At 34.6% G+C, this 144,179-nt stretch overlaps 3 protein-coding genes across 11 annotated transcripts; 1 reads left to right on the forward strand and 2 right to left on the reverse strand.

Moving 5' to 3' along the window:
* Positions 1-4,773: 4,773 nt before the first annotated feature.
* On the reverse strand, positions 4,774-9,490 carry LOC127850831 (uncharacterized). Of its 2 annotated transcripts, none has more exons than XM_052384173.1 (2): positions 9,361-9,490; positions 4,774-5,953 (listed from the first exon to the last, which is right to left on the reverse strand). In XM_052384173.1, exons 1-2 carry the CDS (start codon positions 9,371-9,373, stop codon positions 5,202-5,204), a joined length of 765 nt encoding a protein of 254 aa, XP_052240133.1. In that variant the 5' UTR covers positions 9,374-9,490; the 3' UTR covers positions 4,774-5,201. The 2 variants fall into 2 exon arrangements, with proteins under 2 accessions (XP_052240133.1, XP_052240132.1); XM_052384172.1 differs by lacking the exon at positions 9,361-9,490 and adding an exon at positions 6,408-6,785.
* LOC127850840 (histone deacetylase complex subunit SAP18-like) lies at positions 9,489-17,334 on the forward strand. The gene is made up of 3 exons (XM_052384187.1): positions 9,489-9,655; positions 13,560-13,666; positions 15,905-17,334. Exons 1-3 carry the CDS (start codon positions 9,569-9,571, stop codon positions 16,203-16,205), a joined length of 495 nt encoding a protein of 164 aa, XP_052240147.1. The 5' UTR covers positions 9,489-9,568; the 3' UTR covers positions 16,206-17,334.
* Positions 17,335-19,812: 2,478 nt separating this feature from the next.
* Positions 19,813-48,287, reverse strand: LOC127850823 (actin-related protein 6-like). Of its 8 annotated transcripts, none has more exons than XM_052384161.1 (12): positions 48,153-48,287; positions 40,536-40,653; positions 36,541-36,609; positions 33,871-33,994; positions 33,258-33,396; positions 32,561-32,617; positions 29,742-29,840; positions 27,783-27,903; positions 24,672-24,795; positions 23,682-23,757; positions 22,780-22,842; positions 19,813-20,875 (listed from the first exon to the last, which is right to left on the reverse strand). In XM_052384161.1, the coding sequence occupies exons 3-12, from the start codon at positions 36,601-36,603 to the stop codon at positions 20,746-20,748; spliced, it is 996 nt and encodes a 331-aa protein (XP_052240121.1). In that variant the 5' UTR covers positions 36,604-36,609; positions 40,536-40,653; positions 48,153-48,287; the 3' UTR covers positions 19,813-20,745. The 8 variants fall into 8 exon arrangements, with proteins under 8 accessions (XP_052240121.1, XP_052240120.1, XP_052240124.1 ...); XM_052384160.1 differs by lacking the exon at positions 48,153-48,287 and adding an exon at positions 43,719-43,848; XM_052384164.1 differs by lacking the exons at positions 36,541-36,609; positions 40,536-40,653; positions 48,153-48,287 and adding an exon at positions 36,495-36,527.
* Between the last annotated feature and the right edge of the window lie 95,892 nt (positions 48,288-144,179).

Here is a 144,179-nt window from a genome sequence, read left to right on the forward strand (position 1 = left end):
CTCCCACCCTTCCATCCAGCCAGCCAGCCAGCCAGTCATGCCAGCCATTTATTCATTTATTCATATTTTTATGTATTTAATAATTTATTTACTTATTTTGTGTTCAACCTTTTATCTTTTTTAGTTAATTAAATGTAATCATTTTCTTTTTAAATATAGTGTTGTAACAAACATACAAAATAAAATAAAATTATAAAAAAAACGTTCAACATTGAAATAGTGTAAATTACTAAAATTAAATAGAAATAACATCGGTGAAGTACCATGGGTGCTTTTCACAGTATAATACCAGTTTAAACTCTCACAGACGAGAAAACGTTCAAGGCACGTTATTAAATAACTTAATAATTTATGCGCAAAGTTGGTTTCTATCACAGCACATACTACATTTGAAATAAACATTCGCTTGCAAGATATCTAATTGGACAGAGATGCAATTATATTCCTTTATAAAATACGATTTTTAGCCTCAACTTATCTGTTGACTTTTAAGTAAGATATCATCTGCCTCCATAGGATACTTATTAGTTGTTTTATTATTTACTTAATTGTATGTGTCGTCCTCAGTTGTCTTCAGGTGTCTAGAAAATCACTTCTTTGATGTCATCTATACTCTTCAATTAACAAGTCAACAGCGCTATTTTCAGACGATTTTTTATTTCAAAATTTGATTCCATATTATTTTGGCCATGCTTTCTAAACAAACATGTTTTAACAATAAAACAGCGGAAGTCTACACTGTGTATTAGCAACCTGCTGTGCTGATCCCTTTCTTATCTATTTGAGCGTAAAGTTATCTGATATAGATCAGACATCGGCCGGCTATTAGTCTGACTTAAATTGGTTGTGATCCCTAAATCTTATCCATTTGAGCGTCAAGTTCATTCATATAGATCAGGCATCGACCGGCTCCGTTATATTTTTTTTCCCGCTATATATTAGTCTGACTTAAATTTTCTGTCGTAAAGTACAGGTTAGATTGTCCAATTAAGAAACGCAAGTAGTCATACATGTGTGATTAGAATGTGTGGAAAGACAACTGCGTCTAAATGAAATACTAAAATACCATATAGTTCAATTTTTGAGAACAGACGTATGCTACATACATAATACGCCATATGACTGATATTAGGATGCATATAACAGTGCTTACTGTAGTTCAAGTTATATGTACGCACACAAGTGTTTAGTTTGATTACACTTTTGCATTCATTTACTTGATACTTCCAATATGGTTTTCTTTCCCGGCAAATACTATAATTAAGTGTATAAAAGTGCACGGGAAATATGATTTATAAATTATATCAGCAGGACTTCAAACTGTCATACGTAAATATACAATACACTACATAAAACATTTGATGTGTTTGATATGCGACTTAAAACTTAAAAAATCAGTAATTTAAATATAACGTTTTATTTCAACCTTAATTTTCACGATCGGGATATGTACCGAGCATCGTTAAAAAAGGATACTTCTTGCTACCATTATCGTAGTTTCATAAAAAAAACATATGTTAAACAGTCAATTGCTTTAGTAAATTAAAAACTATAGTTTTTATGTAATTTCGTATTAAATCTTCAAACTAAAGACAGTCACACTTCAGATAATCAATATACTTTTAATATAAATTGAAACAAAGAAAGAGTCAAATAAATAACCTGTGGCATTTGTTTTCGCAGTCTCGTATTGTTAAGCAATAGAAATTACAGTTATCACCATTATTAAAAGTGGCTTTATCGCATTAAGGGTCCAATAAACAGGACAATGTAGCATGACACACCGACATCAATCACCCTGTCGGCATGATATAAAGTACCCGAGGCACCTTTCCTCCTGCTATGTGACGATATCACCAATCGATTTTTGTAACTTCATTCAACATGCATTTTGTTTAACGTCGAAGCATTAACATAATATGCATTTAATATAATACAATACAAATAATACAAAATATATAAAGAAATGAAATAAAAATAAATACAAATGATGATAATGATGACGATGATAATGATGATTATGTTGTTGCTGTTGTTGTTGTTGTTGTTGATGATGATGATGATGATGATGATGATGATGATGATGATGATGATGATGATGATGATGATGATGATGATGATGATGATGATGATGATGATGATGATGATGATGATGATGATGATGATGATGATTATGATGATGACGATGATGACGAACGCAGAAAAGCTCGAACGCACAAACGAACGAACGAACAAACAAATTGACGGACGCATGAACGAACGAACAAAATAACAAACGAGCGCACGTACGACAGACCGACAGGCCGGCCCGCTCGCTCGCTCGCTCGCTGACTGACTGAGTGACTGAATGACTGACTGACTAACTGACTGACTGACTAACTGACTGACTGACTGAAAGAAATTACGAACGAACGAACGAACCAATAAACCAATGAACTAGCCCACGTACGCACAAACGGAATGAATAGACAAATAGATAGATACATAAATAAATAGATGAATGAATAAAGAAAGAAAGAAAGAAAGAAATACATGAACAAATGAATAAACGCATGAATGAACGCATGAATGAATGAATAAATAAATAAATACAGAAATACATAAAAAAAATACATTAATACATAAATAAATACATTAATACATAAATAAATGATTGAATGAAACCCTGTTCTGTTTACAATAATTTGATTATTATTTTTGGTATTTCATACTTAAATATAATTAAACTATAAACAAATCCCTAGTGTTTTCAAAATAATTAATCTTTTCACTGTCAGTGTGCAATATATTTAATCTTAAAATGTTCTAAATTCATTGATTAAAATATAAATTTATAACCAATATTTCCATTCTTTATTGGTTTAAGACCTAAAAAGGCGTTTTTCTTCATTATTTTCAATAAATAATCGAGAGATCGAGATACCGTGACCTAATACCTTTTCCGTCGTAATCTATAAATAAACTATTTATTTATAGATCTTTTATCCAGGTTATCTACAGGCTAACCCCATACCAAATGGTATGATGGTAATACCATTGCCCGTCCGTACAGGCTAACTCCGTTAACCTAAGGCCTGTTGAACAGACTAACTCGAGTCGTATCGGGTGAATCCATAGGGTATTGCTTTCTTCACATTTGTTGGATGGTCTGAGTCATATTGGACATATTGATGTTTATCGGTTGGCTTTGAGTATAAATCAGTTGTTATTTTATTATCTTCTAGTTGAATTTTTGTGTCTAGGAAGTCTATATGTGTTGTGTTCCATCTTAATTCTACTTTGATGTTTTCATGTATTTTGTTAGCATAGTCAAAAAATTTCATGAGTTCGTCAATTCCATGTGTCCATAGTCCAAACCCATCATCTATGAAACGTTTATAGAATATTGGTTGTTTATAGTATTCAGATAATTGTTCATCCCATTTTCTCATGTAACAACAGGCATAATTTCTCCCAAGTTTCGATCCAATAGCTACTCCCTCTTTTTGTCTGTATTCTTGTCCACAAAATTCGATCACATTATTTTCTAAAACAGTTTCAATCATTTCAATGACCGCTTCAGTGTTGATGGTCTTAGTACAGCGTTTATTTAAAGCTTGTTTGCACGCCTCTAGGCCCTCTTTCTTTGGAATCGATGGGTATAACTTGACAACATCAAAACAGTATAAGATAATTCCTTCTGGTAATGGTGTAGTTACTTCCCTCTCTATAGCGTTTAAAACTAATACCACAATCGTGTAAAACTAATTGTATAGTCTGTAAAATGTTGAAAAGAGGTTTTCATAACAACCCAAAAAGCGAAATTCCAAACGAAGCAATAAAACAGAACTGTAACATTTATAACTTGGTGTACGGTATATTTTGTATTAAATGCCAAAAGATGGTATACGTCGGAGAGACAAGCAGATCATTAAAGGAACGTGCCAAAGAACACGAGGCTGACGTGCGGCTACGAAGAAATAAACCGATCTCAGAACATTTCAATGGTGCTGGCCACAGAGTGCAGGATATGGGTGTATCAGTGTTAACACAAATAAGAGACAGTTCCCATTATTACAGACTTATTAAAGAACTGGAATTCATAAAGAAGTTTCAAACACAATCGCCAAATGGACTTAATACAAAAAATCAACTTGATGTCCTGCTACGGGAAACTATCTTGTAAAAAATATATGTGAAAAACATTTTATAGTAAACATCAACCTAAATGTATGTAAAAATAAGAGTACTTTATGCAATTTATCTTAGCCATAATGTGTATATGTTATATAGAATAGCAAGTATATATGATTATTTAATCAAATATCATTATAATATTTTACATAGATATGGATTGAAATAATTAAAGTCATTAAATAAGTTTACCCTATTTAATTAATGATAATAAGTTTAGGTCGATTATAATTACATATGATGATGATTGTTTTATTGTAAAATATCAATTTATTAAATATATAAAGCACACATTTTACATAAGATTAAGACAAAATATGTAAGTGTTTAACGTCATTTCATTTTTGGCGCATTTTTACATTTTTTGGCGCCATTTTAAATAACGCCATTTATGATGTCATCATGTACAACGTCATTTGACGTTTAAAAACATTTTTCTTTGTTATTTAAATTGTGCAGTCAAAAGACGTAAAAATGTAGTAAACATATAATTTCCAATGTTTTGATAAAGACATTATGCCGAAACGTCAATTAAAGGAGTATAATCAGAGAGTTATAATTATTTAATATCCCTTCGGATAATTCAACTGAGCTTATTTGTTAGCTATCACATGTCCTGACGCATTGGGGCGTTTCACTGTAGAACATACCCTAAATAACCTCACTTAAGCTCTTAAATAACAATTGCTCTACAAGGCGACTCCTATTACATACACTAATAATGCAAATATACAAATAGTATGATGCCTTGCACGTTATTACAACCCATGGTCATCCCAAAAGACGCAAGCATAGCTAATTTATTACAAGTTAGTAACGGTGTACCCGATGTAATACATGTAATTACTTTCTAACAGTTTACAGAGCGATTGCGTATACTATTCATTTGGTTAATGCAACATTTTCAAGGCTATTCACCCTGCCAATTATGACAAGCCATAATCGCCCTGACAGACGCAAATATAGCTAACATAGTCTAACAGTTTAACTATATTTGACACGTGGTTAATGGCGGTTCACCTTGCCAATTATGACAAGCCCTGGTCGCCCTGAGAGAGTCCGATTTGTTGCATGTTGTCCTTCCAGAACTCGTGGTACTGACTCAGCTTTCCGGCGTCTATCAGCCGGTCAATGTCGGCCTCCTTGATAGCGTTGTCCATTTCAGCCGTGGGAGTGTACTCCCATAGGCGCAGAATCGGACGCTCCTCCGTTAGATGAAGCACCAGAAGGCACATCTTCAAGCTGGACGGCATGGCGAGTCCGTTTTGAATGATGAGTATTTTACACATGGCGAGTTCGGCGATGTCCAGCGGCCGCGGCGTGTCGAGGCCAGTTACTTTGATGTTTATTGCGTACGTAAAGCCGCCCTTGCAGGACATAGCGTCCACCTGACCGGCCAAGACACGCACGAAGTTAGACACTTTTACGTGACCAGTCAGTTTAACTGCAACCGCCTCAAAGGTTTCGAACCAGGACTCGATCTTCCTCTCGAATAGCCGACACAGGTTCCCGCAGAAGGAGCTCTCGCTGGTCTCCTGGACCTTCGCCGTCAGCTGCTTGAACGTGTCCTCGGCGCCTTTCGAGTTCATCAGCATCAGCATCGCGTTATAGAACTGCTGACCCTGGTGTTCTCGCGAGACGTTCTTCAGGAACTCCCGGTACTTCACGCGATTCTTCTCGTGCTTGTGCAAGTCGAGGCGACATGCCTCCTGCCGCTGCAGGAACGACTCCCATCGGCCCTTTTTGGCGGCGCTGTACGTGCATGTGACCAGCTCCTCACCTTGAAATAAAACAATATGTATGTAACTCAATAGAACTATGTGATTTAAATTGAGATTTTGACTTCTTCCATGTACTTTGTTCCCCATCAAATCTATGAACAACTCCCTTTAGAAACATAATGAAACACACAAGTGAGAAAGGTTTTGATTTTTTATTCACATTAACCTTTAAACAATCTACCTTGGTGGGCGCACGTTGGTCCAATTATAACTACACGAAATCGTCGCCTTCATAGCGAATGTGAATGGATATAATTCATTAATTATGTTATATATAACGCTTTCCGCTTTAATTATTTATTTTGGTTTAAATCCAGATTAGGCGTTAAGTGTCGTCCCTGATTAGCCTGTGCGGCATGCGCATGCTAATCTGGTACGACAGTTTATCCACAAGAATTTAGCCCCTTTCCCCAGAGCGAAGTTTACAAAGAAGAAAGGTGCACATGTAATTACCGAGACATTCGACGGCGATGAAGATCTTCATGGTAGTTAGATCGTACGTCCGAGACAGCTTCTCTAGTCGACGTTTGATCTCGTCGTCATAACGTATCAGTGACGTTGTTGATGACATTGTCCGTTGTAATGACGTCGCAAAATACGTACTCTCTCATAAGCATATGTCGATTTGTTTAGTAGATTGTGTTAGTATTTAAATGTGCGGCTTACTACATTTCCATCCAATGCTACAAACGGTAGTTTAATTCACAAAGAATTTGTTTCTAAACTTATTCTTAATTTTGGGATTTTTATTCCAGTTATTCACAATTTCATCAACGCTTCGATTTGAATAAAAAGCCGAATATAGATATGTATGATTTGTAAACTCCTCCGTTAGATTATTGAAGACTATTTATAACACCAGAAGTAATGTTCACATATAACACCAGCAGTAATGTTCCTACATAACACCAGAAGTAATGTTCACAAACTGTGGAAATAATTAAGTCCAGTCGTAACAGCGACTTATATCATATTTTTAAGCGTTAAATTGCATTTCTTTAATGCTATCTTTAATTATATAATGCAATGGTAACTTTACACACACATTTCCGTATACCATATCAAGTTGCATTTCGATCCGAGTATTTTGTTTTATCTAAACTAATTCGATTAAGTCCAAATCAATATCCTTCATCGACCAAATGCCATTTAACGCTTGAAATACCTCGTTTAATTTGGTTATAACAAAACTTCATCGACTTATTTCAAACTTTTTTGTTGTTTGTATCTATAAAACGCCACGGTGCAATGGTTTTATTATACAGCCCCAGTCAATCTGAATCAGAATTCGCAGTCGTATATAATACCCAACTGACTGCTTTTAGCGAAGAACTAAGTTTGTTTAAATAGTCTTCGTTAATCCATTCATTTGAACGTCTATCGGTTTAAACCATTACAGTGTACCCGATATAAACATAACTGTGGTCGGAATTTTACGACAGTGTATTTGCGTTTGTAGATCGATACATTTCACTGTATTGGAAATCGCCGAGTTAGTTGTATTTATTGCTGATTGCTGATTGCTGCGATGTTTGTAGTTCTGACACGATCACATTTATTCTATTGGCATCACTGGTCGCTCTAAATGTCCCACGAGACATGTTTGCTCGTATATAGAGTCATATTAAGGTAAAGTATTGCTAATGCCGCGTTATTGAACTTTCATTACACCAAGCTAGCGAATTGCTTTATATTACATTTATGTTAAAATGTATGTGCGCCTTTACAGAAAAATGGTTACCGTTATTATCGTCTGACATTTGCAGAAGAAACCATACCGTAAATTCCATTGTGTATACATGACCTATTGATTTAAGATTTATGCATAATTTCATGTACCATATGATGATAGTAGATTGTTGTGAGCAAAACTAATGCAAAAAATCCATATACCTGGTTCAATGAAGTCATGCTAAATTGTGCGTTAATTCGAATGCCCTCGCTACCCGATCGACTTAAAACCAAGTCTTGATATCATCATGCGAAGCTTTTTCTTTGTAAATATGACATATATAAAAAAACAGCGCATTTTCCTTAATTTAACGCATAAAGCATATTTGTTTGCGACCAATTTATGAGAATGAAACTGTAAAGATTAAAATGTATACAGTGCTAAAAATAGGTTGTCACTTCAATCAGAATTTTACTAAATCACGGTGACGTTTTCGATAGTTCGCAGTAATTAAATATCGTTACTTCGTGTGTATTGATTTCCCCGAGCCGCTAAAAGTTTGAAAGGGACAAATTGTTATAATTATAAAAATAAATGTCTTGTTGAGCATGTTAATCAAGCATTAAATAAATACTTATCAAAACATTATATACGTGAAAATATAATACCGTACATTGACTGCATTAATTTTAAATATGGTCCTTTAAAATCACGTTATTGAAAGTAAAATCGAGAAATTCAATGTGAAATGGCTGCTCGCCCGACCGGAACATTTTTGAAAGACAAACCCATACAGTCGCAGTCTGATCTTCAACTACAACTGGCAACCGCAAAATAATATCTCTCTAAGTAGTATCACAAATCCTTAAATGGATAGAACTGAATGGCTAGAACGGAAATTGGGTTCTATGACGATGGGGAAATATGTCTCGCACCGTATGTGTTAGTATTTCAAATCTTTTATGTTGTACACATAGGATATATTGTAAAGAAATACCGTAAAAGATATCGCCATAAGTGAAAACCTGACGTCACCGAACACATGGACGGAAACAGGTATTCAGTTTAGCTCGATTGGTCATTTTCGGCTCGGGTACTACTTACATGTACCCCGGGTACTCTTAAGTATACTTACATGTACCCCGGGTACGGTAAATATACTTAATCGTACCCGGTCGATTTTAGACTGTACCCGAGTTATATTCCCGCCCAAAATCCGATGTCGTAAAACGCGCTACCGATTATCTTAAAAAAACTTCTCTTTTAACAAAACTGCATCAACATGCTTTTTGAGTATGAGTTTCGGTAATATAGAGGCCATCTTACAGAAAATTGACATACATGTGAATATAATAAATTTCAAAAAGTAGCCGACAAAGACCGATTTAGCGTTACATTTCCCGGGTACGTTTTAGTATATTTACCGTACCCGGGGTACATGGAAGTATACTTAAGAGTACCCGGGGTACATGTAAGTAGTACCCGAGCCGACAATGACCAATCGAGCTTCAGTTTATAACATATCGGTAAAACGGTTAGTCACATATTTAAGCTCGATTGGTCAATGACGACTCGGATACTACTTAAATGTACCCCGGGTATTCTTAAGTTTACTTCAATGTACCCCATGTACGAAAAATTGGCACATAGACAAGTATATCAGCATAAAAAATGACAATACCTGACTTTCGAGGTCAGTATATGACAAAACTTGCTATCTCATCTTGCACGTACCTGTGGTTCCCATTGAGGACTCGGATGATGCCGGACCTTACCCAAGTAAGTAATGATTGGCTACCAATATTATATTGCGAAAGTAATTATCGGGTACTAGCATACTGCGATATAATTTTATTCAACTTACCTATTGTGTTAGTGCAATGTAACCCAAGCGTCCGAGCGCCTTCGTGAAGTTTGATACAACAACAACACAAACAACAAAATGGCATTGGAATCTACTGTACAATTGCAACAAAACAATGATGCGATACGCTCGAAAACACCGGAAAAACCTGTTGACAGGGAAAAGGTAATCGTTTAAAGTGTATATTTATGATTATTTGATTAGTGATGCAAATGATAAGAGCACATTGTTTTGTGAAATATGTTTTCGCGATAACAATTTTAGCAATATGTTTTAATGAAGCTTTATACAAAATTCAGATGATGCATTCTTTACGCCATGTAAATTTCGACTGGTGAATTTAAGTCTTTGTTACAAGTGGCAAACCCTATTTCAAAAGCAATACACACTATACTAGGCTTTCCTTACCATTTTTTACACAATGGCTCTGACTAGCAATTCCATTGATTTTTTTTATCAGACATTAATATAGTACCTCATTTGGATTCTAAAATTGCCAATTAGGTGTTTTTTTACAATAGCACTTCATTAATGGAAATGCAGCAGCATAAAGTGCATTTTACAAATGGTGGAAGTCCCGAGAACGTTTGACAGTCAGAAATGTACACTGTTTTCTAATACACAGAACATATAATCACAGGGCTCCCGCTGCCATTTGCCATACATGCCAGAATTTTTTAGGTCCAAAGCGGGACATTCCATAAAAATTGTCGGGACATTTGACCAAAAAGCAGGACTCCTAAAACGATCTATCATTCCACCTTTACTGTAGTCAGTATAGTACTAACAAAAACTCTTGATACTTTTATTCAAGACATAAAACATCTGATATGAAGCATGAAATCTAGAACATAACAATAACAGTTTTATTAAATAAGACAATAGCAAACAACGAAGATAATATTCATATTTTAAGAGTACAAAATCTGGAACATTACGACAACAATTCTCATTTTATTACTTTCAATGGCAAACATTAACGCAGGGGAGGCTATCCAGTACACTGAAAGTACGGGTTACAGACAACTATTACAATAACACAAGACCACTTTTACTGTTTGTTGCGATGTTTTTTTAAGCATGTATCCATGCGCAGTTTGTTACTTGTCAATTGTCGCGGCTTAATTGGAGTAGGGTCAAACTGTCATGCATAGCACCTCGTTGTTTTTGGCTAAATTGGAGTAGGGTCAAACTGTCATGCATAGCAACTCGTTGTTTTTATTACAATTACACCCAATTACACTAGACAGGATGGATATCACTTATTGGACTGTTTGTTGCGATTTTTTGGTATATTGCACATTCGGATTATCCCGCTATTTTGGAACTAAACATTGAATGTAAAAAACTCATTAATGACGTAGAGTTAATTTTACAAAACAATTGTTTTGTAAACCGTTTCAAACAAAGACCAAAAACAAACACATTTTCAACATTTATTTCATTATAATACAACTATCGATAGCAATAAGCGACCACTATCTTGAAGACCACCATGGTGTGAATGCCTGATTAAATCAATAATTAGCCGATAAATCGCTGATAAGGTGTCATAAACAACACTGGTACACACGAGAAGTAGAATCGGATTGTGAATTGGGGGCAATAAAGGGATTAGCGGTGGTAAGTGTTAGCGAAACAGAGCTTGAATAGCGAATTTTATTGGGAACCTATAGACCTTACATCGTTTTTTACGAATGTCGGGACAAATCGTCTCATAATGGGACGCCGGGACTAAAGGTCCAAAAGCGGGACTGTCCCGCCGAGATCGGGACGTCTGGCATGTATGCCATTCGCAATTGTCGCCAAATGCAAAAGTTTTAGATGAGTGGCATTAAAATCTGACAATTTGCGAAATTTAGTGGCAAAAACACATTTCCTATTAATTTATCGCAAAACAAATGGATAGAGCAACTCAACATGAAACAAGTGCCCGCGTATGCGCATCTCAAATATATAAATTTGGCAAAATATTCCGAAAATCAAGCCAGTTTACCCATACTCCTCCAGTGCTCCAGCTAGGATTTGAAAAGGGCAGGGGGGCTTTTTTGACAAAAGGGCACTTGGGACGCGCAGTATTTTGTCAAAAGGGCACTTTCAAGCGCGCGGGCGTTTGTGGAATGCTTCCTCTTGCATGTTAATTTATATGTTATTAATAATTATTAGAATATATTATTCCCATTATTATTAAACAATTCAAATATAATGTCTGCAATGAGGAATAAATAATTACCATGTATTGTAATAAGAGATTTATTAATCATCATAATATTATGTAAAAAAAAAATGTTTTTTTTTTTTAAGGGCAGGGGGGGCCCTGAGAATGGCAGGGCGGAGGTTCGGGAGGGCAGGGCCGGGCGCCCTTTAATTAATGCCTAGCTGGAGAACTGCTCCTCCCCTTGTTGGAGTTTACCTGGCAGAAATGAGTGTTCTCCAATCATAATGCAGTATTAGCCATGCATGAAAAGTGTGCATGTTTTGCCCACGTGCTACAATTAGAAGTGTCGTCATATTGGAATCATTTTACAAAGCTTATAAGTTTTTGTTGTTCTGATGTTTCGTATCCGTGTGTTCCGTATCAACACTTTGTCATACTCGATAATTAATTAGCGATTGACAAGTATGGTGTCAATCGATGACTTCGCAGTTTGACAGCAACATTACAAATGTCGGTGATGATTAAAGTTATGTAATGAAGCAATATGTTAAATATTGCGCTGATCAATTAAAATAAATGTTATTAGTTTAGTTTATTTGCAATTAAAAATGCTCAAAAATATTGCCAAATAAAACACGTAATAAATTGTTACAAATATAATTATATTTCAATAAATGTTAAAACGTTTTAAATTTAATTTATTTGCTTATTTAACCGTTAACAACGAATCAATGCTAGTTTGAACTTTACCGGTACGCAGTTGTTTACCACTATCAACAAAGCTGGGTTTTGGGGGCGGTAGCCTCCAATACTAAGGAAATATATAGGATAAAAAGGTACTGATCTTAAAATCTTTTCAACAGCCTAATTGGTTGTGGCTTGAAAAGAAATTTTTGCCCAATTAACATATTTGAGATGCGCATACGCTGGCAGTTGTTTCTGGTTGAGTCGCTTTATCCATTTGTTTTGCGAGAAAATAATAGGAAATGTGTTTTCGCCACTAAATTTCGCAAATTGACAGATTTTATCGCCACTCATCTAAAACTTTCGCATTTGGCAACAATTGCGAATGGCAGCGGGAGCCCTGAGATGAATAACTGTTTTGGTTTTATTAATGACTATTAAAACTAGTTCCTTACACAATTTATGATTACAAGTTTAATGCTTGATAACAAAAGTCATGTTGAGTATTTAATTGGTCCTTAATAAGAGTTTCCGAAAAACATATTCTTTTGAAACTTGAATGTCAGAAATTCATTTTTATAGTATTCTCATTAAAGTTTAAAAGGTGTTTCACTGCGTCAAAAAAAAGTTGTCGCCACAAATTTCCTTGCTTGAAACAAGGTGAAGGCAATAATTGTTTATGATTATTAGCTCTGCTGTTTTCGGAGAAACTCCGAGATATTGTCATATCCAGCTTGTCGTACGCCGTGTCCGCGTCGTGCTAAAACCTTGACATTTGTTTCAACAATCAAAGTGCTTCCACCTACAACTTTGAAACTTCATATATTGATGCACCTTGATGAGTTCTACACGCCACACCCATTTTTGGGTCACTAGGTCAAGGTCACTGTGACCTCTAAAAAAATAGATTTTGACAAGCTTTCATTTATTCAAAACTGCACCTGGAGTCGAGCATTGGCACCCATTATGCGGTGCTCTTGTATTAATCCTAGCAACAATTTATATCATGACAAATTTATTTCAATCAACATAAATGTCAACATCAAGTAGATAAAACTCATTTCATGTGATACAAATGTTAATAATAATTGTTAATGAATAAGATATATATTTTAAAGCACTTCATTTCAACTCATTAACTTATGTTTTTTTTCTCAGCAGATGAGCAGATGTCATGTACTGAAATATTTTTTCTTTTATTTAAATAATTAGTACATGTTGTTTCAGACATGCCCACTTCTACTTAGGGTCTTCTACAACACTGGCCGTCACAATCCACTGAATGATTACACGAGGGGAAATGTGCCAAATAATGAGCTCCAAATTTACACCTGGTGAGTCTTAAATTGTTTTCAAACGATTTCTCAAGTGTGGATAATTTGATTTGTTGATTTTAAATGACTCAAAATTAAGCTTTTATGTCCAACATTTCGGGTTTATATCAGCCCGATTTCAAAACCGAATTTAGATTTTGTTAAAAATCTCAACAAAAATGTCCCAAATCAAGACTCCTCCATCAGCAATTCTTGATTGTAAACATGTTTGTATAGAGTTTATTTATTTCCACATACTGGCATCTTGTTAATAATTAACTCAATTTTATAAGTGCAAGTGTAAACATGACTTCTGTGAGTTTTATTTGTAAAAGAATGGATGATGCATGAATAATTAAAAAAACTTAATTTAATGTCACTTCAATGAATGGAAATACATGTATAGCAAATTTTTGAAATATTAAAATTAAATTAAATTATGTCTTTGAGTGCTTACAGTGTTAAACATTTAAAAAAACGAAGAGAAAAGTCATCTACATGCTCAAAGTACTGTTCACAAGTTGTAAAAAGGATAGATATATATGTATTGTATTGTAAATGTTTACTCTTTAGCCAAATGAAAGCTGTATTATACCCCCACAAACAAAGTTTAGGGGGGTATATAGGAGTGAACTTGTCGGTCGGTCTGTATCAAGTGTCCGCTCTTTAATTAGTTTTCTTCTGATCTTCACCAAACTTGGTCAGAAGTTGTATCTAGATGATGTCTAGGTCAAGTTTGAATATGGGTAATGCTGGGTCGAAAACTAGGTCACAGGGTCACTTAGCGCGTTTTAAACATCACCATGTTGTCCGCTCTCTAATTCAAGTAGTCAAGTTTTCATCCAATCTTCACCAAACTTGGTTAGAAGTTGTATCTAGATGATGTCTAGGTCAAGTTTGAATATGGGTCATGCCGGGTCAAAAACTAGGTCACGGGGTGACTAAGTGCGTTTTAAACCTCACCATGTTGTCTGCTCTCTAATTCAAGTAGTTTTCATCCAATCTTCACCGAACTTGGTCACAAGTTTTATCTACATGATAGTCATGATTTCTAGGCCAAGTTTGAACATGGGCTGTCGGACCAAAAACTAGGTCACGGGGTCACTAAGTGCGTGTTTTAACATTCAGCATGGTGTCAGCTCTCTAATTCAAGTAGTTTACATACGATCTTCACCACGCTTGGTCAGAAGTTGTATCTAGATGATGTGTAGGTCAAGTTTGAACATGGGCCATGCCGGGTCAAAAACTAGGTCACGAGGTCACTTAGTGCGTTTTAAACATTGAGCATGGTGTCCGCTGTTTTCTGTGAAGACAACATGAAAAATATTCTGTGTCAATGTGGCATGTGGGGGTATTCGTCACGTCTGTGACAAAGCTCTAGTTTATTTTTTAATACCATTGCAAACTCGGTGTTGTTTTTTTTCGTTGAATTCAATGCCAATATACTGCCCCATTTCGAATGGAAACAAGTATATATTTTCCCAAATGGGACCTAACATTTCAAACAAAAAGTTTATTTTTTTTTATGATTCAACATTTAGTTTATCTCCCATCCAAGTCTTGGTAGCAAAACAAAAACAAAACTAATTTTCCAATTTTTAGTCAAGACGCCATGATCTTTCCCAATGCAAAGGGACCTGACCCCATTTCCAAAATGTTGAAAAAAACAACAACACTCATAGATTATTCCCACACTTAAGTTCTTTTCACAATTGATTTTTTTTTCCAAAATGGAGATTCAAGAAGCAAAATTCTAAAATATTTCCTATTAGATGTTTTTCCATAATGGAACCATAAATTTATTATTCCACTGTTACATTTCAATAGTTTTCATTATGCTTGATGTAGCAGCATTATCGTCTGTGATTAGTTTTGCTGAATTATTTTCACCATAGTGACTTGTTATTCATTCACCACATTCATTAATTAATTATTAGTTTATATGAAAATGATTGTTCTACTGCAGTTTCGTCCCTGCAACTCGTAATTGCAGAATCTCAACACCACTAGTGCCCAACAATCATTACCCAACAATGTATACGAGCCGCGTTCTGCAGCCCCTGCAGTCCCCACAGGCTAATCAGGGACGACACTTTCAGTCGATCCGGATTTTCGCAAAAAAAACTTCCTTAAAAGGAAAATACAATTAAAGTGAAAAGTGTTGTCCCTGATAATCAGTGATTTAGATTAGCCTGTGCACACTTCATGCTTATGCAATAAGCCCATTTTTTCCAGAACCCTGCTCATTATCTGTTGCAGGTTAGATGCCACATTGAAGGAGCTGACAAGCCTGGTAAAGGAGGTGAACCCAGATGCCCGCAGGAAGGGAACCTTCTTTGATTTCTCCATTGTGTACCCTGATGCACGGTCACCGACGTATCGGATGCGAGAAATTGGGACCACCTGTTCCGGGCACAGGGGCGCTGATGACACCGTCAGCCTGGCGTCAAAGAAATTTCAGATCGGGGACTATATTGACATTGCTATAACTCCCCCTGGGCCGGGCGCTAGGGGAGGACCTGTAAGACCCGGTGGCATGCGCAGAAATAGACCATATTAGTGGTAATATTTGCCATCAATGATGATCATCATGTATTAGTTGCGATGGTAGCCACATTTCTATTTCACCGAGTTTGGAATATTTGTTTTCCTGCACTAGTGCAAATCCGCATCCACGAAACAACACTTATTGAATTGCAGTTTTAAAATGTATTTAATGATTGACAAATGGTATTATGCCTTATTTTGATTATATTTGTATTTCATGTTTCCCAATTTTATGGTTTATCACATTGTTGTCCTTACCCAAAACTCATACAGCATGTGCAATGAAAAGCATAAACAAAAAACAACACTAGATTATATCAGGCTAATCTTAAAGTGGGTGTAATTTGATTTCATCAATTTTCGCAGTTTACTCCAATTAAGAATAGGAATTCATTACCAGGTATTCATGACTAAATGTTACGATGAAATATTTAACTGTTAATACACAAAAGGCATTCATTTTTGCCGTGCTCTGTGAAAAGGGGGTTAAATGTGAGTAAAGTTTCGTCCCAGATTAGTCTGTGCAGTCCACACAAGCAATCAGGGACGACATTTTCCGCCTACACTGGATTTTGCTAAGAAGAGCCTTTCTTTAAATGAAAAATATCATAAAAGAAGACGACACTACACACATGAATTAAACCCCCTTTTCACAGAGCATGACTCATTTACATGTTAGTTGTGCTGGTATTACACAGCTGTTAATTCTATGTCAGTCAGAAATGGAACAGCGCTGCACAGACAGCAGCTTGTGTTTCAAAATGTGTGAAGCCCGTCACTATTAATGAGACAGTCTCAGTTTAGCCTAGTTTAAGATTTGTGTCGCTTGTTTAAAAAAAAAGTATCCCCCTGAAAGACATACAAATTTGATCAGATAAATGCATTTACAAATATCAAACTTAGGTTTTGTAGCTTAACCAGTTTAGAAGAAAGATTTTATAAACACACATTCTTGTTTTTAAATGCCATTTTTAGAGAAAACATTGATTCTGTGTACTGTTTTCTGTAGAAAAAACCATAAACTTTGAGTGAACATATTTCCTGTCATTTTCTTAATTTCATAAATCATGTTTATTAGATTCAGGTCATTAGTTCACTTTGACTTCGTTTATATTAAATAATTGAAATAAAACTGAATTACATGTAATTTGTTGTTAAGAAATTGCCACCTTGACCTACTTTGGGAACTCTTGAGGCAGGCGTGGTCCTATATTATTTCTACTATATTTTAAAGAGCTTTCAATTGGCTCTTCATGAAACTTTGGTGAATATGTTTGTGGTATTAATACATGTATCTCAGTCAAGTTTGAAACCAGCATGATGGGCTGAAGCACTATATTAAGACCGTAAATAAACACGTCGCTTACCGGAGATACAAAGGAACTGACATGTTCTGTGCAGCCCGAGATATCATTAGAACAAATGTTCTGACCAAGTTTCATAAAGAGTGAACTATAAATGTAACTTAGAGTGCTAACAAGGTTTTACCATAGCCATCTAAGGATAAATTCCTCGCTCCCTGGTGGCCATGTTTTTCAACAGACTGGAGCCATTTTCAAACTCATCCAAGATATAATTAAAACAAATGTTCTGGCCAAGTTTCATGAAGACAATAAATGGACAATAATTGTGGCTTTTACAGTGTTAATACGTTTTTACTATAGCTAAATAAGGTGAAATTCCCCCTGGCATTTTTTAAGGAACAAGTGGGACTGAAAGTCCCAAAGTCGCTCACCTGAGATACAAAGGAACTGACCTGCTCTGTGTTCTAATTAAGTTTCATGAAAAGTAAACTATAAATGTAACTTTTAGAGTGCTAACAAGGTTTAGCCATATAAGGATAAATTCCCTGCCCCCTTGCAGCCATGTTTTTCAATAGACTAAAACCATTTTTAAACTCGTCCAAGATATCATTAAAGCAAATGTTCTGACCAAGTTTCATAAAGATTGGACTATAAATGTGACTTTTAGAGGGTCAACAAGTTTTCACTATAGCCATATAAGGAAAAATGCCCTGCCCCCTGGCAGCCACGTTTTTCATTCAATTGAAACCATTTTCAATATCAGAGGGGGTAATCACGTGACAAACAAGATGGCGATGTCCATGCCGAGGAATTTTTCGTTGTTTTATACCCTTTATTACTTTTATTGTTATTTTTTATTCTGCTCACTTTCCAGCCATATTAGGGGGAAAGTTACTGGCTTTTATTTCATATTAATATTCGCTCTATATCTCGACTTTACTCGTTGCAAAATTTCTTAGCGGGATGACCTAATTAAGGTTCCACTTAGAAAATTTGCGGGGAGTAAAGTCGAGATATAAAGCCAATTTAAATACCAAATAAACGCTTATCACCTTTTAACTGATATGGCTGGAAAGTGAGTGTCATTTAAAAAATAAACAGAAGTAATAAAGGGTATAAAACGGCGAAAAATAACAATCTCGGTATGGACGTCTCCATCTTGACTATCACGTGATTACCCCCTCTGAATATTATTGGGAAAATCTTCTGACCAAGTTTCATGAAGATCTGACAATAAATTTGGGCTTTAGATTGTTAACAAAGTTTTCATATAGCCATAAAAGGAAAAATGCCCTGCCCCCTGGTGGATGTGTTTTTCAACCTACCAGGACCATTTTCAAACTCTTCCAAGATATCATTGATACAAATCTTTTTACCAATTTTCAATATGATACAATAATGTGGCCTCTAGAAAGTTAACAAGGTTTTACTTTATAAACCTTTTGTTCAAGGAAAAATGAACCGCCCCCTGGTGGCCATGTTTTTCAACAAACCGGCACCATTTTCGAACTCTTCCAAGATATCATTGGCACAAATCCTCTGATAAAATTTCGTGAAGATGGGACAATAAATGCGGCCTATAGAGTGTTCACAAGGCAAATATTGACGCCGCACAACAAAAAGGCGATCACAAAAGTTCATCATGAGCACATTGTCCTCAGATGAGTTTAAACAAAACAAGTTATGTGTTTGCAGGAACACACTGTGTCCCCTTTTGCGCCGCTTTGAAGCTATATATTTGACCTTTAACCTTGAAGGATGACCTTGACCTTTCACCACTCAAAACGTGCAGCTCCATGAGATACACATGCATGCCAAATATCAAGTTGCTATCTTCAATATTGCAAAAGTTATTGCAAATGTAAAAGTTGGCGCAAACAAACACACAAACAAACCAACAGACAGGGCAAAAACAATATTTCCCCCACTATAGTGGTGGGGTACATAAAAATGTGACTTAAAAATACCTCAGCAATTCATTGTCAATGGCCTTGTCTATGGGGATGGCACAGTTCAAGGGCAAATAGTGTAGGAATAAGTGGCTCTCTGCACACGAAAGATTATCTTGTGTATCTACAATTCATGATGATTACAGGTCAAAATTAATATATTTCTTGTGTTTGAAAAACCCATAAAGGCCTGTCAATGACAAACCTATAGTAAGGATCTATATGATTCATTTTTCTTGTTACTCATTTTATAACAATTACAAAAACATGTATATATATCAATTCAATAATGTAAAGAACGTTACCAAATTAATTTAATATACAATACAAATAACTATAGCTATTTAAAGTGACACACAAATTGGGGTTAAAAAAATAAATACATTTTTTATTTCTGTTTATATATTTATTGCCACCATAAATTTGAAATGACAATTGCCACCATAAATTTGAAATGACAATTGCCACCATAAATTTGAAATGACACCATATATTTAGCCCCACTTTCAATTAAGCACAATAGCATTTAACCAAACAATTGTGTTCAAATATGGACACAGACCATATTTTTAAGTAATTTTTGACATGATAGTGAGTTTTCTAGCATGATTTTGTTGAACAAACTGTCAAATCCTAACACAAACATAAAATGTGTCTCATACACGAAGACTGGTGCGGCTGTTATTTAAGATTTCATCTTCTTATGAGAATCTGGTGTCAATTGACTGAAAAATCCATTACCAGAACAGACTGAAATCAAGTTGCATGCACCAAGAATGCATCAGAGTCCTAATAACACTTGAAACTGTCTGAGCTGCATTACACATGGATCCCTGGCATACCTCTCACTTCACATGTTTTGAAGTTATCACCTGTTGATGCATAGCTACACATTAAGTCTTCAAATGCATTTGAGTAGCACTCACACGGTGGTTTTACATGTAATACATGTGCATTGAGTAATTTCACATCATTTTAGCCTGTGCAGTCCACACAGGCTAATCAGGTACGACACTTTCCACTTTTCATGGATTTGATGTCAATTAAGGGCAGTTTCTTCTAATCAAAAATCCAATCCATGAGGAAAGTATTGTCCCAGATTAGCCTGTGCAAACTGCACAGGCTAATCTTGGCCAGCATTTTTTACACATGCATTAAGCCTTTATTTTCTAGAGCACAGCTCATTTAATTTGGAAATGCTACAAAAGTAGCATAAAAATGGACCATTCCCATGCAGTCCGTAGCAAACCAAGACACTAGTCTTTAAGAATCACAGTCCCATTACGAAGTGCATCGCTTGTCAAACTTCAAACCTCTCCATGCAGATATTGTGACCATGCTCCTCAAACTCTGCACGGGTAACTACAAGCTTGTGGAAGTTTGGATCATTGGCCAACTGTACGCCGCCCTCCCACGCGTACGTGACAGGACTGAAAAACATAATAAATTTACATGTACGAGTGTGGCTCTGGGAAAATGGGGCTTAATGCATGTTCCTAAAGAGTTGCCCCAGATTAGCTTGAGAAGCCTGGACTTAAGCTAAAAGGTAACTTCTTTTGAAATAAAAATACCACTACAGCGGAAAATGTTGTCCCTGATTAGCCTGTGTTGACCGCATTGACTAATCTGGAACAACAATTTATGCAAATGCATTAAGCCCCATTTTCCCAAAGTGTGGCTCATGTAGTTATTTCGCACATTATATGTGTACTAGTGTATCTTATGGCAGAGAAAGAAAACATTGATAGTAGTCAAACTATTCATAAACAACAAGCTTAGGACCTAAGTGCAGGGTGGTGAAATATTTTTTTATGCTCCCCAAAATTTTTCGGTGCAGCAATTATTTGCCAGTTTGTCCTGCCTTCTTTCCGTCACACTTTTGTTACAGTTTCTCATAGCGCTTTCAATATTTTATCGATCTCTTACATATTTGGCATGTAGGTACCTTGCATTGAATTCTACCTTTTGATGAGGTTTGAGGTCACTGGGGTCAAGGTCACCGAGGTAATAATAGAGTTTTTGAAGAAGGTTACACAATTAACACATAGATTGACAAAGCGCATCATTGGTGAGCATCCATAAGTTTCACTGATATTCTTGTTTTATTTCAATTTCACAAATTTCTTACACCTTTGAAAAATATCAAAATCCACATTATATGAAAGATGCATTCAGAAATATTTAATTTAATGACAAACAAACTTAAGTGAAACTTTAAACAGTTGATTTTTAATGGGATCAATGACCATAACTACTGTGAAATGATTGAAGCATGCATAGGCCAAAGGATTGTAACTTCAACATCTGTTTTACATTTGAAGAAAGTTGTTCACATTCTTGTTATCACCAAGTATTACGAAATATGATCTAAGTATGTCATACTCGCTTCACTCTTTTCAAATTTACCAATCCATGTTAAGTAATGAAAATAATTGTACGTATCTCTTGCAATATTACAATGCATTGATGCAATACGTTCTGCGTTTACAAAAGTCACTACAGAAATATTACAATATGCCATTGTTTTCATTTAGAACATATTTGTACAATTCCAAACATGCTACAAGTATGTTAACACACACACACACACACACACACACACATTTCCCATATATTTATTTTCAGTTTTTAACTCTATAAAATTGAATTCGTCACATTTTTTAAATTGTATGTTAGTAATAAAAGCCAGTTGACGTCAACAGATTGTTTTGAAGTTATAGCAATATAATTCTGATCGAAAGAAACTGTAATTCACATGAAACTTAAAGTAAATGTTGGGGTATGAAGATTTCTTGCCAAATTTCTGTAAAAGTTTGCTGGTATAACAGCACTTCAAATGAGCCGTTCTCTGTAAAAGGGGGGTGTATTGCATGTGTATACAGTGTCTTCCCAGATTAGCCTGTGCAGTTCCAACAGGCTAATCAGGGACAACACTTTCCGCCTGAACTTGATTTTTGCAAACTTTCTTTAAACAAAAAATATATAACAGCGTAAAGTGTCGTCCCAGATTAGCCTAAGCAGACTTCAAAGGTTTATCTGGGACGACACTTTACGCACATGCATTAAACACGCAAGTCTCAAATGTAGGGCAAAACAAAGTTCTTCAAGTTGCTAAACAGGTGTTGCTGTAGGTATAGAGAATATATGGTTGTTGACTTATGTGATATAAGGCAGGTCTGATATAGCATAAGAAAAGGCCAAGCATGCAGCAACAAAGGTAGAGGTAATACAATTCGTACCATTCAGAGATCATTTCTTTAATCAATCTGGATTCACTTGATTTTATAACCATGAGTTCTGGTAGTTCTAATGTTTTGATGTCCAATATACCTACTTTTTTGAGGAGGTTATGGAGATGTCAAACTCATCTGGTGCCATGCTCCTTACATCCATATGACTGAAAATATACATTTGGGTTGTGCTCTGTGAAAATTAAATCAATTGATGAGATTAAATTAAAGGGTTATTTTTAAAAAAAACATAACCATCCACAAAAAAACAGAATTAAACCATGTACAGACAATTTATCTACATACTGATAATTAATGAACTAACCCATAATTAAATAACAAGCATGGCAATAGCAGATAAATCTTTCTGTATACATTTTTTTTTTAAATAAAACAACGTAAGAAATATGTCACCAACACTGATGCCACCTTAATTAACAAATGTCTTGACAAAGTGAGCAAAAAGACTAGGAGCATCATTCTGCAAAAGTTGTCCGGCAAAACTTCCTTTATTTGTGAACACATACATATTGTGGTCATTAAATTGTGAAAGTTTGAAAAAGATTTCCTTGGTAGTTAAAGGGATATAAAATCACAAGATATATTATATCATGGAAAGGCAGTCAAAAAGCAATAATTCTGACAAAAGTGTAATTGCAATCAAATAAGTCGTTAGTTTAGTCTAGTTTAAACCTATTTATTTTAGCTAAATTGCATCAAAAGCCAAAGGCTTATTTGAAACGCTCTTAAGTCCGTTTCCTGGAAATAGAACCAGTTCTTGGTGTATTGGGGTAGATCTAAAGAATGCTCACACAGTGGGAATCGAACCCGTGACCTCCCGCTTGTTAGGCGGACACCATATCCACTATGCCATGGCGACCTTAGTTAAAGAGGAGCTGAAAACAACATGCTTCAGGATGTACATACAGACAAACAGACTGGCAAGTGCAATGCTAGTTCCTCTTACTCCCTGAAAGCATTAAACAATTTCTATATCAAATCTCACAATCTTTCTTGGAAGCCTGGTATAAGACAGTTCCCTCCAGTGGTAACTATGTTCCGATAGAAATGGGGCTGCATCTCTGTAACACAAAAGTCATCCTTGGATTAAAAAAAACTTGTACAATTTTAAGTGACCACAACAAAAGTAAAGTGATTTTTTAACTTCTATTGACAAGTTTTTCATATTTGCTAAAACATATTAAACAACACTAATCTATTACTGAAACAAACAGATGTTTTATAAATGTGTAAATAATAAGCATAGCAAGTGGTAAGAAACAGGAGTTATATTAAAATTTAAAAAAGCCTCTTTCAAGTTTTAAAAGACTGAATGCCAAGAAAAAAAGTTATATTTTCTGCCATACAGGTTTTGTTAGAGACACTTACAAGAAACTTGGCCAAGTCAGATAACTAGATTTTTACATTTTAAAAACTTTCTATTAATTTGATTTATGACGCAATCATAAGATATGTCTGCATGTGAGATACAAACACCCAAAAATTGAGTATAAAACATCCTTTATAACTCGGGAATTAAGTAACAATTTAAGTTGCATACAACCATGGCCTAAGCTAAGTCTACATGCAAGTTTGCCATATGCAAAGTTTCATAAAAGTTGTCAAATGCAAACAACAATAATTGACTGGCAATACCCCCACCAGTCCCCAAAACATCAATCTAATAATCTGCACTTTCAATTGAAAACCTAGTTGAAAATACTATTGGCAGAAGTTACAACATCAAGACTATGTGAATAATATTTCAGTCTTATATTAAGAGGCATTCAGGGACGACACTTTCCGCTTTTATGACATTTTTTATTTAAATGAAGTCTCTTCTTAGCAAAAATCTAATTTAAGCGGAAAGTGTCGTCCCTAATTAGCCTGTGCGGACTGCACAGGCTAATCTGGGATGACGCTTTACGCACATGCATTATGCCCAGTTTTCTCAGAACGGGACTACACTTATTTTCGAATGATGATGTTCATTTACCCTCAGGTGTGGTGCTAACACAGTGTATCAATGCTTCTGTAATTCCCATTTCTTGTACACCAACATCTGATGGTCGGAACAATAGCTCTGGAACACTGAACCTCTCATTGTTCATCCGTATGATCTACAAGATTGATTTCAACAACAGTGATTACAATAATAACCATGTGGCATCTGATGCTTTTACTTCAACATAAAAAGTAATACAAAATATATGACAAAAACTGCATATACAAACTCTGTTTTTAAGCATATCAAAATGATTTGTATTAACTGGATAATAATTAAAGCACAGCTACCATGTGTTGTTACTTATATCATGTATACCTAGGCTAATAGAGAATTGTTCTGCTTTAACAGTTTATATTCATATCAATGTAGATTACACATTCACAAACTGCATACATGCCATACGTCCCGATCTCGGCGGGACAGCCCCGCTTTTGGGCCCTTTGTCCCGCCGTCCCGATATGAGACGATTTGTCCCGACATTCGTAAAAAACGATGTAAGGTCTAAAATATGATTATTAACATTAGAGAAAAATAATTCGAGTAAAGCATCCATAGACTTCTTTTGTCCTTTTGTTTTTGTTGGTGTAAAAACGGTTGAGGCGTTGTTGAGAGTTAAAATGAACACAAAGACGGTTTGCACCAAAAACCTACCTCGGAAATGTGTACGGCCGCGCATTCCGTGTGTAACTGATGTAACTGTTCGGTAGATAGTTTACTGTAACCCGTAATTTCAGTGTACTGGATAGCCTCCCTCGCGTTAATGTTTGCCATTGAAATTAATATAATGAGTATTGTTGTCGTAATGTTCCAGATTTTGTACTATAAAAGATGAATATTATCCTCGTTGTTTGCTATTGTATTACTTTATAAAACTGTTATTGTTATGTTTTAGATTCCATTCTTCATATCAGATGTTTTGTGTCTTGAATAAAAGTATCAAGAGTATTTGTTAGTACTATACTATACTGACTACAGTAAAGGTGGAATGATAGATCGTTTTAGGTGTCCCGCTTTTTGGTCAAATGTCCCGACAATTTTTATGGAATGTCCCGCTTTGGACCTAAAAAATTATGGCATGTATGTCACAAAGTAACAAATAATGTATTCTTGATTTCAATAAGGATCATCCCAAAAGGATATACGCATTTTTTTAAGGTGAACTTTTGTGGTCAATCTCTGTCAGGCATCATGTCTTGTTTACCTCAAGCGTGTTACAAATCTAGAAGCCACATTTTTATTAAGTCTTGATGACACTTGATGATTGATAATCTTTACAATATCTAGACCTAGTTTGAAATCTCGGTCATGTGCGTCCAAAAATTATGTCAACTGGTAAATCTTTTAACAAGAGGGCCAGATTCCCATAGGGCTCACCCACTTCACCATGCAAGGCACTGAACAGGTAGGGAACATATGGTTTCACAATAGACTTATCAGGGGTGTGACAATTCCGCGGATCGAGATGTCTGGGGTCATTTCCGCGATTCGCGTAAATTGGAAAAAAAATGGGTGAAAGTACGACTGAATCCGCGGGTGTATTTCATAAGCGGCCCGAAAAATCCGCAGCCTGCGAATCCTCTCCGCAAATTACACTGGTATTCTGTCTTAGCATTTTTTTAAACGAGCTATGTCATTGGCAGTCGTTTCCCAATCTTCCAATTAAATTCGGTCTTTTAAAATGTGTTTCATATTTCCTTGCTGATTCGATTGCAAATGGCGCCTTTGTGAAGCATTAATGAAGACGAACAAACGAATCTCACAAAATCTTGGAGATTTAACTTTTATTGAAAAACAAAATTAAATGAAAAAGGGAAGAAACAACAGTGAATATAAACCAGAAAGTGATACCACTTTCTGAATGGGTACGGAAGATCAACTGTCTTGGTAAGGCTGAAGTCATATTCTATTCATATGAAAAAATCTTGAACTACGTAAACTGCTGTAAATTGTTGTAAGTTGAACACTGTAACATTGTTAAACTTGTGTAGAATTTAAAGGCATTGAGCTCAAACGAAAGATTGCCGTCAGCGTTCACAGGTATCGGAACACTCATTGATTTTGATCACAAACAATACTGGTGACTTTGCATAAAATGTTAAGAGATTTTAAAAAGATTTTCATAACAAAATCTTGTTGATAAGTTTAAGATGGTGTTTATTTAAATGTCTGTTTCAAGGTTTGTCATTGTGTTATGCACGCAATTCTGGTAGTCAAAATCAGTCTACAGAATTTTCCTCCTCTCAGACTTCACCTCAATCACACCCCTGCTTATACATTTGGAAAGGATCTTTCTTTTGACAATATCTTGGCTATGTTTGAATCAGGGTCAAGTGGGGTCAAAAACCTGATCACCAGGTAAAGTCTTTACAATTGGTGTACCATGAACTAAAGTGAGCACTTTAGGGTCACCATTGCCCTCTCCAATTATAAACGCATTGATTTATGGTATACAGTTCTTCAGACCAGTTAGCCTATCCATATTAACCCAGTTATGCCTAGTGGACTCTCCCATCCTTCTAAATTGGATAAATTTATTTCCAAAATTAGGGATGTCTAGTATATTTTTTTCTATATTTAGAATATTACTTACAGAAATCCCTTTAAGCAAACAGCGCAGACCCTGATGAGACGCCACATCTCATCTGGTTCTACGCTGTTTGCAAAGGCCTTTTTTCTAGACCCTAGGCATAAATGGGTTAAACACATCTTTTTGAGCTTTGCATTGTTACATAATGTTAATAATATGTTCCACATTAATATATACTATTTGTACGCTTGTTATCCAGTAATGTTGTTTTAGATCATAGGAAAGTATATAACAAATTGAAAATTACATGGCTGCTTTGGTGTGTTGTATTGCCCTCATTGATAAGAAGAAAATGTATTTCACTCACACTGCTGCATAGTGAAATATAGGGAAACACAATCAACTTGTTCGATACAACCAACTTGTACATCACAGTCCTGTAATAATCTATATATTTTACCACTTTCAGCAAACATTTAACATTTTCACTAGGCAAATATCTTGAAAGTTAAATGTAAGATTTGGCACCATCTTTAAGGAAATGTTGCTTTGTTTTGGCTCCCAGTTCACACCTGTTCATTTCCCTGAGCCTTGCCGGTGGTCTCTTCCTGACTGCGCACATACCCCCGCTTAATGTGCGTGTAGTCAGGTAACACATAGTCTCGCATCACTGTATTAGCCAAGCCCTTCTTTCTGAAACAATACATGTCAATTTGGACTTTTTATCACTGTTTTAGCAGACTCCTTTCTGATATAATACATGTCTATTTGACTTTATATTACTGTATTACCCAAGCCCTTCTTTCTGAAACAATGCATGTCAATTTGGATTTTATATAACTATATTACCCAAGCCATTCTTTCTGTGACAATACATGTCACTTTGGACTTTATGTCACTGTTTTACCCAAGCCATTCTTTCTGAAACAATACATGTCAATTTGGACTTTTTATCACTGTTTTAACAAACTCCTTTCTGATATAATACATGTCTATTTGACTTTATATTACTGTATTACCCAAGCCCTTCTTGCTGAAACAATACATGTCAATTTGGACTTTATATAACTATTTTAGCTGACACCTTCTTTCTGAAACAATACATGTCAGTTTGGACTTTAATATTAAGGCACTTCAGTGAAAAAAATTGGCCTGTATTCAACAACCCATTTTAGACTTAAGAATAGGGATGGCAAACCTAAGCAAATCCGTAACCTGTTTCGATATTCGAACTGTTAACGGTTAACCGACTGTCATATTGACACATAAATAAACAAGAGCTGTCACCATAGGATGACTTATGCCCCCTATAAACACTTGATAGAAGTTATGAGCATTTTTTGAAACCTAAACGCAGATTTTGAAACCTAAAGTTCAAGGTCAAGGTCAAAGGGGTAAAATTTTGTGTGCGTATAGAAAGGCCTTGTCCATATACAAATGCATACCAAATATGAAGGTTATATCTCAAGGGACATAGAAGTTATGAGTATTTTTCGAAACCTAAACGCAGATTTCGAAACCTAAATGCGGATCCTAAGTTCAAGGTCACAGGGGTAAAATTTTTTGTGCGTATGGAAAGGCCTTGTCCATATACACATGCATACCAAATATGAAGGTTAGATCTCAAGGGACATAGAAGTTATGAGCATTTTTCGAAACCTAAACGCAAAGTGTGACGGAAAGACAGACAGACGGACAGACAGACAGTCCGATCACTATATGCCACCTTTTTTTCGAAAAGGAGGCATAAAAAAACTTCCGAAAAACGTATATGTTTATAAACAATTACATGTATATGCAAATATACTCTGTCTTGTTGATTGTCTTGTAACCTAATAACTTAAACCATTTTATCAATTAAATACTGTTTCTTTACAAATTGTGTTGGTCCTTTATATTTGGGAATTCAAATTCTAAATTTCCAAAAGTAATTTCCCACATTATTTACATGCTTGTCGGTGAACTGTGATATTTCTTTGTTGTAATATTACCTCCATGTCATTTACACATAATTATTGTTCTACACCTTGAACAAGGTAAGCTTGTGCAGAATTTGAATTATGTTGTTTTTTATTAACACTCACTATCCTTTAAGAATTATGCGCCTTAACAGTTTGCTGATTAATAACAATTGTCAATAAGGGTTAATATATTTTGCAATGGGCATAGTGGTTTCCAAACCTCTGTTGTTAAGGCCTGTTAATACTCTTTATGAGGGTGTTTTAGTTTGCAATAGTTTTTAAAACAACAGTGATTGGGTGTAATCACAATGTCCAGCTTCATTGATTTTATCAAGCAATGGTAGTCAACACAACGGCACAATAATACCTGTTCATTAATCCACTGCAGCCCGAAGTTCTTCAACTTAAGTCTAAGCATTGTTTATTGAATATGGGCCCTGCTGTAGCACATATGAATATTTTAGAAAGTATGCACATACTGGTAAAGGGCAAAAGGACATATTTAACTTTGAAAAACACTCAGTTTTACCAAAACTTGTCAAATAACAAGAACTTTAAGTGCAGCAGTACCTTGATGTGAGCATGTCAGCATTGAACTGGGTGGACACATAGCACACGTCTTCCTTCAACTGGTTGATGACATACGTCTCATCCATCACCATCAGCTGTCTGAAATTATCAAATCAAGCTCAGTCTGGAAAAACTGCATATGCGGTAAGTGTTTTTCAAGATTAGTCTATCGTAGTTTGCACTGGCTAATTGGGGACGAAACTTTCTGCTTTTTATTTTAATTTTAAGGAAGTCCCTTCTTAACAAAAATCCAGTTAAGGCAGAAAGTTTCATCTCTGATTAACCTTTGCACACTGCTTAATCTGGGATGACAATTTAAAAAATTTACGTTTATGTATTAAGCACTGTTTTCCCAGAACTAGGCTTAAATATATCAAAATCACTAGCTATACAAAGTATGCTCATTCATTACGTTCAACAGACTACAATGTTCAGAATTTGAATGGTGAATAAACTTGTTCCAAAACAGTTTCCCCAAACCTGCCTGATATTAATACATAAAAAATTTGAACAAGCATATAATTAAGGTCTACCTTGTAAAGTTTAAACAAAACATGGGTAATTTCATTACAAGAGTGCCATGGGCCATACAAGGATCACCTGAGATTTGAAAGAACACATTTTTTCTGAGAAGGTTTAGTTTTGAGGAATAAAATTTGGTTATGAAACATCAATATTTAATTTCTAAGCAAATTATTATTATAAACTTACGACAATTTAATATATTTGAAACACAGAACACATTTGTACAAATTTTAACCTTAGATTTAATTATGGGAGACAACTCTATAGGAACAACCCAGTTGGCCAGTAGCTAGGTGTCTCTAATGCAAAAGAGACTGTCTATATAAAGTTCAGAAGGCAGGGGTTTCGCTATGTAAAAGAGGCCATAAAACGGACCCGATCCCTAAGCAAATGGACATCATCCCAAACTGAAATTAAAAAAAATATACCAATTTGACAAAATAATTTTTTGTTTGTTTTTAAATAATTGTCTTATGACTTACAATTATTAGACTCTATATCTCAATTTTTTTTTGTAAACAACCAACAAAATATATGGTTATTTATATGATTTTTTATCCAAAATGGCCAGAAAAAGACTTGTGTCAATATTTGTTGATACAAAATTCCAAATTTGGTCCTTTTTGTCGATAACAAATATGAAATTCCCAAATTTGCCACTTTTAATTGATAAAAAAAATCCCAATTTAACCAGATTCCTTTTCCCAAAATGGCTGGAGGACCCCCTGAAAGGTCACTTGTGAATCTTTTATAGATGAAATAACGAGATTCCAATCACAGCTCCTTACATACCACGTAAATTGGATGAAAGGACAAATAAGATTCAAATGAAACTGAACTGATGATCATCATCATCATCAACATCGACATCATCATCATCATCATCATCATCATCATCATCATCATCATCATCATCATCATCATCATCATCATCATCATCATCATCATCATCATCATCATCATCATCATCATCACAGTAAACAAATTCAACACCACACTATCATATCATCTCTTTAATGGTTGAAATCAGTTTTCATAGAAGCAACTTCAACTTGCTTTGAAGCCATATATTTGACCTTTGACCGTGAAGGATGACCTTGACCTTTCACCGCTCAAAATGTGCAGCTCCATGAGATACACATGCATGCCAAATATCAAGTTGCTATCTTCAATAATGCAAAAGTTATGACCAAGGTTAAAGTTTTGGGACAGAATTACAGAGTGACAGAATCACAGACAGACAGGCCAAAAACAAAGAATATATTTTTCCCAAATGGGACTTATGAATTCCTATTTAAAGGATTCCTAAACATATTTTTGAAAAAAAGTCTCCAAATTCAATAAATCTCCGATTCAATTCTATAGGTTGAACCTTAGTGATACATGTTTTTTTCTAGCCATTTTTAGAAAAGGAATCTGGCCAAATCAGGATTTTTTAAATTGATAAAATTGCACATTTGTGAGTTTTTAATTGACAAAATGGACCAGATTGGGATTTTTTTTATCAACAAATATTGACATATTAGGCCTACTCCCTGCCATTTTGGGAAAAAATAAAATAATTTATAGTTATATACTTTTTAAGATCTTTATGAGATAAAATTGAGATATAATTATTAGTAAACACTTATTAAAAAAAATATTTGATACAGTTTCATGAAGAAAAAAAACACTAAATAAATAAGTTATAAAAGAGGCCAATAGCTTGAAGAAGGTTTCACTAAAGCCTTATAAGGAAAACTGACTCGCCCCATAGAGGCCATGCTTTTCAACAACCTGAACCATTTGGAACTCAAGCGAGATATCATTAAAACAAATACTCCGAGAAAGTTTAAGGGAGATTGGACTAAAAAAGTTACTTCTACAGTGTTAACAAGGTTTCACTATAGCCATATAAGATAAACTGCCTTGCCCCCTGGCGTCCATATTTTTCAATGAACCCAAATCATTTTTCGAACTCAGCTAAAAGATGATTAGAAAAAATTGTTCTGACAAGTTTCATTAAGATTGGACCATAAATGCATCTTCTGGATAAATAACAAGCTTTTCCTTTGATTTGATCTAGTGAATTGATTTAACTTCAATACATGACCCAGTTTTAAACTCAGCGAATATATCATTTGGACAAACTCCTGGCCAAGCTTCATGACAATTTGATAGTAAATTGGGCCTCTTAAGTGTTCACAAGGTAGCCATTGGAAGAGGCATGACAAACGACAGACAATAGGAGTCACGAAAGCTCACCATGAGTAGGTTGTGCTCAGAAGACAGAAAAAAAACACAACTAGTTTTACCTGTAGGATATGATTTCTTTCAAGTGATTTGTTAACAGCTTGCCTCCAACATTCACCCTGTAGCAAACAAATGAAATTCATTTACAGGTACCTGCATTGAAGCGGGATCTTTAAAATACCTACTGGATATCAACATGTTAAGAAGTTTAATTGTTAAAGTCTAACTTTTTTTATTTCATTTTCATATAATTCATATCGTCCAAATTACTTTTATTGGTAAGAATTTAAAGACACTTGTTGTATTTGATGCAGCACAACATAATGTGTCTAAGTGTTGTTTGAACAAATCTGCACATAATGCTAAGAAATCCCCAACAATTTTCATGTCCTCAATACATGACTGACTTACCAAAGGTACACAAACAAAATATTTTCATAGTCTCAAGGTTGAATTCCACATATCTTTTAGTACCTTTTTCTGTGAACTTTTATTCTAGTTTGGTTTTCATCAATGTTTTACCTATTTAGATTTTTCAAAGAAATATTGTATATACTCGCTTAAAAAATCTGACATTTTCTTACTGTTTTCTTATGCTTTTGCTATTAAGCCTTATGGTACTCACAAATTCCTAGACTAGTTAAAGAAAATATGGTATAAAATGGCAAACAAATTACACCTGTTTTTATCAAATGCCATTAAACAATAGATTTTGCCAACCCTAGTATCTATATTTTAAATGCTTTCACAAGCTCATACCTGACGATGGATTCTGTAAGCTTCTTCCCTTTGCAATATGGGATGATGTGTGAAAACGAGTAACCAGTATCCAAGACGAGGGAGCACAACTTGCTGCTATCTGTGTCCTGCTGTAATTTGTACTGGCTGAGGTATGATGCTGGAACCGGCAGAAAAACATGTGACAATAATTATGGAATATTGGAAGAGACAAGTTGTGTACATATGTAGAATAATGTATAGAAAAGGAAGATATCTCCTCATTGGTGCAAACAGGTACCATGTGATATTCAATTTCAATGTCACATGGTACCTTATTGCACCAAGGGGCCAATATGTACTAAAAATAAATTAAAGGTTTTCCTTTCACTCACACTGTAACATTAAAAAGTGTGCATCTTTGTGGATCTCACAAATGACATACAATTGTAAAGAAGGCATGATTATGTGAAATTGTCTAGTTAAATACATGCTAAGTGTTGAACAATTATGTAACTCTTGAGTAGCCATATTTTCATGCATTCACTTCCCAAATGATCGTTTTGTAATCCCCATAACAAATGTACATCCGTATATCCTGACATTAATGTAGATTTACCCATACATCATGCGTTTAAACAAGTTTATTCCATACGGTTTGTTCTAAAGGCTGCTTGGAATCCATACTCCTCAAACAAAATTTCGTTCATTGCTTCTTGAATGGATGTGAAGTTAAAATAGGGCTCTGTTAGGATGACACTAGACTCATTGAAATCAACCTGGAAAAAGACAAAATAAATAAATTGAATGTTTGCTTGTCATACAAACAAATGAAAGAAAACATATTTTTTCAAATTTTATTTCAAGCAAATTTGCTAAAATTGAAATCTAGCTGACAAAAAAAAACTAAACTTCATGGATTAACAGGATGTGTGAAGCCTTATTTTGAATGAACATTTCTCTTTGAAACCATGCATTTAACAATAATCTTCAATCACAAGGAAAAATCTGAAAATATATTGTACCTTATAGAATGTTTCAATTTTTGCCATAGACAAGTTTAAACACCCCCAAATTTATTTAAAGGGTTTAATATATTATCTTGTGAGATAATTCAATAATACCAAAGTTACTGCTTACTAAACACATGTCATGTTTTAGTCCCTTAGAAAGCAAATTAAATTTGAAACCTTTTATAACAAGATTTAAGTTGTTTAGCGTTCAGTTCCAAAACTAAGATACTAACAACAAGCAAACTGCATATAATGTAAACAGACTGTGTGTTACTTGCAGGTTGTTCTGGTTCTATGCTGTGTGCATATATACCAGAAGCCATTTCCACTTTTCTTCTGAGTGTGAAAAGGTTTATTGACATTTTTGTTTCTCAATATTTTTTTCGCCTCTTTTTGAAGCTGTTTATGGGCACTTTCATTCAGCCTAAAAGTTTCGTTTTGTCAAAAGAGAATAGCCTTAATTCACAAGTGAAATTTCAGATATCTATTTGATGTTGTTATGGGTGCATGAATAATGTCAAGTGGTTTTATTATAAATGTACTTAAATAAATGAAACTGCTTATTATTATTTAAATTCAGCTTATAATTCTCTTCTTAGTGATACATTTGTTCCAACATTTTTGGAATTTCTGACACAATCTCAATATCACATAAAATGGCACATTCACTTTTCACTGCAAAAAGAAACAAACAACAACACTGAAAGGCATCTGCATTTGACAAAATAACATTAACGTGCATTTCTCAATTAGATTATCTTGTCCTTAAAATATGAATTTATATATTTATTTAGAAAGATGACAATCAGTGTTTTCCGGAAGCACAGTCAGCCGGGGATTTTACCAGTTACATTCAATCTAGATGTGGCTACATTTCCCCAAAATATCAATTGAAATGGTTCAAATTCACCTGTTTTATTGCTTAGTTGTAGCTGCTTTGTAGATATAACTGGCTTCTAAAATATTTGTGGAGAACACCGTGACAATAAATAATCATGATTGTACATACCTTCAGTTTCTCTTTGCCAAACATGTAATCCCACACTTGTACATACCTTCAATTTCTCTTTGCCAAACATGTAATCCCACACTTGTACATACCTTCAGTTTCTCTTTCCCAAACATGTAGTCCCATACTTGTACATACCTTCAGTTTCTCTTTCCCAAACATGTAGTCATGCACTTGTACATACCTAAGTTTCTCTTTCCATCTAGTCCCACACTTTTACATACCTTCAATTTCTCTTTGCCAAACATGTAGTTCCACACTTGTACATACCTTCAATTTCTCTTTGCCAAACATGTAGTCCCACATTTGTACATTTGTCATACCTTCAGTTTCTCTTTCCCAAACATGTAGTCCCTCACTACTCACTAGTATATACCTTAAATTTTTCTTTGCCTAACATGTCACCCCACACTTGTACATACCTTCAATTTCTCTTTGCCAAACATGTAGTCCCACACTTGTACATACCCACACTTGTACATACCTTCAGTTCCTCTTTGCCAAACATGTAGTCCCACACTTGTACATACCTTAGTTTCTCTTTCCATCTTGTCCCACACTTGTACATACCTTCAATTTCTCTTTCCCAAACATGTTGTCCCACACTTGTACATACCTTAGTTTCTCTTTCCATCTAGTCCCACACTTGTACATACCTTCAGTTTCTTTTTCCCAAACATGTAGTCCCGCACTTGTACATACCTTAGTTTCTCTTTCCATCTAGTCCCACACTTGTTCATACCTTAAGTTTCTCTTTGCCAAACATGTAGTCCCACACTTGTACATACCTTCAGTTTCTCTTTCCCAAATATGTAGTCCCACACTTGTACATACCTTCAATTTCTCTTTGCCAAACATGTATTCCCACACTTGTACATACCTTTAATTTCTCTTTGCTAACCACGTATTCCCACACTTGTACATACCTTAGTTTCTCTTTCCATCTAGTCCCACACTTGTACATACCTTCAATTTCTCTTTGCCAAACAAATATTCCCACACTTGTACATACCTTCAGTTTCTCTTTGCCAAACATGTAGTCCCACACTTGTACATACCTTCAGTTTCTCTTTCCCAAACATGTATTCCCACACTTGTACATACCTTCAGTTTCTCTTTCCCAAACATGTAGTCCAGCACTTGTACATACCTTAGTTTCTCTTCCATCTAGTCCCACACCTCTTTCCATCTAGTCCCACACTTGTACATACCTTCAATTTCTCTTTGCCAAATATGTATTCCCACACTTGTACATACCTTCAGTTTCTCTTTCCCAAACATGTAGTCCCTCACGTGTACATACCTTCAGTTTCTCTTTCCCAAACATGTAGTCCCACACTTGTTTTTCTACCTCCCAGTTGACCATGTAACCCTGGAAAAAATGCAACCTCAAGCATAAAACTCTTTGGGGTGTTTATTTATGTAACAAAATATTACTTTCTGTTGCTTAATTGCAAAATCACAACAACTTGGAGCATATATATGCAATGTCACATATCAGAGCTACAAACTGTTTGATGACTGGCACTGTCTAATAAAAATAATAAAGCACATTTTTGTTATTCTGCCGAATCCTTGTAACAATCAATTAAATGGGTACATGTACATTAATGGCAGAATGAGTTATCCAAATTGTTTTCAAATAAATAAAAAATCTACATAATGGTAAATATTCATACATAAGACATGAATACTATACAACATTAATATTCTTGAGACCACAAACAAAAACAAAACAAGAAACCGTCGGAGACGGGTGATGCTCCCCAAAGTTGTTTTTTTGTCACACTATTGCACTATATATTCAGATAAAAGGAAACATCTTGAAGGCACAGTAGTTGGCGGGACAATAATTTTTGAATAGAAATTTTCAAAGGGCCATAACTCTATAAAAAATAATCCGACCAGAACCCGCTGATAATATGCACATCTCCTCTTGGTAGTGAAGCTTCCCATAAAGTTTCATTGAATTCCGGTCATTAGTTGCTGAGAAAAAGCCCAGACAAAAATTGTGCACGGACGGACACATGGACGGACAGACGAAGCGGCTACTATATGCTCCCCCCAAAATAAATTTTGGGGGAGCATAAAAACAAGTTTTAAGAATCCATTACATTTGTCACACGATCTATATGGCACATTTAAAGGGGCCTTTTCACAGATTTTGGCATATTTTGAAGTTTGTCATTAAATGCTTTATATTGATAAATGTAATCATTGGATCTTAAAAGCTCCAGTAAAAAATCAAGAATAAAATTAAAACAAGGAAAAAAAAGTAGCCTGTACCAGGGCTCGAACCAGTGACCCCCGGAGTCCTGGAGTTAGTCTGAAGTAAAAACGCATTAGCCCTCTCGGCTATTCCACCGAGTATACACAATAGAAGTATTTTATACCTTATATAAGCAATCTTCGTAGTTTCGCAAGTTTAAAGCGGGTTTATACGATTTTTTATATGTGTTTAATTGTAATATATTGATAAAATATGTTACAATAACACAAAATAGGCAAGAAAAATTATACATTAGAGCCGAATTTCATAAAATGCAGCAAAGACAAATTAGCGCCCCGAGCCGATAGTGACGTACATATTTTCCTACAATAACCGAAGCATTCGTCTTTGTATTAGGATCGGAGATAGTGTTCGTGTGTCGTATGAATAGATATCGTTGCAGAATTTCAAATAAACCGTTAAACTAAGTTTAGATGCGCATCGTACATGTATGGTATACATGCTGGCGAATTCGGCTGTACAGCCGTTTTCAATTTCAGAATTAAATATCTGGCTTATTTCGCATTTTTCGACACATGTTCTTCTTAACTTTTCTTTTAATTTATATTGAAATATATATATAATAAGTTTTTTACACAGTTTATATAAATTCATAAATATTTTACTAAATCGTATATACCCGCTTTAAAGGACAACAACAGAACTCTCCAAATTATTCAATCGTTTCGCGTTGCAACGCTTTATAATTTTTAGGTTTTCAAATCGTCAAAAGATACATAAAATGGCTATATTGGACTATGGTAAATGTTCAGTAATACTGTTTCCTCACAATTATCATAACTAAAACGAAAATTTGCGAATCTGAAACGACTTTTTTCAATTTTGTCAATTTACCAAACCGTGAACAGATCCCTTTAACAACTCACATTTAAATTATTGTTTTGATGTGGATTTGGACACCTGATAACTACTTAAAATGAGCCTTGCTCTGAAATAACTGGGCTAAATGTATGTGTGTATTGTGTCATCCCAGATAAGCCTATGCAGGGAAATATATCTGTCTAGAGACTAGATTTTTGTTTTAAGAGACTTCCTTTACCAGTGTTTTTTTTCACCATTTAGGGAATGGGGCCGGGTCCCTTTGGATTGGGAAAATTTGCGGCGTTTTGACAAAAATTGGGAAATTAGTGCTGTTGTTGTTTTGTTAAAAAATCACTTTAAAATTTAGAATATAAGTGTTTTCAGTATCATATTTAATATATTTACTATGGTTGAACTTAAATGGCTGGGAGATGAACAAAATATTGAAATCTAAAATTTTTTTTTTTTTTTTTTTTTAACCTTCCATTGGAAATTTTTAACACCCTTGTTACCGGACCCAATTTTGAACTAGAAATGGCGCAGCAGAGGCCAACACGTATCCCCACGCCGCATACCCAGGGGCGCCCCAGGGTTGGTAATGGGGCCATGCATAGTTGAGATTGACCGTATTTTCATCAAGAAGTTTAGTATCAATTAGAAGTGAATCGGTGGAGAAATGAAGAAGTTATAGTAAAAGGCAATTTTGGGTGGGTGTGGTTTATGTGGGCGGGGCACCCCAGGGTTGGTAATGGGGCCATTCATAGTTGAGATTGACCGTATTTTCAAAAGAGAAGTTCAGTATCAATTAGAAGTGAATCGGTGTAGAAATGAAGAAATTATAGTAAAAGGCAATTTTGGGTGGGTGTGGCCTATGTGGGCGGGGTGCCCCAGGGTTGGTAATGGGGCCATGCATAGTTGAGATTGACCGTATTGTCATAAGAGAGGTTCAGTATCAATTTGAAGTGAATCGGTGTAGAAATGAAGAAATTATAGTAAAAGCCAATTTTTGGTGGGTGTTGTCTATGTGGGCGGGGCGCCCCAGGGTTGTTAATGGGGCCATGCATAGTTGAGATTGACCGTATTGTCATAAGAGAGGTTCAGTATCAATTTGAAGTAAATCAGTGTAGAAATAAAGAAGTTAAATGTAAAATAACCTAAAGAAATGAGTGAAAATATCTGACCCGGCCCCACCCCAACCAGGCTTCCTGAAAAGTCCCAAAAAGTGCCTGTCAACCGGACAGGCTGATGGAAAAGTTTGCCTGTCCGGACAAAAATTCACCTGACCGAACAGCGTGAGTTTATAACTGAAGAATTAAGTAAAGTTTAACTCATATTTATTGCAATGTGCAGCCTGTGTATAAGTACACTCGATAAAGTAAAACAAAATGTTTGCGTGTTCTAGTGATTAGAGTGTATGATTGTTTTTACTTGTTTTGCTTCATATTCTTTTGATTTTGTTTTTTTCCTTCATCGCGTAGCTTTCTTTTCTGGCCTTGTCTAGCGCCATTGAAACTTAAGCAAGACATTTTTTCATGTGTAGTTTTTGTTACAACGTTTGTAATTGGATAGGTGGTAATATGTCTGACCAATAAAATTGACGTTTTTGAAAAAAACAAAAACAAAGGGAAAGCACTCTTATAAACTAGTGACGCGTTAGTGTTCTTAATGACAAAAAGGCTCGAAATCCACAAAAAGAGGGATTCAAATAGGTGTTTTCGTTCTTTTGGCAAGTATTAGACTTTTCGGTATTTAGTCATAATTTTTTTGGCCTGTCACAAGGACTGGCTATATTAGAAATTTCGCCGGACCGTAAAGAATTTTGCCTGACAAGACCGGTGGTCCGGCCTTTTCAGGAAGCCTGCCCAACCCCCATAACTTTTGACCCAGGGGTCAGATCAAAATTCCAAATAGTGCAGGGTCGCACATATGCTCATAGCTACCATTTGTGTAAGTTTCAAGGTTCTAGTGCTAATAGTGTAGGAGGAGATAGTGGCCAGGACGAACGGACAGACGGCGGAGATAACCACAATTTCCTCACCCTTTTCAAAAAGCGTGGGGATGATGAAAAAAAAACACTGTTTACACACAAAATTACAAGGAAGTTGAAAGTGTTGTCCCTCTAATTTTGGGACGACACTTTAAGCACAGGCATTAAGCCAGGTCTTAACAGAGAGCAGCTAAAATATACTTTTCCAATTCGTTCTTACCTTTTGGAAAGGCAGGAGATAGTACAGCCCTGACAGGTCCTTGCATTCATCAATCTGATCTCCTATGAAGATCCTTGTGCGAACATTCTTTGCCTTTGACACACAGTTGGGAATTATTCTGGAAGAAACAATAATGGAGGGCTGCCACTTCAAGTCTATTAATTTGAAAACATTCTATTAAACATTAATCGAGCTCGCTTTGAGGCTTTGCCTTATTTCATATTAAAGAACTCGCAAGTAAGACAATGCCTACCAAAATTGTGAATGTTTACTAACTGGTTAGTGGTAAGGTAGTCTTATTTATAAGACGCGCAAAGAATTTAGAGATACTTTTTATATAGGCTAAATTTTTTGGAACGTCTTATCGGGGAAAAGTCAAAAATGTGTTGGAAACCAGAATTGTCATTGATTTGCGTAAAATGGCAAAATAACATTACCAACTCGTTCAGTTTTAGTCCAGAAGTCCATTTTTACCTCAAATATCGTCGAATTGAGGTTGGAAAGGCATAAATTCTTCAGTTAAACTTCTGCTTAAATCGCAAACCAATCACTGACCTGTAGCCATGTCATGAAACTGATTTGAATATGAACCAATCAGAAGAAGGCATTACAGTGTAACGTGTACGCGTAATTTTATTTTACATAAGCTTTTAACACCGACTTTTACCTAACTAGATCTAGTATGCTAATCTTTGTCGATTTAATAAGCATATGTTCAAAACAGATATGGTGCAGTTTCTATTCACTGTTCTAAGTTTCAGCAAGTTTTTATGCATGTCTTTTTCGCACCTCTGTCTGTGTTGTTTTATTTACATACATCATACGTTACATAGGAGGACGGTATACTGTACGATCTGTATCAAAATTATTTGAGTACAGTATAAAAATAAAAGATGTAATTTATTTCAGAACTTTTTAATTGTCAATTTAGAAAAAAACAATGATAAATTAATCCAGAAAAGTATAACATCGGTTTACTAAGTAACGCTCTGCACCATAACAGAAGAACGCAAACTGTATTTTTTACGCTGTTTATTCTCCCACTTTAAACCAGATCAGGGCTTTCCTTTGACCCGAGCTCCCGGGTTTTGACGCTTGAAAATTACAGAAGACCCCTTTTTGACTCTTGAGAAAATTACGTCATGCGTCACATTTGACCCGGGGGAATATACCGACTTGCGTCAACGAGATCAAAAGTTGTTAAGACTAAGCGATAATTGGCTCGGGGCGGAGTATCTCATTTAGTACACGCTAATCGTTAACGCCCGTTTCCAATCATCGAAGCACAAGTCCACCCAGTAGGCGGAGTTTGGTTAATTAAGAAATCTAGTATTGACCAATTAAAACACTGCTGGTTCGATGACGCGTGTATTAACTTTCCATTATTTATCATAGCGTTTGTTATCAGCTGTTTGCGGAAAAGACGTGTGTTAAACCCACCTAGTTGCAATAATCCAACTCCCAGCTATTGACCCTCTGAGCTGTACGTATGTACTCATAAAAGCTCAGAGCATTAAAGAAGAACTATAAACCCACCAAAACAGAATGGACTCATCCGCGTCAGTTTTAATAATATTCAATATAAAATAATAACATCCATATCCACATAACACCGTAAAGCATATTTTGAGATATTTCCAGAGTATGGCAGAATGTATTTCCAAAGCTGAATGCACCCATCACTGTTTCGCTTCATGATTGCTCAGTTCAAAGACGCGCGAAAGTTATGCTGGCATATGTACTGTCTACAACGTCAAATTACACGCTTTGCATCAAAGTTGCTAAAAATAACTATAGAACCGATACAACTGGCCTTGTGGCAAAGTGACAATTTTTGCATGAGCTAATTGATTACAAAATACATGTAGGCGTAACAATTGACCGTTTGATAAGGCATAGAAAACGGCGTGTTTGTCGCACGTCTTCCGTGAAGATGGCACATGAAATAATTAAAGGGCGTCGGAATTTTCGATGGGATTAAATACGGAGGCACCTTTATCGGCGAGTAGAAATAATTTCCTTTTATAGTTTACCGATTTATATAGGCTATTGTGTTTAGGTACCACCAGTATGTTGTGTTTTTTTTTTGTGATAGCCAGCGGAAATGTTTTTTTTTCACATTTTGTATTTCATTCTTAATTTAATAGCCACGCGAAACGGTCAAACAAAGTTATTGGATAAAGTGTAATTGTGCAAAGTGTAATTGTGCTAGTGCATTCGGAAAATGTCGCAGAGAAACCTTTTCGAATTCGGAATCGGTAGTAACTCTGAAAGTGTGTGTAAGACGCCAACGACAAAGCGTACTTTAGATCTAAATGACAGTGCTCCTAACACCCCCAAACGTGCGAAAGAAGAACATATGACATATTACTCTGCTGTATACATGAAGTTAATGTTGTATTAGAATACATGTTTTGTATTTATTAATCATTGAAATATTGTGTTTAAATGCATAGTGTTGTAGTGACAGTAAAATGTAAGAAATAAATGTTAACATACATGTATCTTTTTATTTGTTGCTTTTTATATATTATATCTCAGTAATTTGCTTAAATTGGAAAAAATCATTGACTCCTGCGTTATTATTAGGACTCTCAGAAGTTTGATTTTGACTCTTGAAAATATGGTCCCAAGAGTCCTTGACTCTTGAGATTTGAGGTCTAAGGAAAGCCCTGCAGATGCTTTACATCGAGGTCGTGTTATCGATTTATATCTACACAGCGAGCGAATCGAGAGGTATTGAAATTGATCAGGCGTGCAAAATTCAAAGTGTCATTACATAATTTCTACGGAATATTATGGAGAAATGAATAATCTACAAAGGTATGTAAATATTATTGCAATCCGTTGATATTAAGTGTCTTATATCGGGGCTTGAATGTTGCGCACAAAATCCTTGCGCAAGAATATAGGAAAAGAACGAAAAATTCCCACTATTAATTTGGTCTTTCCCCCTTTGTATGCTCCAAATATTACCCATATAAAAAGTAGCTTAATATTTAAGAGCGTCAAAAATTTGGACTAGTGGTTAGGATGAATATATTGTGTAAAGAATGAATGTATTGTGGGACGAACCGTATCTAGAGTAAAAATAAAAGTTACGAGACAGAATAAGTAATACCAGGTGAAAAAATAATTGTACATTTTGTGAATCAATTAAAATAGTACGTTGACATTTGATACCTTGGGTCACTAGAGGTAGAATAGCCAATTTTTGCACAACCGGCACCATTGTCTAGTACGAGGACCGCCATTATTAATCTCGATCGTAGACAAGCTTGTTTGGTTACATCCCACCAAATTCAACCCGTTGCTGGATCTCGGAAACCACCGCGCTTATAATTTACCTGCCGTCTCACCAAAACACAAAGGTCCGTTAAATTATATTATCATCGGTGGAATTAGAGGGATTCCTATTTAAATCCGAAATTATCATGGAAATAGCTTTAAGCGAGTAAAATATTGGTATGTGCTAATCGAATTAAGGTCGCGGTGGTGTAGTGAATGAGGTTTCCGCCTAGCGATCGGGAGTTCGTGGGTTTACTCACTACGAGCCTCGGGCTCGATTGGTCATTGTCGGCTCGGGTACTACTTACATGTACCCCGGGTACTCTTAAGTATACTTACATGTACCCCGGGTACGGTAAATATACTTAATCGTACCCGGGAAATTTGACGTAAGTCGGTCGTTGTCGGCTATTTTTTCAAATTTTAATTATATTGACATTTATATCAATTTTCTGTAAAATGGCCTCTATATCATCGAAACTCATACTAAAAAGCATGTTGATGCAGTTTTATTAAAGAGAAGTTTGTTTAAGTTAATCGAAAGCGCGTTTTACAACATCGGATTTGGGGTGGAAATACTACTCGGGTACAGTCTAATATCGACCGGGTACGATTAAGTATATTTACCATACGCGGGGTACATGTAAGTATACTAAAGAGTACCCGGGGTACATGTATGTAGTACCCGAGCCGACAATGACCAATCGAGCCCCACTCGGGGAGCGTTCTCATTATCTCCTCCATAGACACCAAGTACTGGTTTTTCCAAAAAACGGACTCGACCGTGTCCATATCTGCCTGTAATAGGCCTTCCTGTAATAGTCAGCAATTGACTGTAGGAAGTACGAAGTAATTATATATACAGTAGAAGTACGAGTGTTAATTTGTGACACGTTCAGTAAGCCGATCATTTTATCAATAACAAAATCAAGAGTGTAACAAGCTTTCCAAATGTTTTTGCAAACCTGTCGTGTGATTATGTTATATTTGTTCAGGACATGACATGCTTTCGGTTTATTTGGAGAGAAATGACAGCTTCCGAAATAATGTCAAAAGTCAAGACAACTAATCAATAAAATTGCGTCAAAAGGTTACGCAAATGTTATTCAGAAATGGCTTATCGATTATATGCCAGAGGAATATCGACATGTTCCTTTTTATCAAAACCGTGAATTAAAATGTCACAAAAATGCATTTAATTCGAACATTCAAAAGTCTACAATAATTTTTTTTATTCAAACATACTTTTATAGCATTCATAAAAATAACTGTAAAAAACCCTGCGCTCTATGATAACGCCAAATATATATGTAGAAGATAAATACACGTACCGTCAATAAACCTGACTTAAACACAGAACAACAATATGAAATGTGCCATTTTCTGAACTTGTTATCTATGCCCCCCCCCCCCCAATAATCCGTCAATCCCTTCCTGACATGGGAACTAAATTTACCTAACTTTCCCAATTATTTTTTTTTTAATTTTTAATGAACGGTATCAAGCATTTTATTGCGATATGTTAATACTTGGCGTTCAACTTTCGTAAAATATTTTCAGATTAATTTTGTTTTGTGCAAACTGCTTCAACGTATATTGGTAAGTTCCGCTTTTGCGTTATTTGTTCAGTCGTTATTGCTCATTGTTTAAAAAAAACTTAAAAGAGCTTTGGTGTACAATCTCAAATTCTTAGTGATCCCTGTCATCAAGAATCCATTTGTGCCTGGGGAGAAATTTTCGTTGACAACGTCTTTTTTTTATTTGGACACTCCGGTCAATCGCACTTTAAACTCAACATTTTTTAATAATGTTTTCCAATAAAACGGCTCAATATATCAATTTGAATATGCTGCTGTGAGAGATTATTGGCTACAAAAGTGCATTAAAACCATTCATCCTTCACGTTCTGTCACACGTGGACCATGCGCGCGGTTGTGGATTCATATAGCTGTAATGGAAGAATGCGACTTTTCTAAATTGCTATCGTACATTGCTCTTCTCTCAGAACATTCTTATCGAACACTATTTGAACCCCGCTCTTAGAAAAGGTTCGTAATGCGTGTGCCTAAGGTGTCGTACCAGTTTAGCATGTGCTGTGCTAAGCAGCCACGATACTTTACGCCTAAAGTGGATTTTCGTTTTGACTATATTTCATTGAAGCGAAATACACTGTCTGTTCAGTTATGTGTTCATAATTTATTATCATACGTGGGCTTACAATAAGACGATTGCAGGCTGATCGATCATTAAGTCTGCTATATATGTTAATACCAGCTCGTACCGCGCGTTCGTCAAAAGCATTACACAAGTATCATGTCACACATAATGAACATTTACTCTTTCATCATAATTAGTCGACCCAAATACATGTAGTAATAAATACTTTCGTGACGCGCTACACATGCTCGCATAAACATGAACTGCAGCCATAAGTAGCCGAGGGGAAAAGGCCGCTTTTGAAATAGACGAAGATCCCAAAGGCATTCATAATACACTATGGACTTTTCTATGAGGTCAAAGCGTCAACAAGCCTCCAAAAATGAGTTGACGTACAAGACACTAAGAAACCTGGAACGGAGACTTATTATGTGAAGTTTTACATGTGGTTTTCACATTATATACATTTTGGATTGAAGATGTTACCCGTTAAATACTCTTTTATCGAATCTTGCATCAATTCAAATTAATTTTATATGAGATTTTGAAAATGATATGCACATCTTGACTTTTTATAATTATGTTTTAGAATCTTACATTAGTGGTCACAGTAACTTTCTTTTTTAATTAAAGCCTAATTCAAACAGGAGATACAGTTTTTTTTTTAAATTAGAAGCCGTTAACGTTATAAAATTACAAATATAATATGCGTGCCAAGGAAACATTAAATTGATCATTGGTTGTTCGAAATTCGGTCTACATCGACTGGAGTGAGAGGGCGAAATAAAAAATAAATTATGTTTATTCCATTATTTATATAGTCCGAGGAAAGCTAAAAGCGCATACTAAAAAATGTTTTGTCTACATTCATTGATTTATTTCTGCACTGAAAGCTTAATATATTGGCAATAGTTTCCTTTTAATTCAATCTGTTCTCGTATTTCACTGACCTCTGTTAGTGATTATAACAATGTACCGTTGCTTTTCGTCGATGTTCGTTTCTTTCCTCATGCATGGGTTAGGACATAAGGGCAAAGTTAAGTTCCGCAACTAGTTCTGTTGTATTGTCAGCTTTAATAACTGGAAGATCTTAAAAATGATTCCAAAATCAGTCATAGCCAGTTTCTTTAGCTTATGCCATGAGCTCACAGTCGTTGTTAGAATCAATATCATTATTAACTTTTTCATTTTTGTGCACTTTATCTTTTATATCTGCTGACGCAACTGCTCTTGCATTGTTTATACATTGAACCCATCGTGGCATCATTTCAAAGTAAAACAAAACATTGAATAAATGAGACGTTTAGATCACAGAGAAACATAAATGGTATGCTGTGTAATATGGTGCTCCATGTTTTATTTGAAAATTAAATTATGCCATAGTTTTAAAAGGGAGCCATCCAAACTTTTAAGTATGACATTGACCTTGAAGACAGCTTTCTGGTTTTTGCTCAAAACAGATTATCTGATTTAGGATATAATTGGTTCAAAGGTTCAAAGATATTTTGAAGTCCTATAACACATGAACAAAAAAACGTTTACATTAAAATGTTAGTTTTCAACTTTGACCATGAACTATGACTTTGATGTTTAAGATAGCTTGTGCGTGCGTGTGTGTTTGTGTCTGACACTGTCGGACATAGAGCAGCTTTTCTGCAAAGTTGTTCTGAAATCGTATAATGAATGAAAACAACTATAGCTAAAAAACGCCGAATTAGCATTACAATGCTATTTTTACATTGGAACTTAACGTTTTACCTTGACGTTATATATAAGGTTGTATGTTGTAAGTTTGTTTTATCATTTGTGCTAAGTTATTTTGAAATCGGGAAAACTGTTTTCTCATTCATTATGCGATTGTTATTATTGTAAATCAATGTAAATCAATTCACTTATTTTACTCTTATTTTATAACATAAACTCTTATTGTATTTCATTATTATTATTTTATTACAGCATTAAAACAATAACAATATTAAAACATATATTATTAATCGTCACGTTACAGCCGTTAATCACAAGCTCCAACTCGTTTTTGCGATGCATTGATAAATGAGCAAATGCTACTTCCGAGTTGGCGCTAATGACTCGGATGTTATGAAATGTCACTGATAATTCTACAGTGTCAGTTAGTTTTTCGGCGTAGCTGTATACGCCAGCTTTTCTCCTTACCTGACCTTTGTAACTGTCCAATACAATTCAAATAAAATTTCCCGCGGCTAGGTCAGAATGAATACACTTCATTTATCCCATAGGCTGATTTGAGCATACCGACAGAACATTGGCAACATGTCCGCGTCTTTGTAAGACTGTTTTACTGCGTGTTCAGCATGACACGATTTTATCTCTTATGAAAAGGCTATATAGATAGAACACTCAATCTCGACATCAATACAGTTTGTGCGTGCATCTTTTATTTTCAGAGGATTGCTAGCGCGATAGCGTTTTTACTTAAAGGCTATGTTCTCATATTTAGTACTGACTTCCATATTCCTGTCAACATGTTAACATGTAAATTATTAAGAGCTGTGGAAGCGTGGCCTCACTTTAATGTATGCATTTCAACCCGCGAGGTATCAGGGTCAGTTCTCGGCCAGTGTGTGTGAATATCAGAGTTTATTTACAGGTCATCGCTGCGTCTTCACGACTACCTTATGTGCTGACCTGAGTTCGTGGCCAGTAAAATAATCGTTATATAATAAAGACACTATCGCGTGAACTAGGTGAACTTGAATTTTCTTTAGACCAGAAAGATGTTTAATGAAGATATTCATCGATATAATTATGGTATGTCAATAATAAATTCTTAATGTGTTTTCAACAAAACCATGATAAATATTATTTTTAATAAATTTAACAATAATTATTCCACTATATTGACTAATGTATTAAGCATGAGCGCGATATGATTCTCGATACTGTTAATAATCGAATCAAATAGCAATGCCCGACAAACCACTAAAACAGGTTTGTTCGAAGAACGCGCGTACAAATATTACAAATATGTACGGATACTTCGCGTGTGGCCGGTTGACTCATATGTTTTAATTTCACTTCCATTCTTCTTTTGGTTTTCTGTTTTGTATCTATAGGTTTATGACCAGCAATATGTAATAATGTAAAATAAGCCGCGAAAACTCCGCGTAACATTCCGTACTGCGTGTGATGCAGCTAAGAACTGCACAGAAAAAAAAACATTCGCTATCCTTGATCTCATTCATTGACCTCTTTACCTTTCACAAACTCCAACCACAATCAACGCCATATATCTTTTTTAAAGATATTTCTTGTTTCAACATATTTCGCATTATTGTTTAAATCGGGAAATGTAGTGCGATTCAGCAAAGATTTATTCATCCACATATGTACAGAAACATATAATAACAACCCATTTGGAAATGTTATGATCTTTATGAGTTGCTCCATGCACACACGAATTGGCTTCTTGACGATCTCATTGATGATTTGGTGTTTTTCCAATGCCCATGGGTGGCGATTATGACAGAATTGGCGCAAGTGCACATTTTCAGTACATGTATTTTAATTTTCGGAGGCGAACATGCACGTTTTGTGTCGTATTCCAGGTTAGATGTTCGATCTTTTTTTTTAATAAAATTCGATCATAATGAAATAACATAAAACATAAAAGTCTACATAATTATGATGAAACAGGTGTTGCAAACAGATTTTGACGATTTCTGTTATTGAATGTACTGCGAAACTGCAAAGAAGCTTGATTTAAACAGACACAAATATTCAGTTTAAAGTTGACAAAACTCATCGTTTCAACCAGAGGTAACATCATTTAATTACTCAGTGAATGTTGTCAGTGTAAAAAACCCACTTGTGGTATAAAAAATATGTTAAGAATGTTGAGAATTTAGTTATTGGATTTATTGAATATTACATATTTTGGATTTATATCGTACAATACGTTTTTTAGGCTATTGACTTCTTAATTGGGTTGGTTACTTATTTGCATTTTTTATGTAGAATGTGTATATGTTCTTTTTGATTTGGGTGGAAGTATTTGCGTTGAAAAATAAATAGAAGTATGAAAAAGGAACAATATCAAATGTTAGTCATGTGATGATTCATATCCTTGGAAATCGCTCCATCCCTTTTAGAAAAATACGAAATTATTAATTAGATCTGTAAGAAGCCAATGTATTTGTGCATGCAGCAACACGTATAAATTAAACGCAATCGTTTGATGTCGTTCGTGAATTAATCGGGTGGAAATTCGCTCATCACACAGGCAAAATACATCAATTTGCTTAAAAAAAACTCCACCATGTCACAACTTATAAAGGTCCTCAAGTTTCCAAATGGGTTGTGATTGTATGTTTAGGTACATTTGTGGATGAATTTATCTTCGCTGAATCGCACTTGATTGCCCGATTTTTTTAATACATATTGGAAAAACATATTGGAAAAACATATGAAAACCTACTCATAATGAATAATTATCCATGAGATTTCAAAGCATACGGTCCTTAGCGCCACCTCGAAAGTAGCATTGGCTCATTTATTGATGCATCGCAAAAGAGGTGGCGCCCGTGATTCACGGCCGTGTAATAGCTAGTTGGTTCTTGTGTGTAAACATATAATCCAATATGTCGTTTTATGAGCTAAGTGTTTCGCAATTATTTGAAGTTTATATTTGTCCGCAGTCCACATGCTCAGTGTATCAGTTTCACGTTAATTTTGTGTTGAGATGGTATGTCCTGGCCTATTTTGTTCCACATTCATTCTTATGAATTATTTTATTTGCCTCTTCATACCATTACTCTATACATATGTTATGGACAGTTCAACAAGTAGTTTTATAGGCTCACTTAAACATCATGTCTACTAATGCAAACTATTGAAAGGTATGGAGTAGGATGACCTTGACAAGAATATACGGATGGACGTGGTGAAAAAACGCTTCCATATTTAAATGCTATATTTGTTCATATCATAATTTGTGACGACAATAGATGATAAGTAAGCGAGGAATTTAGTTGATACGTAACTAAGAAATTATGAGAAATTGTAAGTGTTGCGTAAGAAAAGCGATTGGGTGATTACACTGCTTGCTACAGTGTTACGATGATCCTTTTTACACTCGCCAGTCCATAAGTACATTATGTAAAGGGGGTAAATGTTTATGTCATGTTATTAGATACGCATTGTAGTAATCGCAACATTTGTGGTTTTTATCTTACCGCGTATTGTTCCATCGTTTGATTCAAGTATTGTACTCTGCAACTTAATCAGGTTAACACGAATTTATCAGTTAATTATTCAACATATAGCGCATGGTAAAGCTGTGCTTATATTTGCAACTCAATGGACGTCAAAAGAATCACAAAACATACAACTGAATTAAATGAGGAATTAAGGCCGATAACACACCGTTTATATTAACCCATTTATGCTTAGTGGACTCTCCCATCCTTCTAAATGGGATCAATTTATTTCCAAAATTAGGGATGTCTAGAATATTTATTTCTATATTTAGAATATTTCTAACAGAAATTCCTTTAAATAAACAGTGCAGACCCTGATGAGACGCCGCATTATGCGGCGTCTCATCTGGGTCTACGCTGTTTGCCAATGCCTTTTTTTCTAGACGCTAGGCATAAATGGGTTAATTAATAATTGAATCAATTCTACGAACTATTCATCACTTGATGTAAACTTATTACAAACACGTTCTTTACCGTCCTTCTGCTAATACAATATGGAGAAACAAGAAGTCTCGAAATAAGAAGGAATGGCGTTCATTAAACTTAAACTTCACTTTCGTAAAGCATTTAACTATATGTATAGAAATACTACAAAACGTATACAATGCGGTCCAACAATTCCCGTAACCAATTCGCTTGGTTCACTTGTATGATATTAAGGATATGAAATCTGAATATTAATTTTATCGACGACGGTCATTTTGGAGACGCTTGAAACCACCATGGGATTGTTTGATTGTAAATCATGCAAGCATGAACAATGTGTCGTTGATATACGAGTGTTACATAACGGTGACAGATGCGCATGCTTTGATTGAAGACACATGGGGTTTACAAGAGGGATCAGCAACACTAATCTGCATAAAGACGCAAAATATGTTACACATGATTTCTTAGTTTTTGTTTCTATGTACATAAGCATTTTTTTCAACATGTGTGCACGGATAATAATGTAATTAGCATACTTTACAGTATGGCGATACTTAAATACGCATATTTGATAACATAATTATCCGAGATATTTGACAAAAATAAGCGCACTTCTTTTGCACCTAGATCGGAAATGCAGGCAATGGAGTTTAAACGATTTTCGAAGGAAATTATTATTATATTGTTGATAGCTTTTGCGAGCTGTATTGCATACCTTTCATATGAACATATAAACATACTGACAATGACCATTCAAAATAATTATTCATGCGAGTTGAAATACGCTTATCAAGAAAATAGTCATAGGAAGTGTCGTTTTGTATTTTTGGATCTGGGAAGTAACAAAGGCGTTCAAGTTAGAAAAGTGTATGAACCTTGGCTGTACCCTAAGGCACCGTTTTTAAAATATTTCGACGAATATTTCGGACTTGTTTCACGGACATATCGACGGCAAGATGTCTGCTCGTTTGGATTCGAAGCAAATCCTCGGCACATGCCCAGATTGAAACAGATTGAAAAGGCGTACGTTAACAAAGGTCTGTCGGTACGTTTTGACAACTACGCCGTGTCCAATAGGTCTAACGACACAGTTACAGTTTATTCAGAGACAAACTTTGATTTGGACTGGGGTGCGGGGATCCTTGATACAGCTATTAACAATAAGAAGAATATGACAAAGTATGTCGTTCCGACGATGGATCTAGCAGACTTCATCCGTAAATCAGTTGTACCTCTTCGACCAGAAAGAATTCTTATGAAAATGGATATTGAAGGCTCCGAGTTTATTGTTTTGCCACACTTGTACAAAAACGGATTACTATGTGAGGAGACCATAACAGCTATGGCAATCGAATTACACAACTGGGCCAGGCACTCCTTCAACTCCTTATTAACCATTCCATCGTTGAAACGTCTACTTCAAGCTCAGGCGTGCAAACCGACGTTGATATTGAATCTTGATGACGAAACGTACAACACAGACGTCGATGTTCAACCAGATTGGTGAACAACTAAAACCGATATGTTAGTCGATGAGTTTATACATGCATTAGTGTTACATATTTTGAAATAGGATCGTCCTCCTTAATTGAACGATAGAATGTTTTCTTAACTAAATATAATAAATAATATGAAAAGATGTGTAGCAATGTCATATTAATGTCCTTGACATAGACACTATTGGGACGTTTTCCTTCGATTGCATGACGATGATCTGAAAATTCAACTTTGTGACACTATATCTCTGAATCTTGTTCGTTGTAGCGACCAGGTTTTGTATTATCTCTAAAGTAAATAGAGCGATGTCACGCCATATGACCTAAACGAATAAATCGCCCTTAAATTGCACTGGCTGATAATACTGACATTCTATAGAACACAGATTTCATATATTTTTCGGATTGAAGGCTATCATTTTCCAATTAGACCTACCTCGTAACTTGGTTAACTGTTTCGACTTATAGACGTTCGCATCTGAGCATCGGAAAGAAATTAGAGAATGAGATAATTTTTACTTATTAAGTCCGCGCTTAAGAAAAGACGAGTTCAGCGTTTCGATGGCCGTTTATCTCGTATTCGTGATGCATACGTTCTTAAAAAGGAAATGAGCAATATGGTTTATACAGCTACCTAGTGTGTATACTACATTGCGCATATTAGTATAATTGTTTATACTAAATACCATTCTATTATACTACACATGTTAAAACATACAAATGGTGATTTATTCCATATGTGTTCACGATTGGGTTAATAAAAAAACGTCTATCGCAATTCGCCTCCGAGATGGTTAAATGAATATGGAGGTATAAACAGACGCTCGTTGGTAAAGCTTTGATATAACAAATTCAGGACGCGAAATAGGTCTTTAAAGATTTTTTTCACGTTTTGGTAAATTGAAAAAATAAAAAAAAAGTCTGAAGTTTTCGTTGTAGTTATGATATTTGTGAGGAAACAGTAATACTGAACATTTACCATGATCCAAAACATCCATCATATGCATCTTTTTGACGATTTAAAAACCTGAAAATTATAAAGCGTTGCAACGTGAAAGGATTGACTATTGGAGAGTTCTGTTGTTGTCGTTATATTTTGTTATACTACGGGGATTGCTTATATAAAGTATAAAATACATCACCCATTGTATGAACCCGGATGGCCGAGTGGTCTAAGCGATAGACTTTTACTCTAAGGGTCAGTGGTTCTAGCCCGGTTGAGGATTCTTTTTTTGTCTTTCTTTAATGTTATTCTTTTTTAACTCGAGCTTTTTCCAATAATTACATATATCAATATAAAGCATTTAATTTAAACTACAATAAATGTCAAAATCTGTGAAAATATCCCTGAAATTTTCAATAGTTTTGTTTGGTATTTGGAAATAGAATTTTATTGGAAATTTTAGAGGTATAGAAATATAGCTTAACTCGAAGAGTAATGACTCAGCTTTGGTTGACAGTACATTTTTTGTAACTTTTTCCCTGAAATTGTCTATAATAGAAATATACCACATAAATCAAGATTTAAAGAATGGAACAACAATAATATGAACAAGAGCAACGGGATAATGAATATTATCCATAGAACAATTATAATGAGAAATACTATAACTAGAAGTTGTCATGTTTCTTTATGTGTTTACTTTCCATAATTATGCCTATAAATGTGTTATTTATTATTTGAAATAGATTGTTGAGGTTAGTAATTAACCAGAGTGATAGAGTTAATGATTATAATGTGATATATATTAACTTTAAATATATTCGCTTTTTATATATTATGGATATGTGATTTGTGACCATAATTAATGATAGGTTTAAGTGTTATTATGTAAACATAAACCTTAAACCATGTATTTATTGTATTATTACATAAAAAACTATTGTTAAGCAAAATGGTCCCCTACTGGCTCCACCATTGTCATAAATTCCACCATTTTTTGATTTTTTTTGCCATAGCAACCACAATTTTTGACGTATGAACATAATTAACTGACGTGCATAATGTCCATATTGCCATCTATCAATGTTGCAAGTTTCATGAAAAAATATTAAGAACTTTTAAAGTTATCGCAGGATCCAGAAAAGTGTGACAGACTGACAGACTGACAGACAGACTGAAAGACAGACTGACAGACAGATAGAGCGCAAACCATTGGTCCACTCCGGTGAAACCGGTATGAGGACAATAAACATGTATCGTTAAATGAATTGACATTATTCATATCCTGGAATTCTTATTATCCACGTACATTTAAGTTTATTTGTGAGAAAATTATTTTGCAATCTTTCAGGTGAAGCAAAAAATAAAGTAAAACGAATCCAAATCCATGAAGATCTTTTGGTTTTACTGCTGAACTTTGTAGAAGATGTTTGCTCGCTATTCGTATATACCTTTAATGTATTCGGTCTGCCTTATAGTGTAACAACACTTTACCTAGGACCCCAGGGTTGGTAATGGGGCCATGCGTAGTTGAGATTGAATGTATTGTAATAAGAAAGGTTAAGTATCAATTTGAAGTGAATCGGTGTAGAAATAAGGAAATTATAGTAAAAGGCAATTTTGGGTGGGCGTGGCCTATGTGAGCGGGACGCCCCAGGGTTGGTAATGGGGCCATGCATAGTTGAGTTTAACCGTATTGTCATACGAGAGGTTCAGTATCAATTTGAAGTGAATCGGTGTAGAAATGAAGAAGTTATAGTAAAAAGCAATTTTGGCTGGGCGTGGCCTATGTGGCCGGGCGCCCCAGGGTTGGTAATGGGGCCATGCATAGTTGAGATTGACTGTATTGTAATAAGAGAGGTTAAGTATCAATTTGAAGTGAATCGGTGTAGAAATAAGGAAATTATAGTAAAAGGCAATTTTGGGTGGGCGTAGCCTATGTGGGCGGGGCGCCCAAGGGTTGGTAATGGGGCCATGCATAGTTGAGATTAACTGTATTGTCATAAGAAAGGTTCAGTTTCAATTTGAAGTGAGTCGGTGTAGAAATGAAGAAGTTATAGTAAAAGGCAATTTTGGGTGGGCGTGGCCTATGTGGCCGGGGCGCCCTAGGGTTGGTAATGGGGCCATGCATAGCTGAGATTGACCATATTGTCATAAGAGAGGTTCAGTATCAATTTAAAGTGAATCGGTGTAATAATGAAGAAATTATAGTAAAAGGCAATTTTGGGTGGGCGTGGCCTATGTGGGCGTGGCGCCCAAGGGTTGGTAATGGGGCCATGCATAGTTGAGATTAACTTTATTGTCATAAAAGAGGTTCAGTATCAATTTGAAGTGAATCGGTGTAGAAATGAAGAAATTATAGTAAAAGGCAATTTTGGGTGGGCGTGGCCTATGTGGATGGGCGCCCCAGGGTTGGTAATGGGGCCATGCATAGTTTAGATTAACTGTATTGTCATAAGAGAGGTTCTGTATCAATTTGAAGTGAATCGGTGTAGAAATGAAGAAATTATAGTAAAAGGCAATTTTAAGTGGGCGTGGCCTATGTGGGCATGGCCTATGTGGGCGGGGCGCCCCATGGTTGGTAATGGGGCCATGCATAGATGAGATTGACCGTATTGTCATAAGAGAGGTTCAGTATCAATGTAAAGTGAATCGGTGTAGAAATGAAGAAATTATAGTAAAAGGCAATTTTAAGTGGGCGTGGCCTATGTGGGAATGGCCTATGTGGGCGGGGCTCCCCATGGTTGGTAATGGGGCCATGCATAGATGAGATTGACCGTATTGTCATAAGAGAGGTTCAGTATCAATTAAAAGAGAATCGGTGTAGAAATGAAGAAATTATAGTAAAAGGCATTTTTGAGTGGGCGTGGCCTATGTGGGCGGGATGCCCCAGGGTTGGTATTGGGGCCATGCATAGCTGAGATTGACCATATTGTCATAAGAAAGGTTCAGTATCAATTTGAAGTGAATCGGTGTAGAAATGAAGAAATTATAGTAAAAGGCAATTTTGGGTGGGCGTGGCTTATGTGGCCGGGGCGCCCCATGGTTGGTAATGGGGCCATGCATAGTTCAGATTGACCGTATTGTCATAAGATAGGCTCAGTATCAATTTGAAGTAAATCGGTGCAGAAATGAAGAAGTTTATGTTAAATAACATAAAAAATGAGTGAAAATCTCTGACCCGGCCCCGCCCCAACCCCCATATTTTTTGACCCAGGTGTCAGATCAAAATTCCGTCACTGCCACCGTCGCACATATGCTCATAGCTACCACGTGTGTAAGTTTTAAGGTTCTAGTGCTAATAGTGTAGGAGGAGCAGGTGGCCAGGACGGACGGACAGACGCACATCACCACAATATCCCCACTTTTTCTCCGAAAAACGTGGGGATAATAAAGCAATCTATGCATATGAATCTGATTATACACAGATCCACTAACATATAAATGAAACCATGTTTGTCTTATCCCATTTCTAACGATAATCTTGGCAGATGTTTAATATTGCGAGTAAACTGATCGCAAACAATATCCAAGCACTCGTTTCCGTGAAATATCGTGATACACCTACTGAGTAGATTACAAATAAGTGTGTTGTTGTTATCAAAAACATGTTTATGCATCGTTGATTATCACAGACATTTCATTAATTCCTTCTGAATGTATAATCTCCATCGTTAATTCGATCGTTTACGATGTTATTTGCCTTGTTTGCCGAGTCACAATTTAATTTTCTATATCCGCCATGTTGTCAAAATGTCAAATGATGTAAGCGACAGGTGCGCATAGCAACGTAAAATCGTCTAATGCGTCCGCCTAATACGCGATTCTCATTTGGTTTAATTAGTATACGTTTCAGTAATTAATTCATTAATTAATTATCATAAAGACGATATCGGTAAATAATTAATTTGTTTGTGTTTTTTTTAATGTAATTATGGATAAAAATATATGTTTTGATATAACTGAATTATGTATGAAATGCCACGAGGATAACATCGAGCTTTTCATCAAAAGTCTCCGAAGTAATAGTCCAATAGATTTTATCGTTGAGGATCACACATTATCGACCGATTAGTGGTATAACATATCGATTGATACTGACATGGGGTTATTCACGCATGACTAATTCACAAACGCGCTGCCTCGTCGGCTTAGAAATTTGGTAAAGGGGCAATTAAGATGTTATCAATATGGACAGAAAACAGCGGGTGCTCATGAAAGGGCAGAGCGGCGGCCTTTGGAAAGGGCAGCGTGGCGCTAAATGGCTTTGAAAGGGGCAGCGTGGCGCTATAAAAAAAGGGGCATGGCGATTCGCCACGCTAAAACGGCCTGGAAAAACACTACTTTACCGGTAAAGTTATACATTCATATTTAATTAAATATTGTTCGTTTAAATCTATTTATTTAAGCTCGATTTCATTGAAGGCATATGGCCAATTTCTAACGCTCTTTAGTCCGCTTCCTGGGAAGAACCATTACTTGGTGTCTATGGGGGATATCTATAGTTCGCTAGTTCTTGACGTCTCTGTCGGTCAATTCTTGTTGACACGACCAGCTATTTCACAATATGAATATAAACATTATTAATATTTTCTATAACATGTACAATGCTTTGACTTAAACATGTTTAACTCGCACTGTGTGCTCATTTTACAGCTGAAATAATTATAAAACGTATGCCTTTATAACTCGATTAGCACAATGCTTCGTCAATTTTTTTTGTCCGATTTTATTCCAAGGATTTGACAGATGCCTAGACTGGATTTTAATTTTCATTAAAAATCAATAAACATGTTTAACACACATGTACCACATTTTATTGGATTCAATTTGAACAAATCTGGCAATAAAGTGTATAGTACATTGAATTGGTATCTAAAGCAACAATTTGAATCAACAGTTTGAATTACTTTCATTGATGACTTATTGGCGCATGTGTGTGTAGTTTCCACAGATTGAGGTTCATATGATTGCGCGGATACATAATACAATTTATTTATTGCTTTTTAATTTTAATAACTAGATTGACCAGCATAATTAACCCATTTATGCCTAGCGTTTAGAAAAAGGCCTTGGCAAACAGCGTAGACCCAGATAAGACGCCGCATAATGCGCATAATTGATAGCTTGAAATGCTAGAAAGGTGCAACGTCGCTTATTATATCGAACATGGGAATTTTTATTCGTATTTCGCTTGCTCGCTCCAGTTTTTTGTGTGGCCGAAGTCTGTCGAACAACTAGCAATTTTGATTTTGCATTATCGTTGCTGATTCGATAAAGAACGACATTTATGAACTAACTTTGTAAATTGAACTGTTGACTGAGAATAATAGACAAGTGTATATTAGATATGTCAGAAGATATGTGAACACTGAGTTTATAAATATTCTGAAAATGGGATGGACATACTTTTGTTGCGACAATTATTCCAACGATAAATCCCACGTTTCGAGTTAAAACCCTACATAGTAATATGCCCCAAAATGTCAAATAAGTACGTTACACTTCATATGTGTTAAAATGTGATACAATTGGTAAGTATAACACCTAAAAATAGGATGATATATGATAATTCATAAGCAGTTCGATACAAGTTGAACACATACGTTTGTAAACTTCATTTGCAGTGCCATTGTTTGCGAGCCTATGCAGACATTCAGATGTTTTACATTGCAGAAAACCAGTTAGATTGAATATGAAAATGACAATAGTCATCAATCCCAATGAGCCATGGACAAGAATTGGTTTGATCATAATAAAGCTAAATAATAGACAAATGAATGTTTTCACTATTATTGAACTTCACTCTCATTTTAGTGCTTACGGCACAAAAAGAAACACACACTTAAGTGTTTATTTTTGTTATTGATGTATTTAACTGACTTTAAGTAATATATTTAACACTTAACATACTATTTATGTGATAACTGATAAGCTATTTCAATAATAGAGGCTGAAATGGGTGATGGAATTCCAAAGGCTGCATTTCATTTATAATAAGAGATGTCAAGTGTATAAAACCTACATTTTTCTTATTTGTAATTGATTGTAAATTATTCTGGTACTTTTTATTTTATTTTTCCTGTACACGTGTATCAAATAAAACTTCAATTTTAACAAAACCAGTAATATTCATAATCTTCTTACTTCCTTGTAAATTTTAAGAAAATCAAGATTAAATCGAATTTATATTGTGCTACAATTAAAAAAAATAAAAATTCATTTAAAATCTCATTTTACAGCACAGATTCCAAATCTTACCTGTGAATGAGCCCTATATTTATTGCCAGTGCTAGGTTAACTCTTCGCATTTGATCATTCCTTTGTATTGTTTTAATGGGCCATTTAACTTTGCTGAAGTATAGTTACTGGTAGCCAGCACAAGGCAATTAATCAAGGCTTCACCTATGAACAATTTTAAGAACTCTAATAGCTCCCGTCTGCGCATTTTAATGTTCAACTTTGCATGACCTGTAAATGGGGCAACTTCTGGCTGAGAATTCTCCTGTTTCCAATTCTCCACATCAAATTGATTTTAATGGTCAATGTGTGGCACAAACAAATAATTAAAAGGTGGAGAAGTTATGTCTCCTTCATGAAATTAATTAGCGACATAAATATTCCCTTGGCGAGCAAATCGCCAAATTCGCCCACTAGCGAGACCCCTGACTATTGTCACAATAAGAAAAGAATTTATGTAGTCCAAATATTATCAAGATAATGATTACCATTTACGATAAAGTGCTATGAACACAAACACTTAGTGACTATACATGTTATCCTTAAAGGTAAATTGTCAACAAGAGACTCTTTTAGTTTGTAAGGAACATAAAAAATTGCATTTTCGTATCCTGCAACATTGTTTGCAAAATTTAAAACAGTCTGACAGAATTTTGACTCCGGACTAAACAAACGCATCTAAATTGTCAAAATCTACAGTAACAGGAAACAGTGTTGATGCAATGTTATTTACAGTTGAATAGTGTTGTTGAAGATGGATTCTTGCCATACCCCGTTATTTATAAAGGCATAATTTGAATAAATGATATAAAAACTGGAAGTGGTATCAAATGTTCTTGTCGCCGTGACGTAGTGGATATGGTGTCCACCTAGAGATTGGGAGGTCAAGGGTTAGAACCCCTCTGTGGGAGCGTTCTTTAGATCTCCCCCATTGAAACCCAGGAAACAGACTAGAGAGCGTTTCAAATAATCCTTACTTTTAGGCTTCCTATGCAATCGAGCTTAAATAAATAGGTTTGAAAAATGTTCTTGTCAGGCTGACTGACAGTCTTTCATCTGCACATTTTTTTTTCAATTTAAACTGTTTAAACTGCAGATCTAGTACATAATCTGGAATATAATTTAATCACTATAAACAAGTTTATTTACAATAAAGACTTTTTATTTGTCGATATCGTGATAAATAATTAACAATATCATAGCGTAAGTTCGACACACTTTTTTATTAACTTTATGTAGGAATGTTAATCGATAAATGATTATGTAAGTATACCTTAATTGTCGTCATCCTTGTGTCCGAAGATTAAAATTACCAAACTCATGATCTGAACGCTAATGTTGTTCACAGTATCCATGGAGGCAGACATCTTGAAAACTTTGCAGTAAATATTCGCCGATTAGCCGTTTTGCAAGACGTTATTTCTTCTTCTTTTTTAATAATGGCTATGTTCAATACTGATACATTATGGCCATGCGTGGGGGGTTAAAAAGAAATAGATTGATAGGTTTCCCGAGTTACTCAATCCACCCAGGAAAATCCTATCAACAGTGATAGAAAAGGTGCAAAACCTAACACCTTAAGCCCTTAGGACTTAAATATATACATATACAACTGTGCGTGTGGTGAGACTATTAGTCGAGTTAAAAACAGGATAAAAAGTTAAAAACATTGGTCAGTTCGATTTAGCTCTTATCAAACTGTTAATTGGGTAGGAATTGTGGGTAGCACTTCTTTTACGAGTGAAAAGTGAAAGCGAAAGTAGGTCAGGTTATCGTGCTTCTGATAATCGCTATTAGTCTTAATAGTGATTCAAAATCACATTTTAACATTATTAAATAACATTTCTTTAAACAAGATTCAGTTTTAAACACAAAATAAAAAACGATCTTTCTTTCATTATTAACATTTTAATTCCTACGCAGAACTACTTTGGCGGAACCATAATTCCTCAAAACAGGGGAATGTGATGCGTCCTAGTGACAATTACGTAGTGACGTCACCATCTATGTATAGAATGAACAAAGTATCACAACAGTTACAAATATATCACCGCAGTGATAAATTTAATACCGCAGTGACAAAAATGTCACCACGGTGACAATTTTGTCACCGCTGTGATATCTATTTTTAGCTGTTGGCGTATCTGTATCATAGAAATGTGCCTCTGGGCGTTCAAGTTGTTACTTCATGTGGTCTATAATTGTACGTTTTTTGAGACACTTCTTAAGGGTTGGTTTTACATTAAATAAAATTCGCAATTCATCAAATGAAATTTTACGTGCATTAAAAATGACACATGGTATCAAATTTGTTTACATCAATTTGTTTTAAATCAGTATTTTGTAAATATATGTTTCATGTTCAATTGTACTTGTCTGGATTACAGAAGAGGCTTATTCCATAGAACAGAGATAAAAACGTATGATTTTAATTCCGTTGTTTGAAGAATTGGGAAAATTATGTAAAAAAAAAGATTATAAATGTGGATTTTAACCACGTGTGTAGGCTGTTTTATATTCCCTGTTAATTTGTATAAATGTATGGAATCTTATCTGATCTGTTTTATCAATAAAGAAGATTTAAGAATAATTATATGTACTCAAACGTTATAATCCATATCACAGTTTATAGAAAAATTAGTTTGTTAAATAATCGAAAACTGAGAAATGTATGTTATTATGAACGCCGACATAATACCAAATTGTTGAGATATAATAATCTGAAATGATGGTCTACTAAATATATATGGGCCGTGCTCTGTGAAAAGGGGGTTTAATGCATGTGGGTAAAGTGTCCTCCCAGATTAGCCTATGGAGCCCTAAAAATATGTTCTAAGTATACTTAACCGTGAAGCGCAAATTCCTTAATAACCCGAATCGTATGTATCCCTCCGCTCGATGTGAATAAGTGGATATCTAATTGCTACGGAATCCGGATAGTGCCATCTATGATCTCGCCCTTCTTTCAGCAAGGGCGACACACGGCACATGAAGCGATACACGATATTTTCCTCGACACACGATATTTTGCGCGACACACGATATTTTGCGCGATGAACGAAGCGAATTGCTAGAATGTACCACGAAATATCAACCTTGTGTAGGTAGCCTAATTGGCGATAAAATGTTGTATATATCGCGTGTCGCTTCGTGAATCGCGAAAAGTATCGTGTTTCGCTTCGTGTATCGCGCAAAATATCGTATGTCGCTTTGAGTATTGCGCAAAATATCGTCTTTCCCGTTCAAAGGGCGACAAACGAAACAAGAAGCGACCGCGATACACTAGATTCGGATAATATGGGCGATATTTGAATAATCCAGGGTACTCCATAAAAATTTGAGAAGCCAATTACATTTTAATAGTATTAAGTACATAAAAACTAAAGCGGGCGTTTTTTGCACAGTTTTGAACTGATATTTAAGGGAAAAGTAGACGGCGCCAAGATAGTAAGTAACCGGTGAAATCGCCGGCTGCTGGTGCTTAGGGAGAGTACTGGAATAATCAAATATCGTGTATCGCTTCGTGTGTCGCGCAAAATATCGTGTGTCGCTTCGTGTTTCGCCCTATGAACGCGAGACACGAAATTTTGCGCGATACCCAAAGCGACTATTATTTTATTATATAGGTACTTTGTCATAATAAGTAACTATTTTCTTATGATTTAGTGGCCACCTTATTATCTGATTTTTGCCTTTAGCGAACGCCGACTGCGTAAGGCAAAAGGCATATTGTGTTCAAGGGCTCTAAATCTTACGCCATTCGATTCTTTATCAAAAACGTCAGTTTGTTAAAATCTATGGGTCATTATTTCAGGTCATAAACTTTATTACAATTTATCTTGAACTTTATATGGCAATAATGTCAATTTATTGCCTCTTCATTATCGATTATTGACACCATAAACGACAGTGACTTTTTTAATGAGCTCTTGCTTTAATTCAAGGCATTATTGTTTTACCGTACGTCGTGGTCACTTAGTATTCGTATAAACAATGCCGACTGATTAACAAGTTCACCACACTTCATTCAGCGGATGGTAACACTTTAATGCAAATACAGGATTCTTTGCATGTTTGAGTACTTCTGATTGCTGTATAACGCCGAAATAAATTGAAAGACAATGTTCATACATATTCACAAACATATCCCCACACGATCAAAACAATATAAGAAAGTATAGGACTGGTAAATGTAAAAAAACGAGTTTTCACTTTTTTTACTTTCTAACAGATCACACACAAGGATTGATTACGACCATCTGACTTTAAAAAGGACTTTAGATATATGTGAAGACAAGCAACTTGAATCCAATGCAAACGTGGTGTATATTTGATTAAACGTTTTATTTTGAAATCTGAAAAATGAACAAGGCATGTACGTGTCCAATCTTATTATTTACTCTGAAACAAAAACGAACATGCTCCAGTGTTGCGTAAATCGAGCGTGACAGGCAACAAAATATGCCCTTTAAACGTCATTTTCACGAGGAAACATTACGTTAAGAAACGTACAATACAAACTCAATGAAACTGAATACACTTATAAAATGAATTCAATCAAATTGTAATTGTCCTTAAAACAGATGTTCTAGCGTTCATTAGAAATCGTCATCTTAACCATTGTAACGTAATTAATATTGAGGGATATGAAATTAAAAATAAGTTTTAATGATAAATACATCTTTTACCAGAATGTGATGAATATTATTAGTAATTATTGTATATGAAATATTAATAAATCTTTTGTTGAATTTATTATTAATAGCATACTTGAATTTTGGAAATTATTAATATATATTTAATTATAAAGAATATATTTGTAAAGTTTGATAATATAATTGTGTTCAAAATATTTAATAAGAATAGGTTTAAATAATAAGCAGTTAGGGTCACCTAAAGGCATATACATAACAGGTGTCAAGATGATTTGTTATGAAAATACCATCCGCATCGCCTCACACCAGTGATACAATAAGATACCTAAAGGCTTTTTGAATGTTTTGTCGATCTGTGTTACAATTTGGACAACGCAGTGATCTTTGCTAACGTTTAACTAGTATGAATCGAAGCGTTAACTTAGAAACATGTTAATCTAAGAGTGTAGTTTAATGGTTATGAACCTCTCGCGAGAATGCTAGCAAACGGGCGGTGTTTACAATTAAGGAGCAAAACATGCACTATAATTTTGATATTGTTTGCATGTTGTACATTATATTTTTTATTAAGCCGTTATAATAAACATACAGTGATGGATAAAAGCATTTTATCAGACAGTAGACAATATATTGATCTTGAAAATAGTACAAGGAAATGCCGTTTTGTATTTTTGGATCTTGGAAGTAACAAAGGCGTTCAAGTAAGAAAAGTTTATGAACCTTGGTTGTACCCTGAAGCACCGTTTTTAAAGTATTTCAACAAATATTTCGGGCCTGTTTCACGGACATATCGACAACAAGATGTCTGCTCGTTTGTTTTTGAAGCAAACCCTCGACGCATGACAAGAGTGAAACAAATTGAAAAGTCTTACATAAACAAAAATCTTTCGGTGAGTTTTGAGAACTACGCGGTATCAAATAAAACTAGAGACAAAATTACAGTTTATTCGGAGACAAACTTTGATTTGGACTGGGGCGCGGGGATCCTTGATACAGCTATTAACAATAAGAAGAATATGACAAAATATGACGTTCCGACGATGGATTTAGCTGACTTCATCAAAATCTCAATTCAATCGCTTCGCCCGGAGAAAGTTCTAATGAAAATGGATATTGAAGGTTCTGAGTTTATTGTTCTTCCGCACCTGTACAAACACAAGTTACTTTGTGAAAACATCATTACAGCCATGGCAATTGAGTTGCATGCCTGGGCCAAACCTTCATTCAACTCTTCTTTGACCATTGAGTCTTTGACATCATTACTTTAAGCTCAGCCATGCAAGCCGACATTGATATTGAATTTGGATGACGAAACATATAACACTGATGTCGACATTCAACCAGATTGGTGAAAAAAAGATTGTATTTTCATATTATTGTAATGAATGTCGTTACCTTGACCAATGGAATATGCATGTCACCATCAATTAAACTTTCCAAGGTGTTTGTATCAAATTTAAAGTATTTATCTTTGCTGTCATAACTAGTTTATTTTATATGCCAATATAATTGACATGTATAATTATGTTGAGTTTAGGCTTTAATTTTTAAGAACCACTATATATCAAAACGGACTTGTTCTCAGAGTTTCTTATGTTTATTGTTTTAAGTACGTCTTTTAATGCCGCAACATTTTAATGCAACGTATTTTTACAGTAAACACCTTTATAAACAAAGAAAAAACCTACAACCATCATAAAAATTCATCATCAGAATGAATATGCCATAAACAGTACATTGTACGTGTATACATTCATGTTTATTGGAATAAAATGTATTGTCTTGAGGTTAAGCGTGCATATTGTAGTAAGTAAGGGTACAACAATATGGCAAAATCCTTATTTCAATATATTACGTCACATAAACCTACGATACGTTCCAATACGTATTGAATACAATATGAGTTCAGTTTTATAAATAACAAAAACACATTAAACACTGATATATCAGTTGTGATCCATCTTGACTTCACAGCATTTTGAACGACGTGTTTATATAGGGATGTTTTGCTTTAAAAATTTAATATTTAATCGGCTTAATATAACTTGGATAATTAACAAGTATACTCCGGTAAGCAGTGCTCGCGGGTAAGCTATTATCGCGGTAATTGATAAACAGCGCCACATGCTCTGTTTACCTCGTCAACAAGGTTCCGGTTTCTGTCAACTCGCTGTCAAAGCTGATTTCAGAAGAAATGAATCATATTATGGTAAGATTTTTATTTAAATTTGTCATAAATTGATATTTGACACGTTTTCTATCCGAAAATAAAACAAAATTTGAGTTTTCCATTCATAAACCGCTTTGTTTTGAGACGATTGCTATCAACACAGGAGGTTACAATGTAGTGAATATTATTTGGTTACAATCAACTGAATCCCTGTCCAATTTTTAAATCGGTCAGAATGTAGTAAATTCATTTTTCGTTATTTTTCCTCACACATCAAAGTTTTGTTGTTTTGTTTATTTTCAGAAAAAAAACACATGCAAGAGAAAAGAAGCCCTATGACAGGGATAATTTACAGAGGGCCTTCCAGGCAACCTTGTCTGGGACATCCGTATATAAGGCAACACGAATGTATGGGGTTCCTGAGTCTACACTGAGGGATAGGACCAGGGGGAATGTAACGCTGTACTGCACCATGGGGCCTGCCAGACTCTTCAACCCTGAAGAAGAAAAGCGCCTGGCAGACCATATTATCCATATGGGTAATATTAGGTATGGATACTACCCAGTATCTGTTGTCCTCAGTGTAGCAGCGGGATATGCCAAGTCACTCGGCAAGACCATTGCTAAGGACCAACTTAGTAAACCATGGTTTTACTCTTTCTTGAAGAGACACGAGGAGCTGAAAGTTGTAACACCACAGAAGCTCACCTCTTCAAGGGCTAAATCATCATCTGAACACACAATGGCCAAGTACGTTTCAGAACTACATTCTGTTCTCCAACAAAACGACCTATTGGACGCCCCTGAGAGAATCTTCAACATAGATGAAACGGGCTTCTCTACGGAACACACTCCCTCAATGGTTGTATGCGGAAGTGAGTGCAAGCCACAGGCCATCACATCTCCAAGGACCAGGACTGTGACAATTGTTGGTGGGGCAAACGCGATTGGAAATCAAATACCCCCATTCTATGTGTTCCCAGGGAAGCTGTGGGTGGATCAGCTATTAGAGGGTGCTCTCCCAGGTTCATCTGGAGGGATGTCAGACAGTGGTTTTGTCAATAGGGGCCTGTTTGAGACCTATCTCATGGGTCATTTTGCATAGCATGCTAGTTTAGACAGATCCTCGCAGAAACCAGTTCTGGTACTATATGATGGACACAAGGCCCACTTGTCCTTGACCCTTGCTGACTGGGCAAAAGACCACAATGTGGTTTTATTTGTATTGCCACCCCACACTAGCCATCTAACTCAGCCCCTTGATGTTGGAGTATTTGGCCCACTGAAGAAACTCTACAACAGAGAATGTCATTCCTACATCCACAGCAACCCTGGAATATCTATCACTAGATATGAGATTGCAAAACTAACTGCCAAACCATACACCAGAGCCTTCACACCAGAAAACATATGCTCAGCATTCAAAAAGGCAGGTATCTATTCATTCAATGATTTAGTGATAACCAGCATACAAACTGCCCCTCAACAATCTACACGTTGAATGATGTCAGTACAAACCAATATGACAATGAACCAAGCATGACAATAGCCACAGAACAGTCAACTGTCAACACGAACAAAAATGTACATACAGAGATTGATTACCTGAAAAGTAGGCTGATAACAACTGTGAAACAGAGGCCTCGAAAAAAATATATTCCACCGCCAACAATCACAGGGAACTTGCTTTCTGATTCAAATGTGATCACACTGAGAGAGCAAGAAGAAAAAAGAAAATCCAAAAATGTAGAAAAACCAACCAAATCTAAGGATAAATCATCAGAAATGAGAGAACAATAAAGCAAAAACAGCAGACAACCAAAATCTAAACCAAAACCATGCACTTCTGGAGTCCAAACCAAACACATAATTGACCAGCAAAAAGAGGCCTCATTAGACGAAAGCCAAAACAGCACTGATACAGAAGAAGATATGTGTTGTGTGTGTCACACGAGATTCCCAGCAGCGTTGAGAGGATGTACATCCCTCGTTATTGTTAAATGGGGTCAGTGTGACCAGTGTGGACACTGGGTCCATCTGAGGTACTGTACATCTGTGTCAGTCTTAAGGAGAGACTCTGAGTTCAGGTGCATTCATTGTCCACAACAGCAGGCTGAAAAGTAAAAAATAAGAACAGATGAGTAGCAACCCTTTGCTTGATGAGCAACATAAACATTTGTGACAATAATACATTTTTATTGTTGATTTTTTAACATGAAAACATATTGCATTAAATTATGGGGTTGAATAAATGCACAGTGTAATGTAAAATGTAATTTTTAGTAAGTATAGTGTAACCCGCGAACTTAACTTACTTCCCTTAAAAAAAAAACGGCTGTTAACTGTATAGGAATACATTCAGTTTTTTAATTAGTTTTTCGTGGTTGGAATATATTTATAACACATATTGAAGTGAAAATGATCTATTAAGCGGATGGGTATGTGAAAACAATCACATATTTTGTGTTTTATGAAATAATAGCAAAAATCGGCTAACTACCGCGAGCACTGCTGTCTCAATGCTAAGTTTTATATTTATACTTTTGACATACATTTTTCAAAATAAAATCTTCACAAGTTTGTGCTTTGAAATATTACTTGTTTAATCAAATAAGTTCCAATATGGAAAAGAATATTGTATAAAAAATAAAAATCAACAGATTTTAATGGAATTTGAACACTAAAAATATTCTTAATTTAACAATCTTTGGCAATACTTAATAAACAGCTCGCTATCAAAATTTTAAGTACACCTTATCTTGTTGAAAGATATCTGCGTAAAATAATAAAGGAAAGGCTTTCTGAATAGCATAAACAAAAGGTCATTAAGGCATGCTGATCGTTAATTGATATGATCTGTGCTTCTGGGCGTTCAAGTTGTTACTTCGTGTGGCCTATAATTGTTCGTTTTTGCGACATTTATTCATCAAATGAAATGTTACGTACATTAAAAGAGTACACCATGTTTTGCAATTTGTTTACATCCATTTGCTTTAATTCACTTTTTTGTAAATAAATGTTTCAAGTTCAATTTCTCTTGTCGAGATTACAGAAGAGGCTTATTTCATAGAACATTGATAAAAACGTATGATTTAAATTCCGTTGTTTCAAAGATTGGGAAACTTATGCAAAAAAAGATTACAGATGTGTATTTTATACCACGTTTGTATGTTGTTTTAAATTCCCTGTTAATTTGTATAAAATTTAGAATCTCATCCGATCTGGTTTATCAATAAAGAAGATTTAAGAATAGTTAAATGTACTCAAACGTTATAATCCATATCACAGTTTAAAGAAAAAAAAGTTTGTTGAATTATCGAAAACTTAGCAATGTATGTTATTATGAACGCCGACATAATACCAAATTGCTGAGATGTAATAATCTGAAATGATGGTCTACTTAATATATAAGGACCGTGCTCTGTGAAAAGGGGGTTTAATGCATGTGGGTAAAGTGTCGTCCCAGATTAGCCTGTGGAGCCCTAAAAATATGTTCTAAGTATACTTTACAGATTGAGAGTATATTCATTAATAACCCGAATCGTATGTATCCCTCCGCTTGATGCGAATAAGTGGATATCTAATTACTACGGAATCCGGATAGTGCCATCTATGATCTCGCCCTTCTTTAAGCAAGGGCAACACACGACACACGAAGATATACACGATATTTTGCGAGACACACGATATTTTGCGCGACACACGATATTTTGCGCAATAAACGAAGCGAAGCGCTAGAATTTACCACGAAATATCACCATTGTCTAGGTAGCCCAAATGGCGATATAATGTTGTATATATCGTGTGTCGCTTCGTGAATTGAGAAAAATATCGTGTGTCGCTTCGTGTATCGCGCAAAATATCGTATGTCGCTTTGAGTATCGCGCAAAATATCGTGTTTCGCGTTCAAAGGGCGACAAACGAAACACGAAGCGACACACGATTTTTTGCGCGATACACAAAGTGTTACACGATAATTTCTTATTCAAATATCGCCCATATTATCCGAATCTCGTGTATCTCGGTCTAATTTCATACCGCGACACACGTGGCGAAACTCGATATTTTTCGCGTTACACGAAGCGACACGCAATATTTGTACTGTTCAAATATTGCTATATAGAGAATACTAGGTTAGCGTTGAATACAGAGAAGTTTATGTTGCGAGGCTTAGAACGCCGGAAGCGCGAGCCTTGGCGAGCGCTTTCGGTGTTCGAGCCGAGCAACATAAACTTCTCTGTATTCAACGCTTATCCTAGTATTCTATTAATCCCATTTGATTTTTTCAACGTGACATTTAACATAAATAGATCTAATAACCTTAACAATAATTTTAATTCAGTCATAAAAGCGCTTAAAATCTAACACATGTAACCATGCGTAGTGATATACATGTATTTGTACTGGTACGCAAACTAGTCTTTAAAAAATTCACACACAAACTGTAAAACAAATAAAAATACCACCATATGCCTACATTCAATTTTACGCAGTATGCGAATTTTAACACATTACGACCGCGAAAAGAAGATTTTACTTTACTATAATTCATTTTATTTTCGAAAAAAAATGATCAAAATCCAATATGGCGGCGATTGCTCCTGACAAAATGCTATCGATGTAAACATACATGTACACCATCGACGACCTTGTTCTGGCTACCATAACTTTAAATGTGGCTTTTTATGATTTTTGACTGACGCGACTTTGTACAGGTCTGTCAATACTAAATAAATTGTACGCTGAAGTTTCTTTAGCTATCGAAGACCTTGACAATTTTGACGAGTAAACAGACAATTGCAGCGACTGACACTTTATTTGACAAAATATACAGGGCAATACGTTTTCCGACTTTGGACGACGAATTTAAGGACGCGCAGAACGTGTTTTTTATAAAATGTTATGGGTATGCCGTGTGTGATCCGATGCATTAATGGCGCCCATGTTAAAATCCTTTCCCCGAGAACAGGGAACGACAAAAGTACAAACAAAAATCAAAACACGTAAGAACTAGTATCTTACCTTTAATTATCCTTTAAAATCCATCTAATAATCCATTTAACTCAATAATTGACGATTTTGCATCTAGTGTCTTTAATTATTATTTTAGCATAGTTAAATAAAGACCCTTATGCCATTTTATCACTTTATTCAAATGAGTTTATGAACGCGATAAACTTTCTTCTTCGTCACACGCTACGTCATGTACTCTACATTACTGCTGTTCAAATGAACCGGAGCAGTTTATCTAATAATAGCCGTTGGTAAACTCGGTTGCATTTGCAGATTTCTGCATACAAACATAATTATGTTTAATCTTGCACTATGGTAAATGCCCTGATTGTACGAGAAAATAATTTAATATATAAATACACACAGAATGGAAAACATTCCAGTACACAACAGATAAATGAGTAGAAAATACCCGTGTACAAAATGGGACGTTCCCAATTCCAGTGTGGTGCTATTTTTACCATCTTATACTTTACACAGCTCTATGCCTAACGTGAATTAAATAGGACAGCAAACATAGCAGATTATTCATGAACTGTGCGATATGTGTATGGCTTGTTGTACATTCTTAATATTTAAGTTAAATGTCAAAAGTATATGCTTTGGTTATAAACAATGCACATTACACGAAATAATGTTTTCTTCTAATGGGTGACCTTAAAATTCGATCAATGAACCAAACAATATCGACCTAATTTTAGCGCATATCGCATGACGTCATTTAAAAAGTAGTCCGTGCACGCGACAGGTATATTCCACAGTGTTGAATACAAGCAAGTATATTCCACAACGTGTTATACCGTCAATGTCGCGGTGAAAATGGGATAAATAGAGAATACTAGGTTAGCGTTGAATACAGAGAAGTTTATGTTTCGAGGCTTAGAACGCCGGGAGCGCGAGCCTTGGCGAGCGCTTTTGGTGTTCGAGCCGAGCAACATAACCTCCTCTGTATTCAACGCTAATCCTAGTATTTTATTTATCCCATTTGATTTTTTCAACGTGACATTTAACATAAATAGATCAAATAACCTTAACAATAATTTTAATTCAGTCTTAAAAGCGCTTAAAATCTAACAAATGTAACCATGCGTAGTGATATACATTTATTTGTTCTGGTACGTAAAATAGTCTTTTAAAAATTCACACACAAACTGTAAAACAAGTAAAAATATCACCATATGCCTCGATTCAATTTTACGAAGTATGCGAATTGTAACACATTACGACATCGAAAAGAAGATTTTACTTTACTGTTATTCATTTTATTTTCGAAAGAAAATGATCAAAATCCAATATGGCGGCGATTGCTCCTGACAAAATTATGTCGATGTCAACATACATGTACACCATCGACGACCTAGTTCTGGCTACCATTACTTTAAATGTCGCTTCTGATGATTTATGACTGGCGCGACTTTGTACAGGTCTGTCATTACTATATAAACTGTACGCTGAAGTTTCTTTAGCTATCGACGACCTTGACAATTTTGATGAGTAAACAGACAATTGCAGCGACTGACAGTTTATTTGACTTAATATACAGGGCAATACGTTTTCCGACTTCGGACGACGAATTTAAGGACGCGCAGAACGTGTTTTTCTATATAATGTTATGGGTATGCCGTGTGTGATCCGATGCATCAATGGCGCCCATGTTAAAATCATTTCCCCGAAAACAGGGAACGACAAAAGTACAAACAAAAACCAAAACACGACTAGTATCTTCGATTCGCTCTTGTATGGTATGGAATTACTGAGAATGTATATCCAATACACCATCAGTTACTAACAGTTACTAACTCGAGCTTCACTCTCGTATGGTATGAAATTACTGAGGGTGTATATCCCATACACCATCAGTTACTAACAGTGTAACTTATAATACAGTACATGTAGAAAACATGTGAAATAAGTCGCGTTTATAATAAATCGTCAAAAAAAATGGGGAAGATGACGCAATCAGTATGTCATTTTATGACGCCATCAATCAGCTGATATATTATACGGATGGCGAAAAATATGCACATTTTCTTCCAATGGGTGACCTTAAAATTCCATCAATGAACCAAACAATATCGACCTCATTTTAGCGCATATTGCATGACGTCATTTGAAAAGTAGTCCGTGCACGCGACAGGTATATTCCACAGTGTTGAAGACAGGCTAGTATATTTCACAACGTGTTATACCGTCAATGTCGCGGTGAAAATTGGATAAAATAATATCGCCTGTCGACTCTCGAGTTAAAAAAAAAATCAGCATTCAGGTGAGACAAAAGAGAATTTTTTAACGTCATCAAGCATGTGCACCAAGCATGGATGTAAAAATTACTGTAACATCTTTAAAAAACGTGAGTGTCGATATGCGATATTATTACAGCGATTTTTGAACAGTACAAATATCGCGTGTCGCGTCGTGTATCGCGCAAAATATAATAATAATAACTTTACTTCATGAATAATTTACATCAAGAAATAATTTCTTCTTTACAATGTGGTATTCAGTAACAAAACACAAGTATACATGTTGAAACATGCATACGAACATACAAGGGAAAAAAAGAACTATCCAGTTACATGTTATAATGATTTCCTTATCAATTCCGACGACGTCGACGACGACGAAGACGACGACGATGATGATAATGATAACGATGATGATTATGATAATACAAAATATGTAAAATCTGATACAAAAATCAATCTTTCAAAAATCAATCTTTTAAAATAAATCACATCAGACACATCACAACAAAGTATTTACATAGAAATAATACAAAATGAGCATACACATATATCAATGATTTGTTTGTAGGTATTCTTTAAATTTTATTTTGAATGTAGTATTCGAAGACACTTGAAGGATGCTTATTGGAATTGAATTCCACATGGTTCGTGACCGAAACGAAAACGCTTGTTTTCCATAATTTGTTTTAAACGGAATAGATGATATATCAGTATGTTTGATGGATCTAAGAGCGTACACATTGTTATTTGAGATATGAATAACATTATTGAAATAAGAGGGCATTGCGCCTATAACAAACTTATGAACAATAGATCCAATTAGGAATGCACATCTGTTATTGAATGTCAACCAACCAAGTTCTTTTAATAAGGCAGCTGAAGGAGTTGAATATGGTTTATTCAGTATTATTTTAGCAGCTCGTTTTTGTATCAAATGTATTTTATAAGTGAATATCGAATGTCGCTTCGTGTGTCGTGTGTCACGGTCTGAAATTAGACCGCGATAACTAGATTCGGATAATATGGGCGATATTTGAATAATCAATGGTTCTCAATAAAAATTTGAGAAGCCAGTTATATTTTCATAGTAGCCAGCAACTTTAAACTAAAACGTTTTTTTTTGCACAGTTTTGAAGTGATATTTAAGGGAAAAGTAGCCGGCGCTAAGATAGTAAGTAACCGGTGAAATCGCCGGCTGCTGGTGCTTTGGGATAATATTGGAATAATCAAATACCGTGTATCGCTTCGTGTGTCGCGCAAAATATCGTGTGTCGCTTCGTGTTTCACCCTTTGAACGCGAAACACGAAATTTTTGCGCGATACTCAAAGCGACAATCATTTTATTAATTTTTAAATAGGTACTGTGTCATAATAAGTAACTATTTTCTTATGATTTAGTGGGCACCTTATTATCGGACTTTTGCCTATAGCGAACGTCGACTGCGTAAGGCAAAGGGCATATTGTGTTCAAGGGCTCTAAATCTTACGCCATTCAATTCTTTCTAAAATACGTCAGTATGTTAATATCTATGGGACATTATTTCATGCCATGAACTTTGTTACAATTTATCTTGAACTTTAAATGGCAATAATATCAATTCATTACCTCTCCATGAACACATACTCACACCCTAAATGACATTGACTTTCTGAACAAGCTCTTGTTTAAATGTATGGCATTATTGTTTTACAGTTGTAGTGGACACTTAGTATTCGTATAAACAATGCCGACTGATTAACAAGTTCACCCCACTTCATTCAGCGGATGGTATCACTTTAATGCAAATGCAGGATTCTTTGCATGTTTGAGTACTTCTGCTTGCCGGATAACGCCGAAGAAAATAAAAGAAAATGTTCACACATTGATCGATTAACATACATATCCACACAAGATCAAAACAATTAAAGAAAACATAGGACTGATACGAGTTTTAACTCTTTTTTAACTTTCTTATAGATTGCACACAAGTATTGATTACGATCATCTGAATAAACAAAACATGTAAAATAGGATTATTTAATCATAAACAAAAATGAACATGCTCCAGTGTTGGGTAAAACGAGCGTGACAGGCAACGAAATATGCTCTTTAAACGTCATTTTCATGCGTGAAATTACATAACGAAAAGAAATCAATGCAACCGATGAGATAATCGCATAGTAAATAATTTCACACAATTATTCATAAGGTGCTTCTCTGCCGAGCTTGTTTTAAAGATTCCGCCCAATTGCTAAAAATGGCCGTTCAACAAAACACCAAAATTAACACATATTTTGCACATTTTTTAAATATTTTTGTCAAAAAAAAATTACACTTTTGTTTCTTAGAAGGTCATCTACAAAACGTGCATATATGGATCTGTTTCACCGCACAAGCCACCCGCTTAAAAAAGGCTAACATGTGTAGAAACAGTAGAAGAAGAATTCAAAACAACATTTATTTCACTCAAAAATGCATAGTTCAGCTAAAAGTCTCTGTTGCTGGTTTCTGTCAGCACAATGCCAACTTAATACACTTACAAAATTAATTCAACTAAAATGAAATTGTCCTGCAAAATATATTATAGCGTTCATAAGAAATTGTCATCTTTACAATTAAAACTCATTCAAATTGACAATAGTAAAAGTCAAGTTAAAAAGTTCTAAACCTACCTTAAGTTGACAATGAATTCTACTTTAATGTAAGTGACGAAAACAATTAATCAAAATAAACAATATGACTTTTGCGCAAAGCCGATATCAACAAAATAATACTATTATAATAATATAATACAAATCAAATACCTTGTACGTATACAAACCCGATGTAGAATGACTCGGACGGTTAAGGGTTCGATTCCGAGTGAGAGAACGTCCTTTAGATCGCCCCGAAAGACACAAAGTACTGATTCTACCCGCGAAACGAACTCAGGTGTGCTTTAATATGCATTATGCGTTCGATGGAGTCGAGCTATAATAATGCGTTCCTTGGAACCGAGCTATATTAGATTTATTTAAAATAAGTAACGGGATGAAAAGCCATTTAGGAATGCAGACACGTACTGGACATCAAATAAAGGTGTCACCCTTTCTGTAGTGCTTTTAGGTTCGTATTCCATTTTTCGAATTACCACCGTTGTTATAAACGGATATAGCAATCCTATCTAAAGGGGCCTTTTCACGCTTTGGTAAATATACAAAATTGAAAAAAGTTGCTTCAGATTCGCAAATTTTCGTTTTAGTTATGATATTTGTGAGGAACAGTAATACTGAACATTTTCCATGTTCTAATATAGCCATTATATGCATCTTTTGACAATTTAAAAACCTGAAAATTATAAAGCGTTGCAACGCGAAACGATTTAATAATTTGGAGAGATTTGTTGTTGTCGTTTGATTTGGTGAAACTACGAAGATTGCTTATATAAAGTATAAAATACGTCTGGTATACATGTTTGGCAGGGTAGCCGAGCGGTCTAATTGGTGTTTACTTCAGAACTGCAGGGGACACTGGTTCGAGCCCTGCTGAGGGTTACCGTACTTTTTTCTTTTTTTAAATTGTATTCTTGATTTTTTACTGTAGCTTTTCAGATCCCATGTTTACATTTATCAATATTAAGTATTTAATGACAAACTTCAAAACATGCCAAAATCTGTGAAAAGGCCCCTTTAAAATTATGTCAATTTTTACGCTTCTGTAATTACCGCCGTACAGTGACACATAATTGAGTGGTTTTAATTTAAATCAGATTGGGGGCATACGCGGGTTTTATGAGATCATTTCAAGCTTTTAATATAAACAAATTAATTTATTCCTAAATAAACAAATATATAAACCCTTTTATTTTTTATATAACGATAAGAATTGCATAAACATTTCGTATTGACATTCCCATATAGTATAGGCACCTACTCCTTGATGTTACTTGGAGAATGGTGGCAACATTTAAAATGTACAAAAATAGGTATGCACCGGTTTATTAAACAAAGCACACACACAAGCATGATAAGAATGATATATGATGTTAGACGTATTTTTCTTAAACATGCGAACCTGTACAGATTTGGGCATTATTATGTTCGTGTGGTAGAGGAATTTATAATTAAGCTCGGAAACAAAACACACTGTATGCTGATAATTTATACAAGTGCATAACCAACAAAATTTTCTGAAAAAAGATTCTTTAATCTATCGTTTATTCAAGTAAATACATCATAGAAACATATAAAATATTTTAATCCTGGAGATCAAAGAAAATCGTATTGACAAGGCGCGGATGTGTAGCTGAATAACACGCATATTTATACGGAGCGCGAACTCAAGATGAGAGTCAATATACGCTCCGTGTACGGAGTGATGAGCCAGATTTTGTTTATTTATTTCTCTATATTATACATTTATGATAATTTATATCTAGCTAAAACGCAAAAATACGAAGTGATAAATGCAATAACAACATTTGGTTGCCGGCCTAAAGAGAAGCATTTATATGAATATTGAATAGGTACACGAGCGCGTTCTTTAAACATATATGTTTAAGTGGTTAGCCGTGCACAGCTATTTGACTCCGTACACTGTTAAGTTGAGGGTGAAAGCACATCATGATTTGATATCAAGTGCAATATATATATAACTTACAGATTTTTACCTCGATAGAAGGTAGCAACTTCGCATCAAATACCACATTTAATAAATGTATCTATATATTTCTTTTGAATTCAATTTGTTTAAAATAAGCGTGTGTGTGCCCTTAATGGTATTTTGAAATTCAATATGAAAGTGCTTATCAAAACGAGATTTAAAGTCATTCTTTGTATTGTTTCGTTGTACATTTCTGTAAATTATGCCAATGTTTTCATAATTTTCCTATACACTACATTACTTAACGATAAAAGTAATAAATACTAAACAAAATGTGTTAACCAACATAAAAATTGATGGGCAATGTTATTATTGTGTCATTTACAGTGAACATGTTACAACATACAACAAGTATAATTTTTCATAAAATGTATACGCATAATATATTGCAAACTGTGCCGGCAAGACGAAACTCCAGAAATGTTCACAAACATACAAAAATTAACCCTTTCCCCCATCGAAAACATTTACCCAAATGTCGAATCAAGGTGAGACGGAGCATTTTATTGGCGAGTTTTTTTTCTATTCTGCGCCATGCGCACATAGCGAACCCAGTGAGAAAATGGAGAGAGGTGGATTATTCATTATCCTTTATTATTCTATATGTGATAAAAACTGAAATATAACAAATACACAACTATTAAGGAACTATATTTTGCAGTTTTGATGTTACGTTCTACATAAATTAAGCGATTTTTTAACTAATACTAATTACTTATTCGTATCAAAGGCAGAACAAGACAAACGCTGGTTATTTATCATTTATCTCTTCTAAAACAGCAGCTCTCCTGCTATTCTGTTTTATCAAAGCAGGAACGGTCAACGGGAAAACAAATGTTATTTTCCATTTTAAACAATGAGCTGTGTAATATTCAAATGAAAAAAATCTGAATAGGGAAAATAGTTCAGTGTTTCGTCTTGTAATGAGTATAACGATACATGTCACAAAGAAAACAATTAGTGCTTCACTATTTTGATTTTGTATTGGTTGTTTGAAAATCGGAATAGGAACTTATATATATATATATATGATTTCTTGTTTTGTCCTGCGCAAAACACAAGATGAAATGACTGCAAATACACGGACCAATTGGAAACGGCTTACGTTAAGAAAGTACATTTGAAACCCACGACTTGTCCAATAGGGTTAATGAATCAGTTTCCCATTATTAAGAGACAAACTTTGATTTGGACTGGGGTAGAGATATGCTTAATACGTTTATAAATAAAAGGAATGAGATAAAAAAATGACATAGCGATAAACAAACAATCATCCTTACATCAAATCAACCGCTTCATCCGGAAAACTTTCTAACGGATATAGAAGGTTCAGAGTTAATTGATCTCCCTGTGACATAACGGTATATGCTTATTGTTGTTTCTTATGATAATAATTTAAGTACAGATAGATTTAATAATAGGGAAATATTTTAATAACATGTTTGAGTATGTAACGTTGCTGTATGTTGCGGGTATTTAGGAATTAACATAACAGATGTCAGTTCGGATAGGACATGTAATGAAGTATGAAAAATTGATTATGGAAGTATGGTTTCATTTCTCCAATGTAGTTCAATTATCGGGAACATATGTTGATTTGTCTTAAGTCCTTGATTAACAATTCGGCTCGTACATAACAAGCCCCAATTTAGATATGGTATATAATGAAATTTAAATAATTGAAATATCCAATTTCCCAATGTACAGAACAAATGTAAGTTCGGATTGAGTGTGTATCTTATGGGTATCGGGGTTTACGTAATCGATTATAGGAGTGTTAGGTTTCACACTACTAATGTGGTTTGTCCATAGAGAGCGTCTGTTTGTATGATCAAGTATGCAAATGAAATGAGGTCTCCTGTTCCCTTAGTGATAATTGTATATTGCACTATTCTGCTGTGACATGTGGTAGGTGTATAAGCGATCCATCCAATCAACAAGGGTTATTCGAAGGGGTGGGTTTAGTAAATCGGGGTAAGAGAACAGTTAACCAACCAAGAATGAGATAGGAAATATCTAAATTTTATGTTCATGTACCTTGGAATAAAATGCTGTGCTTTGTTGTAAGAAGGAATTCTAGAGTCCTAGTTTGACAATCGAGTAGAGCAGTCACGCTTTCTTGACGTGGCGGCCAATTGGCCGCCGCACTGTAAAATTGTACTTCATGAACATTAGAAGCGTTGTGTTAGAAATTATTTAACAGAAATAAATCTCGATGAAAACAGAAATGAACTTTGTTTGTTACTGTGTGTTCTCCACGAACAATGTGTAATTACGCGACACAGTACATTTAATGGTGCGCAGTGCCTGGATCAACCTGAATTGCCACTTCTTTCACGGGCCTACGGAAAAAAACGCAGATGGAAAAAACGGTCAGTGTTGTCATAAATTATGGCAAACAGGGGTTTATTTCAAATTTCATCAAGTAAGAAATAAAAAGTAAAACAAAAGCGTAATGACAACGAACTTTTTAAGAATTGTTTTGAAGAATTTTACGAAGTTAAGTGTTTAAAGAAATAATTAATCATGTACGAAGAAATTATGCAAGTATCAAAATCATACAGTTTTTCATTGATCAGTAGTTTTTCTAAAATATCGGGAAATTAAGAAAAAATTAATGAATAAGAAAGTAACAGAATTTTCTGAGTTATAGAAATAATGAAATTAGAGGCGAACAAATCATTGAGAATATTTAAAGAATTTTATATAAATTGTGTATGATTATAATATAGATTGTATACGAACGTGCGTTTTGTGCGCACCAATCTATTTTAAATTGTTGGTATTTTTTGTAAAATTCTATTTAATTAAAACGTACAAGGAAATAATAATATCTTATATAGTTTTGTTATTATTTTAATAAAGAAACTTTGGCGGTGGTTTTATTTATTAATATAATAGAAAAACTCCGCGATGATACAAATATTCAAAGAATTTACCTAGAATGTTACATTTACAGAATTAAGAAATTACGCATATAGATTATTTAAGACAGTTTTGTTATTATTCTAATAAAGAAATTACGGGTGATTGTGTTTATTAGAATGATGAAGAAAATGAAAGAGGACGAATAAATAAAATTATTGAAAATTGTGAGAATAGTTTTCCGAATTGTACAAGAAAGAAAATAGGAAATAAGAACGGTAATGTTAATTGAGAATACCAATAGGGCAGACGCTTAAATTTTTTTATTATGTAAATATGTATATACGTCATTGTGTTGATTGAAAATATATGTAGGATATCGGTAGTATTGAAGGTCTTGGGTGATTTAAAGTAAGAATTTAATGCGATCTGTCGCGTAAAGCGCAGTTAAAATATAATGATCTGTACGCATTAAATTTCTAATATAATTGTTTAAGGGTTACAATTATATTTTATGAGCACGGCTGACTGATCAGCGTTCGGGCATACCGAACCCTAGGTTGTGATAACCTTAGCGTCCTCATGAGTTAGAGAATTTATCCCTGTGCCATCGAAGCAAATCACGCTATGGACAGAAGATGCGATGTTGCATAAGAATTATTTGAGTAGTTCGATTAGGAGCAAAGACCTGAATTTTGAGGTATACCGATTAATGTTCTGGTATTATGAATGCATATATATAAAAGTCTGCCCTATTCATAAAAGTTTACACACATGTTTAGGCCAACGCGCGTATTTAAGAGAGAGCAGTGTAATATGTCGATAGAAAAATTCCTAAACTATAATGGCATACAGATTTGTGATTTTAAGATACGAACGCGATACGTTTGTTTGAAGTGCAAAACCCTAGGTAAATAAAGTAGCGCAAACCTGTCACAAAATTACTGATAGCACGTACATAAACTATCGAGCTGTTATTTAATGTTTACGGGAGTGATTCGTTAGTAATCGGGTAATAAAGGTTGTATTTACTTAGACTTTATAGTAAGTTGTCATGACGGTATTTAAGAGGAACTTAAGGGGATATTTATAAATGTTTTCCATGATTTTGAACAACTGATACTTGTATCACCACAACGCAGATAAAAATATCGAGATTTGGAGACAACGCAAAAGAAGAAGACATCGCGAACCAACGCCTTTCACAACGAATTGAAGAAACAATCAACGTGGTAAGCATGGGACTTTACGGCGTTTACTCTCAAAGTGAATACCTGGTTCTATCGCTAAAAGAAGACAACCGCAAGAAGTTTTCGAAGGACAACAAGTAACGCAACACTGGACAAAATACTTGTGACGTTAAACACTATAGAGTTAGATGCAGCCGTTCAACTGTTTGACATGCGTAGATAACGTATTCGGAATGGTACTTCCGAGGCTTAAGACATCAAAGGGAACACTGCTATAGTTAATACCTTGTGAGCATTATGGCCAATAGAAAGATCTTAATGTCCCAAGAAAAGAAGAAGACGCTGGAACCAACAACGAAAATACAACAACAACGGAAACGAAAATAGATGACGCAATATGAACAGCAGAAATAAGATCAGGAACACCAAACGCACGCGTATCGCCAAGGACGACCTGACGATCGGCTTATGTTAATCATCACAGCAACAGGGATAGACCCGATTCGCCTACACGACTTGAAGACGGATCGATCTTAATCTCTGCGACGGCAGTAACCAGTCCGACTTCAAGCGACTTCATTCGCCGCGAGCCGCAACTTCAATACTACATGGACGACAACAGATGTACTGAAGGCCAACGATCAACAGATGATGTGCTCCAATACATCCCGATTGACATTGACATTGTATAACAATAACTAATATATCTATTTCAGCCGAGACGCTTGTAAAGAAAAATATTATTGTTATCGCATATTTCCCATCATAGATGTGTTTATATGAATTATGTTTTCAAGTACTTCGTAATTTGATAATTAAATTTAAAAGAAGATCATCATAAAATGCAAAAAAAATAAAAATAAGAGGGAGGGTTGTGTGACATAACGGTATATGCTTATTGTTGATTCTTATGATAATAATTTAAGTACAGATAGATTTAATAATAGGGAAATATTTTAATAACATGTTTGAGTATGTAACGTTGCTGTATGTTGCGGGTATTAGGAATTAACATAACAGATGTCAGTTCGGATAGGACATGTAATGAAGTTTGAAAAATTGATTATGGAAGTATAGTTTCATTTCTCCAATGTAGTTCAATTATTGGGAACATATGTTGATTTGTCTTAAGTCCTTGATTAACAATTCGGCTCGTACATAACAAGCCCCAATTCAGATATGGTATATAATGAAATTTAAATAATTGAAATATCCAATTTTCCAATGTACATAACAAATGTAAGTTCGGATTGAGTGTGTATCTTATGGGTATCGGGGTTTACGTAATCGATTATAGGAGTGTTAGGTTTCACACTACTAATGTGGTTTGTCCATAGAGAGCGTCTGTTTGTATGATCAAGTATGCAAATGAAATGAGGTCTCCTGTTCCCAAAGTGATAATTGTATATTGCACTCTTCTGCTGTGACATGTGGTAGGTGTATAAGCGATCCATCCAATCAACAAGGGTTATTCGAAGGGGTGGGTTTAGAAAATCGGGGTAAGAGAACAGTTAACCAACCAAGAATGAGATAGGAAATATCTAAATTTTATGTTCATGTACCTTGGAATAAAATGCTGTGCTTTGTTGTAAGAAGGAATTCTAGAGTCCTAGTTTGACAATCGAGTAGAGCAGTCACGCTTTCTTGACGTGGCGGCCAATTGGCCGCCGCACTGTAAAATTGTACTTCATGAACATTAGAAGCGTTGTGTTAGAAATTATTTAACAGAAATAAATCTCGATGAAAACAGAAATGAACATTGTTTGTTACTGTGTGTTCTCCACGAACAATGTGTAATTACGCGACATCCCACACTTGCACGTAGGTGAATTAATTAACGAGATTAATCACTGCTATGGAAACAAATTACACGCCTGGAACCAATATTCCTTCAACTTTTCGTTGAATATTGGGTCGTTGAAACGTCAAACTCAAGCTCAGACGTGCAAGTAGACGTTGGTATAGGATCTCGAGGACGCAACGTGCTACATAGATGTCGACTTTAACAAGCCACGTGACATGATCACCTGATATCTTTTTTATATTAGATCAGTAACTTTTCATATAAGATTAGTAACGTTAATTGATATCATGGAAGTAAAGTTAACAACGTCAAGAAATACTGTACAGCTTACTCTTCTCCTGTAGTAACAATTATGCTGGACACCTATTATACTCGGTGTAAAGGCAGATTTGTTTAACGGCTTTTTACGTTCGGCTAATATGTATTAACTAGAACTATCACACCGTTATGGGTGTGTCAGAAGCCATTTATATAGAATATTTCGACCAAATTGGGGAACCTTTCACATCGAAAAGTTTTTATGATCGAGTTAGATTAAAAGCCGCTACGAACAATTCGTTAGATAATCTTTACATATCCCGCACAGTTTGATTCATTGTAGTAAAATTAGTTTGCGCTCGAGATACGCTATCGCCGCATATTAATATCGTGCCCATGTATCAGAAAGTAAAAATGTTCACGAACATTTAAACCAGATTAGTGCAACTATTGCAAACGAATTGTAATCGGGAAGTGTTATTATTATTATTATCATCATCATTATTTCATTTACGAATAAAATATGCATATATGTAGTTATGAGTTGGCGCTGTCCTTACCATAATTACATAAAAGTAGTTTGCTTATGTGAAATAACTACATTTATATGATATTCATGTGATATTCCAATTAAGTGGACATTATATAAATATTAGATGTCTGATGGGTGACAGTAAATTTGTCATTTTGAGGAAATACATTCAACCGAGGCGAAGCCGAGTATTTTTCCGAAAGTTGACAAATTTACTGTCACCCTGTCAGAAATGATTCATTTATTTTATTTTACCGAAAAAACTATTAAAGCATGAACAATTTATATTATTATAATTTATTTATTATTATTATTATGAATTTATATTATTATATTATTTATTGTCTTCTGTTTACAACGGAAATGCAAACTGCGCATGCGCGAATGGGGCAGTACAATTTTTTTACCATTCCGCACTTGATTGCTAAGGTAGCGGGCGACAGTATTTTTTGGAGCGGGCGACATAATTTTGTGGACAGTAAATTTTTCCCGCTGGGTCTGACAGTATTTCTATGTCACGATGGCCGATGGGAGTGAGGTATATAAAAACTTATTATGCTGCGTTAAGGCTTTAAGTTGATAGTACGAGTATATCAGGGTGCAGGATCAACGGGTTTTCAAGGGTTTACATACGGGGTAGACAGGATGTAAACACACCGCTAAGAACGTTATTTGTGCAAATATCTCAAGTTATTAAAATACATTGGCAAAAATCTTTAGTGCATAACAAATAGTTTTTCTTGCATTTTGTGCCGTTTTTGTAAGGTATAAGAATAAATCCTAAATATGTGCGCCTTTAATGTCAATGGTCTTAATTGCAAAAATAAACGTGAACACGATATAACGTATATAAAATTGAAATCGGCAGTATTTAAGACTGAAATCTTCACGGAGTAAAGGGCATTTTCACGAACCTCGATACCATAATTCAATAAAACGCATGAAAAAATATTATTACCGTGCTTGCCGTTAAATTGTGCATCAAAACTAACTCGTCCAGCGCCGTTTGAAACCTTTGTTTACATACATTTCAACTAACTGACATTTAAAACATACGAGTGATTTCATTGGACCAATGCGGAGGTGTGTCTTTACAACTGGAGATTTCATTCATAAATACTTTCTGATCAGTGTCAACTGGGTCATGCGAGTTGTGTAAAAGTTGACCCAGCATGCGTAAAAATATTGCAAGACATAATACATTTCCAGAAAGGAAACTCATTTATGCGTTGAATAAGACCGAGATCGTGAAAATCGCTGCACAATTGATGAAGATATGGCTGTTCAAAGCGATGCACCCCGTTTTGTGGTGATTTTGAGTTGCATACCTTGTTATATATATAATAGAGATTTAGTTTTCAGAAAAATAATTTTTCGTTATAATATGATTATTTATCATTCAAAATGATGTTTTCACTAATTAATATCATAGCCACACGCTTACCACCTATGGATGAAAGTAAAATGAAAACTTAAATTTATTTTTTACATTTTTAAGTGAATGACAAACCCGACCTGATAAAACGTAATCAAATTATACAAGAATATAGAAATTGCGGTTTGGAAATGATTAATATAAAAAGCTTTGTGGATGGTCTCAACGCTACTTGGATAAACGATACATCAACCTGAATAAAAAAAAACACCAACTTATACAGTATTTGTCTATAAAGCGATGGTAATTATTTTATTTGAAACAACCACATTACCCCAGACGATAAAAATACACTAAACATTTGAAGTGTTCTAAAAGGACATATTAAAGGCCTTGAATAAGACATATTAAAGGCCTCGAATAAGGTTAACGCAAAGACAAAAAAAAAACATCACATAAATCGGGAAAAAAATAAATTTTGTATTAGTCATTAATAATTTAAATCTCAAGGTTTATTTTTCCACAAAGAATTACATATAAAAGGATCAATCGTGTAATACAATTATACGACTTAAGAAAAAGGCAATTTGATAGTTTTGGGCAATTAGAAGACTAGAATGGGCTAAATACCAGACATTTCCTGAATAACTTTAGTCTTATAAAAAGTGTGTCTCTAGATCGTAAAGAAAAGCTAACATCTCAAAACATACGTTGTTGACTGCCCAAATATTTACTCTCATCATTTGCAGAGTCAACACAAATCTGCAATTGAGAATACCAAAACTTGCATTGAAGCAAATCACTTAAATTAAAGCAATTACAAAATGGTAATTCTTTTTGACAACGAATTGGAAACGAATAAATTGTTTATTTAATCTCTTAGACTAACACATAGATAGATTTATTTCGGAGATAGCACACATACACATAATGCATTGAAACACCTTGTACATAAAACCATATGAAGTAAAAACAATCATAATTGAAAAGTACATGCATAGAATGCACTATGGCATGTACACTAACGCCAAGGATTACACAAAAAAGAGCAACATCCCTTATTTCCATTGTGGTCCTTGATTGTTGGTGGCACGACATAGAGAGGCACTAGTAATAAATAAATACTACCCGGTAAATACTATGTTAATCATAATAAATACATAAAATATAATACTGATATTCAGATCAATGGACACAAATGTATCAATTATGATCGTCAGATCACAGATAAATTTGGATGGATTAAAAAACTAACGGTTACTAAAACAAACAAAAATAAAAAATTCACATTAAATATGAATGTATTATTAATCCGAAATGATAAGACATTGGGAAAGGAAAATGTAAACATTTAACAGCATAGCATAGCAACTTAAAATAAATTAAAAGACTCTGTTTAAAATATTTTGTTTGATTGCAGATTTAAAACTGGACAATAATGTCATCTGGGTTATAAAAGATGGTAGTTTATTCCACAATGTGCAACCCAAGTAACTGAATGACTTCTTCCCATTTCCTTTAACCTTTGGTACAGAGAAAGCACCTTTATTACTTAATGGGGTATTATGGGAATGGACAGAATTCTGGGGAATAAACTGGTCTGACAAGTAGTCAGGAGATAGACCATTTGTGATCTTAAAAACATGGGAGAGCATTATTTGCTCGACACGTTTGTCAAATGGCAACCATTGCAAAGAAGTATAATGTTCCAGGCTAATATGAGTTCTAGAATCAAGATTGAGCACAAAACGGATCAATTTATTTTGGGTTACCTGAAGTTTATTCTTCAAAAACTGTGTAAGACCAATGTACCATATAGAACAAGCATAGTCAAAAATGACACTGGATTAAGGACATCACAAGACGTTTCTTGGTATGCTGGGTTAAATACTTGCTTTTACGATATAAAAACTGTAACCTAGAGTTAGATTTCTTTACAACAGACTGAGCCATATTGACAAATGATAAATTCTGGTAAATACTGGCCCCAAGGTACTTGACTGCAGTTGTATGTTCTATAACTGTGTCATTACATATTGTATTTAACCTGGGATTTGACCTTAGCTTATGTTTGGTACCAAAGAGAATTGATTCAGTTTTACCAAGGTGAAGAGATAACTTGTTGTCAATTAACCATTGGCTCACTTCATTAAGATCCTGAGAAAGGGCTTGCTCTATTTGACACTTGTTTTGACCTGAAACTAAGATGCAAGAATCATGCTTATACAGTAAAATTTTATTCTTTGTTGCTGACGACATATCATTGACATAGATCAAGAAAGGGAGAGGTCCGAGAATAGAACCTTGAGGCACCCCACATGTTATGTTGGCCATAGTAGATTTAGTACCTGATACATCAACAAGTTGTTGTCTATCAGATAAGTAGGATGAAAACCAAAAACATGATACGAAGCTAAAAACGTTCCAGTATAAATATGTTATGCATACTATTCCAAACAAGATTTATTTATTGCTATGTGGTTCAACACACTCCAATTTTTGTGATTTTTGAAGAATGTTAGTAGATTCGAATGTGCATATGTTTTGGGAATGTCATTTAATTTAACAGTTTTGTAACGGCGTTAAAATGTATATTGATCAAACAGCGAATCTGCCGTTTATTACTAATTTTGATAATTAACATTTAAGCTTCTGTAAAGTTTTAGTACGTCATTCAAACATGTCACAGATTGTTAATTTTATCATATTAATGGTAAATTTTACATTTTAGAAATAAGTAACAAAATTGCATACCTTATATAAATCACTTAACTACAAATCTTCAGAGTAGGTTCACAATTGAGGAGATAAGTGCTTTCAATAAAGATCAAATATAAACTTTTAGAACAATTTGAATCAGGTTTTTTTTCTCAACATTATTCATTACAATTGTAGTCTGAATATTCATTTTTATTCTTCGATCCATTGGTCGTATTGTATATAATTATTATTTTGCTATTGTCTCATGTTAAACTTTCGACATATATGCTTGTGTTATTTATTTAATTGTTTTTTTTTGCTATTACTCCATGCGTGTAATTATATTGTTTATTGATTAATAAATATATAAATAAAAAGAGAATTAATCCCTAAATGCGTCTGAAATCGGTAACGAAATTTCACGTTGCGTGATGCATAACCGTGCAGTACATATTGACTTTTTTAACAAGAACACGGGCTTATTAAACATAGTAATTCTTATGTATTTCAAATTGCCGAAGGCAGCAAACATCACTGTCTTGTATGCACTCGTTGAAATGCTTCATATTTTTGTTTTAATTATTTGAAAAAAAGCACCATTTACCGGTGTGTTTACAAAAATTAACGTGTAATGGTTAACCCACAGCGTAACGTGATCCTGCACTCCGATATATGTATGTATGTATGTATGTATGTATGTATGTATGTATGTATGTATGTATGTATGTATGTATGTATGTATGTATGTATGTATGTATGTATGTATGTATGTATGTATGTATGTATGTATGTATGTATGTATGTATGTATGTATGTATGTATGTATGTATGTATGTATGTATGTATGTATGTATGTATGTATGTATGTATGTATGTATGTATGTATGTATGTATGTATGTATGTATGTATGTATGTATGTATGTATGTATGTGTGTGTGTGTGTGTGTGTGAGGGTGTGTGTGTGTGTGCGTGCGAGTGTGAGTGTGTGTGTGTGTGTGTGTGTGAGGGTGTGTGTGTGTGCGTGCGTGCGTGCGTGCGCGTGCGTGCGTGCGCGTGGGTGTGTGTGTGTGTGTGCGTGCGTGCGTATAAATGCGTGTATGCGTGTATGCGTGTGTGCGTGTGTGTGTCTGTCTGTCTGTCTGTCTGTCTGTCTGTCTGTCTGTCTGTCTGTATGTATGTCTGTATGTCTGCAGGCAGGCAGGCAGGCAGGCAGGCAGGCGGGCGGGCGGGCGGGCAAGGGGGCTGGCAGGCAGGCAGGCAGGCAGGCGGGCTGGCGGGCAGGCGGGCAGGCGGGCAGGCGGGCAGGCAGGCAGGCAGGCAGGTAGGCAGGTAGGCAGGTAGGTAGGTAGGACGGATAGATGCATGGATGCATGGATGGATGCATTGATGGATGCATGGATGGATGCATGGATAGTTGCATGGATGGATGCATGGATGCATGGATGGATGCATTGATGGATGGATGGATGGATGGAAGGTCGGATGGATGGATGCATGGATGGATGCATGGATGCATTGATGGATGGATTGATGGATGGTCGGATGGATGGATGAATGGATGGATACGTACGTTTGTACGTATGTACGTATATACGCATGCACCTTACCACATTTTGTATCATTGTTAAATTGCTGAGTTCGACAATGTCACGGTATAATACATTAGCATTTTATTTCATGTATATTTCTGTATGTACTCTTACTGATGCACGGCCGTTAATCACGCGCGCCACCTCTTTTTTGAGATGCATTAATAAATGAGCCAATGCTACTTTCGAGGTGGCGCTCAGGCCCGGATGTTTTGAAATTTAACGGATAATTTTACAGGATGATTAGGTTTTATATGTTTTCAACATATTTCGCGTTATTTTTAAAAATCGGAAAATGTAGTTCGATTCAGCGATTATTAATTCATCCAAAGATGTACAGAAACATACAATCACACCCTATTTTGGAAACGTGAGGACCTTTATAAGTTGTGGTATGGTTGAATTCGTAAAAGCAAATCGATATATTTTTCCTGTGTGACGAGCAAATTCCCAGCCAATATAATCACTAATCACATGAAACGATTGCTTCGAACCTGTACTAAATAATACGTACACAAAACGTCAGCTTCTAGCCGATCTAATAGATAAATTTGCGTTTTTTAAAAGAGATGGAGCTAATGCCAAGGAGGTGGCGCTCAGATAAGGAGGTGGCGCCAATGCACATTTAAAGCTGTTTAAAGTAAAATATTTTATGTTAAGGCTTCTATTATGTTTACAGGACTTGCGTTTTTAATTAGAAAAAGTAATTTTCCAACAAGGTCTTGATGAATTTAAACGTTCGTCTTTGTAAGATAAGAACATTTAACATGCATTAAATGGAAAAAGACTATGCTATCATCATTTTTGGGGGGTTGATAGTGGGAAACATACTATATATGAGCCTAATTAAGATTCGTTGACCTTGGCCTTTTAGTAAATTAAGCATTTGGATTAAGAGACACAAATCATCGTTTCAAGAAGAAGTATTATCTTATATTTATTTCGTGAATATCATACTGTATACCAATATTGCGGTCGATTAATTGTTTTGATAATGTTGAACATTAAGTTATTGATTTTATTGTGTATTACAAATTTTTGGTATATATCGTATAATATGGTTTTATTCATGTTGGTGACTTCTTAATTAAGATTATCACTTATTTATTTAAAATAAATGCATCTTATTTATAATAGAATGTGTTTATGTTCTGTAAAGATTTTGGCCTTCGTATGTACGTTGAAAACTAAATTAAATATAACAAATAACAATATCCATCAAATGTACGTCATGTGATAATGTCATTGCGATACAATTGTTAATAGATACATCCTGCATTGGCGCCACCTCCTATCATTAGCGCCATCTCCTAAGCATTGGCTCCATCTCTTTTGGAAAAATGCTGATTATCTACTACGTCGGCAAGAAGCAAACATGTTTGTGCATGCAGTGTCTAATGTGTGTTGTACGCAATCGTTTGATGCCGTTAACGATTTAATTGGGTGGATATTTACTCGTCACAAAGTAAAAACTCATCGAAATGCTTAAAAAACTCCAACATGCCACAACTTATAAAGGTTCTCACGTTTATAAAAAAGGTTGAGAATGTATGTTTATGTACATTTTTGGATGAATTAATCTTCGCTGAATCGCACTACATTGTCCGATTTGAAAAATAATGCGAAATATAATGAAAAAATACATAAACCCTTGCCCCCCTGTAAAATTATCCATGAACTTTCAAAACATCCGGGCACGAGCGCCACCTCGGAAGTTGCATTGGCTCATTTATTAATGCATCTGATACAAGAGTTGGCGCGCGTGATTAACGGCCGTGTGATGACAACAAACAACTTAATTAATGCGAATAGGATGAGATAAAAATGAAGTATAAATCAGACTAATTTTAAGCGTTTATTTCAAAATAAATAACAGACAACATGTTATAGGAATCCAAATTGTGCTAAGATTTAAGCCATATAGACACCATATAAATTTAAAACAAAAAAATAGGGATAATCCACAAATACAGAAACATCGTCACGAAAAATTCATTCCGTAACCTTTTCTCGATCGTAAATTAACTTCAATAACGCAAAGTACGAATTGACTTTACAAAACAGCAACACACTTATAGTACTACAACAAAAAGAATCACAAAACACACTTTTGTCGATAGCGACGAACCCCATAAGATTTCAATTTTACTGAAAATATTAATACATGGGATATATCACATTTAATTACGAATTGTTTCAATATTTATGTAAAACAGTATTATAAACCTATGAGGCACGATGCATGTATACAAATAGATGTGATAGGTCTTAAGAAACATATGCACCATATTCAAATTAAAGTTTTCAATGTGGTGAGTTAGAAATGAGTTTTTTTATTAAATTGTAAAAATGAACTCAACAACAGCACTTATAAGTTCTGTCTTCATTATATTATTTACAGTAAAATTATACAAAATAAATATGAACATATAACGTGGTTGACAATATGTAAAACATACAAACATGACAATTAACAACAAGTTTTTATTGAAACCCTTCCCCACGACGGTTTGCCTTTACATACAGCACAACAGAAATACACTTAATATACACGAAATCGCAAAACACACTTGTATAGATAAACATGAACCTCATAAATTGAAGTTAAGTTTAACATATTAATATGTATCTTAAATGTCACACTTATGGGGGAGGATGAAAAGGATTAAGTACAGCTATCATATGAACCCCTTCATGTTTTGAACTAATCAACGCATAGAACACATTCCAGATCATCGGGGTGAACCTGATTCCACATCACATTATATACAAGGCACAATTACAAATCTTTTCTGAGTATGAACATTAATTAAAACGGATTAGCGCGATTTGTTTATGTTTTATTTAACTAGACATAGTATACAAAAATTGAACTGATATCAGAAAAAAAAATCGATATGATAATTAAAAAAATACGTGTATATGTTATTTCGCTTTATGTTTTATTCAACAACACATATATGTATGTTGTTTAAGTAAGCGAATACAACATCTAGAGATACATGATAAATACCATATACATGTAGTTCTATAAAACAGCATAGTTTACATCATTTACATAACATGATACTGGAAAGCTCATAAATATTTTGGTGTTTTTGTCCGTAACAATCTTGATCAATACAAGGGTAACAACACTTAAATTCAAAATATTTATTGATATGTTAATAACTTTTTCTTTAATGTTGATACTGTCTTTTGTCGAAATATAACAATATGAAATTCCAGTCGCATCTTCAGGAGATCATTCGTGTCATCACCTAAAGGTCCTCAATTTAGTTTAATGACAAATTGCCATATATTAAGATATATCAATGAAAATCGATCAAACATCGATCACCGCCTTAGAACGGTAAATACAAAGTAGAGTTTAGGGGTGGGTGGGGCTTAAATCCGATTTAACCGAAACCTAAACCTCACATTCGGCCCGATTTATTAAAACAACTTTTTATCGTAAACGTATATATCGTGAACATGAACACATAGTCCTTGATGGTCAAGTATTTATTTCTACGGATGGCTTTTACAAAGTTCTGATATCATTCCGAAAACCCGCTTGTTAACAATGAAAGCAAAAAATAAAAATACACCCTCTGATGCGTTTAGAAAAATGAATAAATAGGAGAAAACTAGATTGTCGGTGAAACTGTATATGATACCAAATATCCAAGTCATTCCTGTAAGTGTTGATAGTTTGACAAAAATGACAAGCTCATTTCTGTCATTTTTCACGTGCCTGTAAATTGTAGATTGTTTTATACGGTATATTACAATGATGAACATGGCGAAATTGGAAACGATTATGAGGCAAACAGGAATCAGGAATGTGTAAATGACATTTTCTTGTTGGTTTATGTTACATAATTTGTTCCCGTAACCAATTCCGTTGTTGACATGTGTTGAAAGAATTATATTAATTCCTACACATATAGCTGAAACCGTAAAACCATATATATGATAAAAGAAACATTCCACTAAATTAAGGTCGGATGATATGATTTGTGTTTTATTGAACACACGGTACATATGCAGTGTGCAGATATTCATCCACATCATAACCATTAACCAAGAAAAGTGAGACAATATACCGACTACTTTGCATGCCGTTGAATCACCTTCCAATTTTCCGAAACTACCAACGAAGTAAAATGCCTGTGCCGTAATAAGCGCTATTATTAATGTCATAACATTTTTTCCAGGCGTTTTCATTCTGAGTCTAGGTAGAAAAACGTACGTCATCAGCGATAAAATAAGGCCTACAAGCGAAACTGTAATGCATACTAGAGATACCAATTGATCAGTGGACCATGTTACTCTTGAAAAGATGTTCTTGTAATTAATGTAGGTCTTGTAACACAACGATATAACACCAGCGTTCATGTCCATATACTGATCCGTATCAACTTCAAAATTATAACTTAGGAGCATTACGCTGTCATATGTTCGTTTCCATTGAATGTTTTGAAGAGAGAAATTTATTCTAGGGCACGGTGAAAAATCCATTAAATCAAAAATATATCTCTGAGGATCACATTTCATTAAACATGCAATATATTGCCAAAGAAACCTTCCCACATCATCAGTCAATGATTCAAATAAAATCATACTGTTTGTATAATTACCAAACGCATCCACAACTTTCACTTTATACATATGTTTATCCTCATCAAGTATTACCAAATTGTGTAACGCCGATAAAGTGTCACCACTAAATTTGTCCAGGTCTAAATTCAATGTATATACTAAATCTACGTCAAGAAACAACCAACGCGATCCTGTTTCCTGGCGAGGCCTGTTTAATATATATACAGCCGTAAAATTACAAAGACAAATATTAGAAAAATAAGTGAAATAGATTTAATCAGAAATATTTCTCAACTGCTTGTTTAAGATGTCAATAAGGCGAAAAGCAATTATTTCATTCGGTTCGGCGACTGTGTGTAAAGGGATCAGCTTAACCTTGACCGAGACAGCGTAGTTGGAGTTCCATTTAATATTCGAGACACACTGACCGTTTTGGTAAATTCTTCCACCAGGACAATAAATTCCATCTTCCTCCTGCAAATAATTTTTAGAGTTAAGAAGAATGATATTGTGAACGTTGTGTACGCATATTAATAATACTCTTAAATGGATGAAAGGAATCATGGGTTATCCTTGACCACAAGGTCAAAAGAAATACATACATACAATACAATCTCTCTTGTTCAATATTTATTACAATCGATGGTGTTTTAAAGACATTTATTAATCATAATTGTTATTAGGATAGCATGTAAGCACATCTTTCACGTGAAATATGATGTTTTCAATATACTATAGTAATATTTGGTCATGTTACGTCTCAAATAGATTTGTTGAAACTATACAACGACTTGTTTACTCATGAAATTTCCGAAATGTACGTAATGCGGATAGCAATACAATAAACGTTCAGTCTAGAGTTTTCAAGAGTACGGCGGGGCAATGAGAAAACAAAATTAACTTTAACTTATATATTTTTTACGGGTAAATATTATTTAATGTGGTAAAAACTGCAATTACGTCTATTTACTCACAAACCTTAGGTTTTAACATCGTGTTCCCCATAACCACGGTTGATGTCTTCGTATCTATCTTCAAGAGACCAGAAAACGAGAAGCTATCTGATGGAGCGAGGATATCACATTTTGGTTGAAAATTTTTAACTTCTAATCCATTGCACAAAAAACAAAAAACATTTTGGGACTTCAAATTCTGGTACGGAAACCGAATGGAGAAATTATCCATATTGCACGCATTCTCCCATTTTGAATCATATTTGGTCCATAGACCTGTAATGTTACATCTGTTTATGGATGTTCTACAATATTTTTCGTTAAACACAGGCGGGAAAAGTCGATCAAATAAAATATCACAGTTTCGAGTTTCAAAGACAGATAGTTTTATATCGCTTTCCTCTGACAACGGCGGGTGCTTACATCCGATTTCAACAGTTAAATATTCCAGATGATTTTCCTTTTCTCCATGACACAGAGCACAGTGTTTGTTTCTGTAATAAGTATTCGTTTTATTACTGACACATGGAACCATATCTGACAGTGTTGCTTCTTTTGATTTGTATTCGAGTTCACACATTTGCTTAAGATGTAGAGGTCCATTAGGACAGGTCATATATCCAAAATATCCTGATTCAAAGTAATTTTGTGTTGGGCCCAACACTAAAGGAATGCAATTTTGTTCAATGACTTTCATATTTGCCACATAATCGAACGCGTCAATTTTGATAAAGTCTGGACAACACTGACCTGTACTGTAACAAGATGTCTCACAACTACACTTACAACAACCTTCAGATTTTAGACACATACCGGAGAGACGACATATCTCCCTGTATGTATCTTCATCGTTTGAGCGTAAATCGGCTAGTACATTGTCATCGCCGAAGAGAGAGAAATTTTCACAACATATTTTACCAAATAAATAAAGCATAACGCTTGCAAATACTATACAATTTCTTCCATACATGTTGTTTTAATCATTGTTAAAACGCTATGTTCGTTCTAAGGTTTAATATAACTTATTGTAGAGCGTAGAAGAATTTATACTAGTTTTATTAATTATATGTGGTGGATATTTTTTCTATCGAGAACTTGCCACGCGAAACTCCTCCCACCTCTTCACAGAAGTGATGTTCATTCGTCGAATTCACAGTTATTACAGCATGCAATTAGAAACAAATACGTGAATGTTATTAACATATTGTTTCTCAATAATAATGTACAAAGTCGAAACAAAATATAAAAGACTTATGGACTGTCTCTCATATACAATATATACAACAATTGTATACCAGAGATGTGTTCAATGTTCATTAAAAAAAATATATCAGAGAAATCAGATTTTTTTTCGAAACAATACCCAAGTTAAGTTTTACATTGACACCTAGTAAAAACTGTTCTATTGACTTGTTCTTAACACTAATCTGAATCAAAAGGTAATCAGAAATAATAAAAAAACAGTTGACATCTGTTTATTTAGGAAAAGAGAAAATACATCTTAATAAAATTAAGACAGAGCAGGTTTTACCATGGACAAATTAAGTATAAATTCTCTGATTGTTTCGCTCAGTTAATTTGATTTATAAATGATTTCATTTTTTTAGTGAGAGGTTAATGAAATGCAAGCTCATGTTCGTTTTGTATGCTCCCCCAGAATTTATTTTTGGGGGAGCATATATTGTCGCCGCTTTGTCTGTCCGTGTGTGTGTGTGTGTGTGCGTCTGTCCGTCCGTGCACAATTTTTGTCTAGGCTATTTATCGACAACTAATGGCCGGAATTTAATGAAACTTTATGGGAAGCTTCACTACCAAGAGGAGATGTGCTTATTATCAGCGGGTTCTGGTCAGATGATTTTTCACAGAGTTATGGCCCTTTGAATTTTTCCATTAACTGTACATATAGTGCACTTTTTGTCCGGGCTGTTTCTCAGCAACCAATGACCGGAATTCAATGAAACTTTATGGGAAGCTTAACTACCAAGAGGACATGTGCATTTGATCAGCCGGTTATGGTTGGATGATTTTTCACAGAGTTATGGCCCTTTGAAATTTTCCTTTAACTGTACATATAGTGCCATTCTTTTCCGGGCTATTTCTCAGCAACTAATGACCGGAATTCAATGAAACTTTATGGAAAAATTCACTACCAAAAGGGAAGCTTCACTACCAAAAGGTAATGTGCATATTATCAGCCGGTTCTGGTCGGATGATTTTTTTACAAAGTTATGGCCCTTTGAAATTTTCAATTTACTGTACACATAGTGCAATTCTTGTCCGGGCTATTTCTCAGCAACTAATGACTGGAATTCAATGAAACTTTATGGGAAGCTTTACTACCAAGAGGAGATGTGCATATTATCAGCCGGTTCTGGTCGGATGATTTTTCACAGAGAAATGGCCCTTTGAAAATTTCAATTAACTGTACATATAGTGCAATTCTTGTCCGGGCTTTTTCTCAGCAACTAATGACCGGAATCCAATGAAACTTTATGGGAAGCTTCACTACCAAGAGGAGATGTGCATATTATCAGCCGGTTCTGGTCCGATGATTTTTCACAGAGTAATGGACCTTTGAAATTTTCCATTGTACATATAGTGCAATTCTTGTCCGGGCTATTTCTCAGCAACTTATTAAGGGAATTCAATGAAACTTTATGGGAAGCTTTACTACCAACAGGAGATGTGCATAATATCAACCGGTTCTGGTCGGATGATTTTTCACAGAGTTATGACCCTTTGAAATTTTCTATAAACTGTACATATAGTGCAATTCTTGTCCGGGCTATTTCTCCCCTACTACTGACTGGAATTCAATGAAGCTTTATGGGAAGCTTAACTATCCCGAGGAGATGCACATGTTTTTTGTGGGTTCTGGTTAGATGATTTATTTAGAGAGTTGTGGCCTTTTGAAATTTTTAAGTTACTAAACCATCCATCGTATTATTTTGTCCAAAGTTATGCCCCTCAAGACGTACCTTTTATCTGAATATATAGTGCAATTTTGTGACAAAAAAACACTTTGGGGAGCATCACCCGTCTCCGACGGTTTCTTGTTCTGTTTGAAGTGTGAAACATATGTTAAAAAGCCAATAATTAAGTGAGATAAAAGTGAGATAAAATCAATTGACTGGATTGACTGTTCGCCTGTGTAGTTAAGTATGCAATACAATATATTTTTTTACAAAAAAAACGAAATCAAAGCATGCATTGTTCAACAAACTAGTCTTTAAAACAACAGACGTTTACGAAATTATAGAGAGAATATTATGACACGCATAACATTAGTTGTTTATGATTGCAAAAGTTTATAGAACTTTTGCCTGTAATTGTTGTTTGTACATTCCTTTGAATATTGTACAGTACAGTCCACGCGTGTTCCCCAATATCCCTCGCTACTCCGCGGGCACGCTTATAAAGGGAGATGGAGGGGGATTAAGAACGTCCCGCGATACGCGGAGTTTGCATTATTTGCGAATCCGAGGTTAACGATCGGCAAATTGATTAGCTGACGTGGCGGCCCTCGGCGTTGGGCATGGCGGAGGAAACTCCGTGTTTAACGAGATAACGATCAATTTAACTTTGTTTGACTTAGTGATTTTCAAATAAAATTACATTTATTACAAGTAAACATATGCATAAACAATTTTAAGACGTTCACAACATGTGTATTGTTCAGCGTCCAATCGGTAACGAAAATGCGTATAAAGGCGGGGTTAACTGGCGATAATTATTTTTCAATGTACGTCAGATTTGAAGTAAATGTGTATCGCAGATTAATTTAAAAGGAATCAGTAATAAAATACATGCAAGACGGTTTCGGGCATCCTCATCACACCTTTTTACCGTAAACAATTACTTAACCAATAATTGTTCCTTATGAGAAGTAATTCAAATGGGGAGCAATTAATTATTTATGCCGAGTAAATTGTGAAAATATTACCCTTTATAAATTTTATGCGGTAACAATTTTAATTTCAGTACAAGTACATTTCATCATGTCCATTTATAGAACTGAATTTGTCTACAGCGTGATTATATTATTTAGTTCCTTTGCATGCATATGCACCATTTACTATGCCATGTAAAATCCGTGTTTTAATAAGAGCGCGACTTTGTTGCTGGCACAGAAGTTCCACGCATGGAAAGCATGCGTGTTAAATCAGATCATTTGCCGTAACTAAATATAGACGTGCAACTCAGTACTTGTAGTATTTTAGAAAAAAAACAACAACAACATCGGAATTAATGTACACGATGAAAAAGTATTGCCCATTGAAACTATAGAATAAATACGTAAATTTACGAATTAAAAATTTAATTGACGTCACACTCATTGATCGGTCGTTATAACGAAATATGAACAGTGCTCGATGCTCGCACATCGTGTCACCTGATTAACGCATATAAAATGGGAATTATCCCATCCAAAAAATTACTTTGCATATATGCGCTTGTATAAAAAGGCGGACTTTGAGTTTTTTAAATTTTAAAACACATAAGCGTAAATATTGGTTATATTTTGGTTTTGAACATTGAAATCGCAATTATACTGGATTATATGGTAATGGATAGATTCGGAACATGTATGTATCCAGCTTATTTATTCATATTGTAGACGTACATGTGAATTAAAACATATATTAATTTTCTATACAATTATCTTTATTTTTATTAGCCACAGTATTAAAACATTTTTAATTACAATGTTTTTATTTTTTGGCATACACAGTATTCTGATTTTAATTAATTTCAATTCATTTAACGAATGGTTATATATTTTTGATATATTTTCAAAGATTAACGTTCTATTTAAATGAATTAAAATTAGAAATTAATTGACATACCTATACAATAACAGCATGTTTGAAGTAAATACGATACTTAAATCATTTCAAAGAAAGATCAATTTACAATACAAAAATAAACATATTTTCGTGAGAATGTGATTACATAATAGTTACCACATAATGGCAAACGTAGCTTTATAATTGCAACACGTATAACATTATTCTGAACCAAATTTCATAATTGAACAAATCTTATTATTTCAAACTTCATATATACGATAGTTTTCTTTTTTATTAATTTAAAGCTCTGCGTTTTTTTTAAAATAGGAAAATACATGAAAATAAAGTAAGGACAAATATGATCGTATAAATCCAGCTTTAAACTTGTATATTTTTCATTCGAAATATCGGATTTATAAACGTTTATAACGTTTAAGTTTCAGTGATATAATATAATAACTCCATCTATGTTACACTAAACTGTAGTTAAGTATAGTTTTAGTATTATCCCTTTGTTGACCACCTAATCGAAAACGAAACTATAGTTGATCTATAGGGATATGGTTCCTTAGTGAATATTAAACACTATCATTTTACTTAGAGATCAATCTATAAGGTATAAGAAATAATATCTCCACCTATATGCACTCAGCGACTGGTCAATTTAATTTAAACATACCCAAACGTCGACCATCTATGCCAAAAATATAGATGATCTAAAAGGATATATTTGCTAGATCGAAATTAAATAATATCGTAACAGATGCGGCCAAATTACTCCAGCAACAATTATACAAAACCATCAATTAAAGAAAACATTCAAATACATGAACATTTAACGAGACTACAACAACTCTCAAACCGCGATTAGTCAGTATCAACTAATAGTAAAACTAGTAGTAGTAGTAGTAGTAGTAGCGGTTGTAGCAGTAGTAGTTATAGTCGTAGTAGTTATAGTAGTAGTAGTAGTAGTAGTAGTAGTAGTAGTAGTAGTAGTAGTAGTAGTAGTAGTAGTAGTAGTAGTAGTAGTAGTAGTAGTAGTACCAGTAGTAGTAGTAGTAGTAGTAGTAGTAATAGTAGTTGTAGTAGTAGTAGTAGTAGCAGTAGTAGAAGTAGTAGTAGTAGTAGTAGTAGTAGTAGTAGTAGTAGTAGTAGTAGTGGTAGTAGTAGTAGTAGTAGTAGTAGTAGTAGTAGCAGTAGTAGTAGAAGTAGTAGTAGTAGTAGTAGTAGCAGCAGTAGCAGCAGCAGCAGCGGCGGCAGCAATGGAACAGTTGTGATTACATGATTATTATTCAGCATTAATTTGAAAAACGCACTGAAAAGCTTTGTTATACAGGCATCGTATATAAAGAGATATTGAATATTTCTTTGTTTTTCTTTGTTTCATTTTGAAGTCACATTTAGCTGTCAAATTTATTTCATTACACGGCAAATACCGTATATGCATGCAGTCTTTTTTCAATAAATCCACATATTTGGACATTTTAGAAAAAGGCACTCACTTTGTACAACACTGTGACTTAATACCTATATCTATTTTCTCGAGTGATACTATTTTATCCCACTTTTACAGCGAAATCGGTTGATTAAAGCCCCGTTTATTAAATTTCATCTATAATCAACGGCAAGGCTATAATCAATGGCACGAAATGACGTCATCAACTGCCGAACCGGGACTACTTTTTCCCACGCACCTCGTCACCTGTGTTTGCCAAGTGCATCAATAATAAAAACAATCTCAAATGTTTGTCAATCTTAATGACCTTAAAACAAAGGAAAGTAGCAAAAAAACGTGTTTTTTTTGTCATTTATTTTTATTAAAACCTCAAGTATTAGGTAAATTTAACACTATGCAAATAGGTTCTGTTGTTGTTGCTCCCCTTTGAAGAAGTCAGTGCGAGTTGCTCCCCTTTGACCGTAGAAAACAATCGTCTGGACCAAGAAATCCTGTGTTAATTTACAAGCTGTACTCGGATATGCATCCATCTGATTTTTCTTCAAAGCATCTTTTCTACCTGGCAATACGCACAAATGACACTGCATCCCGGTGATTCTTGCGTCAACAATTGGGTGTCAACAAGTTAGGTCAGATGCTGAAGGCCATGGCAAAAGACTCCGGCTTTCTCAAGCACAAGAGAATAACGAACCACTCAGTTCGCAAATTCCTGGTCCAAAAATTTCGAAATACAAATATCCACCCACTGAAACCATGGCAATAACAGGGCACAAAAATGTCCAGTCCTTAACCAATTATTCCAACATATCTGTTGAACAGCTGCAAAAGTGTTCATTCTTGCTCAGTCCAGTAAATGTAACAATCCAACAGTTCCTCTTGTACACCTTCACGCACCGAAACTATGGCCGAAATGCAGCCTAGACAACCACTGTCTACCGTCGAACAAGTTGATCTTGATGTTCGCCCCACCCAGTCACTTCACGGTTCACCAGCGTTCGAAAAACTTTGCCTCACAATTCTTTGGTGCCACTTTCAACATTCAAAATGTTAATGTATATAATTAGCTTAAATTCAAGTAATCTTTGTTATTTCGTCACGAAATAACCACATATTATAACAAAGAAGCAAATAATGTGCACCTCGTGATCGACTCGATAGTTTGATATCGAAAGTGAATTGTGTGTGGTGTTAGGCTACGTTGTAAACAAATGTAGTTCCTTGTATATAACAACTTAATTACATATTGATATCACAAAACTTAAAGATTTGCAATTCAATATGATTAAAATTGTAACTAATAACGCTCGACACTTTGTTACAGAACGATATTCTGATGTAAAAAAATGATTATTTGATCAGCGGTTATTTTTGGAACGCGGAGTAATACACTGACCTTGGTTACACTACAGTCATTATCAAAGTACGACAAACACTCGTGAAAACTTATTTTGTTTAAATAAAAAAAAGTTTACTGAATAAAAAGTGGGATAAATAGAATAATAGGTCAGTGTTGATTATAGATCAGGTTTATCATGCTCGGCACGAAAACGAAAAAGCACTCGCCAAGGCTCGTGCTTTTTGTTTTCTAAGCCTCGCATGATAAACCTGATCTATAATCAACACTAACCTATTATTCTCTATTTATCCCACTTTTACAGCGAAATCGGTTGATTAAAGCCCCGTTGATTAAATTTCATCTATAATCAACGGCAAGGCTATAATCAATGGCACGAATGACGTCATCAACTGCCAAACCGGGACTACTTTTTCCCACGCACCTCGTCACCTGTATTTGCCAAGTGCATCAATAATAAAAACAATCTCAAATGTTTGTCAATCTTAATGACCTTAAAACAAAGGAAAGTAGCAAAAAAACGAGTTTTTTGTCATTTATTGTCATTAAAACCTAGTATTAGGTAAATTTAACACTATGCAAATCGGTTCTGTTGTTGTTGCTCCCCTTTGAAGAAGTCAGTTCGAATTGCTCCCCTTTGACCGTAGAAAACAATCGTCTGGACCAAGAAATCCTGTGTTCATTTACAAGATGTACTCGGATATGCGTCCATCTGATTTTTCTTTAAAGCATCTTTTCTACCTGGCAATACGCACAAATGACACTGCATCCCGGTGATTCTTGCGTCAACAATTGGGTGTCAACAAGTTAGGTCAGATGCTGAAGGCCATGGCAAAAGACGCCGGCTTTCTCAAGCACAAGAGAATAACGAACCACTCAGTTCGCAAATTCCTGGTCCAAAAACTTCGAAATGCAAACATTCCACCCACTGAAACCATGGCCATAACAGGGCACAAAAATGTCCAGTCCATAACCAATTATTCCAACATATCTGTTGAACAGCAGCAAAAGTGTTCATTCTTGCTCAGTCCAGTATATGTAACAATCCAACAGATTCCTCTTGTTCACCTTCACGCACTGAAACTATGGCCGAAATGCAGCCTAGACAACCGATGTCTACCGTCGAACAAGTTGATCTTGATGTTCGCCCCACCCAGTCACTTCACTTGCAAATGTCTTTCTCTAGTTCGAACAACTTTGCCTCACAATTCTTTGGTGCCACTTTCAACATTCAAAATGTTAATGTATATAATTAGCTTAAATCCAAGTAATCTGTGTTATTTTGTCACGAAATAACCACATATTATAACAAAGAAGGAAATATTGTGCACCTCGTGATCGACTCGATAGTTTGATATCGAACGTGAATTGTGTGTGGTGTTAGGCTACGTTGTAAACAAATGTAGTTCCTTGTATATAACAACTTAATGCCATATTGATATCATAAAACTTAAAGATTTGCAATTCAATATGATTAAAAGTGTAATAAATAACGCTCGACACTTTGTTACAGAACGATATTCTGATTGAAAAAAAATGATTATTTGATCAGCGGTTATTTTTGGAACGCGGAGTAATACACTGACCTTGGTTACACTACAGTCATTATCAAAGTACGACAAACACTCATGAAAACTTATTTTGTTTAAATAAAAATAGTTTACTGAATAAAAAGTGGGATAAATAGAATAATAGGTTAGTGTTGATTATAGATCAGGTTTATCATGCTCGGCACGAAAACGAAAAAGCACTCGCCAAGGCTCGTGCTTTTTGTTTTCTAAGCCTCGCATGATAAACCTGATCTATAATCAACACTAACCTATTATTCTCTATTTATCCCATTTTTACAGCGAATTCGGTTGATTAAAGCCCCGTTGATTAAATATCATCTATAATCAACGGCAGGAAATGACGTCAATATTTCGACGAAATGACGTCATAAATCCAGCGAAATTATCCAGTCAAACTAATTTTGTTTAAACTAAAAGGTTTTCAAAATAAAAAGTGGGATATCATGCTCGGCGCGAAAACGATAAAGCACTCGCCAAGGCTCGTGCTTTTTGTTTTCTAAGCTTCGCATGATAAACCTGATCTATAATCAACACTAACCTATTATTCTCTATGTAACTACGTTTTTTGTCTTACCTAGGCGACGATAAGGAAGTGCTTGATATTATTTTCTTATAAATTTAGGCTACATACTTTTTTGTTTTTTTATAAACATATGCATGCAGCTTCAATGTGTGATGAGATTTTGCGAATTCTAAAGGTTTTTTAACTTTTTTTATATAGAAAAAAATAATCGATGTTTTATTGTAATGTTGGAGTATTTTTCTTTTGTTTTTTTTATGTAAGAGTTTCGCAGATATGTATATATGCCTAGCTGTTAAAATATTATTTTGCCTTATGTCGTCCAATTTCGATTCTATTCTGAGCGTCAATATTGACTTAAATGTATTTCTGTGAAATTAAGCTATTTTTATAATGCTATATTCTGTTGATGGAATTCATTTACGAACAAATCTTAGAACATGCAATATTCGCATATCAGGATATTCTTGGCCGGAATTAACCCTCTAAAGCAAACATACCTGTGTTAATTGTTAACAGTTTAATATCTAAAATGTGTATGCTTAATATTTAACAGGATTTTCTGATCAGAATACTTAGTTTAAACATATTATTTTAAGGTCTGGTGTTCCAACCAACGTGAACAATTCTTTGTTTATGGACTTCATATTGGTTTATAACTTATACATACACACATCATTAAAATGTAATGACAATATTTTAATATTTACTTTAACGTGATTTCGCAAATTGTCATGTTGTATCGAAGTTGGTGAACGATGACACTTATGTGTCTAATGTTTCACGATACAAATACAAGTATTTATTTATAAATCGAGTAATTTTATTCACAAAATTACTAACTTAGTTGTATGGTGAATTTTGAATGTGTTATGACATAAATAATATAGACGTTTTTAATTGCAACATTTTACGTAATTCTTAATTAAGGAATAATTGAACGTAAAACAAACGTGTTTAGTTATTGTTTGACGATGTACATTGAACACATTTAAAAAAAACAAACTTTTCAATCAAATCTATTAAGTACTTTTCATCTGAAAAATTCGACTCCCGATTCGGATGCTTTGATATGTAGATATTTAAAATTCATATTCCAGATTATAATTGTAATATGCGGTAGTCAGCACGTAGGAATAATGGACCTCTGTTCGTTAAAGGCTTTCATTATCATGATACCACTTGTATATTTCAGTGTGTTCCAGTTCCTCAAGTTACTAGAGAGTTTTTATTGCGTCCGCATTGTATTTAAAATGAAATTATTTTGTACAGATCAAAATATATTTGCACATTCAAAGTTGCATACGTAATATAAAAAGCATGCCATTTTATTTAAGTTTAAGCGCCGAAATGTTCTGTCTATATACACAAATAGTATTCATTATTAATTTAAAACATAATATTTTCTAAACATAGATATTCATGTTTGCTATGACGACATTTTAAAATTGTTTCTTTTTAACGCATTCAAAAGGAAAAATGGAATTATTGTCAAAATGTTTGTAGATTTATTTAACACATATTCCTTCCAAACAAAGAGCATACTTTTATTTAATACATGTTTTTTTTCTTCAATTTATGTCGATGTATAAATCACGATAAGCATGTACTGTTTGGTCGACAATAACATTATTTTTCTATTATATTATGCTCTTATCTGTGTATATTTATCTTCGTTAACAAAGGAAAATATGTGAGCGCGAATTTCGCGAATAGTTAAAACTACTTTTTCGTGTTGAGTCGGCAACTTAATTGACTCTTCGGTAAACATTCACCCAAAAATAAAATTAATTGAAATTTAATACAGATTTATGTGAATGAAACGGAGATTTCTCCCGCATTTTAGAACTACCGTGTGGCTCTTAAGGCCCATATATCCATGTTTGGCATGTTCGCAGCAGACATTACCAGGGAAGTCTGAACAGTTTTATTGATATTGCATAATGGCTGGCGGTGTCTGTTTCTGGAAAGCAATACATAATCATGATCGTGATGATAGATATTTTATTACCGGTCTATTAATATAAAAAATAAACAAAATATTTTGTGTTTTTTTGTAACCAAGCTTTATTTGTTTGACATTGTATAATAATTAAAGCAAAATTATGATTCAATTCAAATGGGTAAAATATAAAAGCAAGGTGCACGAATAAATTGACACGTGTAGTTACTGGTGACAGTCAGAAAAAACGTTCGATTGGCCAATATTTATTTTATATGTTTGCACCTGAAGTTAAAATAATAATATGCACACGGTAATCAAATATTGGTATAAACGATTCAGAAAATAATTTCGGTATCACCACTTGGCCGATAAATAACTCTAAAGCAATCATTTCTTGTATAATTCATAATTTATCGGATTATAATAATTTACTTCACACATTAACGGATATGAATGTAAAATGTATATACCCAAAAAGCTTTGTATATGTGATACGTGTTTTAAATTGCTAGCCCTCTAATCTATAACAAAATCCATGTTTCTAGTCACGCGCCTTTTCACATAAATTTGTTACAAATGAGCGCTTATAACGGTTGTTATTTTTACATTATCTTAATTTAATAAGATTCCCAATACTGTTTGAGTCATTCTTCATACAAGAAACCGGACGATACTGATATGATTAATATATTTCTTCCTTTGGAACAATAGACCAAAACATGAAAAAGATATTACATTCATTAAAACATTTCCATACGCTGTTTTATGTGTCAAAATATCGTATTGTTCTGGGTTATCTGTGAAACAAAAAAAGTATATTGTATATAGTTATATATAACATAACAATTCTAGTGTCATATTTGTCTTGTCAAATATTTTTTTTCAAACAATAAAAAGCTATATGCATATAATAAGGTAATACATAAATTTTTAACCTGACTTAATTTAAAAAACATTCAATATGCAAATCACGCGAAATAAAGTCTGTACTAGTCGGAAGATATAGACCATATGAATTTATATAATAATCATACAAATACCAGATTCACTGATTCAATCTCGGTATGGATTTATCTTTCGGAATTGGTTGTGTTTAGCCTCAAATCGGTGTTCTGACCGGTCCTTCATATTCGCAGATATGAATTGGTAGTAACTGATATAAAAATGCCAATAAAAAACGCTTTAAAATACATCCGATCTTAACATTACACATGCACGGAATGTATCTTTAGAATAAGCCATTGAACTCGTCAGCCAATCCAATTTGAGCTTACAAACGGACGACATAAGCTATCTCTAAGGAAACGAAATAGCTACAGGTGTAACGTGAATATTGTCAGATCGTGAGATCTGACAGATAAATCGGAAATCTGACGATTTAAAAATAATAGTTCACGGATTCAAACCATAATTCCTGATTAACATGTTGCTACAGTGGATTCCTGTCCTTAGCATACCATGTCAGCAAAAATTATGCTTATAACAGGAATATGCTATTAACAGGAACACACATTTTAGCATAAATATAGCAACTGGGGGCATACAATAAGTCAAATCTGTTAATAATTGATAGTCAAAGTGAATTTTAAATGCAACATTGTATATGATTGATGTTCAAGATAACTATTTATCAAATGGAATTGTATTCTAAGGTATTTGCATTTGCACTTGAGCATATTTTAGCAGATTTAAAGCATATTTTCTTGGCATTCTGAGAATTTTCTATGCTATAAAGACTTAAAGTAAATTCTGAATATTGGGGTTAAAAAATATGCTATTAACAGAAGAAAAATACATTGAAATTTAAAGGAATTAATCTGTGCTTTGACATTCTAAATGATAATAACAAAAATATGCTATTATCAGGTATGCTTTTAAGTGGAATCAAGACATTATCCTTCAGTCTGACAGAATTTCCAAGCCTGTCAGACCAAACATCTGACAGATTATTTTACATTTTGCGGTGTCTGACTTGGCTTCTCACTTTTGAGTCCATGATGCTAAATGTTTTAGATTCAACACTAGTTTCCTCAACCTCGCGACAACAGAGCTCCTCTGATGCAAATATACTTAAGTGGTATAAAGGGATATATTTTTCTCCTCCTTTTTTCCCTGCAAATTGCGTTTAGTTCCTCACATCTGGTTAAAAACAAGCCTTTTACCCTCCCATTGACTGTCAATTTAAACAGCAAACTCCAATACATATTCCTGTTTGTATTCTTGCATGAAAATGTCCACAACATACGGGCGTAGTTATTTGGGGACTGAATATTCAAATACATGTAGGTTAAGAAGTACAGTAAATGACATGACAAATGCTGTTAGGACATATCATCATCCTTAATTCTAAAGCAGCTATACATGACATTATTCTTAAGAGGGGCATTTCAGAATAAAGATAAAAAAATACAAACGATTCGCAATGGAAAAATTATTTCCTGCAAATATTTTTTATCGAAATTATTTCCGACAAGACATGTTGTACAATAGCATGCCATTGTTAAAATGAGTGTGTAATACAATGTCTAAACTCTTTCTGCAAAGTTTGGAGAAGTCTGCTTTTGGGACATTTAAATGGTAGGACAGATGAAAGGTAACTCATTATAGTGCCACCAGTGTAATTATTTGGCAATCTTTTCGCAGTTCAGAGCTGAAAATAACATCCCAGAACTTCATTATGCACTGCCAAGTTATTCAATAAATGGTAAATTGTAAACATTTCAATTATGAAAAAAATAAACAACTTGTAATTCAGACACAACTCACATTTTACCTGTTGTTAGCTTTGGACGAGCTAATAGGCCTCGGTGAAAAATAATTTACATTGAAATTGGTAAAAGTCCTCCAGAACTGGTAAACAGACATGATATTTGGATAATAAGTTATCCTAGCACTTGGGGAAAACTGAATATATTCTTTTCGGCCCAAAACGAAACTTAAGTAAGCAAGAGTCTACACAAGTCACTTGTAATGGTCATAAGATAAATAGTACTATACAAGTTAAGTACTTAGGCCTTCCAGTAGATTGTTTTTTATCAGGTGAAGTAATTGTACAAAACATTATCTCTAAGGTCAATGATAAACTTAAATTTTTGTATAGACATAATAATTGTTTGGATTTTAACACACGCAAATTGTTATCATCTGCTCTTTTACAGTGTCACTTCGATTATTGAATATTCATGTTCATCCTGGTTGATGGTCAAAATAAAGGTTTAAAATCTAAACTCCAAATTGTCCAGAACAAAATAATCAGATTTATAAAAGGTTACTCTCCAAGACATTCTATTACTTGGCAGGACTATGTTCATCTGAATATGTTAAATGTTAGCTATAGAGTAAAACAGCTAAGGCTTAATCACATGCGTAAAGTCTATTATAAAACATGTCCTTCATATCTTAAAGAAAACTTTGTTAATGGCGCAAGAGCATCCAAGCCGTTTAATTTTATCTTACCTAGTGTCTATAATACTTCTTGTAAACAGACATTCCTATATACTGGACAAAGAAACTGGAACTCTCTCCCTGACAATATTAACAGTGTAAAAAACATTACCAGGTTCAAGCAATTAGTGAAAAAGCACCTTCTAGAACCTTCTAGAACAACAAGTATCAGAAAGTAAATGTGACTTTTTATTTTACTAAGACTATGTTGCAACAAACATCGGTGATAAACTTGTTGAATTGTGATATTGTGCATAATAAGATGAATGCATACTCTTAATAATCCCGTATTGTACCAACATCTTAATTGTTAATTGTTGATGTTTGTTTGTTCATATGGTTATGTATCACTTTTTCTTTTTCTGTGTGTGTTTTATGGACCCCATTGGAAATAAGCTTTCAGCTTTATTGGTTATCCATAGGTCCTCAGCATTCTTGCTCATATAAACGTACTACTGTTAAAAAAATCCATATATTGTTAAAAGTATGCATACTGTAACAGCGTTTTATTTGTTGCTTTTAAATTGTGATTTTTAAAAGAAAATCAACCTAGTTTTAATTCCTTGATATCTGTGATATATTCTATGTTAATCAGTGATATTTTCTATGTCTTATGTGTCATATATGTGTATGTGCTATTGACTTTTATGTGAATAAATAAATAAACTGTCAAAGTTAGGACAGCAGATATACATGTATGGAGAGAACGAGAAACGTAAACAATGTTAACCAGAAAGGCACAATCACAAGCAATCGGCACCTGTGTCGGAAGCAATAATTAAAAATCATTAAGTAAATAAATCGATAGAAACAGAGAACCTACACTTGCGCACCAATTGAGGCATTCTTATAATATCAGTCATCGTCGTGATTTCCGCATAAGTTTTAACAGCCGTTAGACATTTATGATCGATTTTCTTATTTAGCGAATGGCTACAATTTTTTTGATCGACTCGTTTGCAGCCAAAATATATAAGTAACAATCACGCTCAAAAATATCGAATATTTCGTTACATAAAGCTAACCCATAAAAAATCAATGTTCCTTTTAGCAAAATGCAAAATTTCAACGTTATATGTTGTCTGGTAGATTTGATTTAACGAGATACAAAATGCTGGTTTTTATTTTTTTGTGGCCACAAATAATTCCATTTATATCTCCCGTGAAATATCCGAACATTTACGGGCGAACACGAGATTGGATACGGTAAGCGTCGGCAGCATGACGTAGCTCTCATGAATAATCATTCTGTGAAATCAAAATGAATTCTGGGTAACTGGAACTTAGCGAATGCGAAAATGGCTTGTATAAATTATGCAAATGAACGCAACCCGATTGAATCCGATCCTGACTCGAAAGCGAAAGTCGATTGCATCGTGGAACGATATTTAGATATTTAGATGCTTAAAACTTGCCGAATGCTTGTAATATAACGTAATTACATCAATGTTACTTGTTTTTAGGGTCTTCCTATTGTAATTAACCATCGTATGGTACTACTTGTTGTCGAATGTTTTTATATAGCATAATACAGTAGCGGTATGTATTGGTGATCGTGATAGTGACTTTAAGCACTTACCGCGTGTCAATGTTAAACTTTCAACAGGTCGTCACATAAACTTGCAGATTATGTGAAAAGGCACCATCATGGCGGCAGCCATTTTTCCCAAACAAACCAGTTTCGCAGCAAATGGAAAATATAACAAGAGTTCTGATTGGCTAATGCCATAATCTTAAAATAAATGCTGGTCGAGGAGGATTTTTCTGCACGAGCAGAAAAAATGCTGTTCGAGCAGCAAATTTGCTGCTCGAGCAGCATTTTGCTGGTCGAGCAGCATTTTTTTCTGCTCGAGCAGAAGTTAAGTTTCGACCCCTTTGGTATCCAAAAGAAATGACCGTAAGTTACATCTAATGCCATAATCTAAAAATAAATGCTGGTCGAGCTGGATTTTTCTGCTCGAGCAGAAAAAATGCTGGTCGAGCAGCAAATTTGCTGCTCGAGCAGCATTTTGCTGTTCGAGCAGCATTTTTTTCTGCTCGAGCAGAAGTTAAAGTTTCGACCCCTTTGGTATCCCATAGAAATGACCGTAAGTTACATCTCGGTAGACGGGTTGTTTCCCGGCTATTGACACTGATAATTTATGTGCGCTTATTTATGACTGTATCTCCGCAATATTTGGTATTTAAAGATGTTTAGAAACGAGGAGAGACAGACTCGGAAAATGGTTTTAGACTAAGCGTATCTTTCTTTATTTACTCTGTTAACCGAAATTATAGGAAATGTTAAGAGAGACTAATGTACTGAGGAACTTGTGTTTTATTTAGTTATTTACGGAATAATTGAATTAGAAATTAAATTGGATTGGAATTAATCTCTGACTTTGTTATACACTTGACCACACATTATTATATAGAGAAATTGACAATATTAGGATGGAAATAAATTGCATTTACTTAGGTAATACAACCAACGTCATTGTGGCAAATTGCGCATGGCGTTGTTAAGTAAACTGGATAACGTCACAGTATTAACAGGAACAATTTTTGAAGCACTTTAGAATCTCCTCAAAATAAATAAAATGACTACCTTGATGGATTTGCAGTAATCTGTTATTATCCTCCAATGCTTCCTCAAGAGTTTCCGCGTCCTTTCTTTTTCTGCCGCGAGGCATTTCCGTAGATTACTCGAGATACAAATTGTACAAGTTTTTGGCGATCTGAACACAATCACAGGCAGTTGCAAAAGGAGGAATGACGTAATATCACGTGTCACGGAAAATGCGTAATTCTATTGTTCTAACGAACTCGTCCGAGGCAATCCGTACATCACGTTACATAACGAATCAGACAAAAGTATTCCGTAATCGTATCTATAGAAACCAGTAAACAACATTCGTTTCCGCGAAAATATTGTTAATTTACACTCAGAAATTAATAAGACTTATTATGTAAAATGTTCTACCACAATCCCATCTATACAATAAGGACAGCTGATCCTCCATGGTTACATAATAACATACGAAAGAAAATCCGACGCCGTAAACGTGCATACAAAAAAGCCAAGGCTTCAAGTTTAGACTGACATTGGCACATCTATCGCCAACAACGTTACCTTATAAATGATCACGTCAGATCAGCGAAAAAACTCCATTTCGATAACCTTGCTAAAATTATATATCATCCGGCTTCTGGAAAATCATCAAACATTTTACAAATAAAATCAACAAACATAACGAGTTGCCTCCCTTAATTCATAATGGTACCATTTAAACATTTCTCGCCAACATGTCAAAGATTCTATTAAAATATGACAACTTGAAAGACCTCGCAGCTGAAATTGCAGGTCCTCTTCAAAATCTTTTCAATTTTTCACTAAGTACCGGTAGGGTACCACGTAGCTGGAAAAATCAAATGTAAGTGCAATTCATAAACGTCAGATCCTCATGATATAGGTAGATATAGACCAATCTCCCACCTAAGCGTTGTAAGTAAATGTCTTGAAAGAATTCTCCACAAATCCATCTTTAACCATTTAAGGGCTACTGACTTATAACCCAATTGCAATCAGGTTGTTGTACCTAAAGATTCCACTGTCAACTTATACGTTATCACTCTTTCTGTAAAGCCCTCGATAAAGGCAAAGAATTTAAAGCGGTAATTTGTGACATTTCTAAGGCTTTTATAGAGTATTGCACGTAGGGCTAGTTAATAAAATAATACTCAGTGGTATCTCGGGCAATCTTTTATGCCAAAAATATAGATGATCTAAAAGGATATATTTGCTAGATCGAAATTAAATAATATCGTAACAGATGCGGCCAAATTACTCCAGCAACAATTATACAAAACCATCAATTAAAGAAAACATTCAAATACATGAACATTTAACGAGACTACAACAACTCTCAAACCGCGATTAGTCAGTATCAACTAATAGTAAAACTAGTAGTAGTAGTAGTAGTAGTAGCAGTTGTAGCAGTAGTAGTTATAGTCGTAGTAGTAGTAGTAGTAGTAGTAGTAGTAGTAGTAGTAGTAGTAGTAGTAGTAGTAGTAGTAGTAGTAGTAGTAGTAGTAGTAGTACTAGTAGTAGAAGTAGTAGTAGTAGTAGTAGTAATAGTAGTAGTAGTAGTAGTAGTAGTAGCGGTAGTAGTAGTAGTAGTAGTAGTAGTAGTAGTAGTAGTAGTAGTAGTAGTAGTAGTAGTAGTAGTAGTGGTAGTAGTAGTAGTAGTAGTAGTAGTAGTAGTAGTAGTAGTAGTAGTAGAAGAAGTAGTAGTAGTAGTAGTAGTAGTAGTAGTAGTAGTAGCAGCAGTAGCAGCAGCAGCAGCGGCGGCAGCAATGGAACAGTTGTGATTACATGATTATTATTCAGCATTAATTTGAAAAACGCACTGAAAAGCTTTGTTATACAGGCATCGTATATAAAGAGATATTGAATATTTCTTTGTTTTTCTTTGTTTCATTTTGAAGTCACATTTAACTGTCAAATTTATTTCATTACACGGCAAATACCGTATATGCATGCAGTCTTTTTTCAATAAATCCACATATTTGGACATTTTAGAAAAAGGCACTCACTTTGTACAACACTGTGACTTAATACCTATATCTATTTTCTCGAGTGATACTATTTTATCCCACTTTTACAGCGAAATCGGTTGATTAAAGGCCCGTTTATTAAATTTCATCTATAATCAACGGCAAGGCTATAATCAATGGCACGAAATGACGTCATCAACTGCCGAACCGGGACTACTTTTTCCCACGCACCTCGTCACCTGTGTTTGCCAAGTGCATCAATAATAAAAACAATCTCAAATGTTTGTCAATCTTAATGACCTTAAAACAAAGGAAAGTAGCAAAAAAACGTGTTTTTTTGTCATTTATTTTTATTAAAACCTCAAGTATTAGGTAAATTTAACACTATGCAAATAGGTACTGTTGTTGTTGCTCCCCTGTGAAGAAGTCAGTGCGAGTTGCTCCCCTTTGACCGTAGAAAACAATCGTCTGGACCAAGAAATCCTGTGTTAATTTACAAGCTGTACTCGGATATGCATCCATCTGATTTTTCTTCAAAGCATCTTTTCTACCTGGCAATACGCACAAATGACACTGCATCCCGGTGATTCTTGCGTCAACAATTGGGTGTCAACAAGTTAGGTCAGATGCTGAAGGCCATGGCAAAAGACTCCGGCTTTCTCAAGCACAAGAGAATAACGAACCACTCAGTTCGCAAATTCCTGGTCCAAAAATTTCGAAATACAAATATCCACCCACTGAAACCATGGCAATAACAGGGCACAAAAATGTCCAGTCCTTAACCAATTATTCCAACATATCTGTTGAACAGCTGCAAAAGTGTTCATTCTTGCTCAGTCCAGTAAATGTAACAATCCAACAGTTCCTCTTGTACACCTTCACGCACCGAAACTATGGCCGAAATGCAGCCTAGACAACCACTGTCTACCGTCGAACAAGTTGATCTTGATGTTCGCCCCACCCAGTCACTTCACGGTTCACCAGCGTTCGAACAACTTTGCCTCACAATTCTTTGGTGCCACTTTCAACATTCAAAATGTTAATGTATATAATTAGCTTAAATCAAGTAATCTTTGTTATTTCGTCACGAAATAACCACATATTATAACAAAGAAGCAAATAATGTGCACCTCGTGATCGACTCGATAGTTTGATATCGAAAGTGAATTGTGTGTGGTGTTAGGCTACGTTGTAAACAAATGTAGTTCCTTGTATATAACAACTTAATGTCATATTGATATCATAAAACTTAAAGATTTGCAATTCAATATGATTAAAATTGTAATTAATAACGCTCGACACTTTGTTACAGAACGATATTCTGATTTAAAAAAATGATTATTTGATCAGCGGTTATTTTTGGAACGCGGAGTAATACACTGACCTTGGTTACACTACAGTCATTATCAAAGTACGACAAACACTCGTGAAAACTTATTTTGTTTAAATAAAAATAGTTTACTGAATAAAAAGTGGGATAAATAGAATAATAGGTCAGTGTTGATTATAGATCAGGTTTTAGATTTATCCCACTTTTACAGCGAATTCGGTTGATTAAAGCCCCGTTGATTAAATATCATCTATAATCAACGGCAGGAAATGACGTCAATATTTCGACGAAATGACGTCATAAATCCAGCGAAATTATCCAGTCAAACTAATTTTGTTTAAACTAAAAGGTTTTCAAAATAAAAAGTGGGATATCATGCTCGGCGCGAAAACGATAAAGCACTCGCCAAGGCTCGTGCTTTTTGTTTTCTAAGCTTCGCATGATAAACCTGATCTATAATCAACACTAACCTAGTATTCTCTATGTAACTACGTTTTTTGTCTTACCTAGGCGACGATAAGGAAGTGCTTGATATTATTTTCTTATAAATTTAGGCTACATACTTTTTTGTTTTTTTATAAACATATGCATGCAGCTTCAATGTGTGATGAGATTTTGCGAATTCTAAAGGTTTTTTTTTATATAGAAAAAAATAATCGATGTTTTATTGTAATGTTGGAGTATTTTTCTTTTGTTTTTTTTTATGTAAGAGTTTCGCAGATATGTATATATGCCTAGCTGTTAAAATATTATTTTGCCTTATGTCGTCCAATTTCGATTCTATTCTGAGCGTCAATATTGACTTAAATGTATTTCTGTGAAATTAAGCTATTTTTATAATGCTATATTCTGTTGATGGAATTCATTTACGACCAAATCTTAGAACATGCAATATTCGCATATCAGGATATTCTTGGCCGGAATTAACCCTCTAAAGCAAACATACCTGTGTTAATTGTTAACAGTTTAATATCTAAAATGTGTATGCTTAATATTTAACAGGATTTTCTGATCAGAATACTTAGTTTAAACATATTATTTTAAGGTTTGGTGTTCCAACCAACGTGAACAATTCTTTGTTTATGGACTTCATATTGGTTTATAACTTATACATACACACATCATTAAAATGTAATGACAATATTTTAATATTTACTTTAACGTGATTTCGCAAATTTTCATGTTGTATCGAAGTTGGTGAACGATGACACTTATGTGTCTAATGTTTCACGAAACAAATACAAGTATTTATTTATAAATCGAGTAATTTTATTCACAAAATTACTAACTTAGTTGTATGGTGAATTTTGAATGTGTTATGACATAAATAATATAGACGTTTTTAATTGCAACATTTTACGTAATTCTTAATTAAGGAATAATTGAACGTAAAACAAACGTGTTTAGTCATTGTTTGACGATGTACATTCAACACATTAAAAAAAAATACTTTTCAATCAAATCTATTAAGTACTTTTCATCTGAAAAATTCGACTCCCGATTTGGATGCTTTGATATGTAGATATTTCATATCCATATTCCAGATTATAATTGTAATATGCGGTAGTCAGCACGTAGGAATAATGGACCTCTGTTCGTTAAAGGCTTTCATGATCATGATACCACTTGTATATTTCAGTTTGTTCCAGTTCTTCAAGTTACTAGAGAGTTTTTATTGCGTCCGAATTGTATTTAAAATGAAATTATTTTGTACAGATCAAAATATATATGCACATTCAAAGTTGCATACGTAATATAAATAGCATGCCGTTTTATTTAAGTTTAAGCGCCGAAATGTTCTGTCTATATACACAAATAGTATTCATTATTAATTTAAAACATAATATTTTCTAAACATAGATATTCATGTTTGCTATGACGACATTTTAAAATAGTTTCTTTTTAACGCATTCAAAAGGAAAAAAATAGAATTATTGTCAATATGTTTGTAGATTTATTTAACACATATTCCTTCCAAACAAAGAGCATACTTTTATTTAATACATGTTTTTTTCTTCAATTTATGTCGATGTATAAATCACGATAAGCATGTACTGTTTGATCGACAATAACATTATTTTTCTATTATATTATGCTCTTATCTTTGTATATTTATCTTCGTTAACAAAGGAAAATATGTGAGCGCGAATTTCGCGAATAGTTAAAACTACTTTTTCGTGTTGAGTCGGCAACTTAATTGACTCTTCGGTAAACATTCACCCAAAAATAAAATTAATTGAAATTTAATACAGATTTATGTGAATGAAACGGAGATTTCTCCCGCATTTTATGACTACCGTGTGGCTCTTAAGGCCCATATATCCATGTTTGGCATGTTCGCAGCAGACATTACCAGGGTAGTCTGAACAGTTTTATTGATATTGCATAATGGCTGGCGGTGTCTGATTCTGGAAAGCAATACATAATCATGATCGTGATGATATATATTTTATTACCGGTCTGTAAATATAAAAAATAAACAAAATATTTTGTGGTTTTTTGTAACCAAGCTTTATTTGTTTGACATTGTATAATAATTTAGGCAAAATTATGATTCAATTCAAAGGCACATTTAAATAACGCTACATGTATGTAAATGGGTAAAATATAAAAGCAAGGTGCACGAATAAATTGTAACGTGTAGTTACTGGTGACAGTCAGAAAAAACGTTCGATTGGCCAATATTTATTTAATATGTTTGCACCTGAAGTTAAATAACAATAATATGCACATGGTAATCAAATATTGGTATAAACGATTCAGAAAACAATTTCGGTATCACCACTTGGCCGATAATAACACTAAAGCAATCATTTCTTGTATAATTCATAATTTATCGGATTATAATAATTTACTTCACACATTAACGGATATGAATGTAAAATGTATATACCCAAAAAGCTTTGTATATGTGATACGTGTTTTAAATTGCTAGCCCTCTAATCTATAACAAAATCCATGTTTCTAGTCATGCGCCTTTTCACATAAATTTGTTACAAATGAGCGCTTATAACGGTTGTTATTTTTACATTATCTTAATTTAATAAGATTCCCAATACTGTTTGAGTCATTCTTCATACAAGAAACCGGACGATACTGATATGATTAATATATTTCTTCCTTTGGAACAATAGCCCAAAACATGAAAAAGATATTACATTCATTAAAACATTTCCATACGCTGTTTTATGTGTCAAAATATCGTATTGTTCTGGGTTATCTTTGAAACAAAAAAAGTATATTGTATATAGTTATATATAACATAACAATTCTAGTGTCATATTTGTCTTGTCAAATATTTTTTTTCAAACAATAAAAAGCTATATGCATATAATAAGGTAATACATAAATTTAACCTGACTTAATTTAAAAAACATTCAATATGCAAATCACGCGAAATAAAGTCTGTACTAGTCGGAAGATATAGACCATATGAATTTATATAATAATCATACAAATACCAGATTCACTGATTCAATCTCGGTATGGATTTATCTTTCGGAATTGGTTGTGTTTAGCCTCAAATCGGTGTTCTGACCGGTCCTTCATATTCGCAGATATGAATTGGTAGTAACTGATATAAAAATGCCAATAAAAAACGCTTTAAAATACATCCGATCTGAACATTACACATGCACGGAATGTATCTTTAGAATAAGCCATTGAACTCGTCAGCCAATCCAATTTGAGCTTACAAACGGACGACATAAGCTATCTCTAAGGAAACGAAATAGCTACAGGTGTAACGTGAATATTGTCAGATCGTGATATCTGTCAGATAAATCGGAAATCTGACGATTTAAAAATAATAGTTCACGGATTCAAACCATAATTCCTGATTAACATGTTGCTACAGTGGATTCCTGTTCTTAGCATACCATGTCAGCAAAAATTATGCTAATAACAGGAATATGCTATTAACAGGAACACACATTTTAGCATAAATATAGCAACTGGGGCATACAATAAGTCAAATCTGTTAATAATTGATAGTCAAAGTGAATTTTAAATGCAACATTGTATATGATTGATGTTCAAGATAACTATTTATCAAATGGAATTGTATTCTAAGGTATTTGCATTTGCACTTGAGCATATTTTAGCAGATTTAAAGCATATTTTCTTGGCTTTCTGAGAATTTTCTATGCTATAAAGACTTAAAGTAAATTCTGAATATTGGGGTTAAAAAATATGCTATTAACAGAAGAAAAATAAATTGAAATTTAAAGGAATTAATCTGTGCTTTGACATTCTAAATGCTAATAACAAAAATATGCTATTATCAGGTATGCTTTTAAGTGGAATCAAGACATTATCCTTCAGTCTGACAGAATTTCCAAGCCTGTCAGACCAAACATCTGACAGATTATTTTACATTTTGCGGTGTCTGACTTGGCTTCTCACTTTTGAGTCCATGATGCTAAATGTTTTAGATTCAACACTAGTTTCCTCAACCTCGCGACAACAGAGCTCCTCTGATGCAAATATACTTAAGTGGTATAAAGGGATATATTTTTCTCCTCCTTTTTTCCCTGCAAATTGCGTTTAGTTCCTCACATCTGGTTAAAAACAAGCCTTTTACCCTCCCATTGACTCAATTTAAACAGCAAACTCCAATACATATTCCTGTTTGTATTCTTGTATGAAAATGTCCACAACATACGGGCGTAGTTATTTGGGGACTGAATATTCAAATACATGTTGGTTAAGAAGTACAGTAAATGACATGACAAATGCTGTTAGGACATATCATCATCCTTAATTCTAAACCAGCTATACATGACATTATTCTTAAGAGGGGCATTTCAGAATAAAGATAAAAAGATACAAACGATTCGCAATGGAAAAATTATTTCCTGCAAATATTTTTTATCGAAATTATTTCCGACAAGACATGTTGTACAATAGCATGCCATTGTTAAAATGAGTGTGTAATACAATGTCTAAACTCTTTCTGCAAAGTTTGGAGAAGTCTGCTTTTGGGACATTTAAATGGTAGGACAGATGAAAGGTAACTCATTATAGTGCCACCAGTGTAATTATTTGGCAATTTTTTCGCAGTTCAGAGCTGAAAATAACATCCCAGAACTTCATTATGCACTGCCAAGTTATTCAATAAATGGTAAATTGTAAACATTTCAATTATGAAAAAAATAAACAACTTGTAATTCAGACACAACTCACATTTTTCCTGTTGTTAGCTTTGGACGAGCTAATAGGCCTCGGTGAAAAATAATTTACATTGAAATTGGTAAAAGTCCTCCAGAACTGGTAAACTGACATGATATTTGGATAATAAGTTATCCTTGCACTTGGGGAAAACTGAATATATTCTTTTCGGCCCAAAACGAAACTTAAGTAAGCAAGAGTCTACACAAGTCACTTGTAATGGTCATACGATAAATAGTACTATACAAGTTAAGTACTTAGGCCTTCCAGTAGATTGTTTTTTATCAGGTGAAGTAATTGTACAAAACATTATCTCTAAGGTCAATGATAAACTTAAATTTTTGTATAGACATAATAATTGTTTGGATTTTAACACACGCAAATTGTTATCATCTGCTCTTTTACAGTGTCACTTCGATTATTGAATATTCATGTTCATCCTGGTTTATGGTCAAAATAAAGGTTTAAAATCTAAACTCCAAATTGTCCAGAACAAGATTATCAGATTTATAAAAGGTTACTCTCCAAGACATTCTATTACTTGGCAGGACTATGTTCATCTGAATATGTTAAATGTTAGCTATAGAGTAAAACAGCTAAGGCTTAATCACATGCGTAAAGTCTATTATAAAACATGTCCTTCATATCTTAAAGAAAACTTTGTTAATGGCGCAAGAGCATCCAAGCCGTTTAATTTTATCTTACCTAGTGTCTATAATACTTCTTGTAAACAGACATTCCTATATACTGGACAAAGAAACTGGAACTCTCTCCCTGACAATATTAAAAGTGAAAAAAACATTACCAGGTTCAAGCAATTAGTGAAAAAGCACCTTCTAGAACCTCTTAGAACAACAAGTATCAGAAAGTAAATGTGACTTTTTATTTTACTAAGACTATGTTGCAACATTCATCTGTGATAACTTTGTTGAATTGTGATATTGTGCATAAGATGAATGCATACTCTTAATAATCCCGTATTGTACCAACATCTTAATTGTTAATTGTTGATGTTTGTTTGTTCATATGGTTATGTATCACTTTCTCTTTTTCTGTGTGTGTTTTATGGACCCCATTGGAAATAAGCTTTCAGCTTTATTGGTTATCCATAGTTCCTCAGCATTCTTGCTCATATAAACGTACTTCTGTTAAAAAATTCATATATTGTTAAAAGTACGCATACTGTAACAGCGTTTTATTTGTTGCTTTTAAATTGTGATTTTTAAAAGAAAATCAACCTAGTTTTAATTCCTTGATATCTGTGATATATTCTATGTTAATCAGTGATATTTTCTATGTCTTATGTGTCATATATGTGTATGTGCTATTGACCTTAAATGTGAATAAATAAATAAACTGTCAAAGTTAGGACAGCAGATATACATGTATGGAGAGAACGAGAAACGTAAACAATGTTAACCAGAAAGGCACAATCACAAGCAATCGGCACCTGTGTCGGAAGCAATTATTAAGAATCATTAAGTAAATAAATCGATAGAAACAGAGAACCTACACTTGCGCACCCATTGAGGCATTCTTATAATATCAGTCATCGTCGTGATTTCCGCATAAGTTTTCACAGCCGTTAGACATTTATTATCGATTTTCTTATTTAGCGAATGGCAACAATTTTTTGATCGACTCGTTTGCAGCCAAAATATTAAAGTAACAATCACGCTATAAAAATATCGAATATTTCGTTAAATAAAGCTAACCCATAAAAAAATCAATGTTCCTTTTAGCAAAATGCAAAAGTTCAACGTTAGATGTTGTCTGGTAGAATTGATTTAACGAGATACAAAATGCTGGTTTTTATTTTTTTGTAGCCACAAATAATTCCATTTATATCTCCCGTGAAATATCCGAACATTTACGGGCGAACACGAGATTTGATACGGTAAGCGTCGGCAGCATGACGTAGCTCTCATGAATAATCATTCTGTGAAATCAAAATGAATTCTGGGTAACTGGAACTTAGCGAATGCGAAAATGGCTTGTATAAATTATGCAAATGAATGCAACCCGATTGAATCCGATCCTGACTCGAAAGCGAAAGTAGATTGCATCGTGGAACGATATTTAGATATTTAGATGCTTAAAACTTGCCGAATGCTTGTAATATAACGTTTTTACATCAATGTTACTTGTTTTTAGGGTCTTCCTATTGTAATTAACCATCGTATGGTACTACTTGTTGTCGAATGTTTTTATATAGCATAATACAGTAGCGGTATGTATTGGTGAGCGTAATAGTGACTTTAAGCACTTACCGCGTGTCAATGTTAAACTTTCAACAGGTCGTCACATTAATTTGCAGATGATGTGAAAAGGCACCATCATGGCGGCAGCCATTTTTTCCAAACAAACCAGTTTCGCAGCAAATGGAAAATATAACAAGAGTTCTGATTGGCTAATGCCATAATCTTAAAATAAATGCTGGTCGAGCAGGATTTTTCTGCTCGAGCAGAAAAAATGCTGGTCGAGCAGCAAATTTGCTGCTCGAGAAATACTCAGAAATTAATAAGACTTATTATGTAAAATGTTCTACCACAACCCCATCTATACAATAAGGACAGCTGATCCTCCATGGTTACATAATAACATACGAAAGAAAATCCGACGCCGTAAACGTGCATACAAAAAAGCCAAGGCTGACATTGGCACATCTGTCGCCAACATCGTTACCTTATAAATGATCACGTCAGATCAGCGAAAAAACTCCATTTCGATAACCTTGCTAAAATTATATATCATCCGGCTTCTGGAAAATCATCAAACATTTAACAAATAAAATCAACAAACATAACGAGTTGCCTCCCTTAATTCATAATGGTACCATTTAAACATTTCTCGCCAACATGTCAAAGATTCTATTAAAATTATGACAACTTGAAAGTCCTCGCAGCTGAAATTGCAGGTCCTCTTCAAAATCTTTTCAATTTTTCACTCAGTACCGGTAGGGTACCACGTAGCTGGAAAAAGCAAATGTAAGTGCAATTCATAAACGTCAGATCCATTTGATATAGGTAGATATAGACCAATCTCCCACCTAAGCGTTGTAAGTAAATGTCTTGAAAGAATTCTCCACAAATCCATCTTCAACCATTTAAGGGCTACTGACTTATAACCCAATTGCAATCAGGTTGTTGTACCTAAAGATTCCACTGTCAACTTATACGTTTATCACTCTTTCTGTAAAGCTCTCGATAAAGGCAAAGAATTTAAAGCGGTATTTTGTGACATTTCTAAGGCTTTTATAGAGTATTGCACGTAGGGCTAATTAATAAAATAGTACTCAGTGGTATCTCGGGGCAATCGTTTATCTTGCTCACGGGACTATCGTTATGACAGAAGACAGTGTGTTGTCATTTCCAGTTGTAAATCTGACTCACTGCCTATCAACGCTGGTGTTCTCAAAAGGTTCATATTAGGGCCTCTCCTTTTTCTTGAATTCATAAACGACATTGTGCGATATTCTTACTTCCCCGTTCGCCTGTTTGCAGACGATACTGCGCTGTTTATAATTTTCGACAAACCGGTTGATGCAGCTTCTCAACTCAACCCTGATCTTGTAAAAGTCCTTTCATGGACCGATATGTGGTTGGTTACATTCAATCTATCGTAAACCGAGTCATTAGTAACACAAATCATTCGCCCGATCCACCCTCCTCTTTTCCTTTACGACTGCACAATAAATGAGGTTTGTCTCATAAACATGTAGGCCCTAACTCTTCTAACTCATGCTCCTGGCATGACCACATTAAAACCATTAATAACAAAGCATTGCAGAGAATAAATCTAATGAGATCTTTTAAGTTTACCCTCCATAAAAAGTCCCTTCTAACTGTATATGCGACATTTATTAGACCATTTTATGAATACACCGATGTTGTATGGGATAATATAACCTCACATGATGAAATTGAACTTAAAAAGATTCAACAAGAAGCAGCCAGAATAATAAGGGGGGGGGGACACGTTTATCATCAGTTCAAAATGTATATAATGAAACGGCTCTTGAATGCTTAAAAGATAGGTGGACTTAACATAAACTGACCCTCTTCTACAAGATGTATAATTCTCTATCACCCCCATAATTATCTACACTTCTTCCCTCTAGCGTGGGTGAAACAACGGCATATCCACTTCGTCATTCCGATAATATACGCAGCATTCAATGTAAATCACAGCTGTTTGCACGATCGTTTTTACCATCAACGATAAACCTACGGAACGCATCGTAATTATCCCCACGCTTTTTGAAAAGCGTGGGGATATTGTGGTTATCTCCGCCGTCCGTCCGTCTGTCTGTCCGTCTGTCTGTCTGTCTGTCTGTCTGTCTGTCTGTCTGTCTTTCTTTCTGTCTGTCTGTCTGTCTGTCTGTCCGTCCTGGCCACTATCTCCTCCTACACTATAAGCAATAGAACCTTAAAACGTACACACATGGTAGCTATGAGCATATGTGCGACCCTTCACTATTTGGAATTTTGATCTGATCCCTGGGTCAAAAGTTATGGGGTTGGGATGGGGGCCAGGTCAGAGATTTTCACTCATTGTTATGCCCCCACTATGGTGCATTGGCCATAATTTATGCAATATTGAAGATAGCAACTTTATATTTGGCATGCATGTGTATCTCATGGAGCTGCACATTTGTAGTGGTGAAAGGTAAAGGTCATCCTCTAAGTTCAAAGGTCAAAACAACAAATCCAAGGGAAGTTATAAGCTTTAAAGGGAGGTAAGTAATGAACATGCCAAATGATATAAAACAAATAAAATAAATTAAAGCGGCGCAGGAGGGGGCATTGTGTTTCTGACAAACTCAAAGGTAAACAAAAAACAAATCCAAGGGAAAACATAAGCTTTAAAGGGAGGTAAGTAAAAAAACCTGCCAAATGATATATTTCTTAAATAAATCAAAGCGGCGCATGAGAGGGCATTGTGTTTCTAACAAACACATCTCTTGTTATATATTATTTTACATTAACTTCTTCATTTCTAAATCGATTCCCTTCCAATTGATACTGAACATCTTTTAAGACAATACGGTCAATCTCAAGTATGCATGGCCCCATTACCAATCCTGGGGTGCCCCTTGGGTCAAACATGCGGCGTTGGGATACGCGTCGGCTTCTGCCGCGCCATTTCTAGTTGTAGTGTACACTTGTCTTGGACATTTATCACTTTCATGCACACACAGTCTTGGTAAGTAGGAGTATCATCATCATGCTAATCTGCCATGACAATAAGGTATATTTCAAGGATGCGACCATGGAATCTGAAACAAAACATGAATTCATTAATTGTTGCCATAAAATGTTTATTTAATTATGAATTTGCAACATGAAAATACTAAGTTTGCTAAATGCTCGGTATTTACCAGGTACGGAAAGAGGGGTTACCGTGCTCACTAGTTATTGCAATGGGGGTTATTTTTCAAATTGTGATGCATATATTGCGATCACATTATGGAAGCATCCTGGTGTTCATGCAAGATTACCTATGATGGTTCTTCATTTCATCTTTTCATGAAACTGCTGAGAAACCTTATATATTACCTAAAATGCACATACAATGAACCTTGTCAATCGAAACAAATAACGCAATTGCGTAAAAAAATCTTAGATTACTTAAAAAAAAAAAAGATTATGAATTGACAGGATTTACGCCGAAGTTAAATTAATGTCGTGAGATCATCCTGTGCGTAAGGATAATGTCGAATAAATATGGTTAATGTGCACACCTTTCAAACGTCCGCACGAAAATAATAAGAAAAATCAGCCATTTGCCGCCAAGTTGAACACCATTGAATATTTTTAGAACTTGCTTCATACTAGTGACTTGCGTACGATCGATCCCATGTTATAACTGATATCATGTAGTCATACGAATATTTCATTTCCATAGTTAAATTTGTCATACGCTACCATTTTTATACATAATACCAGTTTTACAGATGTGTGAATCTTTTAGTCCCCATTGCATTTGTTTAGATACATGTTTAAAAATCAAATATTGACATCTTTTAACTGAAAACATTGACTGCAAGATTAATTTAATATTTTAACACATTTTAACACGCTGCATGTTATTAAACAGCAACATATTTTGGTCGATTGGCATGGTAACGAGTTATACATGGCGTTTTTATATAAAAAATAAATAAACAAACCAAAATACAGAAAATTATATTGTATTATACATTGTATCATTTGCATGAGGCATGACGCATTCTCAATTGATCAAATTATATACAGATAAGTTTTAATTAATAATTCGTGAAACTCCAAAAGCCATTTCCATGGAAACAATGCTAAATGTATATGTTATGATATGTCACTTTGCCAAGTAAACATTGATTGGCAAACGAAATAAACAAAACAACTTATTAAAAAGCTTAAATATTTGTATTATTACAATTTATCAATCTTTCAATAATTTATATGCTACCTTGGTTACAGATTTTTAGTATGGAATGCAAAGAACAAAACATAATACAAATACTAAATAGACGCTTAACATCAAGTATCCAATCGAAAATGATTTTTTTAACCAGTTTCACATTTTGATATTATGTTTACCCGAATCAAATGTACCCGGTAGTTATCATGTAGCGTGTCTGTTCATCTACACTTGGCTACTTTTCTAAAGCAACACTTTTCAACCTGAATATTTGCTTAATGATTAAACATTAATATTTAAAAATATACATGAGATCATTTTACTACATTATGTGCAAACTCATGATAAATGCATTAATTAGCACGTGAGGTAGGTATGGTATCATCTTTGTGCATGTTGAAATTGTGAAACGCGATATAATAATGATTTTGTTTCAATTTCGACATTTAAGGAAAACATAAAAAATACATTTAAAAAGCCAACACGACTCGTTCAGGAGCAAAGCCGCGTTATGCGGATGTTGCAGGCGACCTACCCCACGCACAAAAGCGTCCTATCGTCATGGACAAATGCTTTTAGCAATATGTTTTGCGTTTTCACGATTTCTGTCATGCTGTTGAAACTGATGTTTAATAAAGGTAATCGGTTATTTCGTTCATTTCAAATGACGAATTTTATGCGAACAATTAACATTTATTTTCCGTTTCCGTTTTATTTTACAGAAAACCAGTATACTCCCCAATGTATTGTTTGATGATATCATTGTTAGACAAATATTAACACTCAAGCAATGAAAAACTGTTCATTTCTTATCTAGTAACATATTATTTGCGATAAATGGATAATGGTTGACTTTTGTAATCTAACAGATTTACCTGTTACGAGATTTTTGTATGCGTTCTCACTAAAATGCATAAATGATGATGGCATTTATTGAATTTAGTAGCTAAGTAGTTGCCTAATGGGTATTCAATGTTTCGATCGTTTATATGTTTTGTTAATATCATACTGTAAATTTCACCCTACATCTACCAAACCATATATGCCTGGAAACGATATTTTGACAATTCTGGTCAAAAATTACTTTTTTGATTATCTCATATTATGGAATCGCAAGATCTGAACATTGGGCGCCTAATTCATCATTTTGTCGCAGTAATGACAATATTACTGTTTGAGACTTAAATACCGATTTCGGACATTGGGTCAAAAAAAGGAATATCATTGATTTTTTTAGAACATGTTATTGCCTATTTTGTGATTGCAATGCTAACCCAAAATGTTGTTTTAATTGTAATTGTCCTAAAAAAAAAACACCATAAGTGAGCAACATACATCATAAATCATACAAAACATCCATTATCATGGTCAGGTAAGTCAATAACATAATAAACCAGTAAAAGGTGAACCAGTGTTTGATATTTGCCGTTTGATGAAGATGCTTTCTAATGTAAAAGCCAAAATATGTAAAACTTGAAAAAATAAATATCAAAATGAATGAAGTAGTCAATTTGTTCAATCTGGTATTTACATAAGCTGCACATAGACATATTTTACGGAAAACGAGATGATATTCTTTGATTAACTATACATGTACATACAATAATATGGTCTTAAAAAACTTAAAAGTAATTGTTTTCAGTAGTGTTACATAAGACATAATATAGAGAGATATTGGTTGCTATAACAACACTGTTATTATGCATATATTTCAATCCGTTTACATGCTGATTATTACATTTAATTACATTTAATGCAAACATACGTTATTGGACGGTGCGGGAGAGTACATGCCACTTACTGAAATTTTGTTCACCAACAGGACAAACCCTGACTCATTTATTGTATTGTGTTAATTTAAACTCTTTTATAGTACAATTAGTCATAATCTGACCAATATGTTTGGAAATCTACAATTGTTATTGAGATCTAATGATTGTACAACTTACCAGGTATGACGTTGATTTATTTTAAAAGTATCACAAGGTCACTGCACATCTAATTAACATATTTGCAAAAGAAACAACAATTCAAAATCATTGTTTCTCTTTTACCCTTTTAACACTGAGCTCTTGACACTGTTCAAACTTAGATAATTAATATATAATCATATACACAATATGTAAACACTACTCTATACTCTATGTTCAGAGAATTTCATGAATTTTAATTTGCATTCATAAACAACAAGGGACAAAATTGTCACAAAACCAGGTTTTGAATATTAAAAAAAGGACGATAAAGGGAGACAACTACAACTCAAAATGTGCATTGCTACTGATTGTTAATCACAGTTACCCCCTTGTTTTAAATAAATCTATTTTGAGTCGTGGCGACCTTGACCTTGGAGATATCTACGTAATTCTTTCGCGCGACACACCGTCCAATGATGTTGAACAAATGTGCCAAATGATTTTAAAGTCTGACAATGAATGATATAGTTTTGGCCGGACAAGCTCATTTACGGCCATATTTCAATTTTGAACTCAAAGTGTGACCTTGACCTTGGAGATATCGACGGTATTTTTTTCGCGCGACAGTCCAATGATGGTGAACAAATGTGCCAAATGATTTTAAAATCTAACAATGAATGGCATACTTATTGCCCGGAAAAGCTCATTTATGGCCATTTTGACTTTTGAACTCAAAGTGTGACCTTGATCTTGGAGATATTGACGTAATTCTTTCGCGCGACACACCGTCCAATGATGGTGAACACATGTGCCAAATGATTTTCAAATCTGACAATGAACGACATAGTTATGTCCCAGACAAGCTTGTTCCGCCCGCCCGCAAGCCAGCCCGCCCGCATTCGCCAATCTAACAACATATACAGCAGATTCCCTTAACATACTTTAACATAAAGCGATATAAGACACAACTTGAAAAAGTATTGGTTGTTTATTGTTAAATACACTATAAATATAAATACTAAACATAAAAATCCATTTGAACTATTAATAATCTACACCAAGGACAAACTCACTTTTAAATAAAAACCGCATATCTTAATTGGAGCTTTTTATCACCAATAGCAAGACAATAAGTCAATGAGTTAGCAGTAAGCTATATCTAAAGAATACATGCCATTCGCAACCAATCAATAGCATAGTGGTGAAAATGATACCAGTTATATTGCTTTTTTTCAAACCTTGAAAATCTGGAAGAAATCGTTAAGAGACGACAACACATGTTATTAATAATTTATTGCTTAAGAAAAACAATCTGAAAACAATAGTGTCGTCTTTTATTAAAACTAACGAAAGTAAAATGTGTTCGTTTATATCTTAATGTAAATTATACCGGGGGGTAAGTATTCTTTTACAATCATAAGCTCATATTTGAATTGATGAGCAGGTGGTAAATTACATTTATTATTTTTGTAAAATATTGTTTTTATGATAAATATTATCGAAATTGTTCGAAATATATCGGCAATAATACCGTTTCATGGTGTTTTTATCAAACAATATATTTTATTAAATACAATTTAAAAACTTCAAAGTTCAAAGTTAATTGGCAATCGGCAATAAAAACATGCCTTTAGCCATTTACAAATTAAAAATTGCGACCATTTTTTAAGTTATTATCACAAGATATTAACTATAAAAACATAAATATTTTACCAAATGATATCCTCTGGCTTTTTGCCATTTCTTATTTTTAATTTACAGTAACGCATTCAAATAAAATTAATTAAATAGTGAAATAATTTGTAGAATGCTAATGTTATGATTGCCACAGGCTTTCTAAAATTAATGAAATTGTTAGGAAATGCAAAGTAAACAGCTCTCATATAATTATGTTTCGTGTCATTTGCTTATTTTATACATTAAGTCACTATCTTGAGTGGAGCACATTTTTCAAGTGCTAACGGTATTTACGTTAAACTTCATAATAATGAATGCTAACTTTGAGAGATGTAAACCGCTATCATCCCTTTAGTACATACAGCTGTATCGCATTTTGTTAATGCATCATGTTTTTTGCATTAATTTGTATTTATTACAGGGATTATATTCAAATTTCATACATGGATAACTTATATAACGGGCAAAAGCTGGATACAAGGAGCATAACTTTATTATGAAGTAGTGTGTAGTTGTTGACCTTTGCCTTTCTTTCTTGAAAGAAACTTAAATTGACACGTGTTCAATTTATTTGAAATAAAAATGCATAAGATATTGATAAATGGCTTTGACAGGTTCACCAGAATTCTAGAAAGATACACCATTTTCTGCACTTCCTCTTTATTTTTGATACTGTCATATGAATATTTCTAAGTTGTACTTCAATACTAATAGAAAAATGCTCAAATAAACAAACAACTTTTAAACATTAATATAAAAAATGTTGTTTATTTAAGCATTTTTCTATTAGTATTAAAAACTTAGACATATTCATATGACAGTATCAAAAATAAAGAGGAAGTGCAGAGTGCATTCATCTGTTTCATTATTTCAGAGTATATTTTCTTTTTCTTTGTCGATGTTTTCTTCTTTTTTGTTTGATATAAATTAAGAACAATCTGTTTTCTTATAGGTTAAAACAATATCACAATTTTGAATTAAAACAGAACAACGGGGCATTGACCACTGACAGCAGGGCAAGCGCTGGCCCAAAATTTCTTTTAGCCAATCAGCTCTCGTTTTTACGCGAAAACTGGTTTTGAAAGAATAATATATACTAAATATTCTTTTAATGACAACAAGGGCGTATCACATATTATAAAATAAAAGTACATTTTTCAATATAGTAAAGAATGAGTGTGGTACTTGTCAAAGAACAAACATAATTTAGTTCATACAAGTACATTTAACAGCGCAATCAATTGTCCAATTGAAATCCTGAAAATTAGACCGGGGTCTTGGGTCGCAGGAACTCAACGGGAATAAAGGGCAGAGCACCCCCCCCCCCTAACACACACACAGAGCCCTTACTAATTGATTTTTTTTTATAGTATTTCCAATTGCAATTACTAGTGAATACAATTCGAAATATTATAAACCTCACCTTCCGTATCTCTGTTTATTCGTCATTCTATTTTTTCTATAAATAGCATCGTTAATAAATTACAATCGACGACAAATACTGTATCCGAAAATGAATATCCGAAATATTGTACACGTTTTTCACATGAAATAAAATGTGCATATTGTTTGACTGCAGAATATGAAAACCAGTAACCTAGCAAATACGTAATTTATATACAATTTGGTTGACATATTGCTTTACAATAGCATAGGTTGTGATTAAAAAACAAATTAATTATCACCTTTTAATTTCAATCGATAATCGGCAGAAAGGTGTAACATCATTGACATAGAACTAATTATTTAGTTATCATCCTTTAAAGGGGCCTTTTCACAGATTTTGGCATATTTTGAAATTTGTCATTAAATGATTTATATTGATTAATGTAAACATTAGATCTTAAAAGCTCCAGTAAAAAATCAAGCATAAAATTAAAACAAGGAAAAAAAAGTAACCGGTACAAGGGCTCGAACCAGTGACCCCCGGAGTCCTGGAGTTAGTCTGAAGTAAAAACGCATTAGCCCTCTCGGCTATTCCGCCGAGTATACCCAGAATAAGTATTTTATACCTTATATAAGCAATCTTCGTAGTTTCTTAAATTTAAACGACAACAACAGAACTCTCCAAATTATTCTATCAATTCGCGTTGCAACGCTTTATAATTTTTAGGTTTTCAAATCGTCAAAAGATACATATAATGGCTATATTGGACTATGGTAAATGTTCAGTAATACTGTTTCCTCACAGATATCATAACTAAATCGAAAATTTGCGAATCTGAAACAACTTTTTTCAATTTTGTCAATTTACCAAACCGTGAAAAGATCCCTTTAATTTAGTCGGTAGAAATGTGTAAAGTGATCAGCTTAGAAGTTATGTATTTATTGTTACGCTTCTTTGCATGTTTATCTTTTAATACGACATTTACCATCGGCCGCTATAGCAACTGTGGGGCTAACTTATTGGCTGAATGGTAAAATACTTATTCAGGTGCGTATACAATTTTGGTACTTTGAACTTTTAGTTATATTAGACCGCACACCAAAAGCCAATAACTAAACACAATGTTTTTCGATTATCAAAACAGCCAACATACTATATTAATTTTTATTTTACGAAATTTGTGTTCCATTCCTAAACTGTGGATCTTGCTTGATTTTTTTTATGTAGACATTGCAAACGCACGTGAATTATTTTAAAGAAACATAAACATTCCAAATCTGGCTTTGTGCAGCATCAGAATAACGACGTACTCATGTGAACTATGTCTTGCTTCCGAATCAGCCCAAAGCAAATCTCGCGTTTGCTCGTAAATGTTCTGATAATGTAGCAGGAAATTCACATGGGATAAATTGAGACACACAAAAACGAGCATTTTGTATCGCATTAAATCTATGTTACCAGATCACACCCAGCGTTGAAATTTCGGCTATTGCTATAAGGAACTTTGAGTTTGTATGTGTTAACTTTATTTTTCGAAATATTGTACGAAATATACGTTGATTGTGAGTGTTTGTTTCTTTTAAGCGGTTGTTATTTATGCCTCATGAAAGCCCAATGCCCTAAGCATACTTGCAGGAACAGCAACAGGTGTCTGTCCTATTTAACAGTATACGCCTCATTTAAGTAAACGTAAATTCGTCAAGAGTTCAATCTCTGGGCTACAGCCTCTATTATCACAGAAATAATATTCATTATGAAGTTTCTCAAGCATTTCTAAGAGACATATCGTGCCTTTGAATTGATTTATAAATTGGCGCACGAGCTTTGGTACAAAATTCACAGGATATTATCGGAAGAGACCAAGGACGTCATACTATTCCGTCTGAAATACTTTACCGCCTTCAGCTATATATCACAGTGCCATACTAAGATGACAATGCAAATGTTCAGTATGGAAGCGTTAATGTTTTATTCCTTATGAACTAGGCGATTTTGAATTTTATTTTGTATATGAACCTGGCGTAGTGAATTTGGTATCCCAAAGCTATTGGGTTTTCATGATCGTTCTTTATGACATCAAGAACAAGTTTTACCAAGGAAAATGACACGTACTTAAAATACTTAAGGCTATTGATGCATTCGAGCTTAAATAATTATAGTTATGAACTTATCGGGCGCTCCACTGGCTTCCATTCCTCTATAACAGGCGACGGGATCTGGCGCTTTTCAGACGACACGCCCATCCCTTTGACCCAGGGGGCAGAACGTTTTTTTGGTGCCCATAGCGGCTGAACAACTGAAACACACCACTTTGTTTGCGGATGTGGGCCGAAATGGCGCATCTTCTGTACAAATATGCATTATACAATCTGTCAGCGAGACTCGTAACATTGCCACGGCTAGGCGAAAAATGTGGTATGTTTCCTTTATCAACCATTCCATCTCCCCGCTAGATCGTACGGCGAAACATCGTTTCAGTTATATTTTTAATGGTAACAAGTAACATGCTAGTTAAATATGTAAAACGACGAATTTTAAAAGTCGGTCTGTTGTGTGGAAGCAAACAACGTGTTTACGAAATATAATTTTATAATAAAAGGATGCAAGAGAACAATGAACCGATTGCGAAACAAGACCTTCCTAGGACACAACATCCACTACGATTTCTCATTCGCGGCTTTAGTTGTCTACATTCGTAAGTGGAGAAAACGCCAGCCGAGGGGTACAGACGTGTCGTTGTAAATGCTAAATAATATTACTAATGGTGAAATTTTAAAGGTTTATAAAGCTAAATCTAAAAGGCGGATAATAATTATTTATGTTTTGACCCCCCCCCCCATTTGTTTTAATTCCTGTGCATTGACATCAAGTTAGGGTCTGTCACGAACTCGTTGGTTAAGAGAACATACATTCGCACGCAGTTTAAATGTGGATGACAATGTTGCAGGAATTTTATTGAATATTCAAATATCCGACTTTTTAAAAACTAAACGAATAACCGAATCTTAAATTCCGATTTTAAGATTCGATTTTAATCAAAATTGTATTCTGCAGTAAATACACATTCACAATTTAGAGCAGAACAGACTGATGTCGTGTATTAGCCGATTTTAGCCGATTTTCGGTAACATATGTCGTCAGCTAATGATACGATTTTTCTTATAATTTGAATACGAGAAGGTTCCATAGCCCATTTCACAGGAGCTTCGGAAATTATCGGAAATTTTCGTCAAGTCATATCACATGGAGAATTATCAGCTGATCGGCTTGACCAATCAAATGCTGGTTCCAAAATGTTTACATTATTCAAAGACTTTCTGAAAATGGCGGCGGCATCAACATCAGACGAGCGTTCCTTTATTGATTTAAAAGATGCATATTCTTCTAGAAAACTTCCACAAATGTTGAAAAATTTTAACATTTCTACAATTATTACATATTTCCTCCAGACACATTCCGATTTTCGTTCTATTAGAGAAGTTTCCTACGAGCTGTACACCAATGGGCACGTCAGCGTAAGTAAACAAAACATGTAATGGTAGAATCTAGGTCAAGTTCCGAGAAAAAGGAAAACATTTTTTTTATTGTAGCGCTTTACCTGTTCAGACTTTCGACACATATTTTCATTCATATTATGTGTAAGAACACTGATTTAAAGTATAAAATAAAGCTTTTCCTCGACATTTTCTTAATTGCAAAATGCATGCGTAGCGTTTCCTTAACCTTCTCATTCGTACTCAAATGATTCATACCAAACCATTTCGGCACGTTTATTTATTGGTTTTCAAGCCGGTCTAGGCTTGGACTATTATTTTATTTTTTAATTTGAGGCTGGTTTAAACCACAACGATGATTTTTACGAAAATACAGTGTCAGTGTGCTCAGTTTATATGAATGCAACCAGTAGATCTATATTTTGCTATTATTTGCATTATTACAGGACATATGTACCAGAGAAGACGTCACTGCTGGAAAGGTTCTGGTTAAAGCTCAATGCCTCGCACACATGCGACAAAAAACGTACGAGATTTTGGTTATATTGGACAGGAGTGGCGATATCATTCATGCCCACTGCAGATGTGAGGATGGGCATGGACCAGAAGCGACATGCAAACACGTAGCAGCACTTTGCTATGCCCTAGAGGACTTCGTGAAGGTGTTTATTCTGCCAGAAGATGTCCAGTCATGCACAGGTGAGAAAAACTTAGATTATTTTCAACATGTGTAATCAAAGACTTTGAAAATAAATTCTATTATCGAACGACAATAAATATGTTTTGATTTGAAATATTATAAATGAAGGTCCTTTTTTCAGGGGACAATAATGCCTGGTACTTTCGGGTAAATACATTGCACAGTATACAAGCCGCATCATGGAAAAAGGGACCTTAGCCTAAGGGCGATTATGACCAATTTGCAAACATTCACTTTATATCTGTTTTAATTGAATATAGTGAACAGTTTGCATCCTGATCCTAATGTGCTTTCAAGCGCAGGCTTATCAGAATCAAAACTGGTCACAGTTCCCTTAAGGCCCATTTTCCAGTGAAGCAGCTCAAATATAACAGAAAAGGTTATAGAGTTAAAGCTTCATATACTAATGAAATCGCAGTATGATCGGGATCCAAACTGTTCGCTATTTAGTCAAGGCTAAAAAAATTAGCAAACAGTTTTCGCAAATTTATCGATAAAAAAATTATACCGTTAGTCACAGTATAAATATCCACTTTATATTGAAAAGATGTACCTGCTATTTACATCTGCCGCGGTGGCTCAGTTGGCTAAGGCTCTATCCCATGTTTTACTGGTATGATGGGCGCAGGTTCGATTCACACAAGGAGCTATGTTTTTTTAGGGGGCCATAATATAAGCAGATTTTCGTCATTTTATTGTCAATTTGGGGATAGTCTTCAAAACTGGACAAAAGCCTTTTTGACATTAATCTGGGGTATATCCCCTGTAAATAAGTTAACAATATTTTCTATTTCCTTATTCCAGATAAACTAGAAGCTTGGAACAAACCAAGAGACGTAAAACTTCCAGCTGCACCTCTCTATGATGTGGACTTTACAAGGAAAAAGTTTGGGAAACAGCGAAAGCAGAAAAGAGAGCTGAAAGGGGTGCGGCCAGAATGGTACCAGCTTCACGAAGTGTGTGCTAGCGACAGGACTGCGGTCACAGAATTCCTGTCTGATCTAAAGGGATGGTCAGCAGAGAGTGGAAAGATGTTGCTGCTCAGCACTGTAGTGGATCCAGAGGAACCCGTTGAAACAATATCAACTGTAAATCATCTGTACAATTACATGTCGCAGTTCTTACAGAATGGCGAGCGCATTTGTTCGCAAGACGATGTTTCTCTTCAGGAACTTAGAGATGCTTTGAAAGTCTCTGAAGAGGAACAAGTCATGATTGAACAGAACACTCTTCTACAAAGTAGAATTTCAGACTGGTTTACCTTAAGGCAGTATCGCATTACAGATTCTGTCGTTCATCGAGTTTGCAATTTCTACGTCTACAAACGATCAGACCCAGAAAACATTGTAAAATCAATCATGCAGCCCTCTTCATTCACAAGTGCTGCAATGAGACTTGGCTTGGAACTCGAACCCAAAGTCTTAGAGCGTTATGAGGCTACCAAGAAGGCGGACAATGATGAGGTTACTCTGAAGAAGATAGAGCTACTTATTGACACTGAGTATGGTTTTTTGGCAGCCTCACCAGATTCTGGTGTTATTCAAAATGGTAACCTAGTAGGTTTGGTAGAAGTCAAGACAAAGATTGGTGACAAGTGGAGCAAGAAGTCAATTGCTGACAGTGTTAAAGACTCTGGCTACCCTTTAAAATGTTTTGCCAGCAATGACGGAACCACACATTTCATGCTGAAAGAATCAAATCCCTGGTATCACCAAATACAACAGCAGCTATTTGTGTGCAGGTCATTTGCTAAGTTTTGTGACCTTGTAATATACCATGTTGAATGTGGCGATTTTATTTGCTTAAGGATAAACATTGATAATGATTGAGTCAGGAAATATGTAGAAAAACTGGAGCAATTTTTTGATACACATATGGCTACAAAAATAATTGAAAAACATAAATCAGTAGTTTAATCTGTGAGATATAGACGAGTCATTTAAATAAATGACAAAATAAGTGTACATATGTTGGTTCTAACAACTTTAATGTACATAATATCAGCACTTAAAGAATAATGTCAATACTTGTAAAATGAGCCACGTCAATGGAAAAGAGACCATTAGGCGATTGCGACCATTTAGGATCCAGATCAGCCTGCGATTAAAAGCGCAGGCTGATCTGGATCCAAACTGGTAGCAATTGCCCAACGGTCCCTTTCCCATGACACGGCTCAAATATGACTGTACACATGTATATTAATATAACATGGCACAGAGTGTGACATAGAAAGGGACATAGATCTTGTAAACCCGAGAAACAAGATGTCGCACAAGTAGAAGCAGAGTGTGACATTTTGCTTTCAACATTTAACAAAGATCCATATCACACACACTCTACCATTAACATTGATGTTATTATACTGACCACATTGTGGCATTTGTTTCAGTATCAAAATTTCTTAATCACACAATATATATGAAATGGAATTAAAAATGTTTTAACACAATTGACTTTCATATATTTGAGTCACCTATTTTTTATTCTGCGAAAAAAATGTGTATGCCACCCATCGAAGAAGTGGGGGTATATTGCTCTGCACATGTTGGTCGGTCGGTCGGTCTGTCCACCAAATGGTTTCCGGATGATAACTCAAGAACACTTTGGCCTAGGATCATGAAACTTCATAGGTACATAGATCATGACTGGCAGATGACCCCTATTGATTTTCAGGTCACTAAGTCAAAGGTCACAGTGACTCGAAACAGTAAAATGGTTTCCGGATGATAACTAAAGAACGCTTAGTCAAAGGATCATGAAACTTTATAGGTACATTGATCATGACTGGCAGACGACCCCTATTGATTTTCAGGTCAAGGTCCCAGTGACCTGAAGAAGTAAAAGGGTATTAACATAAAAACGTATTCACACAATTGCTGCCACTACAACTGACACCCTATTTGGGGGGCATGCGTGTTTTACAAACAGCCCTTGTTCTACGCGGAAGAAAGTGGTTCGTATTGACTCTGCAAAAGCGGCCTGATGATAGTATTTTCCTGTGATCATTAATGCCTTGTACATGATTTCCATGCAGGGAGGTTAAGTTTAGTAAAGAATAGAGTAAATACCATTATGAACAAAAGTAAGGTATAATAATATTAGTTTTCTTGTTAAAATAATGTTTATTGTTACTGTAAATAAATCTTCGTAAATGTTACTTGTATTTTTATTTTTGCTCCAAATTGGCTGCAAATCAGAAAGCTTGAATCAACAATTTCTACAAGTTTATATCACATAATATTTCTAGACAGTGTCTATGTGATCACTTATTACTAACTGGTCAGGCTTATCTGGAAAACCTTATAAAAGTACAGACTAGGCCTTAAACATTAATCAGAGTTGTACTTCTTTGAAGTTTTTCTTACAACACGTCCTCATCCTCAATTTGCTCGTCTAATGTCTCTGTACTTTGTGTGTTTCTGACCAGGGGACCAAGGTTGGCTAAAAATCCACACACAAAACTTATTTCATTCATAATTGGCAAATACAATACTGGAATTTTCTTTTGCTTCAGAAATGTAAAATAGCTCAAACGAGCATTGAAAATTCTTGATCTAGCAATTAGCCTTCCAGATTCACAATCAGTAGTGTCAAATTGTTTCATCTTCTCTGTAAGAAATGGAGGTCTATATAATTTTATGTCTTTACCTTGAATGCAATCTTTTATCAAAAAGCCTTTATAAACCATAAGTCCATCATGTGGCTTCAACCTAGTGGACAAATCACTTTGAGCAAATATTTCCTTATCCGAACTATTGCCTCCATAGGCATCTGAACAGTGAATAAGTGCACCATTTGGAGCTGTGCTGTACATAACCTTAACAGTGTGACAGTTCTTATAATTACTGAAGAGTTGCTTTCCTGGCAACGGTGCTCTTGGAACTTGAGTACTAAACTCCACACAGTCAGATATTGCAACTAAATCTGGAAAGTGTTGCTTTGTAGCAGTTGGCATGTGTTTGTGTACATTTTCATGAGATGGCCAAATCTTAATTATTTTGAACTTCCTGTACATTCTCTTAATCCAAAATTTAAAAATCTCTGAGATACGCCCAGTTGAAATATGAAACTCAGAAGACAAAACAGAATCTACAGGGTTTCTTTTCAGTTTGTACAGAACAAGCAATAACTGACTTTCAGTAGAAATATGAGAAAACAGTTTTGAAGGATCATCACTATGAGTTTGAATAGTGCATAAGCTGACTGAACATTTTGAAATTAAGTATTTGTGAAGAATTTCAAAAAGTTTATAATTTTCAATGCAAGTGAATTTCTTCAATTCTTTATCACTTGATTTCAATAATTCAATTTTCTCTAAACATGCCTGAACACTTTTGTTTTCAGTTTCAATAACTGTCTGTGTGGAGGTTGATATTTTAACAACAAAATTTTGAGACGGTATAAGTGACTGTACATCTTTAGACAGTGTGAGATCTGTGTTGGAAAATGTTGACCGTCTAGACTTTTGAGTCATTTCTGTTTGTCTTGAAGTTGGAGGAGTTTTCTGAAGAGCCATATTTCGCATTTTCTTAGGATCCTTCGGAGTAACCTGAGACACCATTTCTCTGAAAAGCTTTCTTTTTGGCCGTACAGATGACGCAGTACTTGCAATTTCCTCTGGAGCTAAGGAAACAGTCGAAAGATAATACACTTAATAAAAAAAATTATGGGTATATAAGAATAAAATTCATTTGGCTGTATACTGTTTCCATTTGCCATACTGGGTGACAAAATATGCAGTTACAAGCCCTTACAGGGAGAGGGGTTTACTGACCACCAACTTGAAAAAGCTAATAGGCTGCGTGAACATCTCCCTGAATAACTAAACTCGTACGGTGACATAATTATGTGCTAGCCCGCTGTTTTGAATTTCTTTATTGGACAGAGAATTTATGCGCAAAATGTCACGGGGTGAATAGGTCAAAGCCTGACCGTGGGATCCACACTGAGCAGGTCCAAGCTAACCTGCCGACACATTGAATTACTAAAATCTTTTAATACAGACATTTTTAAACAGAATTTTAAATTTATTGTTCAATATGTCATATGAACAGTAAATTTAAGTACAGACCTGTGACGAAACAATCTGGTAGATTCATCTCATTATCATTTCTCATCTGCGAGGTTGACTGACCTAAAATATTATTGATGCTTTGTTTTAAATATCTACATAATTAGTTTGTAATAAAATCTCAAAGCCTGATTAATTTTCAAGCTAAAATTGCAACCAAGAAATATATTTACATAATAACTTAGACCAGGCATGTTAATGAGTGGAAATTAAAAGCACAACACCACTCCCTGGCATCAATCAGATTGCAGTATTTAAAACATATAGTAGCACATAAACTTTGATGAATCAGCTATTAACAAATTTAATACCTCCATAAATCAGCTGTTTTAAAAAGGCAAAAGGTAAAGGCATATGTATATAAAGTTTGAAATTATATCATATTCTACCGACGTGTACATTTACCTCCCCGATCATTGAGTCACAAGTCGGCCATTTAAATTGTGCTTGTCACAAATAAATAATTTTAAACGCCGAAGTTGGTTACAGCTTATTAGTGATCATTTGCAAAAATAAATTGGTCAAGCAGTATGAGTTTATGA

Source organism: Dreissena polymorpha, chromosome 11 (assembly GCF_020536995.1).
Source record: "Dreissena polymorpha isolate Duluth1 chromosome 11, UMN_Dpol_1.0, whole genome shotgun sequence".
NCBI classification, from domain to species: Eukaryota; Metazoa; Mollusca; class Bivalvia; order Myida; family Dreissenidae; genus Dreissena; species Dreissena polymorpha.

Excerpts from the sequence above, each read along its gene's own strand:
- LOC127850831 (XM_052384172.1), bottom strand. The coding sequence starts at position 6,525 with ATGTCATCAACAACGTCACTGATACGTTATGACGACGAGATCAAACGT. Across the intron at positions 5,954-6,407 it reads CATCGCCGTCGAATGTCTCG|GTGAGGAGCTGGTCACATGC; the intron begins GTAATTACATGT and ends TTTTATTTCAAG.
- LOC127850840 (XM_052384187.1), top strand. The coding sequence starts at position 9,569 with ATGGCATTGGAATCTACTGTACAATTGCAACAAAACAATGATGCGATA. Across the intron at positions 9,656-13,559 it reads AACCTGTTGACAGGGAAAAG|ACATGCCCACTTCTACTTAG; the intron begins GTAATCGTTTAA and ends ATGTTGTTTCAG. Across the intron at positions 13,667-15,904 it reads GAGCTCCAAATTTACACCTG|GTTAGATGCCACATTGAAGG; the intron begins GTGAGTCTTAAA and ends TATCTGTTGCAG.
- LOC127850823 (XM_052384160.1), bottom strand. The coding sequence starts at position 43,789 with ATGGCGGTCCTCGTACTAGACAATGGTGCCGGTTGTGCAAAAATTGGC. Across the intron at positions 36,610-40,535 it reads ATCTCCTGCCTTTCCAAAAG|GGTTACATGGTCAACTGGGA; the intron begins GTAAGAACGAAT and ends CATTTTTTCCAG. Across the intron at positions 20,876-22,779 it reads TCCATAACCTCCTCAAAAAA|TCCTGTCACGTACGCGTGGG; the intron begins GTAGGTATATTG and ends TATGTTTTTCAG.